Genomic DNA, 144,179 nt, shown 5'->3' with positions numbered 1-144,179 from the left:
AGTGTGAAAGTAGTAGTAGGCAGAAGGAATTGTTGAGCAGGCCTAGGACCTAATTTTAAAAGGACATAATCTCCAAGGAAAGTTAAAGACCCAACAGCTTAGGTTGGTTGCAATGCCAACATCACAGTCCAAGATGGGAAAGAATGTAAATTTGACACGTTGTATGAAGATATCTCAGATGAAGTTCCTGATGCTATTGAATCCCCAGGTTTTCCTGACGTTGATGAGCCTGAAGATATGGCCTGGTACTCCATATCAAGGGCTAGTATTTTGTAATTGCCTGAAAATTCTACATAGGCCTCACCCCATATGGCCACTCCTAAATCTGTCTCTTTTCCCCTCTAAGACACTAGGACTACAACTAGGATGAAAATTAGAATATAATTTACCTGAAGATATGCCCAGCTGAAAAGGGAAGAAAGAGACTCTACCCCCAAAGCAGCTATGGGATTTAGGCAGGATCCCTGCAGAGCCAAGAAAGTATCATGAACTGGATTCCAAGGGTAATTGATCAAAAGATGATGAAACATAAGCTGAAGAAGGGAGAATCTAGTGGTCTTCCAGCACTGTCCTGGGATTAAGAATACCTAATATTCTGGCAAGGATTCTGGTAAGGGTATAGAAATACAGCTAGGATGGCCTCTAGATGTATTAAAAAAAGTGATATTTCATATATAACTTAAGTAGAAATGCTAGAATTGCCATGGATCATGTGGACAAAGGCATTATCAGGCTCAGAGAAAAATGATATGTTCTAGAGGAATATGTATAATGTAAGAAAACTCACCCGAGAACTATGCTTCAAAGGAGGACCTGAAGGATACATCATTTACCAAAGCAATATGAAACACACTGATGAGTTCCACTTCTGCTTCAGATATAGAACGCCAGAAGAAAATGTTGCCTCTACTCTAACAAGCAGGAAAAGTTGGATGATATGCTAAATTATAACATTTTATGAACCTGTCAGAAAGCAAGATAACAAAGTAAATTGAATTTCAATGGGTGATAAGGCCTTCTAGAAAGAGACGAGACCCATGTACTCTCTTGCCTTTGGCAGAGCCTATAAGAAGTAAAAGCCATAAAAGCAACGTTGTCAAAAAAAAAAAAAAAAAAAAAAAGCAGGAAAAACAAAGAACAAAACAAAAAACAATTGACATATTAATTAACTATTAAAAGCTGCATGTCACCACCCATGACAGTTTAGCATCCCTGGAACCCCAGACATAAAGTAATTCTATTCCATGGTTATTAACAGGTACTTATGAAAAGATTGGTGACTAGGTCCAGAGAGCATGCCCCTTACTTATGGAGGTCAACATGGGATAACTGGCTGCCACTAGAGACTGGCACAGACATCTATCACCTCTAGAACAGGATAGAACCAAAACATGTCTGCCTTTGTGGAAGAGATAGGAAACCTTCCCATAATCAGGTCACAGACAAAGATGGATTACTTCTAGGTAAAGAGTACAAGGAAAAATATTCTGCTCCTGATTGAGGAGCAGGGAATTCCACTGAGTTCAGGATCCAAGCTGTATCATAGCTGAGGTCTGCTTCCATAAAGAAAAGCCAGGAAATGCTCTCCTGAACAAGATCCACCATAAATACAAGGCAGAGTGAGGCAGCCATGGGGAGAAGAGCAAGGACTCTGTGAAAGCTTCATCCGCAGGACCTACATGCACAGGATCTGCCAAAGACAGAAGTTGAACTAGGAGAACAGAGAGCATTACCACTGTGAGCATAACACTAAAGTAAGAAGTCCGAGAAGTTCACTGCAGTGGAGAGGACAGGAGTGTATGGACAGAGGCCCCGCTATTGTACATGCAGCGAATGCTGAGAGCTGAGACAGAACAGAAACCCATTGCTACCATAAGTCACACTCTAAAGCAGAAAGTAACAGCTGTCCATGTCATTTACAGAAGGTTATATTAAGGGTGAAAAAACACAAATTCTGTTCAATTCCTTGCTATATTGCCCTACCTCCATCTCTCCAACATAAACATATCAGTGGCCCATTCCAGGTGTAAATACTTTTTACCTCAGTCTCTAATGTTCTTTTATACACAGTGTGAAGCACTTAATAAAAACCTATAAGACAAAAGAGCGAGAAGAAAAAAAAATATATTGCCAAGAGATAAAGCAGTAAAAAAATAATATTCAGAGATGACCCTAATATTATATCTAGGAGACAGGGACTTTCAAAATACTATGATTAACATGGTAAGGTAACAAGTGGAGGAGGTGGACAGCATGCAGAAAAAGATGCAGAATTTCAGCAGGGAGATAAAAAGTATTTTTTAAAAAGATAAGTGAAAATCTAGAAATAAGTAATAACATAATTCTTTCAGTGTATAGAAGTAAGACTGGGTATATCTGATTATTGAGTCATTTAACTTCCAGATAGATCAATAAAAATTATCTAAACTTAACAAAGAAATAATAAAAAAGATAGAATAGAATATTCAATAGCTATGGTACAATATCAAACAAACTATATGTAACTGAAGTTGCAGAAAGACTAGAGGATAGGATAGAAAATAAACATTTTAAGAAATAACCATTTGATTTTTCAAAATTTAATAAAATAAGAAAAATCCTACATCTCTCTCTCTGTCCCTCTCTTTCTCTCTGTCTCTTTCACATACACACACACACACACACACACACACAGAAGCTTATTATACTCTGTTATGTTGCCAAAATTTAAACAAACTGTCAAATCAGGATTAAACATTTGGGGGAGTGTAATTTTTTAAAAATTAAGGCAAAGTAAAAATTTGTTAAGAGAAACAGAAGATGAGAGAATTCATTACCAGCAGGCAAGAAAATAAATTTGAAGAGATGAAATGAAGAGAGATAAATATTAAAAAGGTTAATTTAAACGAAAGTTTCCATATATTTAATTGCTATAATAATAATGAATATGGTAACAATGTATTTTGCCAATTATACTTAGGAGTAAAATGTATGACAACAATAGCACACAAGATGGAATTAAGGAAAAGGATTTAAACTATTGTATAGGTTTTATGCTATCTTTGATGTGTTATAATATTATTGAAGTTAGACTGCAATAAGTTAAAAATGCAGGATATAAATGCCAAAGCAACAAATAAAAAAATTTAAAAGAGTATAATTACCAAGCCAATAGTGGAGACAAAATGAAATAATGAAAATATTATATCCAAAATAAGGCAGGAAAAGAGGGGAGAAAAAAAGGAACAAGGAACAGATATGACAAATAAAAAACAATTAGTGGAATGGTAGGTTTATCAGTAAATACATTAAATGTAAATGACTATAAACACCCCCATTTCAAATATGGAGAATAACAAATTGAATAAAAATAAGGGCAGCCATGATGCCTCAGTGGTTTAGTACCTTCAGCCCAGGGCATGATCCTGGAGACCCGGGATTGAGTCCCACATCGGGCTCCCTGCATGGAGCCTGCTTCTCCCTCTGCCTGTGTCTCCGTCTCTCTCTCTCCCTTTCTGTGTCTTTCATGAATAAATAATAAAAATAAAAATAAAATCTAAAAAATAAATAAATAAAAATAAAACCAAGCCCAAGCAATGTGCAATCTACAGAAATGTACCTTAAATATAGAGACAAAAGCTGAAAAATCAAGTAATGTGAAAACATTAATTAAAGACTCTGGGAATATCTTTATTAATATCAGAGAAAGTATACTTCAAATGAATAAATATGGGGAATCCAGGGGCATCACATAATGGTAAAGTGTCAATTTAACAAGAAGGCATACAGAATTCATAAGTGTATGTGTATCTAATAACAGAAGTTCAAAATGCACAGAACAAAAACCAACCAAATTTAGAGGAGAAATAGACAAATTCACAATTATAGCTGGAGACATAACACTTCTTTCAGTAATTTATAGAATAAATAGAAAATCAGAGGGATGGAGAAGACTCAAGCTACACCATCAACTGACTTGACATATCTGATGCTTATGGAACATCCCACCCAACAGTAGCCAACTTTATGTTCTTTATAAGTGGTCATGGAGTATTCATCAAGAGACACCATACTCTAGGCCAGAAACCAAGTTTTAATAATTTTAAAAGAATTGAAACCATACATACAATATATGCTCTCTGATTACAACAGAATTAAACTAGAAATTGATTACAGAAAAGATACTCAGAAAATTTCCAAAAAGTTGATAATCAACACAAATACAAATGTAAATAACACAATTCCAGGTAACTCATATGTTGAGTTAAAAAATAAAATTACATGGGAATTTAGAAAACACTTGGAATGCAATGAAAAAAAAAACAGAACATATCGATATTTGGGAAATATACCTAAAGTAGTGTTTAGAGGGAAATTTATAGTATTAAATATATTTATTAGAAAATTATATAACACATAAATAAGTTAAACTTCTACTGTAAGAAAGTAAAAAAAACATAAGAGTAAATAAGACTCAAATGAAACAGTGGGAAGGGGAAAATTAAAATAAAAGCAGAAATCAATAAAATAAAAAAGGGAGAATCAATGAAACAGAAAGCATAGCCAGACTGATTAGTAAAAATGAAAAAAAGCATAAAAATTATCAATATCAAGAATAAAGGAAATACTAAACAATAAAACTCCCAGAAGATAACAAAAGAGACAATCTAGATGACCCAGGGTTTGACAATGACTTTTTAGATACTTTAAAGAAAGGATTGATACATTGGACTGTGTTAGACTTAAGAATTTATCCTCTATGAAAGATGCTATCAAGATAATGAAAAGGAAAGCCACAGACTGGGAGTAAATACTTGCAAAAGACACATCTGATAAAGAACTATTATCTAAAATATCAAAGAACTAACAATAAGAAAATGAACAATCTGATTCAAAATGGACTAAAGACCTTAGACAAACATCTAACCAAAGAAGATGTACAGATGTTAAGTAAATATGGAAAGATACACCACATTCTAAGTCATAAGGAAATGCAAATTAAACAATGAGATGCCTCTGCACACCTTTTCTGAGTGACCAAAATCCAGTCATTAACATTGTCAAATGCTAGCAAGGCTGTGGAGTAAAGGAACTCTCATGTATTTGTGATTGGAATGCAGAATGGCACAGCCACTTTGGAAGGCAGTTTGTCAGCCTCTTACAAAACTAAACATATTCTTACCAAACAATACAGCAGTTGTATTCATTGGTATTTACCTTAAGAAGTTAAAAACTCATATCTTACAAAATAAAACAAAACAAAACAAACCTGCACATAGATGTTTATAATAGCTTTATTCCTAATTGCCAAAACTTGGAAGTAACCTAGAAGTCCTTTAGTAGGTGAATGCATAAACTGTGGTACATCCAGACAATGGAATTTTATTCAGCACTAAAAAGAAATTAGCTATCAAGCCATGAAAAGATATGCAGGAACCTTAAATGCATATTACAAAGGAGCTGATCTGAAAATGTTACACACATAATTCCAACTATATGGCATTCTAGAAAAGTCAAAACTATGGAGACAGTTAAAAGATCAGTGATTGCCAGCATTTGGGAGGGAGACACAAATGAATAAGCAGAGAGCAGAGTAATTTTTAGGACAGCGAAACTATTCTGTATGATACTGATATGAACACATGTCATTATAAATTTGTCCAAACCAATAAAATGTACAACACATAGAATGAAACCTAATGTGAACTATAGACTCTAGGTAGTGATGATGTATCAGTGTAGGTTCTTGAATTATAACAAATGCAGGGCCCTGGAGGGGATATAGATAATGGAGCCTCTGTGAGGCTTTGTACATGTGGAAGTTTATGGGACATCTCTGTACCTTCTGCTCAGGTTTGGGGTAAACCTAAAACTGCTCTAAAAAATAGTCTATTAAAAAAAATGAAAGGACCTTATTAAAGATCCTGCAGATCAAAAGAATAATAAAAGAACACTTTGGAAACATGCTCATAAATTTGATAACTTAGATGAAATGGAGAAATTCTCTGAAAGATATAAATTACCAAAGTTCAGTAAAAAAAAAAAAATAAGTTGAAAAAAAGATATCCTGGGTAGTCCTATATCAATTAAAGACAATGAAGGTGTGGTTAAATGTATTTCCACACAGAACATGTCATTGCTGAATTCTACCAAATATTTAAGGAGCAAATAACACTAACTTTACACAAGTTCTTCCAGAAAAGAAAACGGCAGGGAATTCTGGCATACTAGGCCAGCAATGATAACAAAATTAAAAACATTGTACATAGCGAAAATCACTGTATCGCTAATAAACATAGGCAGAAAAAAGTCTCTAATAAAATAAAAACAAACCAAATCTAGCAATACATAAAAACAGTAATACATGATCACATATGGTGAATCTCAGATTTGGGATTGCAAGACATTAACATTTAAAAGGATTGAACACTGTAGAGCACTGTATTAATGGGCTTGAAAAGAAAAAAGAAAGCATGTAATTTTCTAAATATATACAGAAAAAAATATCTATACCCATCATGGTAAAAACTTATCAAATGAGGACAAGAAAGAACTGCATGATTCACTGTGCTGTGTTGCACATGCTCAGTATGGGAGCTGGTTAATGTCTAGGGGAAACTTCGTGTGTTTGTGTTTCTCATGTTTTTTTTTTTTTTTTTTTTTTTTTTGAGGGAATATTGATCTTCAAGCTCAAGTTTAAGGATCAGATTTTGCCTCCTCAACCTAATATAACTATCTCAAGCTTTAGGTCACTGCTCTCTGTCTTGCTTCTATGACACTGGTTATTTATTAGAAGATGCTCTGAAAGAAAATAAGTGGAGGCAAGGATAGCACTCACCTCAGAGCACCTCTTGTCTCTTCTGGATCTTATCTCTCAAGTCTTGCCTAACTTCTTTGCTCTATTGTGCTTCCAAATAGCTCTTTTCTATATTTTGTTCAACTTTAATGGTTGTTTTTGACAGGAAGATTTGTTTAATACAAGTTACTCCATGAAAGGCAGAAACAGAAGTCTCTCTTTACTTACATTTAATCTCTTATATCTTTAGACTTACCCAAAATGATGATTTTATATTCTGTGTAATAATTTCAATATTCAAGCTTTTTGTGGGTCTGCTTCTTGGGTCTTTTGTGACTATTGGGTTTTGATCATTGGAGCTCCCTACTCCCCAGTCTACCCATTTAATGTTTTTTTTTTTTTTTTTTTTTTTTTTAACCATAAGCTTATCTTCTTTTGAGACCTAGACTGAAGTCTAGTTCATCCAGAAGTTATTGGCATTCACTTCTGGAGTGCTACACATCTGGAGTGCCACTATTCCAGTGATTTTTGAGATTAAAATCTTCATATCTTAATCGAGCAAAATAGTATAAATTTGGTATGCGATCTTTGTAAGAATTTACTTACTGTTGTAGGTACTGTTGTATACTTTTTTTTCCTTCCTCCTCAAATCATTGCTTGAGAAAGGGGATTTTCCTAAATAAATTTCTTGGGAAGAAAGGCAGATTTATTTCTAGATGCTCTTATATCAAAGTATAGTCCTTGAGGGCACAAGCCTAATGCCAATGTAGGAGAACTTCCTCTTAGATTTCCTACCTGAAGTTGGTCTTGGGCTTTGTCTTGTGTCTTCTATGAAGCCATGAAATATTAAGTTCATTCACATTTGGCCAAGTTTCTTCAGGGTAGAATTAAAATTTGCTTTCTTGCTAATCCCTCTAGGTTTCCAGTTTTACTGATTTTTTAACTTCTAATATTCTATTTAGAATTGCCAGTCCTTTACTATATTTTTAAAGGGAGTTTAAAATAATTTATAAATGTCTTTTAGTTGTTTTGAAGGGAAAAGTTGATAAGACTCTGTGAACTGCCTCACTCCAAGAAATAAATACCTATAATTACTTTCACATATATCATTTTAGTTAATTCTTAAGATCACTTGTGAAAAAGATGTCATTATTAGTGACATCACACAACTAGGGATACTGCTACTGTTTCCTGAAATTCATGGCCAGAAAGCAGCACAGCTTTGCTTCAAAACAGATTTTCTGACCCTAGACCTCATATTCTTTTCATGATATATTTTACTAGTCATTGTTCCACCTGTGAAGAATAATAAGTTTGGCTTCCAAAATTTACATCAGCTCAAAAGTTGGAAAAATAACACACACACACACACACACACACACACACACAGACAAATTCTACTTTGGGCCCTCATATGTGGTTCTAAAATTTCTCTTGATTCATCAAACAAGCTCAATTTAGAAAGGACATAGCCATCATCATTTGTGCAGCTATTCAGAGTGGCATCACCAGATAGTCTCCATCAAAGGAACATCTCTGAACAGCAATATAATATCAGTGCTGGCTGCCTCCCAGAGAAAATTAATCATAATACCAGGAGTTAGAAAGATCCTACACAGATTTCAGAAATATTGCATTTCTTTACCCTAAAGTTCACATTCTACCTGCTGTGTTTCATTACAAAATCCAGATATCATACAAAAACATCACAGCTACACTCCTCACTGTATGTATTTTAATCAAAAATCTTTGATCCATGTGATATTGGCCCTGTAGGCAAAAACTTCCCTTTGTGTTAAGAAACATTCTATCACTACTAAGAGGTCCATTCTTGTTGGTTGGTAAAAATATTTCTAGCAAAATCAAGGGGGAAATAGCATACTTAAACCAGTAGATCATGTGAGAATTAGCAAAAGGTAATATTTGTATTAATAAAATATTTTTATCTCCATCCTTTCAAGTTTATAGAAAGTGTATCATTTGGGGTTGCATTTGTGTTTGTATATTAGCCATTGTCATAAAGTCCTTTTTTTATTTTTAAAAGATTGTATTTATTTATTCATGAGAGATACAGAGAGAGAGAGGCAGAGACATAGGCAGAGGGAGAAGCAGGTTTCCGCGGGGAACAAGATGGGGGATTCAATCCCAGGATCCCAGGATCATGACCTGAGCCAGAGGCAGATACCGCTGAGCCACCCAGTTGCCCTTGTCATAAGGTCTTCTATCTTTCCTTTGCATGCTTCAGCCCTTTCAGAGACTGGCCAGTCCTTTAAGAAATCCATATTCTGGATTTAGCTACAAAGAACACATTTCAGGCTTCGAAAATTCTTGCAATTTGGTAATTCTTCCAAACCTTGGTTAGTGTTTTTGTGTGTTATGGCTGAATTCCATTCTGCATTTTCTTGGTATTGTGTCTGCACATGCACTTGTCTTATTTGGTTTTCTAAGATTATCTAGGTTTTTACACAGGGTCAGAGCATTAAGGGATTTTATATACTAAGATATATATATTAATAAATAAATATTTTTATTAGCCATATAGCTTTATCACATTTGTGTGGGGCCTAAGGTTCTAATATAAATATGGGCAGCAATATCATATATTGAAACTTAAAAACACTAATGATTCCCTAAAATTAGAGAATACAGCAAACTTTATCTATGGCTCCCAATGCACAAAGAACCATAGGTAAGATCCTGTTTTTCCTAATTTTATTTTTCCCCAGCTTTATTGGGTATAATTGACAAATAAAATCATATATATTTAATTTAAGGTATACCTCTTGAAGTTTTGATAGACATATATATTATGAAATAATCACCACAATCAAGCTAGTTAACCTATCCATCACCTAATATAGTTATCATTTTTTCTTTCTTTTCTTTCTTTTTTCTTTTTTCCTTTTTTTTTCCCGTGTGTGTGTGTGTGTGTGTGTGTGTATGTGTGTGTGTGTTAAGAACACTTGGGATCTACCCTCTTAGCAAATTTCAAGTACACAATACGGTGTTATTAACCATAGCCACATTGCTTACCTAATCTTATTTTTTAAGGGTACGGAGAACTGATGAGCATTTGGGAAACTCCCCCAGATAAAACTCTAGAAGATTAGGCCTCTTTCACTGTGGCAGGATATATGAATTTATAACACTGTTCTCCTGAATGTAATTGTGTCTTTATAACCTTTATGAAAAAATGAGAAAAAAAAAACAGGTTTGCTTCTGAAAAAGGCTGCCTTCTCATTCCTTTGCCTCTTTGTTCTCTTCTCTTCACACTCCATCCAGTTGCTCTATTTCTGCAGTTCTGTCACCAAAGCACTCCATTACTTAGTAAACTCAGTATCAAAAACTTGTTGCTGATCTGGTTCTGATCTTTTCATCCTGGAGGGTACTTGTGATAACCAGATAAAGTAAGGTATATTAAGTTATTTGGGACATAATAGACAACAAACAGTTCTTTTGTCACTGAAAGTCCTAGCACAATAGAGTTGATAAACTCAAACATTAATTAAAGATATTTTAACTAGGTGTGGGCAGGGTTAAGGGATGAATAGTAGATGGTGAAACTCATAGGAAATAATGGCAAATTGAAGTGGTTACCACCTAGGACTAAATGGATAGAGAGGGACCCATGTTCTGAACCTGCTGAGAATTACAGACATATATGAGAGGCTGCTTGACATGATCTGTGGCCTTCAACAGAAGAAAGTAGCTGTTGCCAAAATCACCATGCCAAAGGTAGAGGAAAGGTGGGTGAAGACAAAAATAGTGTTCTTATCTGTCTATCTTCATGCCTTCTTATGTCTTTCTGGGATCTTTTATCAACTGATCCTTATTGGAAACTAGAAGGCAACGAAGCCCAAATAATGCTGTCCAGAGCCATCACCTCTCTGGCACACAGAGTAGAAATAGAAGGATAAATAATGAATGCAAAGGAGCAGAAGAAAAACCATCACTTTTCCCACTATTAGCTGTCAGTATAGATTGTGAGTTTTTTTTTTTTTAAGACAAGGATACTATTTACTCATGACTCCAACATTTCCTAAAAGATACACCATTAAACGGGCTGTGTGTTACAATGCAACCTACTATATACGTCTTTTGGAAGAGCACATTAGCAGTACAAAAGCTCTTAACAGTTCTGTAGAAAATTATAATAATAATAAATATTTTCTCACAGAGTTATTTTTCAAGGAATGCCACTAATACAAGAGCACTAGTTCCAGGGAATGCAGTTTTGAAAATTAATGCATCCCTAGTGCCTAGTGCCTAGTATCTAGGATGCAGGATATACTGTACAGTCAATAGATTGTAAATGCATAAATAATGGAGCTCCTCTATGACTGGTCCCAAATTGCTTTTGCCTAGGACCTTACCTTCTCCTTCCTTCCTCCTCCAGAAACTGGAATCTGGTCTTCTAGCAGGAGTTTCATTGACTAGAGTTTCATATTTCTCTGAGGCTACCTACTTACTTTGCTGCTTATGGGTGATTTACCTATATTATGAATGAACAATAAATATTATCATCATCATCTCCAAAATCTCCACATTTTGCCTTTATTTTAGACTCCCAGGGATCCCTGGGTGGCGCAGCGGTTTGGCGCCTGCCCTTGGCCCAGGGCGCGATCCTGGAGATCCGGGATCGAATCCCACATCGGGCTCCCGGTGCATGGAGCCTGCTTCTCCCTCTGCCTGCGTCTCTGCCTCTCTCTCTCTCCTCTCTGTGCATTCTCATAAATAAATAAAAAATCTTTAAAAAAAAAAAAAAGACCCCCAGATATTATGCTCTATCTTACTAAGTTTTAGGATATCTTATTACTCCTGAGAGAAATGCCATAGCTACTGGAGCTATCGGCTCTGAACTCAGATGCTACCTTCCACCCATCTTCCTTAGCTTCCTTCCATAATCTGTGCCTGAGTACATTTGTTTGGTATTGGTCCAATCACACTGGATAAGATTGTCCTAGTTCTCAACCCTCCTGCTTCCCACTCAGTAGATGCTGACCACCATTTTCCTTTCCATACACATAGATTCTTCACCATGTAGCAATGTCGGATTTATTTATTTTCTGGGTCAAAGAATCCATACAGATGAGGTGGTATTCTATAGAATTTTCTTGAAATGCTACTAGGCCCTTCACACAACATTATCCTTTCTGTCTTTAAATAATAATTAAATATGAAATCAAACCAAAATTAGCTTAGGAGAGTCAAATATAATGAATAAACAGAAAATATGAGGAAGGCAAGTTTCTAGAGGAGAGTAACTCTATTTTTTTCAAGACATTTGTTGATCCTAGCAAGTAGAAGAATCAGAAAGAACAAAAGACCAAGAGAAAAAAAAAAAAAAAGGCAACTCTCACAGAAGAGAGAAACTCTGTAATAATAACCCAAATTCAGAGGTTTTCCCTATTCTCTTCCTGGTTGGGTCACAATGGAAACAGACTGGTGGAGGAAAAGTGTCCATCATTACACAGAAATGTATGCACTCTTGAGGTTTAGAATAGCGAAGACGATGATCTGAGGGCAGCAGAGACTCTGATCACAATGAGCCAAGGTCCTGTGGCTTCATTTCCACATATTGCCTGGATTGTGTAAGATGGCCTTCTGCATTTTAAAAAGTATACATGTGTACATAAATTTAAAAAAATAAGATTTTCCCTTTTGGTCGTAGAAGCATGTTGATATATAAAGTCACAGAGAGGAAAATACATACCTCATGCTCCTTCCTCAGTTATCAGCTAAAAGAAAATCACTGGCCTGTAATTCAGCCTTTATTATTGTATTGGTGAGGCTTCAATCAGGGAAGCAGAATCACTAGGAGTTATGTGGAGAAAGGAGTTTATTATAGTGATTAGGGGATACATTGTAAAAGATGATAAAGAAGTATATAAAGCTGTCCTTGCATCTGGCAATGGACCCAGAGTTTCTGTTGGTCAGCATAGTTGGCAGTGGGGAGAAAACCTGGACATGAAGCAAAGGGGAGTGACAACAAACTGGAATCCAGAAAAAACAGAATAAAGCCCACATCTGCATCTAACCTCATAATGTGGTGTTTTGCAGAAGCTGGTACTGTTCTCCACTAAGCTACAATGTTGGCCTAGAGCTTAGAGAAGCTGAAGGTGGTGAGCAATGACCCTGGAAGAGTTCTAGGTCAGTCTGTTTTCCTTCCCAATCAGGTGAGGTAGCAGATCAGTGACAATATGCATGTGTTTCATTGGCACCTGCCATGCTACACCAACCATCAAAGTGAAGTAACTGCTGCTTTTCTTCCTCCTTCCAAATCTTACACAAATTTCTCCTACAGCTCATCTTAACTCAGAACCATAGGGAAGGAAATTCTGAAAGTCACAGTTTTATTATGGTGCAGTTGATACAGTGTGAAACGACAGCAATTATAATACTTTTATGCTCTAAATTTAGAAATTTGGGTATCTAAATAGATTCTGGGAATAATATCTCATCAGCTATGGAACTCAGAATGGTTTGGAACACAAAGAACCTCATAGGCATTGAGGTCAAATAGCCATGTGTCTACTTGTTCTGGTGCTGCTAAGAAGGTGTGGTCATGCACCTCTGTCTTTTGTATAGAACAAGGATTTCATGGACCTGCAGTCTGTCCTAAGCCTGAATGTCAAATATTTTACTCAGCAGTTAAATAAACTTTACTATTAGTAATACTAAAATCTCTTCCTGTTTTTCTGCCATAGTATTTGGTTTATTTCTAAAACACTTTTCAGGGACGCCTGGGTGGCTCAGTGGTTTAGCTCCTGTCTTCCACCCAGGGCGTGATCCTGGAGTTCTGGGTCCCATACCAGGCTTCCTGCGTGGAGCCTGCTTCTCCCTTTGCCTATGTCTCTGCCCCTCTCTCTGTGTCTCTCATGAATAAATAAATAAAATCTTTTAAAAAAATAAAAGAAATAAAACACTTTTTATAAAGGTTTAAAGATCTGTGATAAGAATGCAGATGTAAATTAAACCAATTCTGACAGCTGAAGATTAAACTGAGTGCAAATTATCAATCTGAAAAGAAAGTGCTTTACTGAATGTTAAATAAAAAAGGTGTTGATTTTTATATGATTCATGGTGTGAGTAGCTGCATTATGATCAATGAGCATTATCATCAGAACAATGTCACGCTACTACAATTATAGTGCATCAAAAATGCAAACCTAATTGCTCAACTTTAATGAAATACAAAAGCCACATTTTAATAATGTTAGGGTTGTGGTTCAAACTGAAAAAAAACATATAATCAAAGTTAAGGTGACAATAATTCATCGTTAACCCTTTGATATCATAATCTAAAATAGATCATATAGGTTCCACACCTCACTTCCACCTCTCTCCATCATGAATAGCAAAGGATGTATTTTCAAAATCTAGTTGTCTGCCTTTCATAGGAAACAACATGATCCTTAGTCAGATTTAACAACTCAATTTACTTCATCTGGTGGCATCTGAAAATAGATCAACTTATACAGTTAAGGGAAAATAAAAATATGAATTTTGCTACAAATATTTATAGACATTTTGAATAAGAATTTAATCTTAGGTCAAATTTGCACCAAGCAACACTCTTAAGGCAAATCTTTGATATAACAGAGGTATATAGCTAGAGTATCTCTTGGATAATTCTAAAAAAATATATATACAAAGAGAAAGGAGAAGGAAAAAAGAGAAAGAAAGAGATAAGAAAGGTCGAGATGACTAAAATGAATGGTTATATCTATACATGCATAACAAACAAATATTTTTCCTATGGATTAAGACTTTGGGCCTTATCATCCAACTATTAAAGAAACATCCATCCATCAAACCACCCAACTCATGGAAAAATGGTACCAAGATCAAATGCCTTTGTTAAGACAACAACAACAAAAAATAGTTACTAAAAGAGATTATGGGAAATACTGTAAAGTGGGCACATTTTGCATATTGCCTCTTTTAATTCATTCATGTTACCATATAGTAATAACTGTTGATAAAGGACAGAATTTACAGAACCTCAGACAAACCACCAGGTTCTGAGTTTGTACCGCCTGTCCACTCATAAGCAAAATTTCCTTGAGGTCTTTTATCTCCATAGATCACTCTTAAATCAGCTCTAAAACTTAGTATGGAGCTTGGCTTTCATTATGCAGATAGAACAAGTAATGTTGGGCATAGTAGTATTTGAATCCATAAATCACACATTTTATCCTTCATTTCAGTAACTTCACTCTCCCAAATCTAGGGGATGCATCTGAGTAAAATGGTTATTTATTTATTTATATATTTATTTATTTTTGGATTTTTTTTCACGTGTTTAGAATGTTGAGAGATCTGGAAAAGCCTTGTGAGAATATAGCTAGCATCCCTAATCCCTCTGACCTATTTGCTTCAAAGAATAAATTAGGTGTGGGAATCTAACAACTTCAGTGAAGTCAGTAATAATGAAACCACTGAGTTTTCCTGATAATCTTCTCTTCATCCCTAAAGCACCTTGTACACCAGAATTATCAGTATCCCCCATCTTATATAACTTAAAGACATTTTATTATTGGCTTAGAATTCCTTTTACAAATACTCATTAAATTACTGTTTCACCCTTAGGGAATTCTGATTTTCTTACTTTAATACACACAGAGAAATTCTCTTTTCTCTACAATTTAGCACTCTTTCCACATTTAAAGACCTTTCTTTCATTTTACTTTGATATTTGTCCAAGTAGGGATTTTCTTTCAGTATTGAGTGCATCTTTTGTGGCTCTGGTACCTGGATTGCCAATTGGGTCAGCACAACCTGAATGCTTACTGCAGGCACAAAACACTGTTTTAACATGATCTCTTATGGACTATATATTATGACAGCTATTTATCTGCATTTAAAAATTTGTTTTTTGGATACTAACATCCACCTTTTTTACAGTGGTTCCCTTCTATCTGTAGTTTCACTTTTTGCTATTTCAGTTACCTATGGTCAACTATGGTCCAGAAGCAGATGATCCTCCTTCTAATGTGTAATCAGAAGGATTACAGTAGGGGCACCTGGTTGGCTCAGTTGGTTAAGTGACCAACTCTTGATTTTGACTCAGGTCATGATCTCAGGGTTGTGAGATCTAGCCACATGTCAGGCTCCATGCTCAGTGAGGAGTCTGCTTAAGATTCTCTCTCTCCCTCTCCCTCTCCCTCCCCACTGCTTGCTCTCTCTCTCTCTCAAATAAATACATAAAATCTTTTTTTTAATAACTCTCTAGTTTACATCACATTATATTACATTACATTATATTGTTACATTATCAACAGCAAGCGTATTGGCATAATCTGCTCAGTCCTTAACATCTTCCTTTCTATCTATATAGTAATCTTTATAAGCCAATAGAGATGGGATTTAGCTTACTGGCTTTTTATCCTCAGGAGGAAATCATTTATCTTGGTTGCTGAATTTTGCTCCTTTCCCCACAACCACAGCTCTGCCTTTCTGCCCTGCTACTGTCATATTTCACTTTGATTGTTTACTTGGCTTTCTCTTGGCTTCTACAGAATCACTTCATTTCTGAACATTGCTTCCTATCTTCATGATACAGACTAGAAGTTTCCAACTTATGTACTCAGCTCTGATTCCAAGGATCCATTCCCTCAAAGCTGGATATGATAACAGATAATCTCACTTACCCAGAAGGAAATTGTTAATCTCTCCCCACACACACTCTCTCTCACTCTACCTATCTACTTTCCATATTTTAATCTATACCATTTACCTATCCAGAAAGAATACCCAGTAAAGGTCACTGTTCCTGGCACTAAGAAAACAAAGTAGATAAAGGCTATTTGGAAGCAGCATTCAAGGGATCCCTGGGTGGCTCAGCGGTTTAGCGCCTGCCTTCCACTCAGGGTGTGATCCCGGGGTGCTGGGATCAGGTCCCACATCAGACTCCCTGTATGGAGTCTGCTTCTCCCTCTGCCTATGTCTCTACCTATGTCTCTGCCTCTCTTTGTGTGTCTCTCATGAATAAATAAATAAAATCTTAAAAAAAAAAAAAGGAAGCAACATTTCAGAAAGAACCAGTGAAGTAAGTCAATCGGAGAAGGACAAACATTATATGGTTTCATTCATTCGGGGAATATAAAAAATAGTGAAAGGGATTATAGGGGAAAGGAGAGAATGAGTGGGAAATATCAGAGAGGGTGACAAAGCATGAGAGACTCCTAACTCTGGGAAATGAACAAGGGGTAGTGGAAGTGGAGGTGGGCGGGGTGGGGGTGACTGGGTGACAGGCACTGAGGGGGGCACTTGACAGGATGAGCACTGGGTGTTATATGTTGGCAAATCAAACTCCAATAAAAAAAATATATACAAAAAGAAAAAAAAAAAGTTTCTCAGCTCCCAAATGGAGGAGTGATGTGATTGGGGAAGGCTACTGTTTCTGGCTTTTTATTTTTTTGAAGACACAATTGATAAAATTGTTTCAAAGTTAGTGGTAATGATTGTACAACTCTGAATTTGCAAAAATCTATCAAATTGTATACTTTAGAAAGGTGAATTTTATGGTAAGTGATTTATATCTCAATAAAGCTGTTAAAAAAAAAGGGAACCAGTGTAGAGGTCAGAATTTCTAATATTTTTTTTTTACTTGCAACCATATTTCAGATAAAGAAACATTCTAATACACTTTCCTAATGCAGAAGATATAATGATCATTTAATTGATACTTTACTCCCCACAAAAAATAACATGTAAAGAGATTCCAAGTTAGATTAATAATTTTGAAAATTTAGAGATGAAGAGTGCTTGTAAAAGATCTAAATAAACTGAAAACAAAGCTAAACAGATTTTTGGTATCTGAGGAGTAGCTTTTTAAATAATATTTTTGCTGGCCCCCCAAACAGACATGCATTTTACCAACTTATTATAACAAAAAATGTCATTATTTACTATTTTTATTATATTTTTACTGTTTGTTTCTACTAATAAGTGTCACTAGGCAAACTACTTCCTCCTTTCTGGGATAAAGTTTCTGCCTTGTAACGGGACTTGGTATGAGCTCCTGCCAATTCTGACCTATTATGATTTCTATACCAGCTACTCACTGTGTTCTAGAGACTCCTGCCAACAACCCAGTCAGAACATATTTTCACATTCCTACATAACACCTACATACAACTTTGTATCTTACAATGGACAATCTTCTATTTACTAACACATTAAATAAGCTGTGTCAGTACACTTTGCATGTGTCTGTATGTGTGTGAGAACAAAATGTTACACGTAATCTCTTGTCATCTTCTTAATCTGATGAATGAAAATGTGATTCCTTTTGTGAAACCTTCCTCGCTTTTCCAGAATTAGTTGTCCCTTTATTATGTTCTTGTGTAACATTTTGTTAGCATTTCTAATATTGGATTTTTCACATTACATTTTAAAGATTTTTTATGTATCTGTCTTCCTACTGGACTTTGAGCATTTTACAAGAGGAGTCTTTTACTTTTTCTTAATCTCTCTTATTGAGCCTATTGCCTGGCATATAGTAAAGAAATCAATATTGATAAATATTGATTGTAAAATATCTGGAAGTTTCTTCTTCCGCTTAGAAGAATACTAAAATTGGTTGATATTCTTTGGCAAATAATAGCATAGAAAGGTTATTAAATAGATGTAATATAGAAGTTTTAGTTTTTTATCTTACCCTAGGCTCATGGCATTGTGCACAAAGGCTTACTTCTTCACATTTATTGTATCTTTCGTAGTTGATAAGTTGTCTATTTATAATTAATTTAAATTAACTTCCCTCAGCCAATCAATAGACCATACGCTCACCTTAAGCAGTGATGAATACAGCTTTGTGATGAGAATTTATCCTTACATTAATTTAGTTCATTAAAAGTTTGGGCTCAGGAAATGATACTAGCAATATTTGAGTTCCTCATTTATGGTTGCATTAATGTATTTAAAATAAAACTTCTCAATCAGACAGCCCAGAATATTGAATGTTTTAAATCATCTTTATCAGAATTCTTAAGATGGTTCTCAGAATGCAGTAAACACGTTCAGGAAGGCTCTGGAATTTGTTTAATGACTCAGAATAAATCTGGGTCCCCAAAGGGAGAAGATTATGTTCCTTTGTGTCACTTGATCCCAGTATGGATAGCTGTATTCCCACCTGTGCATCTATGTAGTTCTAGTCCTCTAGCTAAAACAATAATCTCAAGCAAAAAAGGTTATTTTGAATTGAGACCTATATTTGATAGAAGTTGCTTAGAAGAAAATAAAGCCAGAAGAGAATAGGAAACATGAGGTCTCTGGTCTAAAGCAGAAATATGATGAAATGTGAGGAACTCTGACAAAATAAGAAGCAAAAATGAAAACTGATCATGTAATCTTGTAATCAGTAAAAAGTGCTGCATGAGTGCAGTGTGTGAGGGCTTGAAGTCATATTGCATGCCTTGACAAGAGAAATTCAAAGGTTTCTCTATGAAAGGGGTTGGGAAGTGGAGAGAATGACCATTAGGATGTCACACGAATGGAGGGGATTTAAAAAAAATCTTAACTGTAATAAAACCAGCTAGAGAAGATCTTGATTGTCTTGGGACTAATAATGGGTAAAGTCTCTTTGTGTGAAGCTGGATATTATCCTGAACCTCAACATGCAGCAACTTGAACTTTGTAGTATAAATATGAGGTTACTATGTTACTAGAGGGAAGAAAGGCAGGAATTCAGAATTAAAAAGAAATGAGCTATCAAGCCATGAAAATATATGGAAGAACCTTAAAAGCACAGAACTAAGTGAAAGAGGCCAATCTGAGATGGCTACATACTGTGTGACTCCAAACATCATGGAAAAGGCAAAATTACAGAGAAATAAAAAGATCAGTGGTGCCACGGAGAGAAGATGGAAGAAAAATGAAATAGGCAGAACACAGGATTTTTAGAGCAGTGAAAATACTCTGTATGATATTATAATGCTGAATGTATGTCATTAGACATTTGTCCAGTCCCATAGGATGTGCAACACCAAGAGTGAACCCTAAGGTAAACAATGGGTTTTGGATGGCTATGATATGTCAATATAAGTTCATCTTTGACTTAAAAGATGTGCCAGGGTCAGCCCCGGTGGCTCAGCGGTTTAGTGCCACCTTCAGCCTAGGGCAGGATCCTGGAGACCCAGGATCAAGTCCCACGTCCTGCTCCCTGAATGGAGCCTGCTTCTCCCTCTGCCTGTCTCTCTCTCTCTCTCTCTCTCTCTCTTTCTCTGTGTGTCTCATGAATAAATAAATAAAATCTTTAAAAAAATAAATAAAATAAAATAAAATAAAATAAAATAAAATAAAATAAAATAAAATAAAATAAAATAAAATAAAAAAACAAAGATGTGCCACTCAAAAAAAAAATAAAAATGTACCACTCTGGTGAGTTATGTCGATTCTAGGGGAAGCTATGCATGTGTAGGGGCAAGGGATATATGGAAAATCTCTGTACCTTCCTTTCAATTTTAATGTAGACCTAAAACTTTTCTTTAAAAAAAAAATGGTCTTTAAATTTTTAAAAATAAAATAAATTTTAAAAAGAAAAGCAAAAGAAGATAAAGCAATTAAAGTGTCTAGGGCATCCCGGGTGGCTCAGCGGTTTAGCGCTACCTTCGGCCCCGGGCGTGATCCTGGAGACCCAGGATCGAGTCCCACGTCAGGCTCCCTGCATGGAGCCTGCTTCTCCTTCTGCCTGTGTCTCTACCTCTCTCTCTCTCTCTCTCTCTCTCTCTCTCTCTCATGAATAAATAAATAAAATCTTTTAAAAAAGTTAAAGTGTCTAGATTTTTCACATTGAAAGAAAACAGGAAAAATTAGCATATGTTCCACATAAAAAGAATCAGCAAAGGTAAAAATGCCTATCGATCTCTTGGAAGTTAGTGGGTGAAATGATGATCATAAATCACATGGACCCTTTGTTTGGGGATAACCTCACAGTTCTCAAAGATTCTAAATCATTTTTAACACGGTAAAAAGGTAACTTAAATAGATGATAACTTAGTTACGTTGTGATAACAAACAATCTCCAAATCTCAGTTATTTAACACACACACACACACGCACCAAGTTTTCCTCTAGTACAGAATTTGAGGAACTTCCTTATGTAGCAGGACATGTAGACTAATGAAAGCATCATTATCCCTACAGTTTAACATTTAGTACTATGATCTCCTTAATTGATGAGTCTGGGGGGAAAATACTGTGGAGTCTTGGACTAGCAAGTAGATGCTTCAGCAAGGCGTTGACACATACCACTTACAACCTGTTGGCTATAATTTGTGTTATGGCCCCATCCAATTGCAAGTGCTGGGAAGTTTAGTCTTCTTTGCGCAAAATAAAAGGCAACTCAGATATTAGTGAATGCAAGTAGTAATACCACTGGTGGTTTCCCTGAGTGATGTATGTTTATTACCTCCCAAAGTCATTGGTCTATATTGTAGGTCCTCCCGGTATAATTTATTGCAGGTCGTTCATTAATACCATGAAATTGCCTGCTGACAGAGACTCTAATGAATTGGAGGACCTAAGTTTTTTATCTTTACATAATGGAGTTTGAACGTTCAAAACATAACAAAGAGTATCAGAGACCAGTTCAAAAAGAATCACACTATCCTTCTCTACCTCTTTCAAAATCTTTCCAAAGAAACATATCTATTTATGTGAGAAACACTTAAGGTTTCCTAAATGGATTTATGAAAATACAGAAGATACATAACACCTGGAAGATATAGCAAAAATGAGACTATATCCCAAATAGTGAAGAACCAGAATGGCAAGAATGGCAAACTGGGCTGTGAACCCTATAGGGTTAAAGACCCTGAGCTCATTCACCTCTGCCTTCTTTGCAATTTGCATAGTGCCTGGTGATTGATAAAAGCTCAATAAATATTTTTGAGAAAAATGACCTAACTTAAATATTCATAAACTAATTGAAGCTTAATGACAATAATGACCCCCAATATTTTATTTTTTATCTAGTTCTCTGTCTTTGTCCTATCTCTTCCAAAATTTTCAATATCATAGACCTGAAAGGTTCCTGAGAAATCATCTAAGAATTTCTCTCAGAAAGGCTAAGGGAATTTTTCCTCAAATAAATGGGAGAGAGAGAAGCAAGACAAAATGCAAATTTTCTTGACCTTCAGTCCAATTCCCTTTCTCTCTGGTAAAGTGGTCCTCCTTCCCATAGGTCCATCAGTCTTTTCCATTCATAAAGAACTTACCTGTCTTCATGTTCTATGACCTCACCTGTACCCCCTGCACATACACATCACAATCACTGCCACTCTCAATGCTTTAATTTTCTTCATGGGGTTTATCACACTCTGACATCATCTTACATAACAAGTCTTATTGGTTACTTATGTTGTTCACTCAAATTCCATGAGGGCAGGTCTCTCTCTCTCTCTCTTTCTTCAGCCTATATTTGTTGTATTCTGAAACTTAGAATGGTATCTGGAAAATAGTGGAATCCCAAATATTTTTGAGTAAATTAATTAATGCATTGCACAGGGAATATTTGGATATGAATGAGATGAATTCTCTAGAGCATAGAAAGGTGAAAATCACCTTTATAATAAAAGTTAGCATGTCTTCATTTAAAGTTGAACTAAAAAAAAAAAAAGTTAAACTATAGGAATAGCTAGAAATGCTTAGAGAGATCATATAAATTATAAAGTGAAGAGAGCTTAGTACCAATCCCTGAGAAACTTCATGATTTAAAATTTGGAGGAGGAGGCTTCTCCAGTAAAGAGTAGAAAAAGCAAGAGCTGTTAAAGAAGGAGAGAAACAAAGAGGAGTTTAAGTCTGGAGTCAATTGGCAGCTGTGTCAATGCTACTGGGAGGGTATACATTAGAAAACTGTGAAGATGATCGATGAATCAATGATCTTTGCACGTGTAGTTTTGTTCTGAAGTGACAGGGGTGGAAGTTTGATTGGAGTGGGTGAGGAGTACACAGAAACACCATTCTGTTTATTTGAAACCTCTTTCTGGGACACAATTGCTATGTGATACTAAATCATCATATCTGGGGATCCCTGGGTGGCTCAGCAGTTTCGCACCTGCCTTTGGCCCAGGGCATGATCCTGGAGTCCAGGGATCCGGTCCCGCGTCAGGCTCCTGGCATGGAGGCTGCTTCTCCCTCTGCCTGTGTCTCTGCCTCTCCCTCTCTCTCTCTCTCTCTCTCTCTCTCTCTATGTCTATCATAAATAAATAAACATAAATCTTTAAAATCAATCAATCAATCAATCATATCTGTGACCTAGTTTCTTCATTTATAATATGAAGATAATAAAACATGCCTCATATACCTCACAATGTAAGGATCAAGTGACCACAACAAATAGGGCTTCCTATCATGTGAAATCTAACTATGCAAAGTATTATTTTTGGCAATTATCTTTCAATTGCATTCTTTAAAAAGAAAAAAAATAATTAACTAATATGGACATTAATTTGAGTTCTGTTTCCCAATAACCTAGGCTTATCTATAATCTAGATCAAACCTGTCAAAAGACTATTAACCATTCCCTTCTTGCCTTCTTTTACAGTATTCATCTATGGTAAACAGGGAAATACTTTATACATGCATTGGGAAAAGGCTACATGATCTTTTGATGCTTAGTCTTAAAAACAATCTGTTATCAGGTTATCAGATTGAGGAGTGTGTTTTAGCTTGCTCGGCCCTGGGCAGCACCAAATTATCTCATGCTTACTCTGTAGCTAAAATTCACTGCTCTCCAGGTCAAAGCCTAGTCCAGCAGTCTTGAGCACTCTGTCAACATGCAAATACACACAGAAAGCTGAGCTGCTCATTATGGCACTTGGAATATCAAGCAAAATTCTAATAATAAAGAGAAAATGACAGGGCCACCTCGGTGGCTCAGTCCTTTAAGCATCCAACTCTTGATTTTGACTCAGGCCATGATTGCAGGATTATGAGATCGAATCCCACATCGAGTTCCATGCTAAATGTGGAGCCTGCTTGGGGTTCTCTTCTCCCCTTCTACCACTGCCCCTTTCCCCATGCTCTCTCTCTAAGATGTATATTAGATAATATATATACATATATAATACATATATACATATATATAATAAATGCATGCATAACATATACATACATATTACATACATATATATATAATAAAGAAAGAATAGCTGTTTCATCACAGTTAGCCACAGCTCTGAAATGTCTATAGCAATGTCAGCAAAAGGAAGTTCACTTTCTCCACATCCTTTATTTAAGTTCAAGGAGGTGACTGAGCACTGTAAAGGTGCTTATTAGCAGTGCCTTTTTTCTCTGATTTCAGAATAATTATATGAGTAGGTAACAAAGTCCTCACTAACTTTATTTTTTTATCCACAGCGATCACTGGTATTTACTTTAAAAATCTGTCTGCAGTGATGACATGATGTGTATACATTTGCTGTGTCTGTCATATTCACTTCATTTTTGTTCACCCTGTTTATCTTTGCTCCTTTCTTGAGTTTTACATAATTTCAAAAACCCACTACTAATCTATGAGTTGAAATAGCATTATGTTCTGTATATAAAAAGCCACCCAACCTTGACAGGGGCTGCCTTCACCATTGGAAGGCCAAGGTCAGAATGAACATTCTCAATGGCAAAGTGTGAGCTTTTGATTTCTTTCAGGAATTTTTTTTCCCTGAAAATGTATTGTTTTTAGAGTGTAATGACCTGTAGGTCTTTAGAAAGAATGTTCTCTTCTCCAGAGAACTTACTGTTAAAAGAAACTAGAAACATGGAAATACACACATTTGTGATTTTGCAAGTGCAGAACTAAATGCATGAGGACATGAATGACCATAAAATGACCACGAGTCCTGGTTCGGGGTAAGATGCAATCAGACTGCTCTACCCTGTGTCTCTCAAGGAATGTACTCATAAAACCTAGGCAGATACATGGAGAAGCTCCTTAAGGACTCAGAGAAGGCAGAAGCAGGCAGACTGCAAGCGAATACTAGAATTTGAAGTACCCCTGAATGAAAGGTGGTAAGTAACTATTTTTTTTTCTCCTCTGGTATCCCCCAGCCAGAAAATGAGAAGTAATCTTGGAGTAGAATAAGAGCTCCAGAAGAATATCCTAGTTTAGGCTCAAAGAATAGGAAAAAGGATTTCTTGTAAACAACAGTGGTGACATCTGAGAACTGTAAGCACCTGTAACTATGAGGGTAGCAGGGGAACCACTCCTCCTGATAAGAATAACTCGTCACAAAAGAATGTGTGAAAAAAATATCCTTTTTCTCTTTGTCTCTCTCTGTGTGTGATTCTCTCTGTCTCTTTCACTCTCTTCTCCTGCAACTTGAACTCAGACAGGAGAATGTAGTGGGAAGACATGATAGAGTAAAATAAATAATGTCCTAGCTTTCTGGTCACAGAACCATAAAAAGTCCCGGGAATCACAGAGTAGAAGGGAGATAGATGGTGGAGAATTTTACCACATACAGTTGTTCATGAACTTCTAAATTTACCCTCAAGAAGTTCATGTGGTGCTCCTATGGAGCATGCCAGAGACTTGGAGAACTCAATAGAAAGACAGACCACCACCTAGGTCCCAGAGAGGCCATAGAGTATGCCCTGTGCACACCCAAGAAAGATCCAAATAGAATTACAAACCTCTGAAAATGTACACGTTGTTTACACTTAAACTTGACAAATTACTTTTACATTTTCAAAGGACATTGAATCCATATCCTAACTAGGCTGATGGTCACAATTTGTGACCTGAAGCTAATTAGATCTATTGCCTGATAAAACCAGACCATCAACATTTCACACAGGATTTAAACAAGACCCAAAGCCTCCTAATAGAAATATTCAAATGTCAGAATGCAGTATAAATTTGACCAGCATATGAAGAAACAGAAGAAATCTCAATTTCTCTGGAGGAAAAAACCACCCATGCAGAGATAACACATATGTTGTATTAATCTAATAACAACTTTAAAGTAGATGTTGCAATAATACTCCAAGAAATAAGGGCAAATACTCTTGAAGTAAATGGAGATATATAGAATATAGCAATAAAATAGAAGACTTAAAGAAAAGCGAAATAAAATTTTTAGAATTAAAAAACAATTATGTTAAAATACTTATTTAAAATTGAATAGCAGAATGGAAAAGACAGAATAAATAGATATTAAACTCAAAGACGTGTAAATAAATTTATCTAAAAAGAGAGAGGTACCTGGCTGGTTTAGTCAGTGGAACATGGGACTCCTGATCTCAGAGTCATAAGTTTGAGCCCCACATTGGGTTTAGAGATTATATAAAAAGTCTTTTAAAAAGTTTAAAAAAATAGAAAAAAAAAGCAGAGAGACAATGGAATGAATAAAATCATAACAGATGCTCAGGGACCTGGATGGCAAAACCAAATGTCTAACACTGATGTCATCATGTGGCCAAAATGTTTTTTTTTTTTGTATATTCTTTTATTGGGGTTCGATTTGCCAACATACAGTATAACACCCAGTGCTTATCCTGTCAAGTGCCCCCCTCAGTGCCAGTCACCCAGTTACCCCAAACCCCTGCCCACCTCCCCTTCCACTACCCATTGTTCGTTTCCCAGAGTCAAGAGTCTCTCATGTTCTGTCACCCTCACTGATATTTCTCACTCATTTTCTCTCCTTTCCCTTTAATCCCTTTCACTATTTTTTATATTCCCCAAATGAATGAAACCACATAATGTTTGCCCTTCTCTGGTTGACTTACTTCACTCAGCATCATACCCTCCAGTTCCATCCACGTTGAAGCAAATGATGGGTATTTGTCATTTCTAATGGCTTAATAATATCCCATTGTATATAGAGACCACATCTTCTTTATCCATTCATCTTTCGATGGACACCGAGGATCCATCAAAATGTTTTTTAAATAGTGGCTAAAGACTTTCCAAATTTGATAAAAGACATGAATTTAGATATTTAAGAAACTCAATGAGCTTACAACACTATAAACCCAAAGAAATCTAAATTATAAACATCATAATCAAATGGCTGAAAATTAAGATTAAGAAAAAAAATCAAGAAAGTAGCCAAAGGCAAATAATACCTTACTCCTGAGGGAATAACAATTGAAATGATTGAAGATTTCAAGTCAGAAATTAAGGAGGCAAGAAGCATGTGGAACAACACTTTTAAAGTTCTGAACTTTGCAACATTAACTTACACATATACTAAAATTCATAAAACTGTACCCCAAATAGCAGTGTTACTATATATTTAAGTATTTATTTGTTTTTTTTTTTTTTAAGAGGGAAAGAAAGAGAAGTGTGGGGGGGCGGGGGCAGAATAGGAGGGCCAGAGGAAGAAGAGAGAATCTTAAGCAGGTTCCACACTCAGCACCGAGCCCAACTTGAGGTTTGATCTCACAACCCTGAGATCATGACCTGAGCCTATATCAAGAGCCAGACATTCAACCAACTGAGCCCCTCAGCTGCCCCACTGTATGTTAACTTAAAAAGTAAAATTCAAAATAAAATAAATATTTAAATAAAAAGAGTAAAATGTCCAAACTCAAGTAACATGACTATTTTCTTCTCCTTCAAAGCTGCTGCATTCTATTTCATTTACTTTTATTTCAAAATCTTCTGCAAGAAGATTTGCATCCTCCAAATCCTCATTTCTACTTCCACTGAGGTCAGGCTCACATAAAATAATCATTGAAGAAACAGAGATTATAACAAAAACCCAAGGAAGTACACATAGTCTATGGTGTCTCAAAATGTGTTTTATTAAATTTTTTATTATAGTCTTAATTTTAAGAGTCAAATGGTTCTATGAGGCTAATCAATTAATTATTCTGACTACTCCCAATTACCAGTTCTCTGAAGGCAGCACCTTCAACGTTTTAAGCTGACCTTTTTGATACTTAATATAGTAAGATTTATTGCTATTTTAAATTTTTTAGTGGTAAGAATTATTTTTTAGCTTTTCTAAATGCAATGTGATGATTTAGTCTCTTATACACACACACACACATGCTGAAAAATTTGCATGCTTTTTGTCTCCCATATTCTCTCAAAATACCAACTTTTAAAAGATATTCAGTGTTTGCATTATTTTACATTATAAAAACTACAATTAAATGAGCCATGCATACTCGGTTATTTTTCTCATTCTGCATCTTCTTCTTATCTGTGTATTGGCAATTGTCACAGTATAATTTATTTCTTTTTCTATGTGTTTATCATAAACCATACCACCACTTTAAAGTTATGCAGATCTCCTCTCTCAATTTGTTTAAACCCATTGGACACACTAGCACTTATATCTTTGAAAAACTATCTCCCAGAGTCTTCTGACCTGCTTTAGTGTTGTCTGGTAGATCTCCAGACCTACTTAACATTAGGCATGAAGACCCCTTTCATTATCCTTCTGAAGATTCCCTTTGCTTTTATCTTCTGTTAGATATTCCATTTCCTAGATCAAATATCTTCAAATGTCCTTACTTTGTAATACTCTTCATATCACATTACTTTTTCTTAGGACACTTGTAGGACAAAAGAAATAAGTAACATTTCTGTGTACTAAGGATGTAGGCCCCAACAAATTAATACTGCTAGTTCACATGGTGTCTAACAAATGTCCTGCATCTCTTTTGATTATTAAAATATTCCATGGAACTGTATAATTTTGCTGTGGCTTTCCAGGGCATGTTGGGGTGCAGTTTGAGAAATGTGGTCCCACATTCTGTTTCAGTCTTTCACAGTTCACTCTATTATTTTGGTAGAGCATGTCCTCTAGAAGTTTCCTGCAATGAAATATGCCAGAGTTAAATTTTTTGGGGACATTGACATTTAAAAATGTGTGTCCTCTGTCTGACACTTGATTGATAGTTTGTCTCAATATAGATTTGAACAAATCTAATACTACAGGCACATTTCAGAGCTTTATGTATGCAAGGTCAATGAGGACAATGACTTTTTCTATATTATTTCCAAATACCTGGCAGAGGGCGTGAGAGAGTGAATAAAGATATCCTTGTATAGGCTTAAGATATGTTCACCAATGATATACCATCATGATTAAGCCATCTGTCATTTTTTAAAATGCCTAGAAGATATGGTCAATTGTCTAAAAAAGTATGAAATCTAATTATTGAGACTATAGTGCCAAAGTAGATTAAATATTTATGTTTTACCAAGTAGCAATGGAAAATTGGACATAAATTATAGTTTTGAGCTGATTTATACCATTTAATTATAACATTGTCACACATCCTTTAAATTAGTAAAATAGTACTTCTGCTTTTAATGATGTTGTCAATACTGCAGTCAGCTTTAGCTCAATAGGTAAGCTAGTTTATCATAACTTGGAAGCCATCCTATATTTATAGTATATTAAATGTGTGAGCCAATAATTTTGAGGCTGGAATAATGCATCAATCCATTATGAGAATTGCTTTTAATTTAACCATTGATAAGTAAGAGATAACTCAATATTCATCTTCTAGGAAGGCTATTCTAATAATGATCCAATTGTCCTTTCTCAATAATAAAGTCAGCCACTCAAGCAAACATGCCATGTTCAATCCCAGTGAAAATGAGCGTATCTAAGTCCTTTTAGATCAGTGCTAATGAGGCTGGCCTCAGAACCTTGAATCCTTCATAAATCCCATGGCCTCATACTATATTCCATTCCAAGGCAAACTCCTTACAATTGCAAGTAGGAGAATTAAATGGTAATCTATCAAAGAAAACTTATCAGTAAAACAATGCAAAACAGCAGAAGCAGTTTATATGCAAAGAGCAGAATATCATACATTTATTTCATGAACCTTGGTTCTATACCTTGAATTCATATACTCTCAAATTAAGAGTATCCTATATTTCATGTATCTTAATCTCCATTCTACTTATATTGAAGTTGCATTATAAGATAACTTCTAAGTAGTCCAACCACCATTCAAACCTCAAAATAAAAAAGGAACTTCCTTTGACTTTCACATAAAACTCTTCAGTTTTGAAAACAGCTATTATCTTCAGCCCCTATTGCACATACCAACAATTTTCACCTTTCCTGCTTGAATATCCCCTGTTCTTCATATGGTGCTGTTTGTCTAATCTGTTAAATTAAGCTGAACACCATCCTTTAGACATGATCTGACAGGCTGATTAAACAGAGGTATGAACATCCTCCAAGAGATGAATTAGTCTAACAACAGATCCAAAGGTTGCCTCAGGTTTTGCTACAACAACATTATAGCCCTGTTTCACACTGAGCTTACTGTTGACTAAAACTCATAGAAATTGCAAGTGAATATTCTTGTTATGTCACAGGCTACTCATTCTACTCTCATCACCAAATTCTTTGGGAATCCAAGTACAAGACTTTGTGTTTATACCTGGACATGCATGGACATTAGCACCACAAGGCAGATGTTCCTAAAAACCATTTTCATCCTTTTACTTCCTTACAGAACCCTATAATCATGGAACTCCATAGTTTCAGCTGCAAGTTTTGATGGCCCTATTTGTCTTAATGTAGTAAATCTTGTATTTGGTCCCAATAAACCATTAGAAAGTAGTTCTAGTACAGTTTGCCCTCCATATTTGACTTTTTGGTGTCAGGAAGAGACAATGGATTCTTTCATAAACCTTACTTTTGGATCTCTTTGTGCCACAAGAAGCCATATCTTCCCTTTTCATGAAGCAAGAAATAATCCCTGACTTTCTATTCCTAACTGCTGCTGAGGCTCTTTGTGTTTTATTTCTGATTCTTTTATTCTTTTTAAGAAGCTTCTACGATTTCTTTTTTTGCAGGTTACTTAAATTTAAGCATAGAAAGTTAGATGCAGTTTTATAGCTACACTCGAGAGCTTCTATTTTAAACTATTTTAAGATGGAGAAGTTTTAAGTTATAGAGCTGAAATCTTACAATAAAAAAGATTGTAACTGATTTTATCACACACATAATGCCATAATCCATCTAAATATACATGTTCAAAAGAGAGGTAAATATCTACATTTCCTAATCTTACTCAAAATAGAAATAAGACTCCTAGTATTTACATTTGGAAATGCTTTGTATAACTCCTGAATTACTATTATGGTCTCTGCTTTCAAGATATTTACAATATATTTGGTAAGACATTTAAACCTTCTGGAAACATAAGATTAGAATGTAATAATAAGCACTTTCACAGATGTGGTTTTATTTAATCATCACAACAACCATGTGATTTAAGGCATTATGGTGTTATAATCTTCATTTTATAAGTGAGGAATCTGTGGCTAAACAAAGAAAGGGGACACACCCAAGGTCACATGGCCTATAAGTGGGTGAAACTTGTGTCAGTCTCAAATATGCTAACTCCCAAACTACTGCTCTTTCCACATTAGCTGCTCTTTCCACATTAGTTCTTTTATTTATTTAATTTTTTAAAGATTTCCTTTATTTATTCATGAGAGACACAGAAAGAGAGAGAGGCAGAGACACAGGCAGAGGGGGAAGCAGGCTCCATGCAGGGAGCCTGATGTGGGACTCTATCCCAGGACTCCAGGATCATGCCCTGGGCCGAAGGCAGGCACTAAACTGCTGAGCCACCCAGGGACCCCTCCACTTTAGTTCTAACATAATCTCTGTCCCACCCCTCTTTTTCAAATTTCAGAAGAGTCTAGTTAGAAAGTTATTTCTTACTTATTCTTTCAGTCAGTATACTATATTGCATTTAAATCTCTTACCAATTTCCCATTTTTATTATTAAATTACTAGAAGTTGATGTAAGTACACAGCTATAAACAAATATTGAATATAAAGTATATATATATGATAGATGATATCAGTCAATGATGCTAGTAAGTCTTTAACAATAGGTTCTTGAGGGAATGTGGGAATGGTAATTGTATTTCTCTATTTCTATGGTAAAAATACTCCTACTATAGCCGATTTCAAGTGATCATTAAGATGTCATTGACTGTCCCAGTGTTTGGGTATTGGGTAAGATGTGTACAATCAGCTCTTATGGGCTGGGATGAGGTATCATGAGTTGTCATTGATCATTCTCCCACTAGAACATCTTATGTAAATTAGTCACACGCTGGACTGTCATCCATAGTTTTTATTTTTCCCTTGATGAACTTTACTGAAGAATAATTTACACACAATAAACTATATCCATTTAAAGTGCACAGTTCAATAATTTTTGATAATTGTACAGGCCTGTGAAACTGCACTAAGGGTACATCACCTCCATTGTGTCCCATTGTAGGGCATCCCTCACTCCATTCCTGGCAACAACTAATCTGCTTTTTGTCCCTACAGATTAATTTATGCAAATGCCATAAAAGCTGTTTAAACGGATTGGCACAGGGGATTAAAGGCAGGGATAACAATTTTCAGTAGAGGAGATCAGGAAAATGGACTATGAGAGCCTCAAGCTTCTACTTGGTAGTAGATACTAAACTTGATAGTTATTTTTCTCACCAGAGAGGGAAACCCATCTGAAAATAAAGTCAAAATAAAGGGAAGTGGTGTCAAAAATAATGAAGAGAGAGAGAGAGAGAGAGATCCCCACAGATCTGATTTGCACATCTGGATTCAGCCATCCCTGAATCTATATTATCCTACACTGTCAGTAAAAATCTATGTATACTAGCCTCAATTCAGTAGTATTTGGAGATCAGAAAGGTCATGAGAGGGCTATCCTGTGATGATGTGGTGTAAAACACACAAGAGGGATGTCAATGTGATCCTAAAATTAATCTGGTAAAAAATGTCTGATGGTTTTTTTTTTTTTTTTTTTTTACCAGATCTGACTTGTTTTATCCCTGGCTGTTGGCAACCCATCATAAATATAAATCAATTCTGCTTAGTTCAACACAGTGTGTGCCTTGCACACCAGCACATACACGCATTCTTCCTGCCAAGCTTGTGGTTTCTCTGGGCAGTGTTGTGTTATAAATTAATACTGTTGCCATTGCCTCTCAGTAAGGAAATTCTTCCTAATGCCCATATTCATTATGTCCATGAAGAGTTACAGTGTTTTCTGACAGACTGACTTATTTTGATCATCATCTGAAAGAATTTTGACTGATAGACATGGGAAAGTAGGCATGCAGAACAAAGATATCAAGAGATTAATGTGTAAAAAATATAAAACCTTCCATTTCAGGGGTTGATAGAGGATGAATAGGTAAATAGCAAGAGAAGAAATACTAGCTGAGGAAAAGATGGAGAGAGCCCCAGATGGCAGGCTGCAGAGTCTGGGTTTCCCTTCTTAAATAAAGAAGAGTCTGACAATGGATTTGAGCAAGGCAATGCCCTCTTGAGAATCATGGGCCAGAGCAAAATGGCTTCATGGAGAGAAACAGGCAAGAGGGAACCACATGGAAGACTCCAACAATGATTTAAACAGTAAATAAGAAAAGCTTGACCCAGAGTCACAGTGGTAGGAATCAGAAGAAGAGGCATCTTGGGGATGGAAATATAGATCCTGTCATATTTTTTTTACAGAGTGTAAAGGAAGAATCAGTGGTGACTCTTGAGTTTGGACCAACTGACTGATAGGAGGTCTTAATGCCATTCACAGAGCAGGGACCTGCAAAGAGAACAATAAACAGGTGTTTTTTGAAGGGTAGAATTATGATTGATAGTAACTTAGTTGTAGATGATAACTTAATTTTGAAATTGGAGTATAGGATGGTTGGTCAGGTAGCAGGAAATTAGAAACAAGTATCTAGATCAAGAAAGAGAGTCAAGAACCAGAAACAGAAAATTGGAAACCATATGCATGGAGGCTAGATTTTAAAAACAAATAAGGAAAATATTGTTTTAGGACATAATCAGCAAACTACCACCCACAGGCCAAGTTTGGCCTGCCACCTGTTTATTATCATTATGAAGCTTTTTACATTAAAATAATTTTAGATTCACATGAAGTTGTGAAAAATAGTAGAGATCCCATGTAACCTTTACCTGTAATAGTTTGCCACAATAGTAATATCTTGTGGAACTCTAGTATAATTTCATAATCAAAATACTGAAAAAATAAGTCTATTGATCTTATTCAGATTTCCCCAGTTTTTCTCATATTCATTTGTTTTTGTGTGTTTAGTTCTTTGCAGTTCTATCACATATTTAGTATCTACTACCTAAGTAGAGTTTTATCTCCATAAGGATCTCTTATGCTGTCCTTTAATATAATGATGCTCACCTCTCTCCTTCCCCACCCCAACTCCTGGCAACCACTAATCTTTTCTCCCTTTCTATAACTTTATTATCTCAAAAAGATTATATAAGTTGAGTTATACACTATATAATCTCTTTGGACTGGCTTTTTTCACTCAGTATTATTCCCTGGAGATTTGTCCAAGTTGTCATATATATCAAAAGTTCATACTTTTTATTGGTAATATTATAAGGTATGGATCGATCACAGTTTGCTTATCCATTCATCTATTGAAGGTAATCTGTGTTGTTTCAGTTTTTGATTATAATAATACAGTTAGGACCATTTGCATACAGGTTTTTATGTGAACATAAATTTATCTGAGGTAAATTTATCCGGAATAAATGCTCAGCTGTGCCTTTTTACATTCCTAACAGCAATATGCGAGTGCTCCTTTATCACTTGTTTTTGTAAATAAAGTTTTATTGGAACCCTGATGCACTCAGTTGTTTACGTATATGTCTATAACTATTTTCACACTACAATGACAGAGTTGAAAAAAGGTGACACAGACCATATGGTTCACAATAACAAAAATATTTACTATTTGACCCTTTACAGAAAAAAAGTTTCTGACCTCTTCTCTAGGTATTGGTATCTATCTTTTGGGGAAAATAGACCAGGACTCAGAACCCTGGACTCAGTGTGGTTAGCTTCGAGCCACAGAGTAAAGCATAGAGTAACAAAGTTTGAGTTTCAGGCAAGATGATCCATGGCCACTGAAACTAAAAGGGACTCATGCACTTGTCTCAAGTTTGATAGATTGATTTGAAGGAAATTCTGGAAAGAATGTCTATAGAAGTGGGGAAATCCAGAACTGGATGGAAAAACTGGATCCTCCAGAGGGAATGCATAGAAAGATCTTCTGAAGCACCAACTATAATGGGAGGAAGTCATTGATGAAGTGCTATGGACATGGAGCAGGTAAGGATGGTAAAGATATCAGCTGAAACACAGAATCATCATTTTTTCAGTTCTAGTGTCATCAGTAATAAGAAACACAATTATTTAAATAGCAAGATTTTAAGGGGAAAAAATGGTTGAAAATTTCAAAGTATCACTTGGAAAATGGTTCCAAAAGAAGCTGAAACATTTGAAAAATACATCTGACAATAGAAGGAACGTAGGTATGGAGAGGTAGTACACAATATAATGGCTAGAGAGATATAATGGCCACTGTCACATGATATTGAAGTCCTACAGGATGATTTAAGTTTAAGTTGGGAAAGAAAATTTGGAAGAGAGTCTAAAACCATGAAAAATTTGGTAATATCAACATTCTTATCAATCATCACCAAGTAATACATTTCCAGGAAGTTAAATTTCTTTCCCATTAAATCATCATAATTTCCCTTAACATTTTCCTAGAATAAGTGTCACTATCTCTATTTGATAAACATGTAAACTGGCCTGAGAGTTCTAGGGTCTGCCTAAAGTCAAGACAGGGAAGTTGCAAAACCAATATATAAATTTAAGCAAGCTCAGCTGCCTGCTAGCATGCCCTAGGACTGTAGGCAAAGGTGACTAGGGTGAAAGGAGTGTCATATGGATAATATGGACTTCACTCCACTAACTTTTATGATAAAATTTCTTTATTTGAATGGCCTAGTAGAAGCAGCAAAGAATAAGAATAAAAATGTTAATGCTTCCAACTCCATTTCCCCATGTTTCAGGGGTTTTGTTATAAGAATATAGAAGGCACAATCATCAGGAAAAAGCTAGGTTTTAAGAGGCTGTTTCAACTCCTTCAAACCTCAGTCCCTTAAGATATTGCTTGGGAATGGGCTCTGTGATTTTGAGTAGCCTCCTTTATAAGCCTAATCAGCATCTACTAAAACTATAAATTTGTCTGTTTCTTTGAGAAATGACTTTACATCTGCTTAGAAAACTGAGTACATTTTACTGCTGCCAAGATTCCCTATGATATTTCAAAGATATTATTTGCTGCCTTCCTGTTATTTTGTGGTTTTTTTTTTTTTTATGCTACCATGAACATGGGATAAAAGAACTTACTAGGAGGTTTAAATGAAGAGAAAGATGTAGGAAATCTGTTGCCAATTATACAGATCCTACTGAGGTACAGTGAAGAGGCCTGGTAGAGGGTAGGAGAGAAAACACTCAGCCACTCTAGATGCACATCCCACAACCCCTATGTCAGGTTTACTCCCATCGGTAGTGAAATGAAAGAGAGAGGCCAGGCAAAAGTTGGTGGAAACAGGCTCTCGGGCGAGGTTCCGGGCCCACAGCGGAGGGAGAGAGCCGGGAAGTCGCGTGGAGGGGAGGGCAAGGGGGCTCTTTTAGGGGGTAGGAGTAGGGGTAGGTGTGTCTGTCCGGGGTGATAGAAATTAGGCATTTTACTGGTGAAACCGGATGAGGCAGTAACTGCCCATGCCCTTATGTGGGGTCTGGTAAAGTCTGGTTCAGGTTTCCTGCATAGGTCCTGTCTCCCCCTAAAGACGTGTCCCCAGGCGGTCTGCTGGTGATGGGAAAGCTCTGAGGTGGGGGCAACAAGGTGGGGGGTCCGCTGCCGTTTTGTTGGTGCCTCCCCACCCCCTTGATCCCGCCGGCCCTAACTCTCCTATCTCTTCTGCTCTTGAATACCGGCTTAAGATGTATTTCCATCCAGCAAAATTTTGCTCCAGCTTCTCAGCTCTCAGTCATCTCTGAGGCCCTGGTCCTCATATTACTTTATTCTTAGGGGATCACATCAGCTTGCTTAAGTGACACTGATGTCAGGTATCCTGGGTACATTTGCATGTTAAAGAGTTTCCATTGAGTTTCTATATCCTGCAGCATTAAAACAGGACAATGGCATCATATTCTTTTCATCCATGACCATCTTCTCTAGAACCTTCTTTCTATTTAGTGGTCTCTGTTCTGTTTTACTATTCTGTTCTGTTTATGTTTTTGCCACATCCACCCCCTGATTTCTTTACATCTGCTGTGGTTGCATCAGATGGCCCAGAAACACATAGGAGTAGAGAACAAAGTGGGTCATTAAATCTATAGACGATTAAATGGAGGTACTTAAGAGCTAACATGGCAACTAAAAGCTCTCCAAAGGGCTCACGGGTCCACTAAGGATGACCTCAGATAAATTTGGCAGATGGCCAAATACTAAGAACTAAGCAGGCATTTTGGTTGCTTTCTCTCCCTCTTGTATTCATTCAATAGATTTCAAAAAACATGAATGATTAATTTAGTCTCAAGAGGCTGACTGTGATTTAATTCACTGAAGCTGTCGATAAAACAAAAGAGAAACAAAATCAGAGGGATTTGGGAATTCTAGCAAGTCTAAAATAAAATGGCACATTTGTTTGATTTCTCCCTTTGTTTCCCACTTAATAATATCTGTACTATTTAAACAGATCCTAAAATATCTTGCAAATGGAAAAAAAATATGTGGAAAACAATAAAATGGCAGCTGCTATCTTATTTTTACTATAACTAAAACCACTGACTTTTTTTTCTTTTTTTGGACACGATTAAGACCGCCAAAGCAATTTTACTATAATTCCTTCTTCTAGTCTTTACTTATTACTTGATTTTCTAGCATGAATCAGTAGGTGCAGTAATTCCAATTCTCATATTAAGTGAAGACAAGAAGATAAAAGGGCACATGTGTGCCCTGGAAAAGAGTTTTATATAAAAGCAAAAGCAACTAATATTGGTATTTATTTATTTATTTATTTATTTATTTATTTATCTTTTTTTGTGGACAGAGAGAAGGTAGGCATGCTAAGAATTTTCTGGCGGAGATTTATGCTGTTACTTCCCAATGTTGAGCCTGCCTGTAAACTCATGAATATGGAGCTATTAAGAGACACATGTATTTTGAACTGGGAGGACACAGGCCTAAGAAAGGCCTGAGTGATCCCGTTCTAAACTTTCCTTAATCTATTATGAAAACTATTAAGAGGATGAAACTACAATTTAAGAACCAATAGGCAAATTACACTGGCTGACAGGGTTATTAAAATAGTAATTTTTAGATACAGAGGGAAATCTAGTTAGATTATATAACAATTTCAATATTATTGTATACTTTCTTTTCTTTTAAGTTTCTCAGAATTTATTACACACATTTTCCTGGCTCATAAATAATTTAATTCTGATCATTTAAAATTTTCTAGGTAAATTGAATCTGCTCTGCAAATTCATCAAACATTTGAAATATGTTATTGATAGTTCCTGCTTCACCAATTTGAGAAGTAAAGTAGAAAAACATTCTTTTATATTCAAATTAGAATGATTCTGAGCTCCACTCTCCTTTTCTTGGGCTTCTTACTAGACACTCAAGGTATTTATTGGAAACTGAGTATCAGCCCTTAAAGTGGCTAGGCCTCAACTACCTACCCAGAGTGCAAAAGCTAGATTAACCCTGATGGAACTATTTTCAAGAAGAAAAAAAAAATGAAATTTTTAGTGTTCCTCTTGTATTTTCTATTGACTATTGGCATTATATGTTACACACCCCTTTCCTATTAGCACTATAAATATCCCAATAAAATATAAGTGCATCCAGCATTGACCACAAAGATAACACTTAAATTCATCCATGTTTCCCCCAACATTCAGCATTCTATATTTTAAAAAGCCATTAATACCATTGATGTCCTACATAGAAGTACCTTACATACAAATAAGAAAATTCTGTAAAAGAATTTAGTAGAGGCATGCCTGGATGGCTTAGAGGTTGAATGTCTGCCTCTAGCTCAAGGAGTGATCCCAGAGTTCTGGGATCGAGTCCCACATCGGGCTCCCTGAGAGGAGTCTGCTTCTCCCTCTGCCTATGTCTCTGCCTCTCTGTCTGTGTCTCTCATGAATAAAGAAATAAAATATTTAAAAAATATATAGTATAATTTTAGGTAAGATAATGTAGGATATTTCAGAGGTTTCTCAGGAAAAAAAGGCAAATTCCTCAGGTGGAATCCTGCAAATAAGATGCATATCTAAGCAGCATTCATACCAGGTCTGATTTATTTCAGTAGGAAAGGGCTCACAGTGACATGAGCAGTGGTAATTGTGTAAGTCTTGAATTGCCCATTACAATAGCACACATAAATCTAGTATAACTGAATATCAGATTCCAGGAATTGGATCCCCACTCCTCATAAATGGGTTTTTAAGTTGTATGATTAGGAATCAGAGTCTCTCCTCTGGTGTGATCCAGGACAGAGGTAGAAGCCTTGAAACTGTAGCCATATGAGTTTGCCAATGACTTTAGAAAATGGCTTTGTCATAAGGCTGACAAACTAGTACCAACATGTCATCATGACAGCAGCAACATGTCAAGTCAGCCCCAGCCCTTGCCCTGGCATAATGTGGAAGCCAGTTTGGAAGATTTGATTCCAAATCTATTTGTTGACCAGAAATCTTGGGCTGTACCTAGTTTCCATGGAACTTTGAGGAAATTCAGCATATTTTCTAAGAAGCCATGTCAGACAAGTTATTTCTTAATACTCAGCCCCTCTCTCGAAGATAGCCTCTAACTATATGGCATGCTTTATTATGTTAACAACTTGTACCATTTCAAGTTGTGCTCATTCTCAACGAAAAACAATGCAATTCACTGGTGTCATTTTGGGATATTCTAAAAGATGGTCAATATTGACCAAGTTTTAATTCCAGGGTATAGATCATATTCACCCAAAGCATAGTGGGTACACTTTATAAGAATTTGTAAGAATAGCTTAGGAGGAGTACATTTTCAAGTCCAGAGAAAATAAGAAGACTGGTATCGTTGGCTGTGGCTTGAAGGTTAAGCAAAGTTCCTCCAGGGCTTCCAAGCCTTCTCTATGATTTAGGAACCTGTGTCATCCTGAAGGGAGGAATATTTGTACTGTATGCTTTACTTAACCTCTTAAGGACACTTTGCTGGCCATTATTTTCTTCGGCCTGCACTAGTGCTATATCTTGACAGGATCTGGCAAAATGGCAAGAGGACTGAGAGCAAAGTAGTTTAATTAGCAGATGCTAAAATAACTGTTATGTCTCCCCATATGTTAGAGGAGGCTCATCATTGTAGGGGAAGCACAATTTTGTGTTTTCTGGTGTTGCATCACCAAATTGAATAGGAAAGTGAATTGTCCATCCAGTACATAAATTTTATTTTAGTTTATTTTTAAAGATTTTATTAATTTATTTACGAGAGAAACATAAAGAGAGGCAGAGACACAGGCAGAGTGAGAAGCAGGCTCCCTGCCAGGAGCCCGATGTGGGACTTGATCCCAGGACCCCAGGATCATGACCTGAGCCAAAGGGAGATGATCAACCATTGAGCCACCCAGGCACCCCCAGTGCATAAGTTTTATATGGAGGCTTCTGCAGTTGGACAGCATGAAGCTCTGAATCACTCAGTGACTTTGGAGTGTCAAGGAAATATTTAGCTATCCCTCTCAGGGATTCTATTTAGGAGCCTCTTTATCCCGATCTTATAGGTGGTCTTCACATCTTCACACTTCCCTAATGTCTTCTTTTTCTTATACCAACTAGTCAGTCATTCAGTAAACATCTGGTGGGTTCATCTCCACTGTGCATGTGTATATACGTGTGTGTGCATGTGTGAACATGTGTGATTTATCAGGGGTCATGGTTCAGTATTACCCTAAATGTGATTCACTCCTTTCTGACCCTTTAAGACCTTTATTAACAACCTAGGAATTCAATACAGGCTTTCTTATTCCCTGCCAATTTCCCATTTCTTTGAACACCATGGATTAGTTTCCATGAACAGTGACCAGCAATACCAATAGCCAATCATGCTACCCAAAGTAGACACCTGTAAGACTTATTCTATCTGCAAGGTAGGACTTTGATCTCTATTTCTTTCAATTACATTGGAAGTCCACGGTGGGTTATTGGTCAGATGTCTAGTACCATTTGCTATGGAAACAAGAGCAAAGAGCCCAGGAGTACCCTCACAAAGCCTACTGTAGCAGTGTCATTGAGTAAAAACTAAGGAGATGAGAAAAGTAGCAGAAATGTGAACCTATTGCCTATTACATGTTTAGACGGAGATCTAATAAGACTGAGCACCAGACTCTGGGCAGGAAACCCCTAACCTTTGGCCTATGAAGCTTTTAAATTGTATGACAAAAATAGCACCAGGAATCAGAATCACATAGTGTAGCAAAATCAGATCTTTGTCCACATTCTGTAGGCTCAACTTACCTGGTTGAGGGTGAGGACCTGCCTCTCCTCTGACATGATCAAAAGACCAGTCTCAAGCTTTGCACTTGCAGCTATATGACATGGTAAGCTACTAGCACAATTTACCACCTCTGTATCCATGGTTGATGAAGCACCAGTCATATTTTTCAGTATTATCAGAGGTGAACTGGGGACCAGACCACTGACTGCCTTGAGCACTGGGCTGTACTCAGTTTCTACTAAACCTGAGGAGGGATGCTTGCAAGGGATCATTCTTGAATAAATTAACCCTTACTTCTCAGAAGGCTTTAGGCAGCAATTGCAAATGTCTCCAGAGTCAATCAAGTTACTTAAGTGAGTGAAGTGAAAATACATTAAGAGATGGTGAGCACTATGGTGAACTAGTCAAGAACTACCCAAATGAGGAAGTCATTGCCCAACAACAGTCATTGTTGCCCTGTGAAAGTGCAAAATCATGTTTGGTACATCTTCCTTTTATAGAGGAAACAAGAAACATGACAAATAGGGAATTTGATTTATAAGGTGATTATTTTTACAACAAAACCCCTTTTCAGACTGGCTGAGTTCTTGTCTCATTAGTTCATTAGTTTGCAACGTCTAATAACATATAGCTTGTCATAAAGTTCCAAAGCACCTAAACAAGGGGAGGAAAGTAAGGAGAATGCTGGCCAAGGCTCCCAGGCTCGTTCTTTCTCTCTTTCTTTCTTTCTTTCTTTCTTTCCTTTTAGAAAGAGAGAGAGCGCATGAGCAGGGGGAGGGGCAGCAGGAGAGGAAGAGAGAGAATCCCAAGAAGACTCCCACACTGAGTGCAGAGCCAAAGGGGGTCTTGACAAGGGGCTCAATCCCAGGGCCCCGAGATCACAACCTGAGGAAAAATTAAGAGTTGGACACTCAACCAACTGAGCCACACATACACCCCTCCAAGGTTGTTTCTACTCCTCCAAACCTCTGTCCCTTAAGGAAGGTATTGCTTGGGAATGGGCTCTGTGATTCTATCTGAGTAGTGCCCTTTTAAGCCTAATCAGCTTCTACTAACCCTATAAATTTGTCTGTTTCTTTGAGAAATGACTTTACATCTGCTTGGAAGACTGAGTACATTTTATTGCTGCCAAGATTCCCTATGATATTTCAAAGATATTATTTGCTGCCTTCTTGTTATTTTGCAGGTTTTTTTTTTTAATACTACCATAAACATAAACATGGGACAAAGGAACTTGTCTAGATAAAGCACAGCCCTTGAGAGCTAAATATGGGGTGTTACTACAAAATACTATAAATAATATCATTTTATTCTTGAGATGGGAGAAGGGGGTGTGGTGGTGGGCGTGCTTGAGTGGCAGCTCGATCTCTTCTCATCAGATTATCAGTTTCCTGTGGGTTATCTCTGGGACAAAGCAGAGAGTGGTTTCAGAGAAAAAATAGGTCTCAGATTTAACTAGGGGTTTTTGAAATGTGCAGTTATTTGCCCAGTCATCAGTATTTTTAATTTTAATTTTTAATTATGCTAAATAAAAGAGAATACAAAATAGAAATAGACACAAGGGAACAAAAAAGTGTAAGATTCTTTAAAGAAAGCATGTAATAGAAAAATGAGTAAAATCAGATGGAGATAGGAATTCAGGGATCATTACCTTGAGGCAGGAGGTGTTATGAATTCAGGGATCATTACCTTATAGTGGGGAAAAGGAAGAAGAGAGAGTTGAGAAAAAGAGAACATGTACAATTGCCTATAAGACACTGACAAACTGTTCAGTCAAAAACGTGTTCCACCCATCTTCAGGGTTGTAAAAACATCCATTTCAGAGGCAGGAGGAATTTGGGAGGTAGACTTATATTACAATTTATGGTCTCCTCTTCCTGAGGTCTCAGTAAACCAGGCTTATCCAAGTGAAGTTAAATTATTTAATTGTTCAAGGCATCAAAAAGAATTACTTGGGTTCTTCTAGGTTCACAACACAATGCCTGGTATCAAGGTTAAAGACAAAACAAGAACAAACAAACAAACAAACAAAAAATATATGGTATAGTCTCTGTCTCCAAGGGGTTTGCAAGCTACTTGCATATAGTAATCTCTGTTCTTTACTGATGATATGCAAGAGAATAATAGAAATCATGTGTGCAAGACAGGAAGTGGTCAACTGTGGCTTTAATTCTGAGTCAGCATTACTGTGTTTATGAATCTTGTCCACTACAGTGAGATATATGTATGTGGTGGTGGTATTTGGGAAGGGGAACATTTAAATTAGGTAAATTTGAACTCTCTGAAAAGTTCAGAGAGAAAGAAATTTGTAGGTTTGTGTTGTTTTTGTTCTGGTAGTGTGGTAGCCCCTCAAGTTAGTTTTTGTTTTTTTCCCAAAAACTATGGAAATAGATGAGTAGCTACTCTTACATAAGCATGGAGCTAGCCTAAGAGATGAGATAGACTGAATGTGTATGGACAAGCAGTTCACAAAGACAGGAACACAAATTAGTCCAGAGTGACCAGGGTCATCAGTGAGAGAAGTAAAAAATAGTATGATCCAGGTGAACAGTGACCTTGTGATGATGAGACCAGAAGAGACCATGTAAGATGACCTGAGCTCTGTCATTAGGGGGTAGGTGGGAAAAAAAAAAATTCCTTGGCTAGAAGATACAGAAACTGACATGAGAACAAATGAAGAGGGAAAATGAACTGTCACACTTTCTCAATGCAAATAGATATACAGGAAGCAAAAATATGGAAACCAGAAACCAGAAATGCAATGACCATGACCCCCCCCCCAAAAAAAAACTGGTTATGACAGCAAAGATAACAATGAAAAAAGATTTTTCTCATGAAAATGAAAAAAGCCTTGGCATAAATTGGGTAGAATGAAGTATGAACCTGCAGTATGAATGAAGAGGAGCAGGCATACTGAACTAGACAAAGACACAGAGACTATGGTGTGGGAGAGGGGTACCAAGCTAAACAAAACACTGAGCTGAAAGAGTGAAAGAGGACAGACTACAGAAGACCTAACTCTAGTATGGCCCTGACCCTTTCCCATGTCTTCCTTAAGTAATTCCTTCATGATGTTTACCACTGCCTTCTAAGGTCATACATTACTTTTTTTTTTTTTTTTCCTGAAGGATTTATAGAGTCCTTTGGGAATTGGGTATATTTAGAGTTAGAGTTCTTGACGTCTACATATTTGCTCTGGAGGGCCTATGCAATCTAGTGTTGCCTTATTTCCACTGGATTGCAAGGGGAGCAGTGGGGGGTGGGAAGCATGTGCCTCTGGGCAGTATCCTTAAGCCAGGAACCCTGAAAAATCCAGAATCAAAAGGGTCTTCCGATTCTGAGTGGGAAGGAGCTAGTAACCTCAAGCTTGTCAAGAGCCCAGAAGCTCACTAGATAAAATACCCCTTAGACACAAAGCAGAACTTACACACCGTCACTTTTTCTACTGGGATCACAATATTGTGAAGATGGGGGCAGGGGACTTAATTTGTAGAGGACCATGAATGTTACTATGATACAAAGAGCTAAACTCTCATAAGCTTTTATCAAAGCTTCCTCCTTTAAGCCACATGTGATGAAATCAATAAATTTTGGTAAAATCTCACAAGCAAAATCAGCCTGTTTTCCAGTTGCATCCAATTGGCCCCACCAGAAAGATGGAAAACACCAGGAGACTGGTCTAATTCTTAGCTACAGGATCACTAGCAAATTTCTGCTGGAAAGATGCTGGCAGATAAAATTTTGGAACTATAACTATAATAACCTGAAATGTTAGGGGATTTAATAAAATTGAATACGGGGGCAGCCCACGTGGCTCAGTGGTTTAGTGACGCCTTCAGTCCAGGGTGTGATCCTGGAGACCTGGGATCAAGTCCCATGTCAGGCTCCCTGCATGGAGCCTGCTTCTTCTTCTGCCTGTGTCTCTGCCTCTCTCTCTGTGTCTCTGCCTCTCTCTCTATGTCTCTCATGAATAAATAAATAAAATCTTTATAAAAAAATAAAATTGAATACCCTTTTACCTCATAGTGTGCTTTGGTTGGTTTAAAATACCTTTATTACTCAATATCCCAATAAGAAACACTTTTACATAATATTTAGGATAGACCTACGAAAACTCATAAAAAGTGAACATGCAATTCAATCATTATAATGTGTTAACTAAAACCTTCTGAGTTCTACAAGAGACAGGTTATAAAATTATATACCTCTGTAGATATTATCTTTGATTAAAACTACTATTTACCAGCTAAGGAGATGAGTAGATGAGCGAGGGTAGGGAGATTTAAAAATGATTATGAATATGAATTAATCAATTCTTACTGTTATTGTGAGCAGTCAAAACTGGTCACTACCAAATTGAAACTGTAAAATGCTTGGCTGTTTCATAGAGGACCCAGAACAGGATGAAATACCAGAAGCAGTCACTGATAAGACCAAAGTAATATGGTTAAAACCAGGATGACCCACATGCACTAGGGTTAGGTACCTGAGGATTCCAACATTAGTAAGATTCAAGCTTAGATTCAAGTGAGTATGAAGAAGATAATTCAAAAGAGACCATCTTGAGCTAAAAAAAATTCAGGTACAGAAACATTTTTAATAAGCAAAGCCATCAGCTCAGTTTCCCAAGACTACCCTTGGCCATGGCTTGCAGAAGCTTTATTTTTTATGAGGACTGTATCTTTTAAACCTCTCCTCCTTCTCTGTACTTCTTTGCAGGTCTCTGTATAGTACACAACAAGTGCATTTACTCACAGCCATTCTTCAGAGGAGCTCTTCACCTGACATCTCCTTTGAGTATCTTGATCCATGACATAAGTAAGCATTAGGGCCTCTCTGTTACATTGAATTATGAAATTGCACAAATTTTAGTAAAATTATAACTCATTTAAATCATAATTTGGGATAATTGGCCTGACTTGGCATTCCTTCCTTTCTTCTCCCACTCAACCTCAGTCTGCTACCTCACATACCTTTTTAAAATGTCACAGAGAAAGTTTGCTAAGCACATCCATAGTGCCAAAATATTAAGGAAGAATGCTTTCTCTAATTAAGAGGAGAAAATAATTTTAAGACACTTTAGGACAAACATTAATATGCTTCCATCACTGCAAATATTATTGTATGTTGAAAGGAAAATAAGCAAAGGCACTTTTGAATTAGAGATTGGTAAACTCCTAAAATAGATTGACCAGAGACAGAACTTGTCCAGGTCTGGACAGCAGGCTTAGCCCAATTTCCTTTCCTCCTCTGATCCAGAACTTCATATTTAACGTCTCTTAGCAAGTAGCTAGCACTGACTTGAAGATATGTTAATGCAATACTCAATATAAGACTTAAATAAAGGGTTTAGGGTTTCATTTTTTAAAATCTCCAATATCCCAGTATCATAGATTGGTTCATTCATATGTTGTTCCATTTAACTAGTCACTGCCTGGCATTTAATTGTTTCAGATGTGTGTGTGTGTGTGTGTGTGTGTAAAGTCCCTATGACATCACACAGACCTGGTGATACGGTCCATTTCCTAATCCTCTCCAATTCACCAGCAGTAGTGAGGCATAGTAGACCTGTTAAAATCGTGGATGCTGACCAGACCATCAGTGCTCTGGGTTTGAAATTTGCCTCCACTCTTTGCCAGGTTTGTTACCTCAGGAGGTTATTCACCTTCACTGTTTTCATTTGTTGTGGTAATCAGTAAATCATTTAATTTTAAACAATGCCTGGCACTGCTAGAGTAAGGTGAGCAAGGCCCTTGCTTAGGGTGCAAAATTTAAGGGGGCATCGAAAACCTCAGTAATCAAGGTAACTAATATTTTAATGTTTTAAAAACTCAAAAGGTCAGTGGTGGATAACTTGTCCATTTGAGTTCACGATGAATCCTCAAGATCCACAGTTTTTTCAGGGGCTAAAAGACAAGAATGCTGACTCAGACATTTATAGCCACTTTACAAAGTACACACATTCATCAGCCTTGAAAAAATATTGGTAGCTACCAGAAGTAAAAGACTTTTCCCATAATGATTAAGTCAGTGGTTCTACATAGGCTACAGCCACTTGTGAAATCACTAGAGATGCTCAGACATGTGTGTGATTTCTTTTGAGCCCCCTCTAATATTAGTGCACACAGAGAAGCCCTAGGCTGCTCCCTTGCAAGCGTGCTTGCCTTTTCTTATTTGTAAGTGAAACCATATATAATTCCACCCTGGCAATTTTTCTAATTATTCTTTCCCGAGACAGTGCTAAATCACAGACCGTGACAACTGGAGCCACCGTGATCTCTGGGCACATGTCAAAAGTCCTGAATCATCGATTGGCAATAGCACATCAGCAAGTTCTCTCATTGCTTTGTGACTTTGGAATGTGTAGCTATTTGGAAGATAAGAATACCCCCACCTCCTCCCCAAGGCAGACTGCCTTTTCCCCTCTTCTTCCTTCAAGGAAAATTAAATGAAGACAGCTAACGAGCAGTTTTATTTTCTTTCAGCAAAGGTCAGCAATCCCACAGCAGCAAATTAATCCCAATTAGTAATGATATTTTGTCTTGATAAATGATGACACATTTGATTTACTGTGTTTCCAGGATGCAGGCGGCAAATGTTAATGATTTGGTTTGCTGGGAATTTATACTCTTGCTCATTTCCTATTTGCTGATCAGTTGCGGCTCTTGAAGACTTGGCTGCTTCAACTAATGAACTGAGGGCCTCGCAGGAATAATGGTGTGTTCTGCAGGCCTCATTTTTTTTTTCATGCCATCTGTAGAAATGCAGGTTCCTCTCAGAAAATCTCTCTGGCAGCCAGGAAGGAATGATTATGATCATATCAATGTCACTTGTAATTTGTATTTCACTTGTTTAATGGCATCCCCAATAAATGAAGCTTTCTGCAGAGAACAAAACTAATTATAGCAAATTCAGCATTTGTGTGTGCGTATGCGTATGTGTGTGTGCAGGAAGAAGAGAATTCATGAATAGAAACATACCTAATCTTTCCTCATTTCCTTAAAATATTCTGATAGCAGTGATACGGTTTACATAATGATTTATCTGCCCAGCTGGTATAGTTTTAAATTAGACCAATGAAGATGTTTCCTTGAGGTCTTCATAACTGTGTTATGTGTTATCCCATCCTTTTGTTTGCAATAAATGCAGACACAAGTCAAATGCTCTCTCTTTTTCAGCCCCCCCTGGTTCCCTCAGAGAGCATTCAGTACTTTGGGGATTGCTGGAGGCATTTTGATTCCTGACAAAGGCTTCCAGGGCTGTCCCCTGAGGCTGTGCAAGTCAGTCTGTGGGCGATTCTGAGACCTGCACCTGCCTTTCAAGTAACACCAAAGATTCAAGCCAATGGGAAGCCCTGGGGAGGGTTGGCTCTTCCAGTCCTGAGAAGCTGATGTGCCTTTCACACATCAGATATAATATTTGCTGCAGAAAACAAGCTGTGATTGGCTGCAACTCCAGGCAGACTGGTCTCCTGGTTGTTTACATGACACTGTGAAAAGGAAATATGAGGGATCATTACCCATGCTCATTTAAGAGCTGGAAATGTTAGAAGCCCTATTTAGAATCTCCTTCGGGGAGTGGGTGTTTTCCTCTCATTCTTAATCATTGTTCTTAGAATCAACTAATATAAAATCAATAAAAACCTCACTCTTCTTGCTTAAGGGGACACTTATTATGGTAAATTGCTAGATGCACATTATGTATCTTCTATTTTCCTTTCCTTTCCTGGGGCTTCTGTTCTATCACTATTCCTGACCCAATTGGTTTTTCACTCCTGGATGGAGTTGACATTCTCTTCTGTCTCTGGAATGCAAATGACTGGGGGCATTTGACTGGTTTCAAAGCCTGATGATTTGGACTGGTACAAGGAAAGGTATTTATATGTTTTGTTTTGTTTTTACCAGACAATTTTCCTGTTTCAATAATGTGCATTGTTCTTTAGGCAGTGATGAATACTTTTTTTCTCTTCCTCTTCCCATAACATCCAGGAGAGCTGTAGTTCCCTCTATTAGTCCAGATCCTCCGGGAAGTAGAAATCAAAATAGAATTAAATGTGTAAGGATTTTCCAAGAATTTGAAGTGCCTGTGTGGAAGGATCCAGAGGAGGATCGGAGTAATCTAGGTTATTTTAATGCCAACGTTTTAAAGTTTCTCTCATAGTGAACATGATGTAGGATTTACTTATGTCCTTCAGCTTCATTATTGTACCTAAGCAAGGCATTTTATCCTAGTGCTGCTTTTCAGTGGACTGGACGTAGCACATATTTTAGAATGCAAGAGCAGAAAAGGGGATAATGGATTGAAAAGAATGATAATCCTTTTAATCTTCAACCCTAGGCTCAGGACAGAACTTTACATTTACCAAAGCACTTTCATTTACATCATTGCTTTTGATTCTGACAACAAAAGATGAAGTCAGCCTTAATTCCTGTCAGCAATGCATACCCTGGATTAACCCATGAAGAAACATCAAAAACCCTATAGAGGGACAAAACAATTGGCCTATACTCTTCAAAAAATGTGAAGGTCATGATAGACAAAGATTGAGGAACTGTCCAGATAAAAAGAGACTTATGAGACTTGACAACTCACTGTATTGTAAGATCTTGGATTGCATCTTATGCCAAAAAAGATGTAAAAACACCAAAAAGAAAAAAAGTATTTTTCTCAAAAGGTCAATTTAGGATAACTGGCAAAATTTGTATTTCGCTAGTTTAAATTATTAATTTCTTGATTTTTAGAATTGTTTTTATGTAAGAAAATGTTCTCCTTTTAAGGAAATACAAACTGAAGTATTTGGGGGTATAGGGACATCATGTCTGTAACCTACTCTCAAATGGTTCTGAAAAAAAGTTCAATATACAGAATGATAAACCAAATGTAATTTAGAAAAAGTTAATTCCTGGAGAATCTTGTTGAAGGGTATACAGTGTACATAGTCATTTTTCTGTACTATCTTTGTAACTCTTGCAACTCTGAAATTATTTTGAATTAAAAAAATTTTTAACTCTACCCTTAAAAATATACCATAAGCAAGGCAGTCTTCCTGCCTCATTTTGCAGGGGAACAAATTTGGCTCAGGGAGTATAAGTAAGTGCCTTAATTTGGTCCATACAACAGATCAGTGTCACACAGCAAACCTTAACTCAGATTTATTTCCAATCCCAGTGATCTCTTCACAAGCAAACACATCATCCCTATGAACATGGGAGCAGCAAAATGACCTGACTCCAGAGCCCATGGCTCTATCTCTCTAGTTTTACTATTATAATACCTTTCTCAGTATGGCACACTGTCACCTGTTAACATACTTGACCCTCAGAAAGAGAAGCTATGCTCTGCTCTGACCATGTGCCTGAGTACCAACACCTCTGATACTGTTTTGATTCCTTGAAATTAATTTGTCTTCATATCCCAATTCCAACATAACTTATTTCCTTATACCTAAATCCCCAGGTATTTGTTTACTTTCTTTACTTTCTAGTACCTTTTTGTTCTGTTTCCTAGATCCTATTTATACAAACAATCTTCCTGGGGATTTAATTCCTTTAACCAAAATCCCAGTTTCTAAAAATAAGTTCACTTCAGGACCTCCAGGCCTGCCTGGACCTTCTGCTCCTACATCTGGGATTAGCTAATCAGTGTCTCAGTTTTCCAGATCCCAGACATTCCTTGCTTGGCTTTCTATTGAAAAAAATCTCTTCACATTTCAATATGATGACCAACCCTTGGGTTCCATGAAAACCATTGAGTATTATTCCTTTTAATGCTTTCTTATTGGAAAACTGAGCTTGCATCTGCTTCATTCTTCCTTTGAACTCCAGCTTCAGTGCCATATATCCTTTAAAATTTCTTTAGCCATCACTGTCCTTATGACAACTCCTATTCAGATAACTCAGCACAAACACACGTATTTTGCATATTACAGGTTACCTTGGATTGGTAGCATTCTTTTCATACATAAAGCATATTCTCTATCCTTTGAGGACAATGGTTTAGAGGAGACTAAAGATGATCCTAACTGGCTATATTATCTTGTACAAATCACTTAGTACCTCTGGACCTCAGATTTTTAAACTGTGAGTAGAAAGAATTAGATTAACAAGTCTCTAAGGGCTTCTCTTAGTGCCATAGTTGGTAGAACTTTGGGCTATCCAGTGTCAAATAACAAACATTCAGTTAGTGTTTGATAAATGTGATTATGACCTCACAAGGGACTTATCATCATCAGAAGGTCAGATAATGGAATGTCTCCCATGGAGGCACCAGAATGCCATCACCGAGCCCATTTTCCATTATGTCTCCAGAGGGTCTGACTTGGAAGCAGGAAAATTATGCAACTTTAATCAAAGGCAATAGAATCAGTCCCCCCCAAACAGCTACACGACTATCTGATTTAATTTCCATTTTTCAACGGTGTTGAGTATGCCCTGACATCACAATGCACGTGAAATTCCAGGATCAAGTCATATAGCCACTTACCCTGGATTTTTGGCCAGGGTAAGTATGATGGCAAGTTTTGATAAGACACGGTGAAGAATGGGAATGTCCAATGCTGTGTTTTATTTTATCTTTATTCAAAATGTTCTCTGTCCTTATTACTCATCATATGCCCCCAGAAAGATCACCAGCTTTGGTGCCAGTCTGATAGAAATCTAGAATCTTGATTCCACCCCAGATCTAATGAATACAAATCTGTCTTTTAACAAAATATCCAACTGGTATATATGTAGATTTGAGAGATTTTGAGAATCACCACTCATCTTGACAAGGGAGGAGCCATGTCTTGTGGGGCTTGAAACATATAATTTTAGAAACCATCTTTAAGAATAATCAAGCCTATATTCTATTAACCGTTAGTGCTCAAGAAATCTCTTGACCTTCCTCTCATTGTTCTCTGCTCCACTGATGCAGAATCCAGCTAGAATGAGAAGTACATTTTATCAAAGGATTTAGTACTTGGTGATTGGTGATGAATTTATTTCCTCTCTCTGGTAATAATATTAATAGCTAATATTTAATGAGTGCTTACTAAGTGTTAGAAGTTGTTTTAGCAACTGGATAGATGTGGATATTTCATTTATTCCTCATAGCAGTCTTAAGAGATCAGAAGTTCTTTTTTAGATTAACCCTTTATCTTAGAGATAATATACAGTATCTTTCTTGTAGTAGGTATTGGAGCAAATATTGGAGCAAAGTGCACCTGACTGTATGGCCCACATTCTTAAAGACTGATCTATACTACCTCTTGATAATAAAAATTAAGATTTCAAAAGAGTCTTCAGCCACCAAGGAAAAAGAAAGAATGGACTGTGGGGAACTAAGATACTTGTAATATTGTAATAAAGCCTGCATTTGGGGAGGGGATAAGGGAAGTGTTTGCCTTTTTGTCTTCCCTATCTCGTCTTGTAAAGCAGCTCTATTATTCCACCAACCCATAAGGCAGGTTCTGACAGTGGCTCTTTTCTTCAGTAATTTTGCTTATAACTTGACACTAGAGATTGCCCAAACTGTAAAGCTCAAAGTGGGAGTGGAGCTTTCCAAAAGCTAATAACAAATTAAGTGTGTCATTAGTGTGTTTTTACTAGATCTTTCTGTAAGTAAGTCCCTGATGTTCTAATAGTTTTTTTAATTCTTTACAACAAAAGCCATTAGAACTCATAAAAGTAATTTCCTTTTCCATATCACTATTTGGAAACAGATAAGTAGGTACTTTTTAAGAAGGACGTCAACCATCAAAAAAAATTAACAAAAATGCATATAGAGAGAGCTAAAATTAACTTTTTGAGGTTTGTTTTCATGGCAAAGAAAATACTATCTAGTACATACATCATTTCCTGTTTTCTTTCTCCTTCTAGCCACATTTTTAGGACTGTAGCCCAGCCAATAAAATATGAAATAGACGCAAAAACACACACAAGTCTGCTGTTTATCGTTAACTCAGTATAATGGACAAATATATGTCAAAACTAATCTTGTTGGCCTGCACTGCCTGGGAGATGCCAGTATAACCCAGCAAGATCAGTTTTGACATGTATATGGCTCCTGTGTCTTGATCTATTACCATTGGCCTTTGGGACCTCAGTGGGAGGCTTCTTATTTCCCTGATCCTTCTGGTTGACAATAGTTGATTATCCGTCAAGTCACATAAAGAATAAAGAAACCTTATTTAAACTATATTTTGAGATTGTATGATTCATAGTCAAGTTTATAAAAAGTAAGAAAGCATATATCAATGAGAAGAGTATTACACTATTTTGACTTAAAAGCGCTAAGGAAAAATGGAATCTGTTGGGATTATTTGTGTAAGTAGGGGAAGGGAATGAGGAAGGCAAGCTGTAAAGAGAAACAGTTGTATCTGAATGGAAATTGAAACCCGAAGGCATGTTCACAATAACTGCAGCTAGATAAGCCAAGGTTGTCTGAAAATGCTGTTTCTAAATATAGCCTTAATCATATTGACATGGAAAAGAAATGACATAAGAAGTGAGGAAATCAAAATAAGGCAATTTATGCCTCGAAGAAACTTGAGCTATAATGATTTCTGAAACAGATGTTATAAAGAAAAAAAGATTGCATAACTTTTTAACTGCACTGTTATATTTAAGAAAAATTAAAATTATATAAGAGGCCTATGGAAATTTGCAAAAGGGAAAGAGTAGAGGGGTTAGCAAAGTAACACTATTATATCTTAGTGCCAGACTTTTGGGGAGGCAAGTATGGTTGAGTGATGAGTAAGTGTGAATACCAAGGCTACCATTTCCTACTGGTAGAAGAATATAATGAAACATGTGGGGCAGGAAGTCAGAAAGTCATTCAACAGACTGGTATAATTATGTCAGTTGCTTAGACATGAGGTAAATGTTCTAGAAAAGTTCAAGTGGTGATTTGGGACATAAGCCAACAAATAGAAGCACTAGGCCACTTTTACGGTTAGGAGCAAGGGGCAAATTATCTACAACACCAAAATCCAGGTTGATCTTCTGTTATTGCTTTAGTTTAGGCTCTTGTGATACCTTGCCTGTACTATTACATGATTATCCAAAAAAAGCCTTACCTACTTCAGTTCACTGGTAATCTATTAATCCATCAATGGACTAATGATGATTATAGATTATAAGCCCAAAGTATATAATGACTTTGATCATCTATGATTGAGGTACATTGAAAAATAATAAAACTGGTAAAACCACAGAAAATTTAATAGTAGCATTATTTGTAAATATGGCAAATCCATACAAAAGAATATTAGTCATTCATATAAAGAAATAAAGTTCTGATACTCTTGCAATATGAATCTTAAAAACAAGTTAAGTGAAAGAATCCAGTCACAAAATACCACATTATATAATTCCATGTATATAAAATGTCCAGAATAGATAGAACTATGGAAATTAAAGGTATATTGGGGGTTATTTAGGGCTGGAAGAGAAAGATGTGAAGGGACTGCTAATGTGTATGGAATATCTTTTGGAACGGATGAAACATTAGAAAATTAGTGGTATTGATCATACAACTCGGATGGGTATACTAAAAATAATAATATATACTAAATAGTGCAAATAATACTAAAAATAATATATGAGTATATTAAAATACTTAAAACTATATTTTAAATGGATGGATTTTATTGCATTTTAATCGTATTTTAATAAATATGTTAAAAATAATTGCTATAACCAATAGAATTCTACTTGTACCTAGAACACAAAAAGCTGACAGGAGTCTCACTCTCAACAACAAGCAAAAGATGGATCAGACACAAAATCTTAATTTTTCTTGACCTGTAAGAGAGCTGATATCATCAGGCAATCAAGTAGCTTAGAATCCAGAGTGTAAGTTTCCCTCCAATGGAAGATGAGACATGGGCACTGACTCACCAGAGGATGAGATAAAGAGACGCTTGGTGCCATACAGGCAGGTGAAAGGAAATTTATTACAAGTTTTGAAGAAATGCCAAAAAGTAGCTCACAGTTCTAAATATAAAATCTAAAAATACATAATCTAAGTGGCCATATTGGAGAAAGTATTTGAAATCTTGAGATAGGAAAAGATTTGTTAGAAATGATGCTAAAAGCAGGACCCATAAAAGAAAAACTTCTTGAACTGGACTGTATCAAAATTAAGGAGTCTTGCTCTTTGCAAGACACTGTAAAAGAACAAACAAGGCACAAACTGAGAGAAAATATTTTCAAATCACGTTTCTCACAATGGATGTGCACCCAGTATATATAAAGATGCATCAACTCTTAATAATAGACTTTTTTTAAATGAACAAAAAATCTGAACCAACATATCATGAGAGGATATACAAATGACAAGCAGATGAAAATATGTTCAACATTATTAGCAAACTGCTTACCTATTCCAATGACTAAAGAAAAGGGAAAAATGCCGACCTTAAGTGCTGACAAGGATGAGAAGCAACTGGAAATGCACATATTTTTTTTTGTGGGAATGCAAAAATGATACAGCAATTTTGGGAGTTTGGAAGTTCCTTAAAAAATTACAGATACACTTACTGTATAGCCCAGTACTTCCATACTTATTTATCCCAATGAAATGAAAACATTGTCTGCCCATGCACATTTATGGTCATTCAAAACTTGAAACAATTCACATGTCTTTCACCTGGTGACCGAATAAACAAACTGTGATACATCCATTCAGTGAATTACTGCTCAAAAATAAAATGAATGAACTACTGAACCAAACAACAAGATGAATAAATTCCTATATAATTCCGTTTATGTAACTTTCTAGAAAAGGAAAACCTATAGGGATCCAAAAGAGATCAGTCATTGCCAGGAACTAGGGGTAAAGGGAAGGGTTAACTATTAATGGGCATGGGGGAAATTTTTGGTGATTAAAATGATCTATATCTTGATTTTGATGGTAGATACATAATTGTATACATTTGTCAAAAGCCATAGACACACTATAAGGTAAATTCTAATGCATCTAAATCTTGCCTCAATTTTTAAATAGTCTTATTAGCAAATGGTTTCTCAGAGTTAAGAAAAAATAATAGGGACACCTGGATGGCTCAGTTGGTTAAGTGTCTGCCTTTGGCTCAGGTCATGATCTAAGGGTTGTGAGATTGAGCCCCATATAGGGCTTTGCACTGGTCATCAGCCAGCTTTTTATTTTATTTATTTATTTATTTATTTATTTATTTATTTATTTATTTAATAAATTTATTTTTTATTGGTGTTCAATTTACCAACATACAGAATAACACCCAGTGCTCATCCTGTCAAGTGCCCCCCTCCCTCAGTGCCCTTCACCCATTTACCCCCACCCCCCGCCCTCCTCCCCTTCCACCACCCCTAGTTCGTTTCCCAGAGTTAGGAGTCTTTATGTTCTGTCTCCCTTTCTGATATTTCCCACACATTTCTTCTCCCTTCCCTTATATTCCCTTTCACTATTATTTATATTCCCCAAATGAATGAGAACATACAATGTTTGTCCTTCTCCGATTGACTTACTTCACTCAGCATAATACCCTCCAGGTCCATCCATGTCGAAGCAAATGGTGGGTATTTGTCGTTTCTAATGGCTGAGTAATATTCCATTGTATACATAAACCACAGCTTCTTTATCCATTCATCTTTCGTTGGACACCGAGGCTCCTTCCACAGTTTGGCTATTGTGGCCATTGCTGCTATAAACATCGGGGTGCAGGTGTCCCGGCATTTCATTGCATCTGCATCTTTGGGGTAAATCCCCAGCAGTGCAATTGCTGGGTCGTACAGCAGATCTATTTTTAACTCTTTGAGGAACCTCCACACAGTTTTCCAGAGTGGCTGCATCAGTTCATATTCCCACCAGCAGTGTAAGAGGGTTCCCTTTTCTCTGCATCCTCTCCAACATTTGTGGTTTCCTGCCTTGTTAATTTGCCCCATTCTCACTGGTGTGAGGTGGTATCTCATTGTGGTTTTGATTTGTATTTCCCTGATGGCAAGTGATGCAGAGCATTTTCTCATGTGCATGTTGGCCATGTCTATGTCTTCCTCTGTGACATTTCTCTTCATGTCTTTTGCCCATTTCATGATTGGATTGTTTGTTTCTTTGCTGTTGAGTTTAATAAGTTCTTTATAGATCTTGGAAACTAGCCCTTTATCTGATATGTCATTTGCAAATATCTTCTCCCATTCTGTAGGTTGTCTTTTAGTTTTGTTGACTGTATCCTTTGCTGTGCAAAAGCTTCTTATCTTGATGAAGTCCCAATAGTTCATTTTTGCTTTTGTTTCTCTTGCTTTCATGGATATATCTTGCAAGAAGTTGCTGTGGCCAAGTTCAAAAAAAGTGTTGCCTGTGTTCTCCTCTAGGATTTTGAATATTAGTTGACAATAGAGTTGAGGGTCCACTTCTGGATTCTCTATTCTGTTCCATTGATTTATGTGTCTGTTTCTGTGCCAGTACCACACTGTCTTGATGACCACAGCTTGTAGTACAACCTGATATCTGGCATTGTGATGCCCCCAGCTATGGTTTTCTTTTTTAATATTCCCCTGGCTATTTGGGGTCTTTTCTGATTCCACACAAATCTTAAGATGTTTTGTTTCAACTCTCTGAAGAAAATCCATGGTATTTTGATAGGGATTGCATTATTATTTTTTTAATAATACATTTTCTTTTGTTTTTAAGATTTTATTTATTTATTTATGAGAGACACAGAGAGAGAGGCAGAGACAAACAGGCAGGGAGAGAAGCAGACTCCATGCAGGGAGCCCAATGTGGGACTCGATCCCTGGACCCAGGAACCTCTTCCTCTGCCCGAGCCCCTCCGAGCTGCTCCGGGTCCCCCGTGCGCGCTGCAGCCCTTAGGGAGCTCGGCGCACTGTCCCGGGGCGCAGGTGCCTGTACTGTCCCGGGGAGCCCGAGGGCATCCCCGCCCTCCTGGGTCCTGCTCCACCTCCCCGCGAGCCCCTTTCCGCCCGGGAAGGTCGGTGCAGCTCCTGCGTCTCCGGGACGGGGCTCTCCTGTCCTGGGGACACTCGCCCCGGCCTAGCCCGGCTCCTCGCGGGGCCCCTCCCCCTTGGAGGCCTTTTGTGTCTTTATTTATTTCTTTTTCCCTCGTCTTCCTACCTTGATAGAAGCATGAACTCTTCTCACTGTAGCATTCCAGCTGTTCTCTCTTTAAATCTCAGGCCAAATTCGTAGATTTTCAGGATGATTTGAAGGTTATCTAGGTAATTTGGTGGGGACAGGTGATTTGGGGACCCTCCTCTTCCGCCATCTTGCCCCTCCTCTCCTCAGCCTGCTTTTTAAATATTTTATATTTTTTTCACTTATTTGACACACACACACACACACACACACACACACACACACACACAGAACAAATAGGGGGAGTGGGAGAGGGAGAAGCAGGCTCCCCACTGAGCAAGGAACCCAATGCAGGGCTCCATCCCAGGACCCTGGGAGCATGACCTGAGCCAAATGCAGACACTTAACTCACTGAGCCACCCAGGTATCTGCAGCCTGCTTAGGACTCTCTCTCCTTCTCCTTCTGCCCCTCTCCACCTCGCATGTACTCTCTATCTCTCAATCTAAAAAAAAAAAAAAAAAAAAGTATTAAAGTTCTTTCCTATGAAGCCTTGTCTACTCGTCTATACCCAACTTATACTAGCATTCGTTTTCCCAGACACATAGCTCTCCTCGTTCCATGACTTAGTGAAGAATTTCTGTTCATCAGTCATACCATTTGTCTTCAAGCATTTGAACAATCTGTTTTGTTTTGTTTGTTTGTTTTGTTTGCCTGGAGAGTATAAATAAACATGAATATGGCACAAGGCCAGTATTGATAGTAATCAAATTAGGTAGTTTTCCTTCTGGAAATGTTTAAAAGTTCCCAGAAAATACCCTCCCTTACCAGGCCAAATAGCTCCCTTGGCAATGCAAGAGTTCCCAGTTGTTTAATTTGTCCAAGAAAGGAAATCAAAGTGAGAAAGAAACATGGCAGATGATTGACAGAATGGAAACTAGATATTCCTTGGGAAATGTATGCACTCTACCCAGCATGTCAGTTGTAAATTCTTGACTTTGTAGAGTTAACATTCACAGTTTCAGTGACCTGAGGTGTTTCCCTGCCAATGCAACCATAATTCATAAATTTATTTTATTGAGTAGACCATCCCATCAGTTTGTTAGCATTAGTCATTATCAAGAGAAGTAACTACTTACTTGACCATTCTACATATACATCTGAAATAGCCATTTGTTTCCTATTCTTTGTCACAAAATGCATTTAATTTTTTTAAATTTATTTGTTTTAGAGAAAGATAGAGAGGCTATACGCAGGGGGAGGGGCAAGGAGAAGGAGAAAGAATCTGAAGCAGACTCCCTGCTGAAGGCAGAGTCCAACAACGGGCACAATCCCACAACCAGGAGATTGTGACCTGAGCCAAAACCAAGAGTTGGACACTTAACCACCTGAACCACCCAGGCATTCAACAAATACTTTTAATTTTGAAGAGAAATTTTATAATATAGCAGTAAAAATAGGAAATGAAAGTTATATCCCTACCAATAGTGCATAAGTTACTTATTTCACAACCAGAAGTTTATACTTTTGACCTCCTTCACTCATTTTGTTCATTTCCTCCCACTTCTCACTCTGGCAACCACTTATCTATTCTCTGTATCTAGGAGCTTTTTATTTTATTTTTTTTTAGATTCCATGTATAAGTGAGATCATTTGGTATTTGTCCTTCTCCATCTGAATTGCTTCACTTAGCAGAATGTTCTCAAGGCCCATTCATGTTGTTGCAAATGTCAAGACTTCATCCTTTTCTATGGCTAAATAATATTCCATTGTATATATAATAATATATGTATATAATAGCATATATAATAATATATTGCATTTTGTTTGTAACATTTATGTTAGTTATACATTTTATATAATAATAAACAAATATTAATTTATATTTTATAAAATATATAATACTGTTATATAATATATATAAAACATGTCATATTTTCTTTATCCATTTATCTTCTCAAATTTTTGTTTAATTCAGATAAATAAGTAAAATTGCTGGATCATATGGTAGTTCTATTATTAATTATTTGGAGGAGCTTTCATACTATTTTCCATAATGACTGTACCAATTTACATGCTTACCAAGGGTGTGTAAGGGTTCTGTTTTTTTCACATTCTTTCCAACACTTATTATTTCTTGTTTGTTTGTTTTGAGAATCACCATTCTAACAAATGTGAGATGATAACTCATGATGGTTTGGATTTATATTTCTCTGATGATTAGCGATATTGAGCAACTTTTTATGTACCTCTTAGCCATCTCTAAGTCTTTGGAAAAATATCTATTCAGATATTCCGCCCATTTTTTAACCAGATTGGTTTTTTGTTTTGGTTTGGGTTTTTTGTAGATTTTCTTTGTTTTTTGTTTGTTTGTTTTGTTTTGCTATTGGGTTATATGGGTTCTTAATATATTTTGGATATTAACCCCTTATGATATGCAAATATTTTCTCCCATTTAGTAGGTTGCCTTTTCATTTTGTTGATGGTATACATTGCTCTGCAGAAGCTTTTTAGTTTGATGCAGTCCCATTTGTTTATTTTGGCTTTTGTTTCCAAATCAAAAAAAAAAAAAAAATCACTGCCAAGACTAAGGGCAAGGAGCTTACTGTCTACGACAGTAAAAATGTAGGTTTCCTGTATGCTACTAGGTGTTTCTCAAGATGGAAACATCAACTTCCCTCTGTTCTGTGAGATCCTCCAAGTCACAAGATTAGGGAGGCACAGCAGCAATCAATCTTGAGTTAAGAGTGGTATATTTAGGATTAGATGCAAGCAGAGCCAGAATGCATAAGCAGGTGGTATGATTCCATGTCTTATACTATTTACTGTTGCATGGATCCTTCTCCTTCAGCTTACATTTATGTCCTATGTGAGAGTTTAATGACCAGCTAACATAAAGGAGAAGTCCAGACTTATTTTCTGGACAGATTGACTTTGTATGTTTGTATGAATCAAAAACTGATGGCTGCTACCCTAAACCTTGCTCTGGTATTTTCCTGAAAGAGCAATGTAGAAGGAGGGAAAAGTCCTTCCAGTTAGAAGATCTCAGGGCAGTATACTTGGTCAGCCACTTTGTGTGGACAAAGAAATGGCCCAAAATAAGAATGTCCAAAATCTCATGGTCAGCAGAAAATAGGCTGGATAGCTGGTGAGAGGCCTTGAAAGAGAAATGTTGAAAGATCAAAATCATAAAGGTCTAGGGGAACAACCACGTGGATAGACAAATGGGAGTAGGTGCAACATGTAAAGATCTTTGCATCATGAATTAACTCACATCAGAAGGCATCAACTACTAAAAAATCACAAAACATCTGAGTGGACAGAATGGGCCACTCTATTGTTGGCATGATAGGCTCATGATCAGCAATGGAGGTAGGAATGAAGCCTATAATGGGCTTAATAGCATAGGCTACAACTCACCAAGACTGATCTAGTTACTGCCACTGCTGAATGGCTCAAACCAGCAACAAAGATCAGGCCTGCCTCACTAATATGGCACAATTCTTTGAGGAGACCAGCCAGCCATTTGATGACAAGGTGACTTGATTGGGCACTTTCTATCCTGAAAGGGGCAGAGATTCATCTTGACTGGGACTAACTGGAATTAGGGAGAGTTTTGTCTTTTCTGTCCTTAGGTCCTTAGCCAGCACAATGTCCATGGGCTTACTAAGTACTAAAAACACATATACAGAATCCCTCGAGATATCACCTCAGACCAAGGGGCCTATTTTATAGCTAAGGAAGTCTGGAAGTGGTCAAATGATCATGGTTTCTACAGTGAAGCTTCATACACTGCAACCACCCAGAAGTTCCTGACTTGAGAGGTCACTGAAATAATCTCTGAAAAACATTGCTCGGGCAATGTCTAAAGATGATAGTAAGAGTATTGGGCACCATCCTTCAGAACGTGGTAGTCACCATAAATTAAGTAGGCTGACCTCAATAGGCAGGATTCATGGGTCTGGGAACCATGATGTGCATGTAGGGGTGGCCCCATGGAATATCACTCCCACTGATGTATTTGGGGTAGTGTTCCATCCCTACATTTTAGGCCTTGTGCATTTAGAGGACCTGGCTCTAGATGGTGATAACTTCCTCTAGAAAATTTGATAAAGTCTCATTGAAATTTAAGCTATGACTACCACTCAGGCATTTGTATCAAAAACCAACAAGTAAGGAAAGGAGTTATGAGGTTGGAGGGTGTACTTGTCTCTTATCCTCAGCAGGTGCTAGGTAAGCATATATCTGGCACACACAGGTAATACTGGAGTACCTCCAGTAAATGAATAAGTGCAACAGCCATAGCTTCAGAAGGGCATGTTAACCTGTGGCTCGGGAGCTTGGTGCACATACCAGGCAAGTCATTTAAACAAGAAAAGATGCTGAGTGTGAGGGAAATATAAAAAGATAGTAGAGGAAGTAAGTGATGAGCTTAAGTTTTCATTCTAAGACAAATATTAGTGTTGGAGGCTATAGTGTTTACCACTAACCCATGAAATAAGAATAAGCCAAATACTGAAATATTTGGAGGAAATTATCTTAAGGGGTAAGGGGTGCTCTGTCTACATTCCTTCATCACTGAGGCACTCAACTCCCAGCTATTGTGAATATCAGCTGCTTCATTCACTAGTAATTGCTCTCAGCATCAAGGAACTGCTTATCCTAAGGTTGCATTCCTTCCTGGCAATGGCTAGAAGCCAATGATTGCTTTGTGTGTAGATACAAAGGCTGGAGTCCTCCCTTCAACTTAAGACAACTCTGAAGGGCTAATCTAGCTTTAGAGTTACCTCCCCCCAACCAACCTGTAAGTTCTACTGAGGTCTTAGGCACAACCACATTGCAGGTCAGCTTCTCCCCATTCCCACTTCCCATTTTCATATAGAATTTCTCCACAAACCTTCACTCAATTCTCCATCTCAAAGTCTGTTCCAAGAATACATTCTAAAATTACAGGTTGAATCACAGCTTACATGGTTAATCATTAATCTCAGTAAAAACTTGGTTTTGATGTGCCACCTAATCAAATCAACATATCAGTGATGAAGTTCACAGGAAGCAATAAAGATGCAGAAGATAACTGAGTTTGTCAAAATGAACATTGGCAATTCTGATCATGTCTAACAGTACCATCTGATACCAACAGTCTGAAATCTGTTGGGACCAATGACTCAAAATAAACAAACTGGCAACTTTCCCATGGATTTATTTAAGTGCCATTTTTCTTTGCATATCTATACAGAATTTTGAAAATTTAATATAGTATATGTACTTGCTGCTTTGTTTAAAGTTCAGTGAGAAAGTAGCTGCTTTCTGTAAAAATTTATTCACCTTTATTCCAAAATCAGATCAAGTAAGCAGTAGATTAATTAGGAAAACATTGGTATTTCCCAGGAAACAATTCAGATTGAATATAGGTTGAAGACAAAGTCTGGATACTTGCCTTCATGCCAAACTTCAGTGTGAAATTTAATGTGATCAAAGCACTGAAAAGAAATTTGGAAGCAATGAAGTAGAATTCTCTACCTACCAATAGAGAATCCAGAGTTCCATGGAATTTGTGATAGACTCTCCATGGATCTTAAAAGAGAAATCAAGGGACTTGGTACATGTCTTGTCACAGGAAATAATGGATTGCAATTATAGTACAAAAGGATTCTTAGAGCATCATGACAAATAGGGTTTCTGAGAACAAGTTTTAAACTTGAAGGGGGCACAGATTTATTAGATTGAAACTGGAAGTTAGCCTCTTAGAAGAGATATCTGTTTGAATGAGATCTGTTGACATCAGTGTGCAAAATGAAAATCCAGGAGCATTTTATTGGTTTCATAACATTGGACAAGACTCGGGGTCAGGAAATTTCCTAAGTCATCTTGTCAGGGCTGACAAGTCTAAAATTGACATCCAAATCTCACAGGAGGCAAACCGGGACAAAGATAAAAACCTAATGGAAATTATAGGCAAATTTCATTCTCTAATCATAAACTTTTCTTCCATGTAGAATTACACTGCTGCAAAACCATGTAGGTATGATGCCTCATTTTCATTTACACTAAAGTGACTGGGCCTTCTCAGAACTTATCTAAGAAGGGGGAAAGCAAAACAAAACAAAACAAAAAAACACTTCCTTTCTTCCATTTCCTACAGAGCATTTGTGACAACAAAAATCCTCACAGTATAAATTATATCATTCTTATATCAATTAAGATGCCATTGGCTGCAAATAAATTATCTAATTCAAGTTGGCATAAGAAAAAAGAAAATATATTCATATCATCAACAAGAAGTCTGGGGCAGGGCAATCCCAATGTTAATTCAACTCATTGCTGTCAGAGCTATGGTGATAGCGTCTTCATTGCAATTACTTGGCTATCCATCATTCTTTTCTACCTTTCTTAGATTTGATGAGATATTACTCCAAGGGCTGCAAGATAGCTCTGTTTAGCTCAAGCCCTCGTGTAGCAAAATTTAAGTCAGGAATTAGTTCCTCCATTGTGTCTCTATTCAAGAATCAGGAAAACTTTCTGAGAAGCTTCCTCTATGCACTTCCTCTTATATGTCATAGACCAGGGTTATATCACTTGTCCATGCCTAGAGACATGATTGGAATTGGAAGTAGAATGATCATGGTTGGTCTGGACTACATAAGTTTTGAGTCTTGGAAAGAGCCAGAAAGCCTAGGAAATACTGGCACCTACCAATATCAGGTACCATCAGCATGAAATTCGTGGTGTTTTTATAATAGTTTTTGAATATGAAAAAAAAAAGAATTCTGCCACAGTCTTCAAATTTAGGGTTATAGGCTGAATTGTGTTCTTCTAAAATTGATATGTTGAAGTCCTAACCGCTAGCATCTCAGGATGTGACCGTATTTGAAGAAGGGGTCTTTAGAGAAGTAATTAAAGTTAAATGAGATTAGGGTGTGCTCTACACCAATATGACTGACATCCTTGTAAGATGAGGAAATTAGGACGCACATATAGGGGGAAAACCACATGAAGACAGGAAGCTGATCACCCAAAAGCCAAGCAGAATGGCCTCAGAAGAAATCAGCCCTGCTGGCACCTTGATCTTAGACTCTTATTCTCCAACACTGTGACAAAGTAAATTTTTATTGTTTAAGCCACTCGGTCTGTGATACTTTGTTATGGCAGCTTTAGCAAACTAACACAATTGGTACCCTGGTTAGAGTCCTACTGCTTTCTCTCCTTGCCTTGATCCTATGAAATCATAATAATATTAAGCATTGGTTACATAAGAGTTAATTTTACTTCGTTTTCTCATTTTTCACATGGGATGGTAAATACTGTTCTCTCCCCAATTAGTCTCAGAGCCAGAACATTCAAAGTAGTTTTATGGGAAATATAGTAATGAGTTGTTCTAACTTTAAATGGCTTAAATTTTAACTTGGCACAATGCCAAAATTTCCTGCCTTTATGCATATAAGAATAGAGGATTAGGAATTCAAAGTACATTCATAGAGTGTGTGGTGTGAGCTTTTTCTATTATTTCCGAATTTGAGCTGAATAGCCAAAGCTAAAGACAATGAATATTGATTTTGCTAGGACTACACTTTTCACCTAATTTATATTTTTATAATTTTTGAATTGAAGTACATCGCACACATAGGAAAGTATACAAATCATAAAGGTACATATTGATACCACGTGAGCATACGTGGGTAGGTATGTTCTTGCATACTCATTCAGCTGAAGAAGATTTTTAACACCTTAGGAATCCTGGAGTCCTCTTCCAGCTTTACCCAGTACCCAAGTGTAACCACTACATTGATATCTAACACTAGAAATTATATTTAGATATTTCAATTTAATATCAATGTAATCCTACAGTATATGTTTTTCTAATTCCTTTTTTTCTAAATGTATATGCAATTTTCTATTATGAAAATACCTCACAAAGAATTTATCCCTCCTAATATAGGTGAACTTAGGGCTATTTTATCTTATTTTATTTTATTTTATTTTTTAACTTAGGGCTATTTTAAACAGTGGTAGTATAATAATTCTGGTAAAAATATTTTAGTGAAATGTGAATAAATTTCTATTGGAGATATATCCAAAATAAAAATGCTGGGCCATAGGTTATACACTCAGCTTCAGTAAATACTGTCAAACAATTTTCCAAAGTATACCAATTTACACTCCTGCCAGTGTTATGAGAGTTTGAGTTGCCGCACATCTTAACCAGCTCTTAACATCTTCTTTCTTCTCTTGAAACATTCTTATGGTGCATAATTGTTAGCATTACAGTTTTAGTTTGCATTTCTTTAATGACTAATTAAGTCAATCATTCTTTCTTATGTTCATTGGCAATTAGATATACACTTTTGAGAAGTATTTCTTGAATTTTATTTTTTCAAAATTGTAGTGGATTGCCTGTATTTCCTTATTTCTTCATAGATTTGTTGTTTTATTTTGTTTTTGTCATATTTTTGATATGATTTTTTGTTGAGTGCATGTGCTGTAAATTTTTTTTTTCTTACATTCTATACCTTCTATTTTCATCCTCTTAATATTGCTTTTTTGAGAAGAAAACTCTTTATTTTGATATGGTACATTCTTCTTTCCTTTTTGATTAGACTACATTTTATCTTTACTTCAAGGTCATAAAGATGTTCTGTTTGTTTTTTACTAAATGCTTAATCGTTTTACTTTCCATATTTATTATCTGCAGTCCATTTGAAGTTAAATTTTGTGTATGCTGTGAATAAAGATCATGATCCACTTTGTTTATATATGAGTATACAGTTATCCTAGAACCATTTTTTTTAATAAGATTTTATTTATTTATTCATGAGAGACACACAGAGAGGCAGGCTCCATGCAGGGAGCCCAATGTGGGACTCAATTCCGGGACTCCAGGATCAGGCCCTGGGCCGAAGGCAAGCACTAAACCACTGAGCCACCCAGGGATTCTCCCAGAACCATTTACTGAATAAAAAATCCTTTCTGTACTCAATAATATCAGTTTTGACATGAATTAAGCTACAATATTTGTGTGTCTGGACTCTATTCTGCTGCATTGGTCTGTTGGTCTGCCTATAATTCACAATATGCTGTTTTAATTGGAGTAGGTATATCCTATCATTGGTCTGAAGAGATAGTATTAGTGAATACTCCAGCTGTGTTCTATTTCTTCAAGATTTGTCTTAATTATTCCTGGCTGTTTCAATTCCTATGTAAGTGTTAGAATCAGCTTGTAAATTTTAAAACAAACAAACATTCATTTATTTATTTTTCTTAATTTGTCACAATAAAATGTAGATTTTTTTAAAGTTTTGTGAATCTTTTCTTAAATTTACTTCTTAAGTATTTAATATTTTGTAATTAAAAAAAAAAAAAAAACCCTCACAGGAGTGCCTGGGTGGCTCAGTCAGTTAAGCATCTGCCTTTGGCTCAGGTCATGATCCTGGGGTCCTGGGATAGAGCCCTGGGACAGGTGCCCTGCTGGGCAAGAGTCGGCTTGCCCCCCCTTCCTTTGCCTCTCCCCGTCGCAATGCCCCTCTGCATGCTCACTCACACACTTTCTCTCTCAAATAAATAAACAGAATCTTAAAAAAAAAAAAAAAAACTTACTTTATTAAGTTTTTTAACTTCCTAATTTGCATAGGAGAAAAGCGCATCAATTTTAAAGATATAGCTTAATATGTTTTGATGAATATTTATATACTTATGTAACCACCATTACAGTGGTATCAAACAAACAAGGTTATCTTGCCACCTTTCCTATTCAGTCCTTAACCCTATTTCTATACCCAGGGTATGGACTGATCTGCTTTTTGTCACTATGGATTATAACTATCTTCTTGGGGATCCCTGGGTGGCTTGGCGGTTTAGCGCCTGCCTTTGGCTCAGGGCATGAGCCTGGAGTTCCCGGATCGAGTCCCGCATCGGGCTCCCTGCATGGAGCTTGCTTCTCCCTCTGCCTGTGTCTCTGCTTCTCTCTCTCTCTCTCTCTTTGTGTCTCTCATGAATAAATAAATAAAATCTTTAAAATAAAAATAAAAATAAATAAAAAATAAATAAAATGGTCTTCTTTAGAGTATTATATAAATGGAATCAAGTAGTAAGTATTTATTTGTGTCTGGATTCTTTTGTTTTGCATTTGTGAGATTTGTCCATGCTATTGCAATAGTTCATTTCATGTTTTTTGCAGTATTACATTAAATGTAAATATCACAATGTGTTCATCCAATCACCTGTTGATTGACTTTATGTCCAAGTTTTGGTTCTTACAGACAAAGGTGTTATGAATATACAACTATATGTCTTTTATATATAAAAGTTTACATTTCTCTTGGATAAATACTATGAGTGGAGTGCCTGAGTCATATGGTAAATTTATATTTATCTTTATATGAAACTAACAAACTTTTTCTTATGTAGCTGTACCATTTTGTGCCATTTTCTATAACCAGTAGTGGTTGGGAATCCATGCTGCTCCACATCCTCATCAACACTTGGCATACCAATCTTTTTTTAAACTATTCTAGTAGGTACATAGTGTTATCTCACTGTAGTTTTAAGTTATATTTTTCTGATAATTGGTGACGTTGAGCATAGAATTGATGTGTATTAGTCATTTGTGTAACTTTGTGATATTTTTTAAGATTTATTTATTTATTTATTTTTATTTATGATAGACACAGAGAGAGAGAGGTAGAGACACAGGCAGAGGGAGAAGCAGGCTCCATGCTGGGAGCCCGACCCGGGACTCGATCCCAGGACTCCAGGATCGCGCCCTGGGCCAAAGGCAGGCGCGAAATCGCTGAGCCACCCAGGGATACCCACTTTGTGATGTTTTTATTCAAAAGTTTTTCCCAAGTTGGGGGGGGTCATTCTTTTATAGAAATGTATAATTTTACTATATATGTGTTCTAAAAATATTTTTCCAAGTCTGCAAGTTATCTCTTCATTTTCTATATGATGTTTTTGTAAACCACAGTTTTGAATTTAATATAGTATTACTTTTATTTTGTAGTTCAATCTTTTGATATCTAAAATACCTTGGTCTATCTCCTATATTTTCTTCTAAAAGTCTTATTTTTTCATTTTTAGACATATGTAAATAATACAGTTTAAGTCAGTTTTGGCATATGTTTAAAGGTAAGGGTAGAAGTTCATTTATTTTACATATAGATATCCAGTTTTATTTAGCACCTTTTGTTGAACACATTTACTTTTTCCATTGAATGACTTTAGAACTTTAGTTGGCCTTCAACTGATGTAAGTGTGGGTCTGTTTTTAGACCACTGTCTCTTGATTATTGCTTTCCAAAGTAAGCTTTGAAACCAGGTAGTGTAAGTCCTCCAACTTTGTTGTATTTCAGAATTATTTTGGCTATTCTAGATCCTTTGAATTTCCATAAAAATTTCAGAGTTAGCTTTTTGGTCTTTATTTTTAACAAGTTGGTTATAATTCTGATTGGGGCTACTTTGAGGAAAACTGGCATCTTAAAAATATTTATTCTTTTGATTCACAAATATGGTATCACCTCATTTATTTAGGTCTTCTTTAATTTCTCTCAACAGTATTTTGTTCTTTTCAGTGTGTGTGTCATGCACAAAATGTATCCCTAAGTATTTCAGGGGTATTTTTGATGTTATTATTTATTAATGGCAATTTTTAGATAAATTTACATTTTTTTTAATTACATAGAAATGCAGTTGATTTTTTTGTACACTGACTTTATATCCTACAATCCTACCAAGCTCACTTAAGCATTCTAGTAACTTCTTTATGGATCTCTTAGAATTTTCTAAATAAACAATCATGCTGCTAATCATGCTGTTAATAATCAACAATTCAAGATAGTTTTATTTCCTCTGTTTTAATGATAAATCATTTTACTTTTTTTTCTCTTTCATGCTGCTTGTCTCAGTCTGCTCTCTAGTTATTTATATTTTACTTTCTGTGTTTTTCTCTTCTTTTATACCTTATTTCCTGTCTGCTTTCCAAGTATTTGTGGTATTCCATTCCTTCCCCTCTATTGTCTTTAGCTCTACCTTTGATAATTGCTATTTTGTTTTTACTGTACAGTTATTAGTAGTATTAAAATATGTTTCCTTATCACTAACTCAAGTTATTATTATAGCACTAGACAGATAATATAAGAACCTTGCAATACTACAATTCAGTTTTACTGTGTGTTGTGCTATTCTTATCTGTCTTAATTCTATATGTCTTGAATTCCACACTCTGATTTTTTTCTGTAGTCAATTGACTTAAAAGTATTTAAGAACGCAAAAATTATCTTTCATATTTACTCAAATAGTGATCATTTTCGGTGATATTCTTTTTTTTTTCCTGTAGATCCTTAATTTTATTAACTTGGAACTCCCTTCACCCAAAAATAAATTTTCTTTTTGCATTACTTATAGGATTGATCTGCTGGTAATAAATTTCCCCAGCTTTCACTTACTTTAAAAAATCCTTGTCTTCATTTTTGAAAGATACTTTTGTTAGATTTTGAATTCTGAGTTGATGGATTTTTTTTTTTTCTAAATCTGCAGTTTGAAGATATGGCCCTATTACCTTCTGGCCCCCATTATTTCTAAGGATAAGTCAATTGTTATTTTTATCCTTGTTCCTCTTATTGCAATGCACCTACTTTCCTTTAGTTGATTTACATTTTTTTCCTTGTCTTCAGTTTTCAGCATATTGACTTGATATACATAAATGTGTTTTCCTTTGAATTTATCCTGCTAAAATTCTGCTGAATCATCCAGATCTTTGAATTGATGGCTTTCATTAGTTTAGGAACGTCTTTACACAATATTTTTTTTTAATTATCTTTTCAGTCTCCTCTCTTTCTGACACTACAATTACATATATATTAGGATGATTTTGCTTTAGAGATTATTGGAACTCTACTATTCTGTTAATCTCAATGATTTTTAATTTCAGGTATTTTCTTTTTTTTATTTCTATGATTGCCAAATACATATTAATTAAAGTTTCCATTGTTCTACCAATTATATATATTTTCCTGTAAATGCTGTGACAAATGTAGCCTAATATTTTAGAGTCGTTGCTAATTTCAACATTTATATTGTCTGTTGTGCTATTTCTGTTGATAGATTTTTCTCTTAGCTATCAATCAAATTTTTCATCTCTTCACCTATTTAGTACTTTTTTAAATGTTATCATGTGCACCAGAGATGCTACTTGGTTGAAACTCTTGATTATGCTGTTTTTGGGTTTTTTTTTGTAGTTTTTTTTTTTTTTGTCATTTATTGTTTGCTTACTAATCAGATAAATAACCAGCAGAGAACCTCAACTTTCTGGAATCTTCATTTCAATCTCTGTTAAAATGTGTCATTTTTAAATTTTGCCTTTATTTATTTTCTTTTATTTTCTTTTTTTTATTGGAGTTCAATTTGCCAACATATAGCATAACACCTAGTGCTCATCCCACCAAGTGCCCCCCTCAGTGCCCATCACCCAGTCACCCCAATCCCCCACCTACTTCCCCTTCCACTACTCCCTGTTCATTTCCCAGAGTTAGGTGTCTCTCGTGTTTTGTCACCCTCTCTGATATTTTCACTCATTTTCTCTCCTTTTCCTTTATTCCCTTTCATTAAATTTTGCCTTTAAACCTGGGGCAAATCTCTTAGTATTTAGAAATAATATTGACTTCTAAATCATGAAAATCCAACTTATTTACCAAGCCCTTCTAACCTGACGAAGCCTGAACTTCACACTCTGTCTTCTTTCCCTGGGTAGCTGCTGAAATCTCACATCAAGTATTTCCATTTTCCAGCTATTGTTTACCTTGGGATAATTGGAGTCTTTGGTGCATGCAGAGTTGAGGTGTGATCTAAGGATTTAATTTTATTTATTTATTTATTTATTTATTTTTTATTTATGATAGTCACAGAGAGAGAGAGAGAGGCAGAGACACAGGCAGAGGGAGAAGCAGGCTCCATGTACCAGGAGCCCGATGTGGGATTCGATCCCGGGTCTCCAGGATCGCGCCCTGAGCCAAAGGCAGGCGCCAAACTGCTGCGCCACCCAGGGATCTCTGATCTAAGGATTTAGAGAGAATTTATGTGCTTATTTTAGGACCCTCCTCTATTTGTGGCCACTTTCAATTTTCTTCTTTTGACTTACCAGTTCCTAGGATTAGGAGATTTTCACCACATCTCAAACCTGTTCTCTCTACTCCCTGTTTCCCTACTCATGTTGTAATTTCTTTCCATTGCTGCATTATCTTGTCTTGTCATGGTTACGCTGCTTTCTGAACTCTATTTTTTTTAAGTCTCTGAAAGTCTCAAAAGTCTTCAGTCTTTTGTGGGGCTTGCCAATGACACTACTGGATTCAGATATTTATTTCCCCATTTTCATATAAATCAAAGTGTGTGTATTTGCTGTCTTCTATTATAGTGTAGGCAAGAGTAATGGGAGGTTTTCTATTCTCTCCCTATTGATTAGTATGTGTTATAGGAGGATGTATGGAGAGATTAAAATATATGCAGCTATTTTTTACACTATATAAACATAGAATTATATTTATAAAATACTTGAATGTCCAAAAAGTGAATAGAAAAAGAGAAATCATTATCTTCCCAAGATAAATGTCCAGGGCATAGGGAAAGGAATTCTGATTGAAGGCAGCATTAACAAAAATTAATAGCCATATCCTGTCTAAACACTTTATCCAATCAATTTAATAAATGAATTACAGATGGATAACATGTTCGTTGTTGAGATAGGCACTTTAGGAAACAAGAAGTATAATAGCTATATTTTTCTGCCAATACTTTACCAACGAAGGCACTTTTATGCCACTGGGTCCAATTCAGGCAAGTTCTAAGAATCTAGACAACATGAGAAGGCACAGAACTTTTTTATATTTATTTTTTATTGGTGTTCAATTTGCCAACATATAGAATAACACCCAGTGCTCATCCCATCAAGTGCCCACCTCAGTGCCTGTCACCCAGTCACTCCCACCCCACGCCCATCTCCCCTTCCACCACCCCTAGTACGTTTCCCAGAGTTAGGAGTCTTTCATGTTCTGTCTCCTTTTCTGATAAGAAAGCACAGAACTTCAAGAGTTTTATTTTCAGGACCTTTTTCACCTCTTTCACTTATTTTGAGAAAATGCCAATGTGGCTTTCTCCCTGCCCACACCCAGGTGAGGTACTTGCCCCAGATATGGAAGCTTCCAGGGTGAGTCTCTTTGCACTCTATGAAAACAGTACAAGATCACAGAGAAGGGCTTTAGGATGCAAAGAGCTGCCGTTATGGAGTGCCCATTTGTGGAACAAATGAGGGCGTGAATTTATGTTCAAAGATTGTCCAAAAATGAACAAAGGGATTCAGAAGCTGTGTGGATGAGTTCCTGATAATAGCACAACCAGAGCAGGCAGTGACAGCCTGGAGACCCCAACTAAAATGAAACTACAACATTTCCAATTAGAGAATCAGTATCGTGGTAAACCACAGTATCTGAGAGGGTTAAACGTACTGCCCAAGTGCCTAATCTTCTTTCTTTCTGTGAAGTAATGCATATGCCAGAAAATATTCATGAATACAGAAAAATTAACATATAAAAGCATAAAACATAGCTCCTACTTAGAGAAAACTACAAATTAGTTTTGGAGATAAGACATTTATACAAAGACAAGTACTAATATGAGTTAATAATTCAAAAGTTTAAGAAGTATGACTACAGGTCAAATAAAAGAAGTGATAGAAGTTATACATTCAGAGAAGATTTTATGAACTGACTCAAGTGGAGATTTTTCTCTTATTGTGGCTGTAGTCAGGCATCTATTCAACAGGTCTGGGGCTATTCAGAAGTATATATTAACTAAATTTTTTTATGGCCTAACTAAGTATTTCAGTCTAAAAGACCTCATAACCAATTAATTATGGCCAGAGATCCCTATGGTGAGAACATTTGTGCAATCATGGTAGAAACCCAGTAAGCTATATTAATTTTATTCTCTTTTACCAGAATCTCTTAGCAAAGAGAATAGCCACTGTGTTTCTTCCCAAAGATGTTCTTGCCCCTTTCACCAAAATTTTTCAACATCTTGGTGAAAACAGTATAATCTGGGTCTTTACACAGAAAGTGAGGGAGTGAGGATTAGGTTGTAGTCACAACTCATTAATCTATTTCAGCATTCCTATATCTGCAAAGTGTTTAACTTGGGGGAGGGGGGCGGATATTTAATTCCAGGTAGGTGCCTAGAATTCTCTTCTCCTTTATAGACAGAAATTCTATTTTATTTCTGCTGATAGTAATCTACAGTGGAAAAAAAAAAAAGAAAGAAGACTATATTTTTAACCTCATTACAACTGAAAGTGGCCAATAAAATATAAACAATAGTCACTGTGAAGGCTTATTAAGAAAACTGTTTAAGGAAAACTGACTAATATGTCAGTATTCCAGCTGTAGTTTACTCTGTGATTATTGAATGCCAAGGTTCAGGGGTCAGTCAAGAATTTGGGGAGAATTTATATACTGCTCTTGGGACTCCTTCCTATTCGTGGCTACCTTCAATTCTTCTTTTCATTTTTCAGTAACCAGTATTCTTATTCATCAGTTTTCATATCTGCTTTCCCTATCATAGTTTCCCTACTCATAGTATATTCCTCTCTTTCTACTGCTGAATTATTTTGTTTTGTCATGGTAAGGCTATTTTCTGAACTTCTATTTTTTTAATAGTCTCCAACTCAATCTCCAGTCTTTTGTAGAGTCATCTTATTGTTTTTATTCTCTTTTTCTCTTTTAGCCTAGGAGACTCAGCATTCATCTTAAACTAAGAATCCAAGATGGTTACTCACGTAGTTGTTACCTTGATGGAAAGACTGGAAGTATGAACTCAACTGGGACCTCTGTCTTATTGTATAGTCTCAGAATTCCAAAGGGAATGTACTAAGACATCCAAGCAGAAACTGCAAAATTTGTTATTATTTAGCCTCAGAATTGCAGAAGGTAATTTGTGTCGTATTACACTGGTTAATATGCCCAAAAAGCCAGTGCCAGCTCAAGGCAGGGAGGGATAAGACCTCATACTTTACATAGAGAATAGCAAAGAACTTATAGCCATCTTTACTACAGGTGGTTCTTTTTTTTTTTTTTTTTCATTTTTTCCAGAAATCTTTAAAAGGGTAAAATAGGGATCCCTGGGTGGCGCAGCAGTTTGGCGCCTGCCTTTGGCCCAGGGCGCGATCCTGGAGACCTGGGATCGAATCCCACGTCGGGCTCCCGGTGCATGGAGCCTGCTTCTCTCTCTGCCTGTGTCTCTGCCTCTCTCTCTCTCTCTCTCTCTCTGTGTGACTATCATAAATAAATAAAAATTAAAAAAAAAATAAAAGGGTAAAAATAACCCGCATACTATTAGTGGATATGAAAATTAACTTAGATAAAGGCAGAACAGGTCAAATTTTAGCCAAGAGTGAAAGAAGTCTCATTACAAAACAAAAACAAAAACAAAAACAAAAAACAGAAAGCAAGAATTTTAAACTCCCAATAGTTATTATTGTGAAGGCTTTGTCGACCTACAAGGGGAGATACAAACTTTTAAATAGCTAACGAACCTTTAGAACTCTTGAGCAAGTCAAACTTTTAAATACCTAACAAACCTCAGAATAAAATTAAGCAAGTCATATCCAAACTAAGAATAATGATGTACATCAAACGTTTCTCAAATCTCTGAACAGGAGCTCTTGAGTTTATCATAGTATGATCTTCAAGGACCATGGGGCCTCCATACATATACAGCAGGGGGCCCTCTGGCACTGAGATACCTAAGTCCTGTTGACCTTGTTCTGGTACTGTTCTACCAAAGTTCATACAGACATTCCAGCACAGAATCCACTTGGAAATTTTTGGGATTTTTTAAGGGAACTCTGATTAAATAGATCTCTCACCCCTTGACAGTATCTCAGGTTTTTTGTCGTTGTTTTTGCCGGGGGTGGGGTGGGGTGTGGTGGGGGTGAGGGTGGGGGCGAGTAAAGAGTGTTTGTTTATTTGTTTTGAAGAAGAAAGGTAAATAAAAATTGGAAAGAGAAAACTAGAATAGTAAACATTCCTTTTGTTTACTAGTTTTTCATTGCCTTTCTTCATTCCTGCTAAATGCAGTGTATACTTAGGGAAAATAAAATGTTGGTCCGCTATCTAAGAAACTTATTTTCCTGAGTGATTCTGAAAATAATACATATGCCATCTCTTGGGCCCCAATATGACAAACTGCATACTTTGTGAGACTGTAGTTAGCAGAAGAATCTGAGGCCATAGAATATTAATTCATGAATAAACACAACAAGATGCCCAGGAATCAAAATAATTGATTTTTGCTCTACTAACTTTATTCTCCTCACAGTATTCTTTGATCAAATATATGAAACATGACTCATTTAATTACCTAATATAAGGGATTTGAGCTTACATTTCTTCATTAGATTTTTAAAAAATTATTCTCTGTAACAATAGATTTTATTCTATTGCCTAAGGAATCAACCACTAATTAGTCTTTTTTTCCTCGCAATATATAACTACTTATAATTTAAAAAAAATCAATGCTCAAAATATTTTAAAAACTAATTACATTGAGTTTCTTTTATAATGTTTTTATTAAAAATATTTTCACTTGAGTTCCATTATTTCTTCAAGGCATTGGCTTTAATTGATATAATTTTAATAGTTTCTCACATGATGCATGTCACAGATTTATATTAACATACTGTCATCAACTAAATAAATAGCTTCTCCTTGGTATAGTTTCTCTATAGTTAAAATCACATTCATAAATGCACCTTTTTCAGAGTTTAGAATTAAGGTTTTTTTTTTTTTTAAATACTCAAATATAAGAAAAACAAATAGAAATATATGCAAATTTTTCAACAGTTTAGAATTTTACCAAAAAATCAATTATAAGAGAATTTATTATTTCCTAGACTTGGTTATGTGTTTTTCAACTGACCTAGATAAAAATTCTGGATGCTATTTACCACTAGTTTTCATTGCTTTCATTATTCAAAGTACAAATGTTCCTAGATTGTCATTAGGAAGAAGTCCTTAGTTCCTTAATACCCTCACAAACTCTGCCAACAGAGAAGATTAAATAGCAGAACAATGACATACAAAAGAAAGAGTTAAAAATGATATTTTAGACTCTGAAACATCACTTAAAACTTCTCTAGGAAAGTAGAATAAGAGCTTTAATAAAATTTTCCCTCCATTAATAAATCAGTATGTACCCCTTCTCTCTCTGTCTAGATAGAATAAACAGAATCCTTATTTATGTATAAAGAGTATCTTACTAAAGTATAGGGAATTTGTCCAGGAAGACAATTTATAGGTGGACTGCTTAGTTATAGTTCAGTTTGGTCTCACTTGGACAAATATGGCTAGTTATTTTCAACTTCCTTGCTTACATACTAGCTAGACAATTCATTCCATTACTCAACACAGGATATAGAAGGCTTATTACCGAGAATATTCTCTATAAACCTTGTGATATGAGAGCGAACAATAGAGTCCATGACCTCAGAATTTGCATATAGCATTTCCTAAAGAGAAGAAAATATTCTCCAAAAGAACCTGATACTCTAAACTTGACTTCTCATGGTCAGATTCCACTGACCTTGAATACAGGTCATCTCCCATTAACTAATGTTTGTTATTTTTTCATTAAAGCTTAGTTAGGTCTCTCAACCTCAGTTACTTTATTTTTCTCATATTTGACCAGAGTATACCTTTCATCATACACAGTCCACCTATCTATTTTTTGCTTCATACTTTTTGCTTCCAGGCTAACTTAAAGGTCAAATTGTGGCTTCAAGCTAGCTACTAATATCATTTAGGTACTTAAGTGTGTTTTTTTTTCTTTACCTTCCTAGTCTAAATTAGGTGGCCCTCCTCATCTGTTTATAATGCTTGTATTCCAAACAAAACTTAAGCTCCCTGAAACAAACATATGTTTTTGTTTATGACAAAAGGAATATAATGACAACTTGCATATAATATGAAAGATGGGATTTCTTCTGTACACCATCTAACATCATGAATCTTGTGATTGGCCAATTAAATAAGTGAAGAACTGGGACTACAAGAGGGTACTGTTTGTGAGTGGCTCATCTCTAGATTGTATGTATGTGGACTTGAATTAATAACAACCTCACACCCTTCCTTCCCCTTGCAAAAACAAACAAACAAACAAACAAACAAACAGCAAAAAGTCTCTATTCCTGAGAAACAACCTCCAACTTATTAGATCTATATGAGAAGGCTAAAAAAAGGATAAGGACAAAAATAATGTCATAGCTCTAATGTATCTAACAACCGAACTGGCTAGTCATAGCATGCACCCTCCCCACATATATGTTGTTAATGTTACTGATGCATTTTATTCAATATTTTCAGAAAAAATTATTTATCATAGCTTGTTTTCTTAATAATAAATTTATTTTTTATTAGTGTTCAATTTGCCAACATACAGAATAACACCCAGTGCTCATCCCGTCAAGTCAAGTGCCCCCCTCAGTGCCCATCACCCATTCACCCCCACCCCCCGCCCACCTCCCCTTCCACCCCCCCCCCTAGTTTGTTTCTCAGAGTTAGGAGTCTTTATGTTCTGTCTCCCTTTCTGATATTTCCTACCCATTTCTTCTCCCTTCCCTTCTATTCCTTGTATGAGAGACACAGCGGTGGCTGCCATTCTGCTAGGTGTTGCTGGGTTAACTTGTGTCTAGGCTTCTTCCTGATTCAGCCACCGGGACTTTAGGTGCTAGAACACAGTTTCTATGTAAAAATTACAGTCTTTTCAAAAGTACTAAAGTATATATATATATATATTCTTGACCCAAAGAGAATTTTTCTAATTTATAAGTTTCTTTCTCCCAGGAGATTTTACTAATTTTCCCATAAGATAATGATGGTTGGATCCTATAAAATTGAGCAGAAATTACTTCTGTCAGTATTATAATAAGGTAGTTAATATTGAGTATTTTTATGAGGTAAGAACTAAAAAACAAGTTCTGTTTGAAAACATTGGATGAAATATTAGTTTATATCATTGAAAAAAATAATTTATGGTTTATAGTGTAGAAATCTGTATCTATCAAGTTTCCTTAGCTACAGTTGGATATTCCATAAGCAGGACTGTCTACATAATTTATAGAATCAAGTGCAAGAGGAAAATGTTGGGCCCCTTGCTCAAAATTATTAAAAGTTTCAAGGCAGTGAGAGTTGACCATTAAACCAAGCTTAGGGTACTATGTGACTGCAGATTGCATGCCTTGGCTATAATTTAGAGTTTTTATATTGATTACCTTACTATATACACATAATTACAAAGAAAATTCCTTCATCTTCTAGAAGAATAGCACAAGCTATCAACATTTGCAAAGGAAGAAACTGTAGCACAGAAAAGCATGATCTAGCTAAATCTTCCCAGTCAGCAGAAGTACTCAGGCAATAACTTATGTGTCCTAACTCCAGTCTTGCTCTCTGTTTACTTTATCAGATTTCATCTCCAAATCGAACTCCAATTTCAACAAATGGCAAAGACATTTATGACCAATATACACTGCTTCCCCTCAGAACATCACCTCTGGAGTCAATTCTAGGAATTTAATTGTATGAGACAAACAACAACTGCTACTTTCGTGAATTACTTTTTTCCCCATTCAGAGTCCAAAACATTGCAGGATTGGGGAAATGAGAAAACTCATAAAGCAGCAGCTCTTTCCTATCCAGTGCAGCTGAGAGATACAATTAATAAAAATGGAGAGACTCCACAGCCTAGCAGCACCCAAAGTAATAACTCCTTTTATGAATATGAGACATAGGTCCCAGGGTGTCTGGAGGCAGGTTTCTGCTCTATTGATCACATTGTCAGACAACACATTTCATATCACTGAACATGTCCTATTTCGGAAGATGTGGGAAAGGGACACTGGAGGAAACATAAATGTCAGAAGAAGTAGAAATGCCTGCGAACCTCAGCACATGTTTCTTGGAGCAAAAAAGCCGATCTGGTTTGGGAAACCAGTCCCAGGAGTGATCAGAAATTAGAAAAGCATCCATAGCTGGTAAAGTACTTGAATATGCTAAGTATAGACAACATGGCATGAAAGACCAAGCTATTGCAAGTATTCATTTCCTAGGAACTACCAGGAAGCTATCAATTTCTCATTCTTTCACACATTTGGCAAATTCTTATACATAGCCACACTGATTCCTATGATATAAGTCATTCTGTCCATTGTATGCAGGTATAAATTCAATGCAGTTGTCAGGTTATTCTGTGTCCTATCTCCACAAATTTTTTCTCCCATTAATCTTATTGGCAAGTTAAAAGTCAAGAGATTTCATCCAATATTTATTAAAAGGGGAAGGATCCCTGATATGACAATGAAATTATTTTTAGTGATTGTCTTCTTAAACTTTTTAAAATCAGAAAGCTGCCTGATTCCTACACTCTCTTTCTAGTGCCCCTAACCTAGCTTTCACTCTGTTTTTGTAATCCCCAGCTGGACCCTCCATCCTTTTAACTGAAAAGTAGGAAAGGGCATTTGTTGGGGCATAAGCAATTCTAATCATTTAGAAAGGCTGTTCCAGGTGGAAACATTTCTTTGTCATTCAGACATCCTCTTAGTTTGACTAGGTCCCTTTTATTGAATCAGAAAATATATTGAATACCTACTAGCTGCTTGGTGTACATTATCTCTAGATATTTATAAACACTACACATGAAAATGCCATTCACCCTTCACAAGCTAAGTGGGATGGAGATAGATTTTGAACATAAAGATGTGAAGCAAGAGATGTAGTTTGCAGCTATGGGGATCAAGCAAGACAACCTAAATTGGTGGTACTCAATTTCTTGAAATGGGTGAAATTGCAGGTGGGACTCTCCTTATACATGGGGATTTAGAGAGTAAACTGCAGTTTCAAAATTTTCTTTTTTTTTTCTTTTGAATTAAATTAGGCAAAACATGTGTTCCCTTTAAAAAACATACTCTTCGGATACATCTATTTCAGAACAAGTATTACTCTATTGTGCAAACTTCTTTTCATCTCTCTCTCGAGTTTCACATTAATTGGTACTTTATTTGCTTAAAACCTAAATGTCAGTTAAGAAGAAATATACTCCAGTGCATAGATCTTGCCATTTAAATTCTAAGGTTCTTTTTTTTTCAGCCTTGGTAAAATTTTATCCAGGAAACAATAGATACATATGTACTTAAAAACAAGAACCATTAGAAAATGAAATAGGAAAGAGTGATTTAAGTTTTAGCGGCCCCTGACCTGACCTTTTTTTTTTTTTTTTTTTTTTTTTTTTTTTTTTTTTTTTTTTTAAGTTCCTGAAAGACTGTAGCAAGATAAAAGGATCACTGGCTCCTGGTCTCTTTGAGATAACGAGTGATGAAATTTAAAACACACACACACACACACACACACACACCTCCAAACAAGGTCAGTTAACACCATTCCCTTCCTTGACCCCAAGGTAAAAAATATGAATACTTTCAGTAATAATTTAGAAATCATCTTTATCTCCTCTGTGCCCCATCAATTGGGGTTTAACATCATGATTTTTTTAGATACCTATATTTGTGTATAATAGACATATAAACTTGTATTAGATGACAACTGATTTTTTTTAACCCCAGATAAAGAAAGAAGCAATCATTTTTAACTAAAACCCTTCTATGTTTTTTGATTGCGGTTCAACTTGCTACTGTTTAGGAAAAAAAAAAAAAAAGAAATTTCCATAGTGTTCTCAAATCTTACTGCTTTACAATTGTCATATACTCCATTAAAAAATCAAAAGATGAAGCAGTCAATCCAGTGATTACTTTCACATGGCTTTATTGGGAAGGGGTCAGAAAGAGGGATGATGGCAAAGAGAGGACCAATAGACAAGTAAATTAAATTTAAGCATTTTCTTTAAAAAGAGAGATTTTCAAGAAAAGGATAAAAGCACTGAAAGTCCATGAATCAAACCATAGCCAAAACTATGTTCTATCTGAAGTAGATTTTCTTTTTCCTTTTTTCTTTTTTTCTTTTTTTTTTTAAATAAAATATCTCCCCAAACCATCATTACTTTTTAATCCTCCACAGACTGAGCTTCATCTTCAGACCCGTTATCCCCAGATTTTTCAGGTGGATGGCTTGCAGAGGGCTTCTTTTCTGGAGAGCTATCTGGTTTCTCCTTTTCGTTGGGAGAAGGAGCCTTTTCCTTTGATACCTTTAAAGCTGTGGAGTGACCTACCTTCCCTTTGCCTCTCACAGGGGGTTTGGCCTCACTGTAGCCTTTGGCTTAGGTTTGGGCATTTTCTTTTATCTCAGGATTGGACTTCTTAGGGATCTTTTTGTTTTTCTTTTCTTTTTTTTTTTTGGAACTGCCATAGTCATTATCATCATAGTCTTCCATTAGGAAATCTTCATCACTGCTGGAATCTTTCTCTTGGAGTGGTGCTTCAACCTCCTCTTGTTCTTCACTGCCCTCATCTTTCATGAGCATCTCTCTCTCTCTGATTGGAAGCTGCTTTAGAGGCTGCTTGCCATTGCTGACACATATTTTGATGATCTTTTTATCTTCACTGTCTTCTGCTGAGTGAGAATCACCCTTCTTGGTCTCCACATCTTTTTCTTTAGAGTCCTCACTATCTTCCTGTGAATTCTTTCCAAATTGCCTCTTATTTTTGCTTCCTGGGAAAATGAGTGAATTTTCTTAGCTAGAGGGCCTGCATCTCTTCCATAATCTTCATCAGCATCATCAGATTCTTGAAATTCTGAAATATCAATGACCTTTCTATTTCTGACCTGCGGAGATCTGTTTGCTGTCAAAACAGAAAATGGTCAAGAAGACAACAAAGATCAGGATTCCACTCTATCCCTGGCACCCTACCAGCCCCCCTTTGGCTGGTGAGTGTACCTCAAGCTACTGGCTTTTCAAACTCTACTGCTTCTTGGTTCAGGGCCCCTTAATCAGATGAGGACTCCCAACCCCCCATCTCTTCAAAATACCATATCTCTCTTTATTAGGTTGTATACCTGTTGAAACAAAAAAATATGCTAATTGTTCTTTCATCCTCAGAACTTACCATATTGTATGGCAAATGAAATCCATAACAACAATTTTAATAATGTATTACATTATTGCATCACATCAGGTATTGTGTTAAATGCCTGGTGTTCATAATGCTGGTTCATCTTCATAATGATCCAATGATTTCAATATGTTAGTATTTTCATTTTAATAATGGGAAAATGTGGCTTATAATCACACACACTAAATTTAGGGTTTGGGTCCATAGACTAATCAAGGACCACAAATTGAAAGATTCAGTTTAACTTCCCTTCAATTTCAGCAAGCAGCCATCTGAATAGTGAGATATAAATAAAGACTCAGGCTCCTGTTAGGGCCCCTAGAAACAATCTTTAAGGTGTAGTACACACAAGCAGGTCAAATCATATATGCTTATTTGGAACAACAGCCTTTCCTGAATGGAGGAGCATGACCACTCATAACTGAGAGCAGGGAATTCTTCATCCCAACTCACCCAGATCAAAAATGCTTACTATCCAGGTTTTATGTAGCATGTTTTCTCCTGTGTCCAAGAACAGAAGAGGTATGGATGTGTATTTGCATCTTGTTTCCTTTAGATTCTTCCAACATATAGAAATCATACCTGGGCTTATTGAAGTTTTTTGGTTTTTGAATTACCACTTTAGTAGAAGGGACCAATCAGTGGCTGTATGACTTGTTTTGTTGTACTTTCTTCTGCAGTGGCTAGTGTGTTATTTTCTTATTCTTTTTTTCATACTTCAATCTGAAAAGGAAAGAAATTCTGCCTTTACCATCCTTTCTGTCTACTAATTGCTAACTACCTCCCCAAAAGGAGAAGAAGCTGAAGTCATTGGTCAGAGCTAAATAGTGAATGTAACATAAGATGCACCCAACCATTAGTGGTCCCTGGTTTCAGTTCTTTCAGCCAAATGCAGCATTCTCTTTTCTGTGTCTGGAAGTTATGAGGTAGGCACACGTTGGACAGGGTCCACCAGCCTCTTCTCACTTTCAGTTCCATCTCAGATTGGGGGAGGAGGGGTGTGTGTGAAGCATACTTTTCATTCTTGTTCATATGACTTATAGGATAAAGAGATTCAGAGTTGACTCCATAGATTCCAAAAAGATGTAGGACAATATACTTTGGCTTTCAGGCTAATATTTCCTGAAGAAAACAATGAAATCTAGAAAAGCCCTATGTTTGTTTGTATAATATTTTGTCTGACAATAAATAATGTTGGCCCTTTATTTTTCATGTACTTATTTTTTTTTTGTTTTGGTTTTTTGAACGTTATCAACCTGAAAAAGGTGGAATGATGAATGATGGGATTTTGGCACCAAAACACCTTAACATTTAAGGTGCATGCTTAACAACTATTTATTTCTTTTCTCTACTTTACAGTCCTCCAGAGATAGGATAAAAAGGTATCCCGTCAAAGAGGAGAGACTTTGAGGAGACAGAAGGAAATCCTCAATTCAAACTTTGGACAATGATGTTTCCTCTGGCTAAGCCACCTACTTTCTTTCCTTCCAGCTGAGTATGGCAGATATTGGTAGTTGTCCACCGATATTCATACTCTCCTTCCAGAGTCTTAGCTGAGCACATGGCCAATTAGGAGCCCTTGTGGCTAGATGACCAAGTTCTAAGCAGCAGTGGTTTATGTCCCACTTTTGGATCTTAATTATAGATGACTAAGTCTGCTTTCTCCTTGACCCTCTCCTCTTTGCCATTGACTGGCACATACACATCTGATGCAGTTGCAGATGCCAAGCATTCAGAAATGAAGATATATCTTGAGCATGACAGAGTTTTCCTAGTGGTTATGGGCTTATTTTTAACTATTTTGTGAAAGAATAGTAAGCTTCTGTAATTCTTAAGCCCTTGTCCCTTGGGTCTTTTGATTGCATTATTTTATAACATTTCCCAACTAATGCATGGTAAGGTGCTCCTCAGAAACATGGCTTACTCTCTTTCCCTATATTTTCTTTCCCATGAGTCCCTGATTATACAGATCCTTAGTTCATACCATAGTTTTCAATGTCTTTGGTCATGACATTTGTGAGCTAAATTACAGGGTTTTTTTTTTTTTTTCTTGATACAAAGAGATATGTATTTCTTCCTTTTTACTGGGTTCTTCTAAGCTGATGATGCCTTCTTTTCATTTTAGAATCAGATAGTCATATTATTTTTAGTCTTCTTATTTTTAATCCTTACCGAAAATAAATGAAAACTTTTGGATATTTATGAGCTCCCTTTTACAAATACAAGTACAGAAGGATGGATGATGCCTGACACTCCTCTATTAACAATTTCAACATGTTTTTGTTTTTCCTTTGTAATGCCTCCCTTCGCCAGCCTCTCCATAGTGAATGCATTTGCTCTTCTGGAACATTTTTCACTAAAAAGCATAATAAACATAACTCCAAAGAGCTGCTCAAAGGAAAAAATCCACAATATAAATTCCCATCCCTTGCAGAACCTGGAGAGTAAGATGGTATAATTCAGAGAATCAAGAATTTCAAATTATATAGATGTAGGTTCAAATAGTTTGCTATCTATGAATATTGGTTAAGTTTACCTCTTCAGACCTAAGTTTCTCATCTATGAAAGAGGATAGCAATAATTGCCTGATGCAGGTTAAATGAGATAATACAGGTAATGTGTAGTTTGTAGAGTGAATAGCACATTGCTGACACATGGTAGCCACTAACTCACTGTTAATTCTTCTTGTCGTTAATGTTTTGATTCTTTTCTAAATTTATCTTCACAAGTAATTGACGGTCAGTGTATTTGGAAGCAGTGTCAGAAGCCAAGATGTTTGCCTGGTTTAGAGAGAGTGAATGTTTTGTCAAGCCATTGGGGCCTACTCCAAATTCACAAAAACAACACAAAATGCTTACTGAACTGTAGAACACTAATTATGCACCCTATTTATAATAATCTTACAAAGTCTCATTACCTACAGCAGTCACAATGCATTCATCTCCTTTCTGTTTAGGCTGGGAAAATTACAGGAAGGCCTTGTCATTCTTTTTGGAGTTTTCTGTATTTGGTGACATTTCCCCAGCTTGCTGCAAAACAGCAGCTGCAATTAATTACTTTCTGAATCGACTAGAGGACAGCTTGTAAGTTTTCTGCTGCCCTCTGTCAATTCTGGCACAATGAATTCTCTTTTAAACTTGCATTTTACAACTTGCATTTCAAACGTTTTAAAGATTGCAGGGCCTGAATATAAAATGGAAAATGAAGGAGTATTTTGTATTTAGTATTTTCCAAGAAAATATAGCACTATAATGATAATCAATCAACTCTGGATCCTAATGTTTGCAATGAACAAATATTTTTCCTTTTTAAAAAATCTAAAACTTTGTAGAAATCTCGTAATTGTTAAGCTTACATCACCTTATGCCTCTAACCAAAGATTGCAACCTCTTTGGGCTTGCCTATACTGACATTATCATTTTCCAAAGTTTTGATCATCTGAAAATGAAATGCAATAAGCAAAGAAAATCCCAGCCTGAAAGTTCTTGTCAATCTTGCTTAGTCAGTAATTGCAAATACTCACACTGTGTTCAGAGTCTATGTTAAATGAAATGTCTTGCATTTATTTTGTCTTCAAGTTTTCAAGTTGTATACAGACACATACCACAGAACTTTTTATGTTACTGGAGCACATCTCCATAATTGATATTAAAACATGGTGAGGGGTCATAATCACAATCAGATAAATGATTCCCAGTTGATCATTTATAAAGGATTTTAGAAAGTATTTTTGAATATAGGTTTTACATAAGAAGTCTAATAGTCTTCAAAGTCACTTTAAACAGAACGATCATGTTACATATATAAGAAGACAATATTTGAGATGAGGTCACTGTCTGTCCTCTATGCCCTTGCTCACCACCTGCCTTGTATCTGCTCTACATAAATAGCGAAGCATTCTCAGCTTCACAGATGATAGAAGCCAGACCAATCGATACTGACCTCTTTCAGAAGTTTCTAGACATAGATATTTTGAAAATGTGAGGTTCAAAGAATATTGCCAGCTGAATCCACATTGAGAATTAAAAGGATTTCTTAAATAAAAAGGTGTTCCAAATGTGCGAACTTGGTTTCCTACAAATGAGTCAAAAGTCAAAAGTAATCATAACTGCCTTTGTCCATTCAGTCAGTTTATTCTTTTATTTTGTTAGTAGGAAAACAAGAAGTTAGAGGATGACTTTGTGTCTCAGGCTGACTGAACTGTCAATATGATAGTTGATCATGGAGTCAAACATAAGTGAGAGACAAACCTTCCATATGCCAATTTTCAAATGAAATGATCCAAAACCTGTTCCCAGAATCCCAAATCTTTTCATCTACTTCATGAATGTAATAAGGGGCCAGAGTGTGAAGAGAGGCTTTTGCAAAAGGGATTGGTGAACACAGTTCTTTACACAGAGCTGTTGCTTTGCTGAGATCTCACCATCCTTCTTCCAAGGGATGAGAAGCAAGCAAGGCAACACCTTCTAATTTCAAGTTTAGAAAGGGAGCTTCAAGAGTATCAAAATATAATTTTCAAAAAGTTAACTCTCACACAAAATAACAGTGAGTCTGGGTCAATAATTTATTTAATTCATTAATGAGCAACTAGCCTGGTGACAAAACTATGTGTATATATATATATACTGAATATATAATGCTATATAACATGTAACGGCATATGTAACATAACCTATAACATACATATAAATATATAAAATATATATTATACATATATATTCAGGGGAAAAAAATAAATGCCAGATAAGTTTTCAAAGTTAGATAGAAAATTATATAACATCTTATGGGACAAAAAATCATAACCATAGAAATCAGTCCTTTTCTCTACTAAAAAGATTGTTTGCATCTCTACTGATCAAAAAAAATTTAGTTTTAATTTAGTTAATATCTGACTTTCCAGAGTCTGAGACTTAATTATTGGTAAATAGTAAATCAAAAATGTTATCTTTTTTTAGAGTGACGGCCTCTGGACAGGTTAGTCAGATGATACTCTGATACTAATTTGAAAAGACATGGTAATCTTTTTTTGCCTTATTTGTAAAGTTTAGATAACATTCTTGATAAAGAAATCACTCAGAATGTTTTGAAATATATTACCTACAGTCAAAAAGCAGACAGTAGGGACGCCTGGGGTGGCTCAGTGGTTGAGTGTCTGCCTTTGGCTCAACGTGATCCCTGGCCCCTGGGAATGAACCCACAGGGAGCCTGCTTTTCTCCCTCTGCCTATGTCTCACCTCTCTCTCTGTGTCTCACATGAATAAATAAATAAAATCTTAAAAAAAAAAAAGAAAAGAAAAAGAAAAACAGACAGTAGTAGTGACTCCTGCCTGAAGAAGATAAAGTGAAGTACATTGGGATCTAATCAGGTCCCTAGAAATCTAGAAGGCAATAGTAGGGCAGCCTAGTAGCATACCTGATGATAGACTCTTTAGTCCTACTGCCCTGAGACGGTAGCAAAACTCCTTATGTTGTAGGAGTGTTCTTCCCTGAGCAGATCTGGGCCTTTGGTTCAGAGAGTAAGCACAGAATCTTCTTGGTCCTGACGAGTATGGTCTTCTGGATACAGGGACCTCAGGAGAAAGCCTAGGAGTATGCTGCTGGATGCCTGGGGGCTGAACTAGAAGTCGCAAGAGACCATCCGAGAGATAGATACCTCTAGTTAATCAGTTAATCATGACAACTATAGGAAAGAATGGGAACAAGCAGGTAACTTTTGAAAGGCCAACTAAAGCACCCCCAAAAGAAAGATCTAGCTTTCATCATTAGCGAGGCCCACTCAGGATCACTAACTTAAGCCATCTGCCACGCCCATATTGTTCACAAGTAAAGCACCTAAGAACTGGCCTAGAGACACCCCTACCTACCTCAGCCTTTGCCTGGGCAGGAAAATGGAGAATGTAAGCATGAAGAAAACAGAGAATAGAGGTACCTCAAACCCTCCCCAAGCGGGCTTTCTGTCTGAAGTAAGCTAAATCAGAGATTTGTGTGTGCATGTATGGTCTTTATTTCCAAACACATGCTCCAGATATACTACAGTGATTCTTTTTTTTTAAATTTAAACTTAACCATATCATCCTTTTCCCCAGTTTTTTTTGAGATATATTTAATCTTATAACTATTCTAATTACTCATATAATACTATATAATATACTAACATATTGTATTAGTTTAAGATATACAACATAATGACTCAAAATATTTATATATTTCAAAATAATTATCAAATTTAGTTAACCATCCATCACTTCACATAGTTACGAATTCTGTTTCCTTGTGGTAAGAACTTTAAGATCTACTCCCTTAGCAACTTATGAATATACAATATATATTTGATATGCTAACTATAGTGACCATACCGTGCATTTCATCACCAGAATTAATTTATCTGTAACTGGAAGTCTGTACCTTTTGTCCACCTTCACCCATGTCCCTACCCTCCATCCCAACCTAAAGTCGACAAAGTTGGAGATCTGCCACTAAGTTTAGAATTGTAATGCTTATATGGGACTGGATATTAATTTTGGATATTGACTGGATATTGAATTTCTGAATAATGACTTTTTATGACTAAAACTGACTATTTTTCTTTCCTTTTTTTTTTTTTTAACCTGAATGGGAACAGAGAAGTCATGAACCTGCCCCAGTTTTCACTGAGGGGCCGGGAAAGGAATATATCTCTCTAAATAAAACTTTAAAGGAAGAATGGGAAATAGAAATACAAAACTCATTGTGGTTACCGTCTACATGCCATGCTTTTTCACTAGTAGCAGAAATTGTTTCTCTTATATGAGGAAATCCGAGAATGGAACTTATACACATTCCAGGACCATACCTACTCACCTCACCATGATCCCATATTACTATTTTGGGGTTTAGGAACTGAAAGTAAAACTTCACCACCAAATTGATAGAGAATAACCACAACTAAAGAAATCAAAATGATAGTAAATGATACTTTGTTCCCCATTCCACTTTTAGATGTCTGTGCTAAACTTTTTAGGTATGTGATATAAAGAGAAATGTATATCATTACAATAAGTAAATATTTTTGGTTTTCTAATATGACATTAAATTGATAGCCTGGAAGATATGTGATATTCCTCATAAGTAAATTTTTACTTTCCAAGGTAAAAATACAGTGTATCCATTTGAACAAAGCATTGTTTTGTTTTGTTTTGTTTTGGGCTTATTTTGGCTAGGGATGCTGCATAGTATTGTAGCAAACTGAAGCTTTCAAAATTAAATAGGTTTTGGGTTGAATGCCACCTCTACCACCTTTTAACTTTCTGATTTGAGCAAAGTACTTATTTCAGAGCCTCAGTTTTTCCATCAATAAAATAGGGATAATATCCACTTCATTACATTTTAAATGGAATTTTCCCCCTTCTGTACTGTAAGTAAGGATTAGACAGTATACTAATAATAGCCTGACAAGGAAAAAGTATTTAACTTTTTGAAAAAAAATACTCATAACCTTCAAGGCTTATTATGATGTATATGACTTGGTGAATAGTTTTTCCTTCTGACTTTGACATGTAGACTGAATTTGAACTTCAAAGTCAAATGTCTTCCCATTAGGTCCACTCTGCTGAGCTCTGCTCCAGGGACCACTAGAGGGTCATTGGTTTTCCTGAGAACTCTGAGATGCTTGGCTGCAGCTAGTGACCCTTAGGTCCTGATGCCAGGCACTTTGATTTACCTCCTGCTTCAGGTCTTACAAAGGGTACAACTGGTTTTGAAAATCTCTAAGCAATTTAGATCCTGGAATAGAAATTTCAAAAGTCAGCTGGTTTGAATTTCCAAGCTCTGGAGACACAACAATTTGAGAGCTATGTATAAACCTAGATGCTAGCTTGCTGTGAAATTTTGAGAAAAAAATAAAGATCCTTTAGAAAAGGACTATGAAACAAATGAGTGCTGAAGACTCTGATGTTCTTCTCAGAACTCAGCGGGAAAGAGGTAGTGGATGAATGAAGCTCCAGAACAAAGGGGATATTCTTGGGTCTCCATGACCCCACCTTGGGAACAAGGAGCAAGCACTACCTCTGATGTTGTCAGAAAAGAAGAATTTCTGGGCAGCCTGGGTGGCTCAGTGATTTAGCACTGCCTTCAGCCCAGGGCGTGATCCTGGAGACCCAGGATTGAGTCCCACATCAGGCTCCCTGCATGGAGCCTGCTTCTCCCTCTGCCTGTGTCTCTCTGTGTGTGTGTGTGTCTCTCATGAATAAATAAATTTTTAAAAAGAAGAAATGAAGGATTCCAAGGATAAATCTGGAGACAGGGTCCAGTAAAAGGCATTAATGAGGTATGAAGATCAGTTGTTCAGTTGGCAAAAGGCAAAAGAACCCTTGGTGCAGTGCAAGGTAAACCATTTTGACACACTGTCTGAGGACTCAAAATTCAACGATACAACCAATTTTCTACAAAACCTAAGAAGAAAATTCAGATATTTCCAGTGTACATATGAACATTTTGGTCAAAACACCCGGAAAATGGGCTACATTCACAACTATATAGTAGTTAGTAGAACCAATAGTCTAGAATTCCATATAGGAATGAGTCCAATAGTTCAGCGTTGTCCATCCACCTGAGGATAAACTAAAGCATTTTGCCATCAGCTCCAGACCCCATTGAATGGAAGTTGTTCCTAAAGACCTTAACTCCCTACATTCCAGGTTGCAAACACCTGCTTGATGAGTGAGTTCCACAAGGACTACAGCATAGGAGGAAAAGTTTACTCTTATAAGATGAAAGACTCTTCAAGGCAAGAAATTTGTCACTGTGAGATGAGTGGCTGAAATTGGAGGTAAGACTGTGAAGATGTCATTTTGGGATTAGAAAGTATACAGTAAAAAAAAGTATATATATGTAATATATATACTATATATAGTATATATATACTATATATACTTCTATATACTTCTATATATATACTTATATATATACTTATATACACTTATACTATATATACTATACTATATATATAATTATAGTATATATACATATACTTCTATATATACTTATATATGTCATTTTGGGATTAGAAAGTATACAGTAAAAAATGTATATATATATATAATATATATATGTGTGTGTATGTGTGTATATATATATATATATATATATATATATATATAGTATAGCCACAGCTAATGGTTTAATTGGATAGTAGACATTGGATGAGCATTCCATAAGCTATGAGAGAGAACAGGATGAACAAGGGTAAATACCATTTATTTATGAGTAGAGAATGCGTTAAGTAGTGTCTGGGAATACTGAATGAGGCTCCTGACAAAATTAGCTCCCCTCAGTGCCCGTTACAGTGTCTAGAATTCTAGTATTATTGCATTCCCTCCAATCTTGCATTACATTCCAGGAAACTTCATTTTAAAAACAAATTGCACTGCAGTTAGTTGTACAATTCTTCTTCATGTAGGGATGTTAGTTACCATAGTTTCTCTGCCACTATTCCTGGAGATAAGGAAGTTATGAACAGGTTACACTACTTCCTGACAAGAGATAATTCTTCCCAGAAAACCGGACTTCTTCCATTTCTTCCCGTGAAATTCATACATGTTTATTTTTACCAAGCACCACAAATTTTAAATTGTTTTGCTTTTGGAAAGATCCAATATATGGTTTTTCCAAAGACATTTTCCTCTATTATTTGAAATATGTTTTCAGTTCATTTGTTCTCAACTCAAACTGTTGCTTAATAAAAGCCATTTGATGCTCAAGCCAACTTTGAAGATCATTGCATCTTTCCCCAAAAATCTTTTAAAAGGAAATTATGCTCTGCCAGCAAGAAATAGAACTAAACTAATGGTAAGTTTTGCTCTGTCATACCAAGGGGCTAAAGTTCGAAGGGGCTAATTAAAAAAAAAAAAAAAAAAAAAAAAAAAAAACTACCTGCCCTTGATTAGTGGGCCCAGGAAACTGATAAACTTTTTTTTAAAAAAAGATTTTATTTATTTATTCATGAGAGACACACACACAGAGAGGAAGAGACATAGACAGAGGGAGAAGCAGGCTTCCTGCAGGGAGCCCGATGTAGGACTTGATCCCAGGACCCCGGGATCACACCCTGAGCCAAAGGCAGATGCTCAACTGCTGAGCCACCCAGGCATCCCCCTTTTTTTTTGAAACTGGCAAACTTTTATTTATTTTTATTTTTTAAAATATTTTTTATTTGTTTATTTATGAGAGACACACACAGAGAGAGAGGTAGAGACAAGGTAGAGGGAGAAGCAGGCTCCATGCAGGGAGCCCAATGCGGGACTAGATCCTGGGACTCCAGGATCACGCCCTGGGCCAAAGGCAGGCACCAAACCATTGAGCCACCCAGGGATCCCCAACTGGCAAACTTTTAAACTCAAAACAGATGTGAAATATTCTTGACTAGTGAAAGAAGATGTGATTCCAGTGAAGCCAAAACCTCGGTTTTAGATAAACATATTAGAGACTGAATTCAGTTTATAAGTTCAGTTTAAAAAAAATATAAAAAAAAAAAAACAGGTGAAAGACTTTAGTTCCAGCCAACTGACTTGCTTCTTGTGCCCTGAGGAAGAACAGATGGATGGAATGGTCTGAAGGTGCTTCTCTAGCTAAGGAGAAAATAGACCTTGAAATAGATCACTTAGTCAGACCTCTCATTATTTTAACGACTACTCAGTGTAGAATGGCACAATACGGGTAATAAAGTATTATGTTCCCAAAGGCAGCTTCTTGAAAGGCTAGCTTGGCAGCTGTTCATTTCACCTGGAAACTTCAATTCAACACTACAACAAATGGAGTCTGGCAAGGAACTGTGAGAGGTCCCTAATTTATTAACATCAAGAGGCAAGTTTTAAAGGGACAGTTTTCCTTTCTGTGCATAATAGTTTAGCAAAGGTCAGAATCATTTACAATCCCCAAAATGTGCAAGTAAATAACTTTGATTACACAGTAATGTACAGCAAGGAATGTTCTTCCTCACACTGATTTGGTGAGCCTAAGAAAATCTGAAGAGTAGGACATGGTAAAACCGTGCACATTTTTCCTTTCAGTACCATTCTGCCTGAGGATCTGTTTCTCTCTTTCTCCACTTGTCCCCAAACATTTTTCTAGATATCTTAGTAAGGATGGGCCACTGATGCTGAAAATAGAGGTGTCCTCTGAGATTAGGTTGCCCGGAGCCCCGGGTGGACTTGTTTTCACATGTTTATTAATAGTTATTATTAATATTGAAGCTATCTCAGTAATAATTTTTGTCAATATATAAGCCTAAGGAAAGGCTTGTTATTTAAGGTTTAGATTTATAGCTTCAACTTCCATGTTTTCTAAAAAACACACAGAGAATTAAAAATAAAAACCCACACAAAAAAATAAACCTTTAATTAAAGTGAAAGTCTAATGAATATGAAAAAGTATCTTAATCGTGAATAGATTTATTGGATTGAGCTTTATAGGTCTTACAAAGCACAAACTTCTGGAGATTGGATATCACTGAGATTATCATTGGCACCTTAAGAGAAGCAGCTCAGTCATGATTTATAGACTGAGAACAAGCACAGTTTTCTGGAGTTCAAGCACATTGATAGTATTTTTATGAGGTTAAGCCAAAGTACAGCATAGGCTTGTATTATATAAAGAATCATATTCCTAGATCTTCAAGGATTCTGTAGGGGCTCCAGATCAGCTAAAAGGGAATCCACTGACTCCTTCATTTCTGCTAATCTCCAATCCAGTCTTTTTTTCCAGTTTCTTATCATGCATTATTTCAGTAATGTTGTTGGCCATACCATAAACTCCTTTGCTCTTCTGTCTTTTAATCACACCTCGTAAGCAAAACCTCATCCCTCATGCAGCCCACTTTCTTCTTCTTTCTCTGTTATCACCCAAGTGGCCAACTACCCCACAAAACTCCTACTGATATTATTATAAATCTGACTTCATCAGCCTCAAAGGAGCCATCAAAAGTGCTTACCAATTCTAGTATTGCAAGAAGATACTTGTATTATATGACAACGAATTAGATTATTTAGGTGAATTTTTTTTTTAGTTCTAGAAAGACCCAAATTACTGAAATAGGCCTAGGAAGAATAGAAAATCAGAATACATATAAGTAAAAATTTGAATTAGTAATTTAGAAAACGTCTCACAAAAGTGAGAAGCCCAGAAGCCCTTAATGAATGAACTCTAGCAAACACTTAAAGAATTAATGTAAATCCTTCAAAAGCTCTTGAAAAATATAGAAAATAAGGGATTACTTCTGATATCATTATATGAGAACATAATTATCATATCAACCAAATGAAGGCAATAAAAAGGGGGAGGAAACTACAGAACAATATCCTTAGATTCAAAAAGCTTCAATAAAATACTAGCACTGATTCTAGAAATGTATAAAATAATTACACAGAGTCAATTATATATCATGATGTGAAAGAATGAATTTGGACCTCCTCACCCCACAGGAAATATGTGTATGTGTGTTAGTATGTGTAGATAATATATATCCACAAGTTAAAAAAACTCTCAAAACCCAATAATAAGATTTCACAAAAATATATTGCAATAATACAATAAACTGGACAAAAATTTAAAAGATGCTTCAGAAAAGGAGATTTACAGATTGCAAATAAGTACATGAAAAGATATTCACCATAATTAGTCCTTAGGAGAATATAAATTAAGACCACAATTTGATACCAACACATATTATTAGACAGTCTAAAATTTAAAAGATCTATCATATTAAATACTGAAGAGGATGTCTTATACAACTGTTTCTCTTAGACATCGATGGGAATACAAAATGGTGCAAACACTTTAGAAACAGTTCATCAGGCTTTTAAAAAGCTAAATATACATCTAATACATGACCTAATCATTCCACTCCTAGGTATTTATCCAAGAGAAATGAAGCTATATGTCCACAAATGACTGGAACTCAAGTTTTCATAGCAGTTTTATTTGTAATAGCCAAATATTAAAAGAACCCAAATGGCAAATGGATAAGTAAATTGTGGTGTATTCCTAAAATGGAAAAGTGTCTTTCAATATAAAAGAATAAGCTGTTGTTACATGCAAACACATGGATGTATTTCTAAATAATTATTCTGAATGAAGAAGCCAGAGGAAAAAAGTGCCTGTTATATGGTCCCATTTATATGAATTCTAGGAAATTCAAACTCTCTGTAGTGAAAGAAAGCTGTTCTATTGATAAACATGTTAAGTTCTGAAAATTGGTCCTCAAATTCAACTTTTTTATTAGACCTAACTACTATATAGGTAAACACTAACATCATCTGTTGATGATAGTCACACTTGACTGGCTTTTAACTTGGATGTTGTTTCCCCTTTTTAAATGAAATTTCATAAGCATAAGCAATGTTGTATATGTAACAGTGGTGCTTCTCCAACATGTAATATGGTAGAGAGTGTATTAAATGTTAAGAAGACATAGAAGCAAGAAAGGTAGGGTATGTGGACACCATCAGATCTTTCTTTTTAGGAATCACAAGGCTAGAACATAACATAAGTGAACAACAAAATCTTGTGGAGAGATTAGAAATGCATCTTTTTGGGAACTGAAAGTCTCAGTTTTTGCACTTTTAAGAATTAGCGCCTTTAATCAACAATGGCAAATAGAGACATTAGGTAAATTGTCAAGCTGAATCTCCAATCATTTTAGGACTGCCCAAGAAATTGCTAATATTGCCAATTTAATCTTTTAAGATTTGTTAAGTTTTTGCAAATTTCTCCTCTGCAGTTAATTTAGATAAGACAAGTATATACACACACAATCGATTCTCATTATTTGTGGATTCCAAATTGTAAATTTGCCTACTTGCTAGAATGTATTTATAACCATAAAGCCAATACTTGTGAGATTTTATATATGCTTGCTTCGGCAGCACATATACTAATTTTGAAATGATATGGAGATTAGCATGCTCCTGCACAGGATGACACACAAATTCATGAAGCGTTCCATAAAGAGAAAATATTTGCAGGGTTTTCATGATCATTCATTTTTCTTCCCTCAACACAGAGAGGGAAGAAAAATTTGAATCACCTGATGCACATTTCCAGCTGAAGTCAAACGGGGCCACACTCTGCCTTTTTGTTTCAGTTCTCATATTGTCAACAAGTGTCTTTTTCATGGTCCATTAGCTATCACATTTTTTTGAATTTTTGTACTTTTTGTTGATTTTGCTGTTTAACATGATCCCCAAGGGTAGTGCTGAAGTGCCATCAAGTGATACTAAATACAAGAAAGCTGTGACGTGTCTTAAAGAGAAATACGTGTGTTAGACAACCTTCATTCAAAGGTGAGTTATAGTGTTGTTGGTCTTGAGTTTAATGTTAATTATTTGGCAATATATATTAAATAAGGTATCTTTAAACAGAAATACAGGGGCAGCCCGGGTGGCTCAGCGGTTTAGCGCTGCCTTCCGCCCAGGGTGTGATCCTGGAGACCCAGGATCGAGTCCCACATCAGGCTCCCTGCATGGAGCCTGCTTCTCCCTCTGCCTATGTCTCTGCCTCTTTCTCTCTCTATGTGTCTCATGAATAAATTAATAAAAACTTTAAAAATAAAGAGAAATACACATAAAACAGGGCTTTGTATTGATCTGTTGACAAGATTGTTGTGACAAGAGGTTTGCAGAAATCTAACTCTGTATTTCCCCCGGGAGCAATGATTCAGTTTGCTAACTCAGTGCTTGCAACAACTCGATAGAATGGAACTAAAGAGAATGAGAATCATCTGTTTGTATTTATGCATATACATATAGTTTACTTTAAACATACATATATACATATAAGCATATATATGTATATGCACACACACAGATATACAGACTAATCAATTGACTAATACTTACCATGAAGACTAACCTTAGTCTTCCAGTCCCTGAATCAGTTTGCATGCTATATGCTATAAATTTCATTTATACATTTTTGAGACAATAGAACCTCTCTGAAATTAGAATTTCCCCCCAAAAATCTGGCCCTCACGACCACTGTTCATGATCAGTTCTGACTATAGGAGCAGTTAGCAGTTACTAGAGGAATCTATTTGCTTCAGCTTCAGCATTCTGGCCAAGGAATATTTTTCAGGGCCTGAGCAAAGGGAATTAGAAAAAGAAGAGGAATGACAACTAAGAAAATAATTAATTAATTAATTAATTAAAACCTCTGAGTACTATTAAATCCCTCTGACCCCAAATCAGTATATTTTTAGATCCTTCTCATTATTTTTAGTATTTGTTACTGCCCTTATGGGCCTCAGCTTTCCATCTGCCAGATGAATTTAATTGAATTCCTTGGGCTAAAAAGCAAAAATCAAGAAAGATTTCAAAGAGAGAGAGAGATAGATATATGCTCTTGAGTCATATGAAAAGGAGACCAAGAAAGAACAAAAACTAAAATTCAGTCAAGAAATCTGTAGCACAGACTTTGGCCAAAACAAAAAAAGTCAGGCAATTTTAAAAGCTGTAGGTATGAGGTTTCACTTCCATTCAGAGGAGGATGGTAACCAGATTTAGATTTTCATTCAAACTGATCTTTACTTTTTCAGTGCCATCTTCCAGAAACAGCTACCTCTTTGTGAATAGATGTGTAAGTAACGACACAAAATGATAAATCCTAGAAGCATGGAGTTCAATATGGAAATCACATGCATATTTTTCAGGGTGGTCTCTAATTCTTTCTTTAAGTAATCAAAATTGAGTCCTCTTCTAGGGCTATACTAAGGATATTAGGTGAGTTTTTAAGTGTAAACAATGACTGACAAAACAATGTTTTAAATTTATCCCCTGCCTCCTTAGAGAATGAGAAAAAAACATCTATTTTCTTTAAGTCTATATCTAGGGATATTATTTTAATGTCAACTGCCAAGAGCATTGCCAAAATTGCAATCCTGCAGTACGACCATTCTTCACTACATTAAATGACGAGAACAAAAGTGCACTCTGTGCGTACATACTACTGGTCCCATGACAAGCTCTTCATGATAACAGGGGTGTCCCTGCCTTTCCAGACATAAGAGGAGCCATGACAAATGATGTGCACCAAGAGACTGACAGCTCATTTTCTCCTGCACTTGCCTGCTGCATTATACTAAGTAAGGAGAGGTGTAACATGCTGAAAAACACACAATCCCTCCTCTCTCCATAACATGTTCTCTGACATTCCTCTTATTCCTTATTTTGTAGCAACCAACCTTATACAATATTTGAGGCTCTTTTAAAGTTAATGATCTTAGGCTCTGGAAATATGAAAGGTTATTATACAGAAAATGATAGCCAGCTGTTTCTCATCTTACCTGAAGAGAGATCTTGAGCTGCTGCCATTCATTCCAGAAAAATTGAGCAAATGCTCTTTAATCATAAAGATGATGATGATTGTGATGATGATGATCAAACAGCATCAGGTGCAGAAAACCTGGATTGCAGTCTGCAGAACCTCACTCTGATAAAAGGAATGTCCTGACATTGGAAATTAGGAATTTAGTTGCTGATTCAAATTTACTCTGCATTTAACAAGAATTTGCTTACCTTCCATTGTGAGACCAGTGCTGTGATTGAACCCAAGGAACGTATAAAATTAGAGGTCAATAACCTGTCTCTGTCAAGGTGATTTACAGCTTAGTTTAAAACAAGGACTTTCTTATGTGAAATTATTAAGCAGTGTTTAAAGATAACATGTAATTACTGTGCTAACTATTTTTTAGTTCAGGAAGTTTGACTACTCAAGGGAGTCTTCATGAAGGAAGTAAGGTTTCAGCAAGACCGTGAGGAATAGATCAGATTAGGAAGTAACTGAAAGATATGTACTGTTCTATAAATATTTATACTGTATACCTAACAATGTTCTGGCCTACCTGGAATCATAGAATGATATAGTTAAAAGGCATGTTTGAAATTATAAATTACGCTTTTATTACACAAATAAGGAAGTGTTATCTAATCCTTATGCTCTGTGGGTGGGCAATTATAGCAAATTAGTGGTGGAGCCAGGAACAGAAAATTTCTACTTTAGTTCAATACTCATATATGAAAGACATTTCATTTCTCCTGCCCTAATTGTCCAGTAAGGTAACCAGGACCTACATTAGAAATGGCCTGAAAATAACTAGAAAGTATCATAGAAAATCATAATCATAAAATAAGGAGAAAAAAAATCCCTACATCACCTTGAAGACAAAACAAGTATCATTTCCATTGTTAAGAAATTAATCTCCATATGAAACAGATTCTTTTTAAAGATTTTTTCTTGTAAAAAACAATACTATGATTTGTTAAACATTTCCTTACTGGATTAATCTTTTAAAATCTTTTTTTTTTTAATTTATTGTCTTTAGTAAAATGTCTACAACTAATTATTATAGTGTTGTCGAGTTTATATATTAGCCAGAGTTGTTAAATTCCAGGTTATTTTATTTTAACTTTCCAGACATCAATAAATCTTAGTTTATACTTTAGAATAGATTTTGTTTTTCTTCCCAGTAATGACAGCAAGGAAGTCAGATATGCATAAGGCATATTGAGAGGCAGCATACACAGGAGAGAAAGTGCAGTCACTGAGTCAGACAGATTTGGCATCAACTCTACTCTTCAAACCTGAGTCCCTCTTCCTCCATATGAGAAGAATATAATACCTAACTCACAAGATAATTGTAAAGATTAAAGTAGATAATGCATGCAAAATGATTAACAATGTCTGGCACATAGTATATCCTCAATAAATTATAGGTAAATGTTAGTTACTAAGTAGCTTGAAAGTGGAGATGAGTTATATTTATGTTTGGCTACTAAATTGGTATCAAAGTTGCTGACCAGATAATTAAAGTCACATTTATGACAAAAGATTATCAATTGTGCATGAAGTTGTAAATGCATCTAATTGAGCATGCGATTGTCAGGAAAAGAAAGATGAGTAGGGGACTACCAGACTGTTCTAGCTTGAACATCTGTTAATCACATATAAAGAAATTAAGGAGACTTTAGCAGCTTTTTTTTTTTTTTGGAAACTAATTGATTCTCACCAATAAAAACCTTAGAAAACATAAATACATAAAATAAACAACAAAATCACCTTTAATAATGCCATTTGAAGTCAATAAGTTTGATGGATTTTTAGACTTGCATAGATAAATAAAATTTTATTATATATATAATTTTGTGCTTATACAACTAATAAAAGTTACAGTGTAAAGTAAGCAGGGTCTGACCACATGAACTTTTTATATTCTACTTTTTCACATATTATGTAATATTCAAAAGTGTTATTTATTATTTATTACATAATATTCCACTGAATGATTATTATATTGCCATTTTCAGACATCATTTTTAATGATTATCTGTAAATAGTGCTAAAATGAACATCCTTGGAAAGAAATCTTTGCCTCTGTGATAATTTCCTTAGGATAAATGCTTAGAAATGACTTTACTATATTAAAGAAAACTATTTATGGCTTTATATGCTATACAGGTAAACTTCCCTCTATAAAGTTTAGGCCAGTCTATACTATCATTACTGTGTAAGGAAGTGTTCAACACCGAATTCACTGTCCTTATCACTGGTCATCATCATTCATCATAGCTGTAATGACTAATTATCAGCACTAATGTGGCAGGTCCTGTTCTACTTTACTGATGCTAAATTGTTTAATCTTTTCAATATTTCTATAAGTCGTATTATAATTTTCCCCATTTCACAGATTAAAAACTGTGGCATAAACAGATTAAGTTAAATGCCTGAAGCTACTCAAGTAAAAAAAGTAGGGACTCCAATTTAGGCAATGTGTTTTTAAAGATCATGCTTTTAACTATACTGCAGTATTATTTTCTCACAGAGGTCATCCATATTATTTTTTTAATATTTTTGCATTTGAAAGAAAAAAATCCACTGTTTTGTTTCTATAATTTTATTTGTAAAGTTAATATTCTCAATATGTTTATTTGTTTTTTACATTTAATTTTTTTAGTGTCAATTTTCTATTCATGTTTATCACGTTATAGAATACTTTTCCCTGGAGGCAGATTTTTAAATAGGATTCTAATTGACTCTCTCTTTGGAGTAATAATAAATATGAATTTTCAAGATGGTGACACGATTTATTCATTTTCATGAATTTGGAGAAATTTTGCTAATTGCATTCTCTAGTGAGCTTTGGACTCCCTGACTGCCAATATATATTGCATTTTACAGGTCCTTTTAGATGTTCTCTTTGGTTTGTAATTGATGGATTTCCTGAAAGCAAAAAGTCACAGGAGATTTAGTGAGTGTGAAATGGTAAATATTGAAAGCATTTTAAATATTGATATGAAAATAGATCTCCTAGCTGGATATCTTTTTGTTCTGCTGTTTCTGGAATGAATACATTAGTTTAAAAATTTTAAACATAACAGATGTGAAAGTGCTAGTGTTTGGATTGGTAATAGACTGTTCCCTGCCAGATTTGCTGGTAGCATTTCTATATTCTGGAAATATGAGAGACATTTACAGCCATAGTGATATTTCCAAGCACTTTAATAAATCTAGTATACTCACATGATTATTTGCAATCGCAGAAATACTCCTGGCCTAGAGGAAATTGCTGTACTTAATGGGGTTTGAGGATTAATTGTTGTATTTAAGGGCTACAAAAAAAGAGTATGGGCATGAGGTAGGATGCAATAAAAGAGAAAGGAAGTCATGAGCCAAGTGTCTTTTGCAATAAAAAAAATGGAAAATGAGAAATTAGAATAATTTGATAAGGCCAAAAGGAGTGACATTACTCCTTGGAAAACTGAAATACCTTCCCCCAACCAGAAGTATGGGAGTCAACAAAGTGCTGAAGTTTGGTTTGGGGCTGGGTATGCAAGAAAGTTCTGCCAGTAATGAAAAGAAATCTCTCCCCATTTTGTCTTCATTCAAAATCCATATTTAAAATATCATCATAATAATGTATTTGTCAGAGTCCTGACAAGAGATAGATGGTCTAATGAAATGAGGTCATTGAAGAGTATTAAATAAAGGGTTATTTTTTTTTCCACAAGGGAATGAGTATAGGTTAAGGGAATGAACAGGGGTTGGTGATGCACCCAAGGTCTGTTACACTTCTAACATAATGGAGCTATTACCACTTCTAACATGAAGAGATTGAGTTGTAGGGGAGGGAGGGTATTATGGGAATTGGAGAGAGCCACTGCTATTGGCAAGGAAGCAGTCTTTGGTGAACTGATTTATCTCAAAAACACTAATTTGAATAGATATAGGCATCCCTGTGATTATTGCAGCATTATTTACGAAAACCAAATTAGGGAAGTGGCCCAAGTGTCCATCAATAGATGAATGTATAGAGAAGATGTGGTGTATATATGGAATGGAATATTAACAGCCATAAAAGGGAATGAAATCCTGCCATTTGCAGCAACATGACTAGAGCTGGAGAGTATAATGCTAAGTGAAATAAAACAGTCAAAGAAAGACAAATGCCATATAATTTCACTCACATGTGGAATTTAAGAAATAAAACAAATGAACAAAAAAAAATGAGAGAGACAAACCAAGAAACAGACTTCTAACTAAAGAGAACAAACCAGTGGTTGCCAGAGCAGAGATGGGTGGGGGATAGGTAAAATGGGTGAAAGAGATTAAGAGTACACTTATGATTGTTGAATCTGTACACTGTACACATGAAACTAATATAAAACTGCATGTTAACAACACTGGAATAAAAAACTTAAAAAATTAACAAAAATCTCCATTCTGACAGACACAGAATAACTCAGCTGGGTTGCTATAGATGCAATAAAATATGTAAACAGTTGTGAAGGGTAAGCCAAAATGATGCCAAAAAAAAGAGCATAGTTTATAGAATTTGCTGATTTCTGTAGTATAAATTCTCACACATGCCCAATTTCAAGCTACCACCATGATGTCACTGAACTGAAACTGAGAAGCAATGTAGACAGTTGGCTCTTGTCCATACAAACTGGTTCCAGCATGTCAGAGGCCTCTGTGAAATAGACAATAGACACAGATGAGCCCACTTGGAAGGTACACCAATTCTTTCCATCAGCGGCTTACGATGGGTGGTTCCTTGGAGAAGGAAGCATTCATATCTAGTGTTCACTTCACCCAGTGATAGCCACTTATCCCTCTGAATTACAAAACAGCAAAAATTATTACTTGAGATCTTGAATCCAGAGCAGCAATTTTTAGTTACGGCTTTGCTGGGGCAATCTACAGTTTATTGCTACTTGCCTCTTTGGAATGAATCAACAAAAGCAATTCTCTAAGTAGGCCTGGCATCTTGTATGCTGCACACACACACACACACACACACACACACACACACAGCAGAAAGAAACACATAAAACCAACATCCATGGGTTCTTTGCCAATCCGCAGAGTCTGACCTGTTGGAAGTATATCAGTGGCTCCACTGCCCTCTGATTTTTTTTTTAATTTATTTTTTATTGGTGTTCAATTTACTAACATACAGAATAACACCCAGTGCCCGTCACCCATTCACTCCCACCCCCCGCCCTCCTCCCCTTCTACCACCCCTAGTTCGTTTCCCAGAGTTAGCAGTCTTTACGTTCTGTCTCCCTTTCTGATATTTCCCACACATTTCTTCTCCCTTCCCTGAACTTTATGGGCAACTAATATTCGATAAAGGAGGAAAGACTATCCACTGGAAGAAAGACAGTCTCTTCAATAAATGGTGCTGGGAAAATTAGACATCCACATGCAGAAGAATGAAACTAGACCACTCTCTTTCACCATACACCAAGATAAACTCAAAATGGATGAAAGATCTAAATGTGAGACAAGATTCCATCAAAATCCTAGAGAAGAACACAGGCAACACCCTTTTTTAACTCGGCCACTGCCCTCTGATTGAGAGTAGGATTTGAACAATGAGAGAATGAGCAGGTTCTCAAAGGGTAAACTATGACATCAGATTATTCCCCTGACTCCGTCTCAGAGGCTCCCTCGGGCTGATTGCATCCCTCCTCCAGAGGTCACAGGTTCTGTTAAGTGCCCCTCTCTACACAGCTGCTCTGCTCCAAGTTCTCTCTCTGTCTCTTTTTAAATTTAAATTAAACAAAAGCAGTGCACCCTTTTCTCCCAACTTCCACCCTCTGCTTCTGGCAACTGCCACTCTGTGGCAACCACAGTCTGTAGCTATGAGTATGCGTGTGTATGTGTATACACACATATACACAGACACACACACACCCATACTCATAGGGGGTGCATATAGTGTTTTACATATATAGCATTTTATATATTTATATGTGTATTTAGTTATAAATTACATAATTCAGTTATAAATATTTATATGTTTGTTATATGTATAGAAAGAGGGATTCCATAGATAAGAGAGATCATAGTATTTGTCTGTCTCTGGTGCCATCAAGGTCCATCCATGTTGCTACAAATAGCAAGATTTTATACTTTTTATGGCTGAATAATATCCCATTGTGTATAAATGCCTCAATTTCTTTATTAATTTATCCACTGATAGATATCTTGGCTACTGTAAATACCGCCACAGTGAACACAGGGGTGCATATATCTTTTCAAATTAGTGTTTTTATTTTCCTGGATAAATACCCAAAAGGTAAGTTACTGGATCATATTGTAGTTGTATTTTTAATTTTTTGAGGAACTGTTTTCCACAGCGGCCGTACCAATTTACAATCCTGCCAATAGTACACAAGGGTTCCCTTTCCTTCACATCCTTGCCAACACTTGGTATTCAGTCTTTTTGATATATCCATTCTAACAGGAATAAGATGATATATCATTGTGGTTCCAATTTGCATTTCCCTGGTGATTAATGATGTAGAACATATTTTTATGTACCTGTTGGTCATCTGTATATCTTCCTTTGAAAAATCTACTCAGATCTTCTGCCAATTGGATTATTTGCTTTGTTTGCTATAAAATTGTAAGAGTTCTTTCTACATTTTGAATATTAGCTCCTTATCAGATAATTTGCAAATACTTTTTCCCACTCAACATGTTGCCTTTTTATTTTGTTAAGTTTCCTTTGCTATACAAAAAGTTTAGTTTGTTTATTTTTGGTTTTGTTGCTTTAGCTTTTGGCGTTATAGTTAAAATAATCATTGCCAAGATCTATGTAAAAGAACTTACTACCTATGTTCTTCTTCCAGTATTTTATGGTTGTAGGTTTTGCTCAAGTTTTTAATCTATTTGAAGTTAATTTTTGTGTATTAATTTGTGTAAGATAGTGGTCCAGTTTCATTATTTTGCATGTGGCTGTCCAATTTTCCCAATACATTTGTTGAACAGATTTTCCTTTCCCTGTTGTATATTCTTGGCTTCTTTGTCAAAAATTAACTTACCATATATACATGGGTTTATTTCTGAGTTCTCTATTTGTTTCTATTGATCTATGTGTCACAATAGTATTTTAATTACTATAGCTTTGTAGTATAGTTAAATTGGGGAGGATGATACATCTAGCTTTGTTCTTCTTTCTCAAGAATGTTTTGGCTATTTGGGTCTTTTATGGTTCCAAGCTAATATTAGGATTGTTTGTTCTATCTCTGTGAAAAATGCCACGGGAGTTTTGATAGGGACTGCACTGAATCTGTAGATTGCTGCGGGTAGTATGGACACTTTAATAATATTAATTCTTTTAATCCATGAGCAAAGAATATCTTTCCATTTATTTTTGTCTTTTTCAATTTCTTTCATTAATGTCTTATACCTCCTTAGTTAAATTTATTCCAAGGTATTCTATTTTTTTTATGGTGCAATCGTAAGTGTGACTGTTGTCTTAATTTCTCTTTGATAGTCCATAATTAGATTAGTATATAGAAATGCAATGGATTTTTGTGTATTGATTTTATATCCTGCAACTTTACTGAATTCATTTATTAGGTCTAACAGTTTTTTGATGGAGTCCTCAGGGTTTTCTATATATAGTATCATGTCATCTGAAAATAAGGATGGTTTTACTTCTTCCTTTTCAATTTTGATGCCCTTTATTTTCTTGTCTGATTACTTCCAGTGCTATGTTAAATAAAAGTGGCAAGAGTGGGCATCTCTGTCTTATTTCTGATCTTACAGGAAAATTTTCAACTTTTTACCATTAGGTTAGTGTCACCATAGTGACATACATGGCCTTTACTTCATGGATGTACATTCCATCTATACCCACTTTATTAGAGTTTTTTTAAAAATCAGAAATGGATATTACATTTTGTCAAATGCTTTTTCTATATCTATTAATTAATCATATGATTCTTATCTTTCATTTTGTTAAGGTGGTTTATTACACTGTCTGATTTATAAATGTTGAGCTATACTTTCATCCCTGGAATAAATCTCATTTGATCATGGTGTATGATCCTTTTAATGTATTATTGAATTCAGTTTGCTAACATTTTGTTGAGGATTTTTACAACTGTGTTCCTCAGGGATATTGGCCTGTAATTTTCTTTCTTTGTGGTGTCCTTGTCTGATTCTGTTATCAGGGTAATGCTACCTTCATAAAATGAGTTTGAAACAGTTCCGGCTTCTTCTGTTTTGTTTGTTTGTTTCTTTCTTTTTGAACAGTTTGAGAGATTTAGTATTAATCTTTTTTGGAATGTTTGGTAGAATTCACCAGTGAAGTCTGATCCTGAGCTTTTGTTTTTTGGGAAGTTTTTGATTACTAATTAAATCTCTAAAAAGAATAAATTTTAAAAAATCTTCTTACTAGTAATAATCTGTTCAGATCTTCTCTTTTGAGGATACCTATGTGGCTCAGCGGTTTAGCACCTGTCTTGGGCTGGGGGCGTGATCCTGGAGTCCTGGGATCGAGTCCCAAGTCCGGGGATTGAGTCCTGCATTGGGCTCCCTGCATGAAGCCTGCTTCTCCCTCTGCCTGTGTCTCTGCCTGTCTTTCTCTGTGTCTCATGAATAAATAAATAAAATCTTAAAACAAACAAACAAAAAAACAAATCTTCTCTTTCATCAGGATTCAGTCTTGGTAGATTTTATATTTAAAATGAATTTATGTATTTCTTCTATGTTATTCACTTTCTTAGCATATAATTATGCATAGTAGTCTCTTATGATCGTGTTTCTGTGGTATCAGTTGTAATATCTCCTCTTTCATTTCCAATTTTATTTATTTGAGTCCTCTCTCTTTTTTTTTTCTTAGTGAGTCTAGCTAAAGATTTGTCAATTTTGTTTACCTTACAAAGAACCAACTTCTTGGTTTTGTTGATCTTTTCTAATGACTTTAAAACCTCCGTTTCATTTATTTCTGATCTAATCTTTGTTATTTCCTTTTTGCTACTAACTTTGAGCTTTGTTTTTCTAGTTTCTTTAGGTGTAAAGTTAGGTTGCTTATTTGAGACTTCTTTTTTGTTGAAGTAGGTGTTTATCACTATGAACTTCACTCTCAGTACTGCTTGTGCTGCCTCCCATAAATTTTGGTTTATCCCATTTCTCTATTCATTTGCCCCAAGGTATCATTTATATCTATTTGATTTCTTCTTTGACCCATTGATTGCTTAGTAACACATTGTTTAATATCCACATATTTGTGGATTTTCCAGTTGTCTTCGTTTAATTAATTTCTAGTTTCATAACATTGTTGTCAGAAAATATGTTTGATATGATTTCACTACTCTTAAATTTATTAAGGCTTGTTTTGTGGCCTAACATATAATCTATCTTGGATAGTGTTCCATATGCACTTAAGAAAAGTGTATATTGTGTAACTTCTGGATGGAATGTTTTATAGATAATTTGTTAAGTCCATCTGATTTAATGTGTTATTTAAGATCAATGATCAATGTTTCCTTATTGATTTTCAATCTGGATGATTTATCTATTAATGTAGGTAGGGTATTAAAGTCCCCTAATATTATTATATTGCTATGTATTTCTCCCTTTAGGTATGTTAATATCTGCTTTAGGTGATTTAGGTGCTCCTATGTTTGGTGCATAAATATTTATAAATGTTGTATCTTCACATTGAACTCATTCCTTTATCATTATGTAACACCTTTCTTTGTCTCTCATTTCAATCTTTGTTATAGTTTGTTTTGTCTGACATAATACTAGCTACTCCAGCTTTGTTTTGGTTTGGATTTGCACAAAATATCTTTTTTCATCTCTTTACTTTCAGTCTCTGTATGTCCTTACATCTAAAGTGAGTCTCTTGTCCACATCACATACATGGGGCTTGGGGCTTGTTTGTTTTTTATTTGTTTGTTGTTTGTTTTTAATCTGTTCAGCCACTCTGTCTTTTGATTGGAGAATTTAGTCAATTTACACCTAAAATTATTGTTGGTAGATACTTAGTGCTATTTCGTTCATTGGTTTCTGGTTGTTTTTATAGTTCTTCTCTGTCCCTTTCTTCTCTTACTCTCTTCTTTTCTGGTTTGATAAATTTCTTTAGTGCTATACTTATATTCCTTTATCTTTATCTTTTGTGTATTTACTACAGGTTTTTGCCTTGCGATTAGTATGAGGCTTACATATATGTATAGCAGTCTATTTTAAGTTGACAAAAACTTAAATTTGATCCCATTGTAAAGCTCAATATTATTACTACTCCCTCGCCATATTTTGTTTTTGATGTCACATTTTATATCTTTTCATCTTGTCTATCCTTTAACTAATTGTTGTAATCATAGTTATTTTTACTACTTTTGACTTTTAACCTTTATACTAGCTTTATAATCTGCTACCTTTATTATATATTTACATTTCCAGTGAGTTTTATTCTTTCAGTGTGTTCTTGTCACTAATTAGCACCCATTCTTTTCAGCTTAAAGACATTCCTTTAACATTTATTATAAGGTCAATTGAAAAAAAAAAGGTCAATTGAGCGGTGATGGACCTCTTTAGCTTTTGCTTGTGTAGCATATTCTGATAATAAATCCCTTCACTGTCTTCTTCAGGCTAAAATTAGTGAGTACTCTCCACTATTATTTATTTGCACTTTTGTTTTATTTTGTTTTTATTCACCATGCTCTACGTTCTGATTAAAAAAAAAATAACGAGGTATTTTTCCCTTCCAGGATCCTGGCTGCTACTTGTAGTGTGGTAAAGACATAACTTATTATGTCTGTAGTAAATAATAGTATATACAGTAGGTACAATAACACAAGAAAGACAATCTTTCTTATAGACTCCTTGGTACTGAATACATCTTTTGTCATCTTAATTCAGTTTATTCCCAATGATAAGCTGGAAAATGTTCAACAACCAGCATTTAAGTGAGGAAAAAAACTGTCTTCCTTGTTTTAATACCCTCCGTTTTTTTTTTTTTTTTCAAGTCTGTGATGGATTATCTGAGGATAAATGAATCAAAGCTTCATCTACCATAATTCTCCATTACTTCCTCTCTTACATTAACTCTCTACTGCCTCTGACTATATTCTTTTGGCCACTGGGATGTCAGAGATAATAACTCTCCTTTGAGCACCAAAGATAAACATTTTATAAATTAAAAGTATGTAAACATAACAATTAACCATAAAACTTGGCAGGTAATTTGGCATTTGCAGAAGATTACAACTAAAAGATCTTGCACACTCAGGCATATGCATGGGGAAATTTTAGCTATAGCCTATAATAGTTCCTTTATGAAACAAATCTTAGAGGAGAAGAGGAAACCCCAAAGCAACTTCTCCCCTTTTGCTGAACAAGAGTTTGGCATCCTCCTGAAAGAAAAGAAATGAGAAATGTTTGCCCTCTGGTTCATTTCACAAAGGACATGGAAGCATTAAGTCTGGTTTTTAAAGTCTAACTTGAGACTCTTCCCTCTTCTCTCCCCCATATAATGTGCTCTACAGTCCTGGAGGCTGCACTACAGCGTAGGATCTCTAGGGGATTATAGAGTCAGGGTCACAAAATGCCTAGGAGCTATTCATTATACCCTTATGAGTAAGAAAATAATAGGCCGTTTAGTTCACAATGGAGACAATAAGCTGGAATGTTATGAGGAAATGATGTTTATTATTCTCATAATCCTTTCATAATAGTAATATAACTGAACTCATCCTAGAAAAATTTATTTCATTTACAGGTTAAAATTTCTCTGGTTGCATCAGTTTTGAAAATCCTTGTGGTTAAAAATAGTAATAGCAAATACTCTGATCTACACCTTCATTTTACTTTTTCTGTTGGGTTCCATGTGGTTCAAGTGGTCAGGATTCTATGAAGACAAACCATTGTTTTGGGGAAAAGATCAGGTCTAATATCAATTTGATCCAAAATACTAAACAATGATAGAGAAAAAATAAGACAGCTCCTATTCTCTACTGAGTAGAGATGTAATGAAACAAACTGCAGCCTGGTGAGATCAGTACACCAGTGGATTCACACGGAACAAACATGTAATACAGAGAAAGGAAAAGAGAAAGCTTTTTGGAAGAAGGGACATTTGAGCTGGGTTTTCAGAGAAAGAAAAGAAGTTCTTTAGTAAAGAAAGGAAGAGAGCTCCAAATGTATAGAAACATATTTATAAAGGGGAGGAGCTATGAAATAACAAGATGTATGTGATGAGTTAATAGCAGTTTGGAATTGTGAGCCTGTGAATATGAGGTAACGAGGCTAGATGTGAAGGGAATAAATAGATGAAGACTTTGTGTCTTGTGGATCAGTACTTAGAACTGTAATTCATAACCTCCAGTAGGGACACAGGATGATCTATTCAGTATTTAACTTCAAGTCCTATTTTTTAAAGTCTATTACAAGAAGGTCATAGGTTAGGTGTCACCTGAAATATATGAGGTGATCCTGAAGGAAGAGAGAGTTCCTCAACATAAAGGTAGAGGGAGAGAAATAATTGGACTCTTAATCATTCTTTTATATTAAGCAATTCATGTAACATACATTTACCTACTTAAGTAGATTTACTGCACAAATCCCTTATTTTTAATTTTTTAAAGATTTTATTTATTTATTTGACAGAGAGAGAGCACAAGTAGGGAAAGGGAGAAGCAGGTTCCCCACCAAGCAGTGAGCCCGAAGTGGGGCTCAATCCCAGGACCCTGGATCATGACCTATGCTTAGCAGCCACCCAGGTGCCCAAAATATCTAATTTTAATTAAATACTCCAAATAAAAGTTAATACACTCGTGCATGCACTAGTATAAAACAATAAAAGGAGGGAACTGACACATGTTCTTTCTTTCTTTTTTTTTTTTTTTGAGGCTTTATTTATTTATTTTAGAGAGAAAGAGAGTGCAACTGGAGGAGGGGCAGTGGGAGGAACATAGAGAGAGGGAGAGGGAGAAAATCTCAAGGAGAGTCCCCACTTAATGCAGAGACCTATGCAGGACTGTTCCCAGGACCCTGAGATCATGACCCCAGTTGAAATCAAGAGTTGGATGCTTACCCCTCTGAGCCACCCAGGTGCCACACACATTTTCTAAGTCTAGGAAGACTGTCATGCACATATCAAACTTTTAAAAGTGTTCTAATCAGATTACACAAAATTTCAGTCTAGAAACAAAAATTATTAATAAAACTGTTTGAAATATGATTAATATCCATTATAATAAAGAACCTTGCCTCAAATACAGATTTTTCCCCCAGTTGATTAGGTATTGGATACTATGAAGGCATCATGATAGGCAGGAAAACATTCACAAACTAAGCAGCCAGATCATGACACACTCCTCAATTATTTGTTCAGTAATGTTTCAGGTCATTATATATGCGGGCTCATCTGTGCAAAATTTCACTCGACTTTCATAATGAATAAGGCCTGCAGATTGTACTAATGCCAATGTCCCAGTTTTGATATGTGATGTTATAATAGAGTTATATAAGATGTTACCATGAGAGAAGCTGAGTGAAAGTTACATGGGACCTCTAGACTATTTTTCAAAATTTCTATAATTTAGGAGTCTATAATTTATATTTAGTGAGTGTATAATTATTTCAAAGTTAAAAAAATTTTAAACTTCATGATAATTTATTTTATTTTTTTATTGGAGTTCAATTTGGCAATATATAGCATAACACCCAGTGCTTATCCCACCAAGTGCCCCATCAGGACCCATCACCCAGTCACCCCAACCCTCTGCCCACCTCTTGTTTGTTTCCCAGAGTTAGGTGTCTCTCATGTTTTGTCACCCTCACTGATATTTTCACTCATTTTCTCTCCTTTCCCCTTTACTCCCTTTCACTATTTTTTATATTCCCCAAATGAATGAGACCATAAAATGCTTGTCCTTCTCTGATTGACTTATTTTACTCAGCATAATGCCCTCCAACTCCATCCATGTTGATATATAAATATTTAGAAGTTGATTTTAAGGTTTCCTGCTTAGCAGCAAAAAAAAAAAAAAAAAAAAATCAAAAAGGAAAAGCTGTGTACCATTGGGCAACCACATGTTCTTCCTGATATAGTAAAAATGGTTGAAATAATATTTTATGAAAAGCAATATGGAAATAAACTAAAATGTGTTCTTCTATTTGCAAAGATGTTCGGAAGACTCAGAAATATTGCTGAAAGTTTGACAAAAAAGGTTGGAATAAATTATGCAGTGAGCAAGATTTACTACAGAGTTGCAAAAAAATGCAGATGTTTATAACAGGTCTTAGCTTTGGCATCTGTTACATTCTGTTTTAATAATTAAATGTATGTAGAACTTTTTTAGGTAAAAGAAAACATAAACATAAAAACATAAACATAAACAGGGTCCTGGGATCATGAACTGAGCCAAAGGCAGTTGCTCAACTGACTGAGCCACCAGGTGCCCCATTATCTTTTAAAGAATAAAAAAGTAGTTCTGGATCTTGAAGATGAGCTGAAGTTATTTTTATTATGAAGTTACATAAGTATTTCTAAACATAAAGCTAGGTATAAGCTCCATCTGCTTATGGTTGTTATCCATGAATACAACAAAGACAAATTTACACATTAAATACAAAGGAACTACAAAACCAATAAAAGTCAAATTAACAACATTAATTTAATGTGAAAATCTGTTTTGCTAAAGTCAAATTGATTCTCATATTGTGAATATTTTCCTCAGTGCTATGGCTCAAGTCTTTTTGAATTTGGTATGCTTATAACTATTATAAGCTCTGTGGTGACTATACATTATACAGTGGTGGATGTAGGATAATGGTCATTTTGACATCAAGACATGCCAACATCGGGGATATCAGATAGGCTTGTCAACATATTAAATGGATTCACAGGATTCTAGTGTATTTAAAGCTCTTTTTTATTTTTTAAAAATAACCCTAGAATTATACACATGTAATATGCCATTTGGGAAAAAAATATATATATATTCAAAGCAACAACTCCAATTCCAATGGTGGTTACTTATAATAGGTTTTCCACAATACACTATTATTAATTACTTTTAAAGAAAAAATGTTTCTAAGAATTTATTTCTCCCCCGGCTCATGGGCTCTCTCCCTCTTTGGTTCTCTCTCTCAAATAAATAAATAAATAAATAAATAAATAAATAAATAAATAAATAAAAGATGTAAAGAAAAAAAAGATGATATATATGACTCAAGTTTGAGAAACATAGCCTAGATCTCTATGATCTCTCTTACGCCCCAAGTAAGATTTCCTTGGAACAAACCAATAGATAAACAACTTCTATGGGAAGGTAAATGTAAGTAGAGGTGAGAGAGGAATGAGTCCCATTAAAAGCAGAAGCAGCCCTAAAAAGATGAAATGATGCTAAGGGAAAATTTTACTAACCACACACTCTAGTCTTATTCCAGTGCTGAAGATATGATGAGTGTTACTAACTGCTTCGACTGCATTAATTACGTGGATACTTGAACAGTACACAAAGACAGACAATACTGTGACTCTTCCATATAATCTGGCACAATTCCATCAGAGGTCTGCCATGTCTGAAAACTTCTCAGACAACTGTATTGTATTCCTAAAAAGTAAGACAATCTCATTTTGTGGCAGATGAAATGGCCACATCGCTGGAAACCAAGGCGGCCAGCATTTCTAACACCAACTTGTAAAAATCACACTTCAAACAGTCCCTAAATAAAGACCATAATTATTTCAGAAGAACAACTGCAGTGAAGATTTGTTACAGCCTGAGGTGAGGTCAGGATTAGGATATCCTGTAGCAGGGACTTCTTCCCTTATGTTCCCATTCTAAAAAAAGAGGGGTACACAAATATTATTATAAGGAGATATTTATACACATAAAGAGTATAATATCAACCACTACAAAATGCCTGGGGAATATTATATTTCTTATGATTTCCAAAAGCAGAAATCATATCAAATTGGCTAAAAGGCAGTAGAAGAATTTCTTTTGATTTGATTTGTTAGAGGTTTAACATCTATTTTTGCTTTCTTAGTGCTCTTTTTATGGAGTCTCTGTTTTTCTCACGCTCAATATGCTCCCAATTTTGTTTTGTTGTTCCCCCCCCCCACCAAAAGCAGGTTTCAGGTTTTTTCCAAATGGCATTCAACATGCTTTCCCGGGTTCCTATCTGCCTTCCAATGACTGGCACCTGGGCAGCAGATGGTGCAAATGGCCTACTATATATTTCCTGGATTGATGAAGAGAACTGTCAGGAACCTGACTGCATTGGCCTGATGCCTCATGGCAGAAAAGGCTGCTCAAAAGTGACAGTGACTGGAAATAATTTTGATTAAAATGATCTGGAGCTTGTTGAGTTTCAAATGCTGTTTTTATCCCTCCTCTTTTTTATCCCTCCTCTTACACAACCTTGGATTTTTGCCTTGAAAACATATTGTGAATAAATTGGACACCACAATATCTTAAACCTCAGACATAATCCACTTTTTCTGGGAGTGCATTATTTTGTGGGACAGAGGTACTTCATAGCTCACCATGTCCTTCTATATATCAGACATGTTTGATCATATTTGGATGTGGATTTGCAGATCTCTATTATGGACTTGATTGTTCCGAAGTGGCAAGGACACCAATCTGACATCTTGGATATAGGGGATATAGAGAATGATCACAGAGTCAAAGTCTTAGCCTCATGTTTAAAATAGACAAATATGGACTTTTATAAAAAAGATTTAATTTAAAAACTGTATAATTCACTGATGCAGAATTAATTAATTATTCAGTCAAATGAATCTACTGTGAGACCCATCAAGGAAATTGTCTGTGCTCATTTATGCAGACAATAGCATTTATCACATTGCCGACTGAGTGCCAGGGACATTGCTAGAGCCTGGGTATTGCCTCAGGTGCTTTCTATTCCCTTTGCTTTGACCTCTCCCTCCCACTACTCTAGGGAATTCTTAGGTTCTGAAATCAATGTTATGCCTCTTCCATGTTCTCTTTGCTCTGTCATGTCAGAAGATCAGCATTACCCAAAAGAAGTTAATGTTGTTTACACCATGAAGCTATTGAAGTTTAAGCTTCTGAGCTCCACCTTTACATGGGCCTCTTTCTAAGACAAAGGAGGAGCCTTGCCAATGTGTTCATGTTGTTCAAATGTAAGATGTTTTTGTATTACATTTCTTAAGGAGCAGTCATCAAATTGTATGAGATTTAGGCTGCACAGAATCTAGGTCAACCCTATGGAACAGTGAATGAATATGAAAGAGTAAAACATCCACCTCTTACCCCAAGCTGCTGTAGCTAGAACAATGGAAAACCAGAAAGAGGAGCACCTTTTAGTACAGGGGCAGGTCTTCCTTTCAGCCTACTTAATATCTACAGTACTTCAAATAGATGATGTCTATAGAACTTCAAATAGATGATATGTCCTATGAAGATAAAAACCAAAAGCATTCCTAGATAGGCAGTTGGACTCTTTTTACTCACTCACACTTCTGACATCTTTTCCAGCACTCCTTCGCCAATTCTCTGACACCAACTAGGTGTTCTATAATTCAACTCAGCTCTGTCACTAACTACCCAGACTTAGCTTAGACCCTACCAGTTAAGGGTTCAGTTCCACAAGACTACCTCCTCTGAGATGCCACTCACAAATGGGATGCCCAGGATACCCACACTTCCGTCTGGTCTATTGCACAATTCAGGGTTTCTCCAACCCTTCCCCCATGCTGTCTCAGCTTCAATAATTTCCTAGAATGTCTCACAGAACTCAGCAAAACACGTTACTTACATTCATTGGTTTCTTATAAAAGATACAACTCAGGAATAGCCACATGGAAGAGGTACATAGGGTGAGGAATGGGGGAGGGGACACAGCTTCCATGGTCTCTCTAGGCACATCACCTGCCCAGCACATCAATGTGTTCACCAACCCAGAAGCTCTCTACACATCATTGCTTAGAGTTTTTATGGAGGTTTCATTTTATATGCAAGATTTACTAAATCACTAGCTACTGCTGGTTAACTTTCCCAGTCTTCTCTCCTTCTCCACAGATTGGGACAAAGGGCTGAGAGTTCTAAACTTCTTCTTCTTTAAAAAAATAAAAATTATTTATTTATTCATGAGAGACAGAGAGAGAGAGAGAGAGAGAGAGAGGCAGAGACACAGGCAATGGGAGAGGCAGGTTCCACGCAGGGAGCCCGATACGGGACTCGATCCCTGGACTCCAGGATCACACCCTGAGCTGAAGGCAGACACTTAACCGCTGAACCACCCAGGCATCCCAAGTTCCAAACTTCTAGTCAAGGCTTGGTCTTGTTGGTGACCAGTCCCCATCCTGAAGCTATCTAGCACTGCCAAGAATCACAACAGAACAAAAAATGCTCCTATCTTCCTTATCACTTAGGAAGTCCTAAGGATTTTAGGAGCTCTTGTGATAGTAACTGGTGACAAAAATCAAATATCTTTCTATGATGACTCAGTAATGTTTGCAGTGGGCAGTACAGTTTGAAAAAAACATGAAAGAAATAATATTTTCTAAAATCCTTTGTTATGTGCAGTAGCATTTAGGAAAAGCCTAAGAAATATAGGTGAGTTAGTAGTAGTCGGGGGAAAAGATTCTGAAATTAAAATCGGAGGATCCCTGGGTGGCTCAGCGGTTTAGCTCCTGCCTTTGGCCCAGGGCGCGATCCTGGAGTCCCGGGATCGAGTCCCAGGTCGGGCTCCAAGCATGGAGCCTGCTTCTCCGTCCTCCTGTGTCTCTGCCTCTCTCTCTCTCTCTATGTCTTTCATAAATAAATAAATCTTTTAAAATAAAAGAAATTAAAATCGTATTTTTGAATAGTTTTTGTAAGAAGAGAATTTGAGACTTTGAGACACACTCAGAAGAGTACATGCACTCGATCAATATGTGCTCTCAGACTTCCCCTGATAAGCAGGAACCTATTTGGGCCTCAGGGAGACTATCTAGCCCCTCCAGAATAAGGGGTTCCCCAATATCCTGTGGGAATTTATTAATATTGGTTAAAAGCATTGACTTCTTAAAAATTCAACTTAAGTTAAAATCTTGGATCTTCCATTTATTAGCTCTGTGATGTAGGACAATTTACTCTCCTAAAGCCTCTATTTCCTCATTTATAAAAGAAAATTTATAATATCTACCCATAGATAGGCCAGGAAGACTAAACGTGGTAATGTATGGCACATAGCAAATACCTAAGGAGTATTTATTATGACATTTTTAAGGCCCTATCTCCCACAGTAGAGCTAGCTATCTGCACGGTCCCTGTAACTTGCTGAATATATTTATGCTTAGGTTGACTTTATATAAAAATTATGCATACTAAATATATACCATAGTTTGAGGGATTAATTCATGTTAACACTTTTTAAAAATGTTTTGTAAAAGCCTGAGATAAAAGCAGCCCTCCAGGTATTTATAATGAGAGGAAATTGAACAATGTGGAGGAAAGTATTTGTCATGACAGTTCTGGTCCATGGCTGAGCACCCGGTATAGTATACTGCACACAGCAGCACTCCTGAGAACTCCCCTCTGGGATTCCGTAAAAGTCACTGGCTGGTTGAAGATAGTACTAATGATGCAGGCACTCACATAAAACACTAGAAGGGAAGACTGGGATGTTTTCTAATTCTAGGAAATCTGTCAGATCATAAATTTTAAAAAAATAAGCTGGTTATCTAATCAAATTATATGAGGTATTAGCCTACAAACACAAAATTATCAATAATATTCTTTGAAACATGAATCTATATCCATTATTATAAATAAAGAACCTTGTTCCAAGAACATTTTCCCTTCAGTTGGTTATTAACTAAGGAATAGTATAGGAGAGTATCGGGATAGGCATCAAAACATTTCAAAACTAAGAAACCAGTAGTGTTTGAGACCTTTTCTGCTATTCAAGCCAGTATTTACAAGGTTTCACTAAACCTTAATAATAAATAAGTCCTATAGATTATACTCATGCCAATTTCCCAGTTTTGATATTTGAGGTTATCTTAGAGTTATGTGAGATGCTCTCTGCACTATTTTTGAAAAATTCCTGTGAATCTAAAATTATTTCAAAATAAAATGTTTAAAAATATCTGAGTTTGTTTTATGTATTTGGGTTTTTAATAACATTTCAATTGGTAAGATAATTTTTATCAGTCAGCAGACACTTCACAGAACAGCACCTAAGGAGAACTAGACTTCTGCCCACCTGCAAAGCTGCACCTGGTACCCCATGTTACTGAGACTTGGTCTGACCATAGTTGGGTCACACGGTGCATATTGAGTTAATCACCAGTGGCGAATGATATAATCAATCTTGCATATAAAATGAAACCTCCATAAAAACTCTGAGCAATGATGTGTAGAGAGCTTCTGGGTTGGTGAACACATTGATGTGCTGGGCAGGTGATGTGCCTAGAGAGACCATGGAAGCTGTGTCCCCTCCCCCATTCCTCACCCTATGTACCTCTTCCATGTGGCTATTCCTGAGTTGTATCTTTTATAAGAAACCAATGAATGTAAGTAACGTGTTTTGCTGAGTTCTGTGAGACATTCTAGGAAATTATTGAAGCTGAGACAGCATGGGGGAAGGGTTGGAGAAACCCTGAATTGTGCAATAGACCGGACAGAAGTGTGGGTATCCTGGGCATCCCATTTGTGAGTGGCATCTGAGAGGAGGCAGTCTTGTGGAACTGAACCCTTAACTGGTAGGGTCTAAGCTAAGTCTGGGTAGTTAGTGACAGAGCTGAGTTGAATTATAGAACACCTAGTTGGTGTCAGAGAATTGGCGAAGGAGTGCTGGAAAAGATGTCAGAAGTGTGAGTAAAAAGAGTCCAACTGCCTGTCTAAGAACGCTTTTTAGTTTTCATCTCCCTATTTGAAGACCCAAAGTGACACACAAACTTGATGGTTATATTTCGGACGGTTTGTTTTCAGATATTGTCTTAGTTCAGACCACTATAATGAAAATACAACAGACTGGGTGGCTTATAAACAACAGAAATTTATTTCTCACAATTCTGGACTTAGCAAACCAGAGATCAGAATGCTGACAGGGTCAGGTTTTGGTGAGAACCCTCTTGTGGGTTGCAGACTTCCAGTTTCTCCTATAACCTCATAACATGGAGAACACAAAGAGAGAGCAAGTTCCCTGGTGACTCTTGTATGGACACTAATCATGAGGGCATTACCTTCATGACCTTATCTAAGCCTAGCCACTTCCCAAAGGACCCCCTCCTGCTACATCACTTTGGGGAGTAGGCTTCAACATATGAATTTGAGGGTGAGAGAAGACATACTTTCAGTCCATTAAAGATGCCATTTCTTTAGGAAATCACAGCTACTTGTCTGATGTGTATAGAGTTTTTGTTTTATGTATTTTATCCTGTCACTAAGATAAAATGTTTCACTGCAGCCAAATAAGCTCTTACCCCACGACTATAATACTGGCCACATGCAAAATTATGAGGTAATTAAAGGCTTTCCTTAGGGCCCCCATCCTTCCCCAGTTATACTATGCTTGCTTGTGCTTAAACATAATTCTGTCACAGAAGAAGCAGCAGCAAAGGACATCCGATAAGCTACCATATTCAATGGCAAAGCTTCAGATGCTCAGTGGCTGGGTGGCAGAGCTTTCTCCCAGTGCAGCAGATTCAGAGCATGGCAGGAAATGTTGCCTTATTTGCTGTCAGTGAAGTTACTAGGATAGATGTATTTGAAGTGCGGGAGTGGGGATGAACTCCAGTGACTTTCATGTCTTTGACAATCACTGCAAATCAAGGCATCGTAACCTGACAGCAAGAATTAGCCTGTAGGATGTTAGTTCTGCACCATGCTCTCTGCTCTATGTTTCCTTAAGAAGCTCACAGAACATTTTCCACATGGCATCCTTCTGTGTGGTTTCCTTTCCTGCTGTATCTATAACTGGTTGATATAGCTCATGCCTTTCAATTTTCAGTTGCTCTTTGCTTTATAATAAAGATTGTTGCTTTCTGCTTGGTTAGGCTCCTGATCTTATGTTATTCCCACAGGCTTTTGGCATCCCTTGGTTAAAGCCCACATTTCTTAGATTCTTCCTAAGTTATTTCTGCTCCAAATTCACAGCTAAATAGGTGGTAAAATCCTTCAGGTGGAGACAGGCTGCTCCTTTATTAGCAGTAAGAAACCACACTGGAAGGACAAGGTTGCTGAGATTTAGAACCATTGTTGCCATATATCACCCACCCACCCTGCAGCCTAGGATTCCAGAAGGCACCCCAGCTTGTCTACACAAGTCTGCCTTTTGGAGTTTGGGACTATATTTTTGCAAGCACAAGCTTGGTTCAGTGTTTCCCAAACAGAATTTTTTTGCCCTAACATTCCGAGAAGGTGAATAGGCATATCCATTCTTATTAGGATTTTGGTGGGTGATTTTGAGGAAATAAGCTATCAGCACTGCAAGCGTCTCCCAAGTTTTCTTACTCTTTCTCTTTCCTCAGAACTCATTTCATATACTCCTTGAGACTAACATAATCAATTATTTTAGTCAATAAGATGTTTTCTGGAATCCTCCCAGTAGTATGCCTTGTTCCTTATTAGTGTGGTCCTACTCCCAAACAACTGTGTAATAGCGTGACCAGAAAACCTAGCCCTGAGAAGAGAAGACAGGACAACACAGTCTACCATGTCATTGGTCTCACTTGTGCAACCTATGTTCCTGGAGGCTTGCAAGTAGGAGAGAACTACACACATGAGATTTCTTATATGGTTAGATTTACTTCACCATTTAATTCCTCACAGGTAAAATATATTAATGGAAGTGAGGTGACACATGGGGCTGGAACAAAAACCACGCATTTTAGTAGATTTTTCTCCCACTACAGAGCCCCACTGGGGGAGCAAGGCTGAGTGGCATTGTCCACACACAACGTAGGGTCTTACCAGACGTGAAACTATTCTTGCTACACCAATGTCTTTTATAATTGAGGCTTACATCTCCATCTAGAAGAGATTACACTAAATTTATTCACTGAAACCTGAATGTTTTTAAACATTGGGCTCTTGCCAACAAACTCAAAGACAATGAGGCCATATCTACAGCTGAGGTGTAAAAGTATATTCAGTGTCCAAATATTTCTGACTACATCTCTACCTCTAGTTTTTCAGCATTCCAGAAAATCTACTTCTCCCAAGAGAGAAAATTTTCCCACATTCAAATGTCCCATGTCATTTTGTTCCACATCCCCACTGTATTTTCCAAATTCTTAGAGAATTATAATTTCAGTCTTATATTTATCTTTACAAAACTGAAAAAAAAGGCAAAGAAACAAACAATCCAATCATGAAATGGGCAAAAGACATGAAGAGAAATCTCACAGAGGAAGACATAGACATGGCCAACATGCACATGAGAAAATGCTCTGCCTCACTTGCCATCAGGGAAATACAAATCAAAACCACAATGAGATACCACCTCACACCAGTGAGAATGGGGAACATTAACAAGGCAGGAAACCACAAATGTTGGAGAGGATGTGGAGAAAGGGGAACCCTCTTGCACTGTTGGTGGGAATATGAACTGGTGCAGCCACTCTGGAAAACTGTGTGGAGGTTCCTCAAAGAGTTAAAAATAGATCTGCCCTATGACCCAGCAATTGCACTGCTGGGGATTTACCCCAAAGATACAGATGCAGTGAAACACCGGGACACCTGCACCCTGATGTTTATAGCAGCAATGTCCACAATAGCCAAGCTGTGGAAGGAGCCTCGGTGTCCATTGAAAGATGAATGGATAAAGAAGATGTTGTCTATGTATACAATGGAATATTACTCAGCCATTAGAAACGACAAATACCCACCATTTGCTTTGACGTGGATGGAACTGGAGGGTATTATGCTGAGTGAAGTAAGTCAATCGGAGAAGGACAAACATTGTATGTTCTCATTCATTTGGGGAATATAAATAATAGTGAAAGGGAATATAAGGGAAGGGAGAAGAAATGTGTGGGAAATATCAGAAAGGGAGACAGAACATAAAGACTCCTAACTCTGGGAAACGAACTAGGGGTGGTGGAAGGGGAAGAGGGTGGGGGGTGGAGGTGACTGGGTGACGGGTACTGAGGTGGACACTGATGGGATGAGCACTGGGTGTTATTCTATATGTTGGCAAATTGAACACCAATAAAAATAAATTTATAAAAAAAATGGGGGGGATATACCAGTAGTCACTCTATAATCCTCAGTGATGCCAGTGCTAAGGGACTCAGATTAAAATTTAATACTTAGAATCAGCAAGGTAGAATGGATGAATAATTCCACAGTACTGGAATATAAAGTAGAATGGATGATGAATTCTACAGATAAATATAAATTTGAACTCTGGACCCACCAGAGTCCCAGTGGCACTACTTCTCCATAGATACTCCTGCTTTCTTGTCCCTTTCCTCTTTCTCCTCCTGCTCCTATACATTGAGGAGACTATTTGGTCAACACTTACTAGTAAATCTCTACAAGAACTTAATAGCACCCTTTTTTTTTTCCTAAGTAAACATCTTTCAAAGATGATTCTCTACTTCCATGAGAGATGTAGCAGATCCAGTAGGGGTTGTCTCCTCCAGAGCCATTCCCCTATTTTCCTTTAGAGAAACAACCAAGCAGTTCAGAGAAGCAATATTCACAGCCTCAGACAATGGCTTATGAATGAGTCCCCTTCTCCTCCTTTCTAGGCTCTGTTACAGTTATGGATGACCATGGGATCCAAATCTATTCAGTGATCTACTGAGGTGGAAGCGGGGTAATGTTCAGGGAGAGTTTTCCTTATGCATTCTTAATAAAAAGGACGAAATTCTTGACATAACATTTTTTTTCCATTCCTCTTCTTTCTACTTGAATGCAGAGATAAAATTAACAATATAATGGCAAGATTAGTCAGAGTTGCCAGCTCTGATGTAATAAGCCACCAAAACAATGCATTTAGCTCTCTCCCCAGAGATATTTTGTATGGACAGATAGCCTTCATTGTTTAATGTTAGTAGCCAAATAAGGGCTAAATAGTTGGAATATCAATGCAGATAATTCAATAATATATACCCATTAGTGGACACCCAGGCTGTCTAAGGATAAACTTAATGCGAAACTGTCCAACTCAACATGCTCTCAAGAAGTGGAATTTAAATAAATCTAACGAATGATTATATTGCCTATCTAGAGTTCTCAAGCTCAAAAATAATTTGTCTTAGAATGGGCTCTTTAAGGGCAATTATTACTTAAAAGTAAGCACTTAAATATTCCATTATTTTGGAATTAACTCATGAAGGTCCCATAGTTTTCTGATATTTAGTAGAAATAATGAGCAGTATGGCCAGCTTGATGCTCCAAAGATGTATGACCCCCTGCATTTTGATGTACTGAATATGGGAGATGAGAAGGGGTTGCTACTTAGAAGTATATTCTTTTATTTCTCCTGTGTCTCTCTCAGACTCAGGTGAGGAGCTGAGGAACTCTTTTTACATTTCCTACTATGACTTCCTTGAATTATTCCTGCCCTTTCATAGTTATTTGCAAAAAATCATCAGTTAGAGATGAATGTGGCTATAAGATGAACATTCACTGTTCGCCTCCCTGCCTTTTATACTCTTTACCTAAGAACTGAAAAAGGACAGAGTATGAGAATAAGGGTAAGAAAATACTGAGGACATGAGATAAACTAGGCAGTTGAGAAAGTCAGGAAAAATATGTATAAAACAGGAAAGAAGGGAAAAAAAGGAAGTAAGGGATGATAGGGCCTTCTGCATTTGGGGGAGGGAGAGTCTCCAGAAAGTTTTATGAAGATAAAGAACTGGAGAAAAACAAAATATGTTAAGAAATATTTTTTTGAACTATTTGTTTGGAGAATCTCCTAGTCTTGAGGATTTAAAGAAAATATTTGGGTTACTTTTATATTCATTTTGGAAGCCAGTCTGTTTTCATAATGCAACACCATCTGAAATTAGATTGCATAGGCTTATAATGATCTTATAATGATCCATCTACATGTTTCAGTCCAATATATAGATAGATACATGAAATATTAATCAGTGGTTCAGTCAATAAGTATACATGTAAGAAAAATCTCTAAACAACTCACGAAACAATGTACAAATTAACCACTAATAGAACCATCAAGAAGAGCTAGAATCTTAAACTGTCATAGATGAAGAGGTGACGTAAGGTTAACATGTGCATTTTACCAATACAGAAGCTCGGGCCAAAGCAGGTTAATGGACTTGTCCAAGGTTATTGCCAAGTTTTGCCCCCAGTTCTATGTCACAGTCCCCTTGATCTTCTGCTTGCAATAACCTCAAATCAGTCAGCAATTCAGGACTCACGCTTGCATTTTATACACTTTAGGCCAATGGGAGCTACAGAAACCATGAGTGACATTTACTTCGAGAAGAACAGAAGAAGTAAATTGCAGGGAAAACACAGGTGAATGTGGTTAATGATACCTGCCAACAGCAAAGGGAACATGCACACATCTGCCATGACACCAGGAAATGAAACTAAAATGAAAGACAAAAGTGTTTTTCAGGTGCTATCATCCAACTAATTCTTCAGAGCACATAAATATAGACAGTACAAGTCTGTGAATGCAATAGTGGTGCAGAATGGGCCTTCATCTCTAGCCCTTACAGACCCCCAACACAGAAGTGAAATATAAAGTATAATTTTTCATTGCACCCAGTATAAATCTCGAGTTGCAGTAAAATGTTGGGATGGACTATCAGGAAAATAATGCATTGGTCTGCTGAAGAAAATATTGGCAAATGAGATGGAAATCTTAACTACTTACAATCTGGACATAGAGCACCAACCTCCACATGCATTAACCCTCCAGTGAAGAGCAAATCCAGAAGAAGAATTGAAGACATACAAGCATTAAAACCACATTCCTATAATGCTAGGCAAGATGAATAAGACAAAGCCCCCTCATTCATAATGCTCGCATTATGAAACTATCAACATTAAAGAAAGGTAAGATCTCCCTAGCACTGATGACATTATGGAAGCAGATAAATACACTGACTGCAAATGTCTCAGCTGCAACAAGTGCATAAAATAATATGTGCAAAAGTGCTGAATGAACAGCTAATCAATCATTCAAGAGTAATGGCAGAGTTGTAGACTTCTGCTCCTAACTATGATGCTGTAACAGGGAATAGATTGACCTTCTTGATTTAAGCAATCAGAAAACTAGATAAAATAGATGACACAATGATTTCCAGAAATTGCATCACAGGCAGCACAGGACTGCAGTCCTTGAGAGAAGAGAAGCCAATGAGAGGAGTCCAAGTGACTGCCAACTTTCTGCCTAGAGGCCATTTTGAAACCACAGGGCAGGGATGAAGACGTGGCCTCAAAAAGAGCCTGGACAATATATCTGACTCAAAGGGTCAAGTTTTGAGAGGCCAAGGATACTCAATTTGAGAGGCAAGGTACTGGAGAAAAGAGCGCTGCACAAAAAAGCAGTAAGCTCTGGGGGATCTATAGGGATGACCCTTGAGTACAGATACACACATTCACAAGAGAAAACTACCCAAGTTCAGAGAAGAAACCACCAAAAAGTAGCAGCTAAACAATACTCCAAGTTTTCAGATGACCAGTTAGCAGGAAATATCTCCTCAATACAAGGAGTATTGGAAAGAATGTCCTTAAAGGCATCATTTGAGTAGTGTGACTAAATTAACCCAGAAAAAAAAAAAAAGTTGCACTTAAAGAATCCCAACAGAACTTAAACGTAAATCTAGGAATGACCAAATGATCCCAAACAATATTCCAGAAAATCAATATTATTTAAAGGAACACAACAAAGTCTAGCACCTAACAATGTAAAATTTAAAATGTGGAATATCCAATGAAAAATTACAAGGCAAACAAAAAAGCAGAATATGTGGACCAAAAGCAGGAAAAATAATCAATGTAAAAAAGCCTCCCAAATGGTAGCAGCAATGAAATTATTGAAAAAAACGTTGAACAGAGACTCCAAAAGTGGTCCACCAGTTCAACAATGTAAAAAATAATATGACATTAATGAAGAAAGAAATATTAGATATAAAAAAAATCTTCTACAGGTGAAAATGCATGTTTAATCTCTTGAAAAGATAATTAATTATCTACCTAAAGCAAAATTAATCACAATGCATTATGAGGTATACCCAAAATTACTCTGACAAAAATAAAGAATGCTGTGTGTACAAAATTATTCATCGCCACTGGACTGTACAATAAGTGGATCTCTAAGAGTCAAAACTTTAAAAAAATTCAAAGCATTTTTTAGCTTAAGGCTCAAAATAGGAATTGACTTAATTGACCTAGTCCATGTCTCCTTTTTCATTAGATCCATCCAAGTCCTGCCTCTCCTTCTAGATTTTGCCCCTGTAGTGGTTAGAAAAGGAAGAGAGTGTTATTTTCTCCAAAGTTACTAACAGCTATAATTCCTTGGATGTTTAGAGTGTGCCAGTCAAGGGCTTTGTATGGATTATCTCATTTAATCTTTCCAATCATCCTAGGAAGCCAAAGTTAAGACGTGTTAAGACATTTACTCAAGATTTCAGATGTGATCAGTAAAATATAGGCCTCTCTGGTGTCAGAGCCATGCTTTTCTAACCATTAAAAGCAGAATGGGGGATCCCTGGGTGGCGCAGCGGTTTGGCGCCTGCCTTTGGCCCAGGGCGCGATCCTGGAGACCCGGGATCGAATCCCACGTCGGGCTCCGGGTGCATGGAGCCTGCTTCTCCCTCTGCCTGTGTCTCTGCCTCTCTCTCTCTCTCTCTCTCTCTCTGTGACTATCATAAATTAAAAAAAAAAAAAAAAAAAAAAAGCAGAATGGGCCTAAGCCATTCACTGCATTCCCTCTTTACTTCAACTTGTACCTGACCTTCCAGGAGTTAGGAAATATCTAAGAAGCATGTTTATGATATCGGGCCATACTATATTGTCTACAGAGAATGAAAGGAGACAATGAGCCATAAAGAGGAAGAAAACTTTATACTCTCCCCAGATGCCTCTTTAAAAGTCAGTACTTATAATAAAACCAAGTTGTGCATCACTTAGGGTTTCATGTGGTCCTTGACCCAAGTTGGAGTTGTCTTGGTGTGAAGTAAGGAGAGAGACCATGAATTCAAACCGTGGGACTAACTTTTCTCTTTTTCAAGTTTGTTTTCCCATCTATATTTTATACTTCCTGGAAGCAGTCTGTATTTTGTATTATTTTGAATCATCCACTATGTGCAATATAGAACTAGGCATGTATCACAGAGAAGTCACATAATTTTTTTTTAAATGTGAATACTCCTTGTAAACCACTCAGAGTATAGTAAAAGTAGGGGGAAAAATCATTATTAAGACGAGGCATGAGGAAAATATACTGGCTGATTGAGGGATGTTGTCATTATGGTAATAATACCCTGAACTTTTAGTTTATGAAATCTGTGACTTATCTTACCCACCTTACAGTATGCTGGTGAAGTAGATATAAGATATTAATATCTCTATTGCATAGATGAGGAAACTAAGACACAAAAAGATCAAGCGACTTGTCCAAAAATCACAAACTAGATAAGGGTTGCTGTCTGACTGGGCTTCAAATCCAAGTCTCTGACTCCACATTCAAGTGTCTGCCACAACACTGCACTACTCTCTTGACAGCTAACATTGCTTTATGAGCTGGTTTAGATTTTCTGATGCTTTGATTGCATTCACATTGGCTAGACCTCTCACTTTCAACCCTGTTAAGTGGCTTTTCCTTTGTTGGTACTATGTTTTTATAAACTTCTTTATGACCCTCAAGAATATTTTAAATTGCTCTCTAGAAGCAATTTCAAAGTAACGTGCATCTTTGAGGGATAGTCATAGAGAAAGAGGGAAAACTAATATATTCTGGATAACATTTTATGTGTTAGTAAAAGAGGTAATTAATGTATCCACTCCCCCTTCCCTGGGAGATGGGTCCTCTCATCCCTGCCTCATAGGTGAGATCTTAGAAACCCAGAGCCCTTCAAGTAACTGCCCAGGATAACCCCCTTTGAACCTCTCTCTGGGATTCAACATAACTTGCCTGATTCCTAAACCCACATTCTTTTCACTCTACTACTAGAGGGGTTAGGATTTAATTTCTGGTTGACAGATTTGATATTTTGTGGGTATGATGTTCATTTCTTTTAAGATAAATACACAGGGGCTCCTGGCTGGCTCAGTCAGTGAAGCATGCAATTCTTGTTCTCGGGGTTGTAAATTCGAGGCTGAGCTGAGTGTAGAGATTACTTAACAATAAAATCTTAAAAAAAAACCAATAAAATCTTTTTTAAAAAGATGGATATTATACATAGTGTTTGAATCGTTTAATATTTTTGGACCTTAGTTCTATTTAAAAGTAAACTAACCAAGTTATATCCGTCTGCTTCTATGCAGGAGTGTTGTGATATTTTAATATGACAACCTTATACTTATTTGGCAACTTCAATTATCTGAAATGTTTTTAAGAACAAATAAAGTAGCAAAAATGGTACCAAGTGTATGAAAGTACATTATCCGTAAGACAGTGTTAGTCTGTTATTCAGAACTCATTGATACTTACTTTATGTATACTTTCAGCAAGTAGTGTGAGTTTTGACTTCTCAACTCATGGCAGATTAATAACCTCATATTAGACAATAGAGAAAAGAGTTATTTGAAGTGGATTGAGAATTATATAAAGATATAAATGACTGTTTCATGAGAAGGTAAAAGAAACAAGATAGACACAAGTATTTTACGGAGGGTACCAGGCTGGTTGCATATCATGGAGGAATGTGTATTCATTTGTTCCTTCATTGAAAAAGTTTATTTATTCCATAAACTCTATACCTATTACTCTAATAGTAACTGAAATAACAACAGATGTGGTGGCCGGCAGGACCATGATAGAGCTAATGGTACATGTGATCCAGAGCTGCCTACCATGAACAACTCAGGAGGGAGTTGTCAGCCATCTGGTTCTGATCTTAGATATAATCAAGATGATTTCTGTGTTCCATTTCTGACATTGTGAACATCTCTAGGGAAAAAAAAACAATTATGATAGTAACTGAGGTTCATAATAACAAAAAGGTCAAAATTAAATCACAGAATACAAGAGTGAAAAAAGCTCATAGAAATGCATCAATTTAAAGCTCTCATTTTTTAGATGAAACCAACAAGTCTCAGAGAACTTAAGTAACTGTTCAAAGCTGCACAGCTTGACCTGAAGAGGCCATCAGAGCTAAGAAAATAACACAGGTAGGCGGAGGGCTCATCATCACTGCTTTCCTTTTCCAGCTGCCATATGCATTGAGGCTGCTATTTAGTAAGTGCATTACACAATGATCAGTCTCATAAAGATTGCATTTGAAAAGAAAAAGTTATTTCTTTTAAATATTGGTGCTTGAAAAGAAGTATCTTTAAAAATCACTTCCGTGAAACATCTCATACCCTTAGGAAACGAGGTAAATGTGCGGTTACCATATGCTAAATTTTTAATCACCATGGACAAATAGGTCACCCATTTCTTGCTCCCTTTGACTAATCTTGATGGGCCTCTGTTATGGAAGAAAATGAAATGGAGAAATTTGTGACTGAGCAATACCCACTTCGGCCCTCTGAAATGAATGGAGGTGACTTAATTTTCTCATAGCAGTCTGGGGGTGTCAATTAGAAATGAAGGAAAGGTCAAAATGAGAAAGCAGAAATGATTAAAATACTGGGGAAATTAGCCTGTGCGCCAGAGACTCATCACTGAAGCTGAAAAGGAAAGTATGCAAAGTGAAGGAGAAGCAGAATGGGAATAATATTAATATTAAATAGGAAGAAAATAGAGGATGAGAAGGAACACATCCTTGTGATACCTCCTCTTTCACTTCTCAAGTCTTAACAGTTGGGTTGCAGCGCTGTTGCTCAATGACAACTGCTTTTTCCTCAGATCTGAATCTCTTTTCAGACCCTACCCTACCTGCCCCTTCAATAATGTAATGTAGGAAAGGAAACAAATCCCAAGAAGTGCAAAAAAAATTTAGGAAAGCTTAGGTTCTTTTCTAAATATCTGTAAGTATTGTACAGGCATTAGTAATTTAAAAAGATTAATTTTAAAAACTAAGGAAAGGGAGAGAGGGAGAAAGAGAGGGAAAAGCATATACCATTTTTTCCTTTGACAGTATATTTTCTAGACTCTCCTCTGAGCATCCTCCCCAAAGAATTGTTTTCTTATCTGCTTCTTTACAAGCCCCAAACCACTTGCCCTGCTGCAACATTTAGATTTCCGGTTTTAGTGAATTGAACCTTAACCAGGAATGTCATCAGAAGTGTGGAGTACCCAAATACTCTGGCTCTGGTCAGGACTCCTGCTCTTTACCACAGGATTTATTTTACTAGAGTCGCTTACCTACATGTAAGCGACCTTACATCTTACCTTACCTTACCTTACCTTACCTACACTTACCTACACCTTACCTACACTTACCTACATCTTACTTACTCAAGCAAGAGCCAGAGCCACAAACAGCCTTCACAGTGATGACGCTGAGTTAGAGAGTAAAAGCCCTAAAGGAAAGTGACACTGTACTAGTAATGGGGGGTTTAGGAGACAGAGATCAGGAGGGAGAATATACACAGGAGTGGAAACCCAGATCTTACTTTTGGCCATAGGTATAATGTTCATATACAGGAAGTAGACTTGATTAAAATCAATCAGCTGTTCCAAAATAGCCTGATTGTTCAAGCTGATGAAAGTTCTATGATACCAATCATATACTATTTTGCTTTAGATTATATAGTCTCTTCTCAGACTTTACCTGACTGACACCTTCAATAGCCTAATACTGACCACATCCTTTTTTCTTGAAGTTCTTTCTTTCTTAATTTCTATAATTTTTCTTTCTTCTGCTTCATCTCCTGTGTCTTTGATATTTCTTCATCACTAGATAAAGAGAGTCCAGTCCTTTGCTTTCTTTTTGTCTCATTCTCAAAATGTTGAACAATTTCTTTGGGGTAACTTCATCCATATACTGATAGTAAGACGGTTCAGAAATTTGTAGATCCACATTAAGTTAAGACAATGTTGAAAGGAAAAAGTGAACCATCTTTTCCTGATTCTTTTTAATGAGTAGATAAACTTTTCCCCAGAAGCTAATTAATAGATTCTCTTTTCCATTTAAGTGGCCAAAATTGGGTCACATGGCAACAAGTATTTGTTGGACCAATGACAGACAAAAAGGATAGAATTTCCATGTTGGCTCATCATCTTGAGAAGGGATGATATTTGTCACAGTCCTAGCAGGAGAGTTTAATAAAGGACATTTTGCTTAAATGTGGTTAAAGTGTAGAGAAACCACTATTCCTTGTATAGTTCTCTGCGTCTGGTGACAGGATGCCCATGAAAAGGCAGAGAGGTTTGCCACTCTTAGATGTAAGGGGAAAAGGGAGATAGCTCTGTGGGGAGAATCTCTGAGTAGATGCATGGTCTTTGGCACAATTATTTTTGATGCACGTTGTTGATCTTTTGTGTGTTGGTTTTTTTTTTTTTTAATTTTTATTTATTTATGATAGTCACAGAGAGAGAGAGGCAGAGACACAGGCAGAGGGAGAAGCAGGCTCCATGCACCAGGAGCCCGATGTGGGATTCGATCCCGGGTCTCCAGGATCGCGCCCTGAGCCAAAGGCAGGCGCCAAACCGCTGCACCACCCAGGGATCCCATGTGTGTTGGTTTTTAACATCATCTTGTATCCAGCATATTAATGGACTATATTTTTAATTTTAATAATTTGTGGATTTTTTTGTGTATTTGTGTATCTCATTACATCATCTGTAATCACAAACTTGTCTCATCCCTCCAATCTGTATACATTTTATCTCTTTCTAAAATTACTGAATTCACCAGAATCTCTGTGCTGTATTGAAAAGTAGTAGTGATATCAAGTACAGATGGCTTATACCAACTTTAGACAGAATACATCTAAATTTTCTCCATTACGTTTTCTATTTTCTGGAAGTTTCTGTTGTTTAACCTAATAATCTCCTTTCTATTCCCAGTGGCTTTTCTTAGTATAATCCCTCATTATCTCTCCCCGGGAATATTCCAATAGCCTCCTAACTAATTCATCTGCCTCCAGCCTCACCTCCCACAAATTCATCTTCTGCATTGTGATCAAGGTAATAATTGTGGAATGCAAATCTGATCGTAACTCTACATGCTTACAATTCTTTATTAGCCCTGCAAAATGTATAAACACACATGTCCAGGTTCCTGATGGGAAAAAAAAGTCAAAGTCAACTCTGTTATATTAAATAAAATTTCATCTTATATAATTTCTTGTTCATTAGAAGAGTATATGGTTTAGGCAAAATGAGGATGCCTTAACATTTACCAGACAAGTCCTGCCCTTTTAAGTCTAAATTGTCACTGCCCTTTATGAATAAACTGCTGAGGAGAGCTTTTCATAGGATTTCTCTCCTGTTTTTAACCCAAGAATCCTCTTCCCCCATATTACAAATTATACCTCCATCACCTGTATATCACAAAGTATCCATTCCACTGCTGGCAAAATCCAATTCTCAAATGGATCTTAGGTTGTATGCTTATATAAAGGAAGTCTAGATGAGAGGACAGTCTGGCTGTGTCATCTGTCACTCCATCAATCGCTAGGGTTGACTCTGCTAATCTGGCTGGCAAGGCAGGTATCCCTGTCCTCACTCACCACTCCATTCACATCCCTCCCAAAGCTGCAAAGCTGTGCACTTGGTTGGTGGAAGAGGAGGATCATTCTCCCATCGGGAGTAGCTGCATTCCCCTGCTAAAACCTCCAGACAAGCTCTCAAGTATAAAAGAACATAGGATAGTCAGGCTTCCAAGACTCCAGACACATCCAAATGAGGTGCTGCATGTGGCACTCTGCTTTTCTTGAAAGAAAGAAGAAAAAAAGAAAGAAAGAAAGAAAAAAGAAAGAAAGAAAGAAAGAAAGAAAGAAAGAAAGAAAGAAAGAAAGAAAGAAAAAAATCTGTGATTTTTTTTCCAGTTTTATTGACATACATCACTATATACATTTAAGGAGTAGTTTGCACACTAGGTTGACTTACATATATTATGAAGTGATTATCACAATAAGTTTTTCATTTTCAAAATAATACAAATTCATTATCTTAGAGTTTCCATGGGTCAGGAGTCTGGTATGTCATGGTTGGGTTCTGTGCTCAGTGTCTCATATGTTGAAACTGAGGTATCATCTGGGTTTATGTTTCATTTGAAGCTCACGAACCTCTTTCAAGCTCTTTCACAGGGTTGGTATAATTCAATTCCTTACAATTGTAGGACTAAGGTCACTATATTTCTTTTTTTTAATTTTTATTTTTGATTATATTTTTAGTTTCACATTGTTATTTAAATTCAGTCAGTTGGGATCCCTGGGTGGCGCAGCGGTTTAGTGCCTGCCTTTGGCCCAGGGCGCGATCCTGGAGATCCGGGATCGAATCCCACGTCAGGCTCCCGGTGCATGGAGCCTGCTTCTCCCTCTGCCTGTGTCTCTGCCTCTCTCTCTCTCACTGTGTGCCTATCATAAATAAATAAAAATTAAAAAAAAAAAATAAAATAAATTCAGTCAGTTAATATACAGTGTAATATTAGCTTCAGGTATAGAATTCATAAGCATCCATTATCTTATTTAGACACAATAAAAAAAAAAGAAAAAATAATAACACAATTTTTTTTCTCTTTGTGATGAGAACTCTTAGGATTTACATTTCTTAACATCTTCCATATATCCCATATAGCGGTGTTAACCTTAGCCATCATGTTGTACATTACTTATTTGTTTTATAACTTTCTTTTGACCAGGAAGCCTGTGATTTCAATCTGCAAAGGAATTGAAACGTGATGAGGAGCCCAGCCACCAGATGATGAGGTTTCCCTCCATCCTTCCTTGGTAAGCAACATAATTTTATTTATTTATTTTTAAATATTTAATTCATAGTTCTAGATTAAATTCTGTGTCTTTAGTATTATTTTACACAATACTCCCTTTCTAGCTTAAGCTATTTTCACAATCCCTTTCTACATGTCAGGCTTTTGTAATATCAACATATGGACATTTCTATAACAAGCTATGCCAGACCAGGCCGCCTGTATTTTCATTTGTAGGTTTCCCGTGCCTGAACTATTCTTTCCTCGGAAAGCCTTTTTTCTTTCAAACCTCAGTTTCTGTGTCATTTCTTCCAGGATCTTCCAACCCTAAAGAGTAGAAATTCCTTTCTCTGTATAATTTCTCTATATTTTACACATTGTATTGTGTTTTTAACTGTGTTGTAAATTCTTCTCTGAAACTGTCACACACAAGTTGCCCCAGAGGTGACTTGCAATAGCTTTTGATGAATAAATGAATGAGCACCTGGAGGAATGCATGAATATCTCAGTGAGTGTTTTGAGGCACAGAGCTGACACAGTTCTTGGCACATGATCAATACATGTTTCTTTCCTCTTGGTTAACTGGGCAGTTGCATTAGGCCTCTGTCATCCAAAGCCATTCCAAGAAGACCATCAAGAAAACTATTAGAGGCAAAGCAGCCTCAGTTACTCAGGGACATACAAACTGGGTCATGGAAACATCTAATTCCTCATCAGTCTGTGAATTACTGGCACCTTTATCATCCTGAGTGAGGATACTAAGGCCGTGCAGTTGATGTCTGATGCTTCACCAATGCTGAGGAACTCTCAGCATTGGGGGAGCTCTCCGCATTAAAGAACTCTCATTTCAGAATCATCAAATTGGAGAAGGTAAGAGCTTAGAGTAAACAATTCTCCCTGGCTTGAACACCTGAATGTGAGGCTGGATAGTATCCTAGGCAGCAATACTGTTTGGGAGGGTGAAGAGGCCTGAGAAAGCTATCCAGAGGTAAGAGATAAAGTTTCTGACTCTGCACTAGCCTTGAACAGGAGAAGCAATAGCCAGGCATTTTGCTAGATGAAGTGTGCTAAAGTGCTTCATTTTAATTATCACAACAGGCCTGCAAAGTCAATATTATTCCCATTTTATAGATGAAGACCCTAGGGCTGAGTGAAATTAACTCATTTAATGAAGGTTATATAGATAGTAACTTTCTAGGCCACCGTTACAAAATTAGGTCTGGTCTTCCTCCAAAGAATTCACTATTTTACGGTTGTTATCTTTTTACCCTGTATTACAACACATTTTTGAAAGCAAAAGTAGCTTCTGCTCACACCATCCTCCTAGCAACTCCCTTTGCCAACATGCATTAACTAGCAGCATATTACAGTGCAATATATCAAGCTATTCCAGTAAAAGAGGAAACTCAGCAAGCATTTAATGCCAGATGTCATACAAACTGACCACCTACCTTTCATACACCAAGAAGCAAAGAACAAGAACAATTAGACTGGTGATTTATGTCAGGCTAAAGAAAAGAGGCAAGAAGGTGGTGTAATACTCTTAAAAGAGGGTAGCTTTAGTTTAAAAACAACATGAATCAGAATTTAAGCTAAACTATAATTTCTATAATTTCGTGAATAAAAAAGAAATTAAATTTCTATTCACATCCAGATCAAAAAGATTTGGGCTGTCATTATATTTTTATGTCACATAGAAATACAAAATTGGGAATTCATTTCTGATTTGTAATAATAATTCAAGATTGTCATGTGAAGGAGATACTTGATGTGTTTTGCTTTACCCCAGTGGCAGAACTAAAACCAATGAATGGAAGCTTCAGGGAGGATAATAAAAGGAAACATTTTGCAATAGATAGAGTTGTCCAGAGATGTAATTATTTGCTTCCAGCCTCCTCAGATACTCAAAAGTAAGTGGTACAGGTAGGGTATTTCCAGAAGATCAAAACTCCAGTGCAATTAAATCAAATGATCTCTGCGGGTCTTTCTCAACCTGTACTCTTTTGGTTCCAGATCAGTTGAAAGGGTTTCCACTTCCTCTGATATTTGCTAAACATCTTAGGTTTATTTGGAAATGTGGTACTAGTACATTAGTAACTTATCATTGAATACATCCAAGTATTTTCTTTGCATCTATAGTCTTCATTTTGCCCTACATTAATATTAAACATTAGGTCTTTACCAGTGCCAACTAGCTGCAGTTGATTTATTCTGTGCTATAGTGAGCTTTAATCATCTTGATGAACAAGTCTACTGCTAGACTTAACTAAACATTTGTAAAATACAAAGTCAGACTTGAAGAACACAGTCATTACATTTTTTTCCCTAAAAGTCAAGGTATTTCTAATAATGGTTTTTGACAGAAATTTGAAATCCACTTATACTCTCATATTATTAGATATCAACCCCAAATCTTACCTTGTTTTTGAAAATCTGTTTACAACATTTGGCAGTTGATAAGCCTTAGTTTTATCTCCATTGTTTATTTTTATAGATCCACATAATCTTAAGTCTGAAGAAATATAAAACTTTCCTCATCCTTTTATTTGTACAGATGATAAAATTTAAGCCCAAAGTATTTGGGTGTCACACATAAGGCCAAACTCTGCTTTTCAAGAACAAAATTTCACGTAGAACTCTATATCCTAGTTCTTAGTCTGTTACCTGTGTGTGTGTGTGTATGTGTGTGTGTACACATACAGTAGTCCTCCCTTATCCACAATTTCACTTTCTGTGGTTTCACTTACCTACAGTCAACCACAGTCTGGAAGCAGGTGATCATCTTTCTGAGAAATTATTAGAAGGTTGACAGTAGCCTAATGCTACGTCACAATGTCTACATCATTCACCTCACTTCCTCTCATCACATAGGCATTTTATCATCTCACCTCATCCCAAGAAGAAAGGTGAGCATAGTACAGAAAGATATTTTGAGAGCGGCAGAGAGACCACATTCACATAACTGCTATTATGGTATATTGGTATAATTATTCCATTTTATTATTAGTTATTATTGATCTCTTACTATGCCTAATTTATAAATTAAACTTTATTATAGGTATGTATGCATAGGAAAAAATATACTATATGTAGATTTGGTACTATCCATGGTTTCAGGCATTTACTGGGAGTCTTAGAACATATTTCCTGTGGGTAAGGGGAGACAACTGCATATGTGTGTACAATAACATGAATATGTATATAACATAGACAGTATAGAAATATATTTATACATATTATATATAATTATTTACTATTATGTCATAATTGATATATAAATTGGCATATATGAATATATGTCATTAATGAATATAAAGATTGAGAATTTGGGCCTCTATGTTTTTTGTTTTATGTTTGCTAGATAATTTTTAAAATATTCAATTCTAAAAAAAAATAAAAAATAAAATAAAATAAAATAAAATATTCAATTCTACTAATATGTATTTAACTTTTATTGTGATTCTTTAGGCTCAATTATTAACAAGGCAAACATTTCTTCTGTCTGGTGGAACTTATAATATAGAAGTGGAGACAGACAATTAAGGGTCCAATTTCAATGCTTTGATCAGCACTGTGATAGAGGAAGTAGAAGCACATGAAAGCATTACCTAATGTGGGCCTGGAGAGCTTAGGAATGGCACAGGGCAGGGCTCCAGAGGAAATGATGGCTAGGTGGGAAACTATAGAGTGAGCCAAGGAAAGAGGATTAGAGGAAAGGAGAAGAGCACTCAAGTAAGAAAAACATGTTCAAAGTCACAGAGGTGATATAGGGCATGGAACAGTCAAGGAACTAAAAGAATTGAAATGCAAGTGTTAGGGGATGGAGAAAGTGAGGCAAGTGGGCACGGAAGTGTACAGAAAGAAGGCTGGAGAGAGTCACATAGAATTTTAAACAAACAAACAGAAACAACGGAGTCACAAGTATGCACTCCAATTTAGGATTTCGGTTGAGTTTCTCATGTATTCTTTACTGGCTCTGCTTCCCAGTTACTCTTGACCCAGCTAACAACTTTTTTTGTTTTTTAGTTCCGTGAAAAATGCTGTTCTCTGCCCAGTTGCTCAGGCAAGAATTCTCTGTTTAATTCCCACAGCCAATTAGGTCACCAAGACCTTTCAATTCTGCCACTTGAATTGTTCTTGGATCTTCAACTTTTTCACATCTCCATAATCACATCACTATTTGCTTGGTTTATCCTGGTTCTTTGGAATGGCCAGAAGGTCTTCTTGCTTTCCCTTGCCAGTCCCTTTCTAACATGGCACTTGCCTTAGCTGGAGGCCAAATGGTGCCATAGGGAGAATACTGGGATGCATGATGGGAAAGTGAGAGAGATTTGCCACCAAATTCTGACATATGACTGGCAGACTTAATTAATATGGTGAATATACCCAGCTGAGTACTATAGAGAAAACATGAAGACGCTGTCTTCCCAGTATTCCCTTCAGTACCTCCCCCAGCGCACGCGCGCACACACACACACACACATTCTTGTTTCTAGAAATAACTGTTGCTAGGACACAGCTCTGATAAGGAGCCTAAGAAGGGTGACTTTGGGCACTGAGTTTAGCAGCAGGCTCAACCTAGATCCTCTCTGTCAGATCTTTCCTGTGCTCCTGCCAAACTATCCTAATTGGCTATAAACACTGTTAGGAAACTGTCAGCAGCTTGGAATTGCCAGTTTCCTGTAAGTGAGGATTTACTAAAAACCAAAAATCCCATTTTCCCCTTTGCATTCTACGACCCCTGGTACAAAAAAATGGTAACTCACAGCTTAAAAAATATGAGAGTACTCACCTCCTGAATTCTCAGGGATACTACTAAGATACATTTTGAATTTTTCATCCTTAAAATAACTTTTTTAAAAAAGCATTGTGGGTAGGTTGATCCCACTAGTCAAATGATTGCCTTTTTAGCTTCATTTGTCTCTCAATATAGACAAGTTATTTCTGTGCCTCATTTTCACCCATTCAGATATCAACAACTGAGCTATTTCTCCTTCTGTGACTCAGAAGGAAGACAGAAAACTGTGAAAAAGCACTATGCAACAACTTCTTGCAGAAGCACTTTGATACCATAAGGTACCGTCAGCAAGAGGGAAGTTGGCCTTTACTTAGAATGGATTTGGGAACTGTGTATTTAAAGGCACACAGTCCATTAGCAATTTCAACGGGAGGAGGTTTTACCATGACTGAGTAAATATAGGACTGAGTTTAAGCAGATGTTAGTGTTTCCTGAGACTTGCAGTGCTTGTGCCAAAGTAGAAGCCTGGTTTCCATTCTTCATCTTCATGTTTAGTGGGTTTTTATACGGCTGTAGTTTCTATGATTACTCTTGTTGTTTTGTCAGAATCAGTACTAGGGAGAAAATTAAACCTCCCACAGAAGATAGATTCTCAGTATGTAAAAATACAGTCTCAATGGTTTTTTTCTTAATATGTAAAATCTGCCCTTTTAAAGTATCTGATTTTATACGTTTTGTCAAACGCATAGCTATGGTATGGCTTCTGCAATCACGACACAAAGCATCTCCTTCATCCTAACAAGTTTTCACTACTCCTTTGCAGCCAATTTCCTCCTCCCACCTCCTGAACCCTGGCAATTGCTGATCAGCTTTCCATCACTAGATTATTTTCCTTTCATAGAATTTCATATGAATGGAGTTACAGAATGTGTAATATTTATTTCTAGCTTCTTTACTTAATACAATGCTACTGAGATTCAGCCATGATGTAAGTATCATTAGTTTCTTCCTTCTTATTGCTGAATTGCACTCCATCTTATGGATACTCCAAAATCTGTTTACCTATTCTCCAGTTGATAAATATTTAATTGTTACCAATTTTTTTATTACTATGAGTAAAACTGCTATGAACATTCTTTTACAGGTCTTTGTGTGGACAGATGCTTCTATTTTCCTTGTGTCAAAATCTGGGAGTGAAATTGCTAGGTAATTGAAGAAGTATATGTTTAACTTTACATTCCCACCAATTGTTCCATTCCCTTGTCAGCATTTGGTATTGTCAGTGTTTTTCATTTTAGCTATTTTGATCAGTGAATAGTGGCATCCCATTGTGATTTTAATTTTCATTCCCCTAATGGCTAATAACGTTGAGCATATTTTCACATGCTTACTGGCCATCTGTATATTTTGGTGAAGTTTCTGTTCAAATTTTTGCCTCAATTTAATTGGATTGTCTTCTTATAATTGATTTGTTCCAGTTGGTTTTTTTTTTTAAGTTAAAAAAATCTTCTATTTTTTTTTATTTATTTTTTATTGGTGTTCAATTTACCAACATACAGAATAACCCCCAGTGCCTGTCACCCAATCACTCCCACCCCCCGCCCTCCTCCCCTTCTACCACCCCTAGTTCGTTTCCCAGAGTTAGCAGTCTTTACATTCTGTCTCCCTTTCTGATATTTCCTACACATTTCTTCTCCCTTCCCTTATATTCCCTTTCACTTTTATTTATATTCCCCACATGAATGAGAACATATAATGTTTGTCCTTCTCCAACTGACTTACTTCACTCAGCATAATACCCTCCAGTTCCATCCACGTTGAAGCAAATGGTGGGTATTTGTCATTTTTAAACATAATACATAAGCAATTAGATGTATTTTTTTAGATAATATATATTAAAGAATTGAGCTTTTTTAAAAAGATTTTTATTTATTTATTCATGAGAGACACAGAGAGAGAGGCAGAGACATAGGCAGGGGGAAAAGTAGGCTCCCCCCCAACCCCCAGGGAGCCCGATGTGGGTATTGATCCCAGGACCCCAGATCAGGACCTGAGCCAAAGGTAGATGTTCAGCCACTGAGCAACCCAGACTCAATACCCCAGGAATTGAGTTTTAAATGATTACTGGATAACCCCTTTCCAATCATTGTCATGTTTCATCTTACTATTTGTATTGCATATCAAATTATTTTTAACTTTTTACTGTAGGAAACTAAAACTGTATTAAAAAGTAGAAAAAAATGGTATACTGAAATCTCATGGACCTAATATCTAGCTTCTACAGTTATCAATACTTCTCCATTCTTATTTTCTCTATACTTTCATCCATTTTCTATCCACCAATTTATTATTATTAATAGTAGTAGTAGTATGTTAATTTCTCTTTTTTTTAGGTAAAATTCATATACCAAAATACAGTAGTCCCCGACTTATCCATGGGGAATACTTTCCAGGACCTCCAGTGGATGCTCAAGACCGTGGATAGTATTGAACACTATGCTATGTTTTTTGTTTTCCTATGCAGACATAGCTATGATAAAGTTTAATTTATAAACTAAGCACAGTAATGGATTATAATAGCTAATAATAAAATAGAACATTTATAACAAAATACTATAATAAAAGTTATATGACTGTGGTCTCTCTCTGCCTCTCTCAAAATGTCTTATTACTGTATTCATACTTCTTCTTGTGATGATTGGAGATGACAAAATACCTATGTGATGAGAGGAAGTGAGGTGAATGGTGTGGGTATTGTGATATAGCATTAGGCTACTATTAACTTTCTGATGATATCCTGGAAGGACATCTGCTCCTGACCACTGCTGACTTCAGGTAACTGAAACCAGAAAGAGTGAAACTGCAGATAGCTTTATATAAATAATGGTGTACAATTTAAAAAAGTGGATACAAACGAATAACCCACAATCCACACCTCTATCATAATATAGGGCATTTTCATCTCCCCAGAAAGTTTTATTGTGTCCTATTCCACTCATATGCCCTTCACCCCAGCCCAGGCAAATAGTATTCTGATTTTCTTTTCACCTTAGATAAATTGGCCATTTCTAAATTTAACATAAATGAAATCATTCCACATGTACTATTTGTGTCTTACTTCTTTAACTCTGCATATTATTTTGGAGAGTCATCCATGTTGTTGAGCAAATCAATAAACCATTATGATTATTCAGTGATATTTTGTTTTATGGCTATACAAGTAGCATGTTAACCATTTTTCTGCAGATGTACATGGGAATATTTCTACTTTTTAGCTACTGTGATTAAGGCCACTATGAACATTTTGGTCCAAGACTTCATGTGGACATATGTTTTCATTTTTCTAAGATAAATAACTAAGAGTAGAATTCTGGGTCAAAGAATAGGCAATTTAAAAGAAACTGTGAAATTTTTTCAAAGTGGTTATACCATTTTACATTTCTTTTTTTAAGATTTTATTTATTTATTCATGAGAGACAGAGAGAGGCAGAGACATAGGCAGAGGGAGAAGCAGGCTTCCTGCAGGGAGCCTGATGTGGGACTCAATCCCAGGACCCCAGGATGACTACCTGAGCCAAAGGCAGATGCTCAACTACTGAGCCACCCAGGCATCCCCATTGTACATTTCTGCCAGCAAAACGTAAGAGCTCCAGTTGTTCCAGGTTCTTACAATATCAGGGTTGTTAGTCTTTTACTTTTTAGCCATTTTACTGGGTATTTACTAATATGACATTTTTATTTCCATTTCCCTGATATCAATCATGCCAAGCACCTTCTTATATATTTTTTGACCATTTGTGTTACTAATTAACACAATTTGTGATGTATCTTTTCACATCTTTTGTTCATATTTTTATTGGGTTAACATTTATTTTATTATTGAGTCATGGAAATTCTTAGTATATTATGGATACAGTCCTTTGTCAGATACGTTTTATGAATAGA

General features: G+C 36.2%; 4 long non-coding RNA genes, 1 other non-coding gene and 1 pseudogene across 6 annotated transcripts; 3 read left to right on the top strand and 3 right to left on the bottom strand.

Annotated features, from left to right (window-relative positions):
* Positions 1-46,664: 46,664 nt before the first annotated feature.
* LOC144303160 (uncharacterized) lies at positions 46,665-115,900 on the top strand. 2 transcript variants are annotated; one of them, XR_013370181.1, is made up of 4 exons: positions 46,665-46,759; positions 91,941-92,071; positions 97,486-97,580; positions 115,679-115,900. It is a non-coding gene; the product is annotated as an uncharacterized LOC144303160 (long non-coding RNA). The 2 variants fall into 2 exon arrangements; XR_013370182.1 differs by having other exon boundaries at positions 115,676-115,900.
* On the bottom strand, positions 47,012-51,284 carry LOC144303158 (uncharacterized). Its single transcript, XR_013370179.1, has 3 exons — positions 51,054-51,284; positions 47,515-48,001; positions 47,012-47,026 (listed from the first exon to the last, which is right to left on the bottom strand). It is a non-coding gene; the product is annotated as an uncharacterized LOC144303158 (long non-coding RNA).
* Positions 82,153-84,828, bottom strand: LOC144302823 (nuclear ubiquitous casein and cyclin-dependent kinase substrate 1 pseudogene; annotated as a pseudogene).
* On the bottom strand, positions 88,618-138,278 carry LOC144303159 (uncharacterized). The gene is made up of 4 exons (XR_013370180.1): positions 137,915-138,278; positions 130,530-130,626; positions 99,578-99,723; positions 88,618-88,882 (listed from the first exon to the last, which is right to left on the bottom strand). It is a non-coding gene; the product is annotated as an uncharacterized LOC144303159 (long non-coding RNA).
* LOC144303707 (U6 spliceosomal RNA) lies at positions 97,148-97,249 on the top strand. Its single transcript, XR_013370681.1, has one exon. It is a non-coding gene; the product is annotated as a U6 spliceosomal RNA (small nuclear RNA).
* A 711-nt stretch (positions 138,279-138,989) lies between the features above and the next one.
* LOC144303656 (uncharacterized) lies at positions 138,990-143,357 on the top strand. The gene is made up of 3 exons (XR_013370647.1): positions 138,990-140,572; positions 141,379-141,440; positions 142,628-143,357. It is a non-coding gene; the product is annotated as an uncharacterized LOC144303656 (long non-coding RNA).
* Positions 143,358-144,179: the final 822 nt, after the last annotated feature.

This window comes from Canis aureus, chromosome 32, assembly GCF_053574225.1.
Source record: "Canis aureus isolate CA01 chromosome 32, VMU_Caureus_v.1.0, whole genome shotgun sequence".
Taxonomy (NCBI): Eukaryota; Metazoa; Chordata; class Mammalia; order Carnivora; family Canidae; genus Canis; species Canis aureus.
The sequence above is the reverse complement of the archived record's forward strand: the minus strand, read 5'-3'. Positions and strand labels throughout refer to the sequence as shown.